This window comes from Molossus molossus, unplaced genomic scaffold, assembly GCF_014108415.1.
Source record: "Molossus molossus isolate mMolMol1 unplaced genomic scaffold, mMolMol1.p scaffold_m16_p_21, whole genome shotgun sequence".
In the NCBI taxonomy this organism is placed as follows: Eukaryota; Metazoa; Chordata; class Mammalia; order Chiroptera; family Molossidae; genus Molossus; species Molossus molossus.
In genome coordinates, this window is record NW_023425357.1 from 4,171,056 (window position 1) to 4,293,502 (window position 122,447).

At 45.8% G+C, this 122,447-nt stretch overlaps 7 protein-coding genes across 14 annotated transcripts; 2 read left to right on the plus strand and 5 right to left on the minus strand.

The window, feature by feature from the left end:
- The first annotated feature begins 16,154 nt into the window (after positions 1-16,154).
- LOC118638823 (cationic amino acid transporter 3-like) lies at positions 16,155-23,709 on the plus strand. The gene is made up of 11 exons (XM_036274951.1): positions 16,155-16,527; positions 17,552-17,707; positions 20,292-20,469; positions 20,656-20,768; positions 20,928-21,150; positions 21,751-21,890; positions 22,251-22,353; positions 22,530-22,732; positions 22,920-23,086; positions 23,348-23,456; positions 23,588-23,709. Exons 1-11 carry the CDS (start codon positions 16,155-16,157, stop codon positions 23,707-23,709), a joined length of 1,887 nt encoding a protein of 628 aa, XP_036130844.1.
- Positions 23,710-30,241: 6,532 nt separating this feature from the next.
- Positions 30,242-47,130, minus strand: ZNF331 (zinc finger protein 331). 8 transcript variants are annotated; one of them, XM_036274040.1, is made up of 6 exons: positions 46,708-47,130; positions 45,331-45,395; positions 41,867-41,983; positions 35,076-35,158; positions 33,345-33,471; positions 30,242-32,012 (listed from the first exon to the last, which is right to left on the minus strand). In XM_036274040.1, the coding sequence occupies exons 4-6, from the start codon at positions 35,082-35,084 to the stop codon at positions 30,691-30,693; spliced, it is 1,458 nt and encodes a 485-aa protein (XP_036129933.1). In that variant the 5' UTR covers positions 35,085-35,158; positions 41,867-41,983; positions 45,331-45,395; positions 46,708-47,130; the 3' UTR covers positions 30,242-30,690. The 8 variants fall into 8 exon arrangements, with proteins under 8 accessions (XP_036129933.1, XP_036129937.1, XP_036129936.1 ...); XM_036274044.1 differs by lacking the exon at positions 46,708-47,130 and adding an exon at positions 46,404-46,547; XM_036274043.1 differs by lacking the exon at positions 46,708-47,130 and adding an exon at positions 46,229-46,547.
- A 6,101-nt stretch (positions 47,131-53,231) lies between these two features.
- LOC118638824 (zinc finger protein 665-like) lies at positions 53,232-58,607 on the minus strand. The gene is made up of 4 exons (XM_036274952.1): positions 58,545-58,607; positions 57,959-58,085; positions 55,204-55,277; positions 53,232-54,584 (listed from the first exon to the last, which is right to left on the minus strand). The coding sequence occupies exons 1-4, from the start codon at positions 58,605-58,607 to the stop codon at positions 53,232-53,234; spliced, it is 1,617 nt and encodes a 538-aa protein (XP_036130845.1).
- A 7,716-nt stretch (positions 58,608-66,323) lies between these two features.
- Positions 66,324-67,967, minus strand: LOC118638333 (zinc finger protein 723-like). Its single transcript, XM_036274073.1, has one exon. The coding sequence runs from the start codon at positions 67,947-67,949 to the stop codon at positions 67,011-67,013; it is 939 nt and encodes a 312-aa protein (XP_036129966.1). The 5' UTR covers positions 67,950-67,967; the 3' UTR covers positions 66,324-67,010.
- Positions 67,949-111,597, minus strand: ZNF761 (zinc finger protein 761). The gene is made up of 5 exons (XM_036274953.1): positions 111,507-111,597; positions 79,552-79,678; positions 68,893-68,966; positions 68,081-68,273; positions 67,949-67,953 (listed from the first exon to the last, which is right to left on the minus strand). The coding sequence occupies exons 1-5, from the start codon at positions 111,519-111,521 to the stop codon at positions 67,949-67,951; spliced, it is 414 nt and encodes a 137-aa protein (XP_036130846.1). The 5' UTR covers positions 111,522-111,597.
- Positions 70,331-70,732, plus strand: LOC118638729 (40S ribosomal protein S15a-like). Its single transcript, XM_036274865.1, has one exon. The coding sequence runs from the start codon at positions 70,340-70,342 to the stop codon at positions 70,730-70,732; it is 393 nt and encodes a 130-aa protein (XP_036130758.1). The 5' UTR covers positions 70,331-70,339.
- Positions 96,867-100,276, minus strand: LOC118638730 (zinc finger protein 93-like). Its single transcript, XM_036274867.1, has 3 exons — positions 99,975-100,276; positions 99,073-99,890; positions 96,867-97,060 (listed from the first exon to the last, which is right to left on the minus strand). Exons 1-3 carry the CDS (start codon positions 100,274-100,276, stop codon positions 96,867-96,869), a joined length of 1,314 nt encoding a protein of 437 aa, XP_036130760.1.
- Positions 111,598-122,447: the final 10,850 nt, after the last annotated feature.

A 122,447-nucleotide genomic window follows, 5' to 3' on the forward strand; every position in this document is an offset into this window, starting at 1 on the left:
GCCACCCAGCCCGACAGCAGAGACTAGGGGATTGGCCCCTTCCCAGAGAGTGTATTGGACCTGGCTTCTCTGGGCAGAGGCAGGGACGTTGCTGAGGGAGGTGAGGTCTAGCAGAGAGGTCCAGAAAATTTGCTGCAGTGCCAAGGTCGATCCCTTCAAAAATTAGGTAGTGATGAATTTCATACCAAAAGATTTATTTTCTTTTTAGCAGACAGAACAGTGACAGGAAATTTCTCCTTATCAGACTGTGGAATCTGAAGGCGATCAGGGAGGGTGGGGGTAGGGTATAATCTCATTTCCCATATCTGTTGGGGGTTTTCGAGGCAGGGTTGACTGTTTCAACTTTAATTTTTATTTTATCGTTGCCCCCCTCCTCCTCACGTCTAACCGTCTTGTTTGTCTCTCTCTTTTTTTCTTTTTAGACAGGACTGTTTTTATTTATCTTTTCTTTTTTGTGGTATGTGCCCCTAGCGGGAACCGAACCTGGGACTCTCTGGTCCGCAGGCCGACTCTTAACCGCTGAGCCAAACTGGCCAGGGCCTGGACAGGACTGTTTTTAAATTTCCAGACTCCACTTATACTAGATCTTCCTAAAGAGTCTTGCAACGCATTTACTTGTTCAACAAGTATTACTTGAAATCAACCATTTTGCAGGTTCCGAATCAACAGGAAGCAATGGAGATATAATTCCTTAGTACTGGGGCCCATAGTGAGGATCTCAGAATTTGAAATGGCTGAAACCTGTGCCGTTGGGAGGAGGGGAGCCGGTCCAGGGGTAACTCCCCATGATTTGGCAACTTTGAAGAGAGGAATTCTAAAAAACGTTGGGACAAAAATCTTCTCTTCTTCCAACCTTGGTTTGCCAGTTGAGAGCTTCAACATTGACTGACAATACACAGATTAACAGGAGAAAAGACCGGGTTTACTTACAGTTGCCGGAGGGACCCCCCAGTAAATGGGAGCACGGACGCACAGCTAAAAGAAAAGTTTCTATGCATCAACCTAACAAAAGGCAGGGTGTTAGGGCTTCAGTGGGGGCGGATGGAAGGTTTTCTTGGGCTTTTTGATGCTAAAGGCAGCGGGCAGTTTGCATTGACAGCCGACCTTGCGGGAAATTCTGAGCGGGGTTGAGAGATGCTGTTTCTTAGGGGAGCAAATGAGGGAAGTTTGTCTAAGATCCTCCCTCCTCCCCCCCCCCCCCCAAAGTTATGAGAGAAAGTTTATTGGGAAAGTTACAGAGATAGTAAACATGAGCCATAGAAGAAATGAGCTAAGGAAACTAGTTACAGAAAAAAAGAAGGGCCCTTGGAGCTTAGGAGGTAAGGACAGGAAAAAGGTCTGAGCGGGCTTGCTGTGGGGAGACAGAAAGCTATGATTTCTTTCTGGCCCCACGGGTGTGGCTCAGTGGTTGAGCGTGGACCCATGCACCAAGTTCGCTGGTTGGATTCCCAGTCAGGACACAGGCCCAGGTTGTGGGCCAAATCCCCAGTGAGGGGCATGCAGGAGTTGGCCAATCCATGTTTCTATCTCTCTCTCCCTCTCCCTTCCTCTCTAAAATCAATAAAGAAACAACAACAAAAAAATTTCTTTTTTATTATCCTCACCCAAGGACATTTTTTCATATTTTGTTCAGATAGAGTGGGAGGGAGAGAGAGACAGAGAAGCATCGACGTGAAAGGGACACATCGAGTGGTTGCCACCCTCACGACCCAACCAGGCCTGGGGACAAATTGCAACCGAGGTACGCGCCCTTAGCGGGAACCGAACCCGGCTCTCTCTGGACCGCAGACCAACGCTCTAACCGCTGAGCGAAACTGGCCAGGGCAAAAATAGGTTGTTGTTGTTTTTTTAAGATTTCTTTCTGCATCTTCTGTAGTCCAAATATTTTTGGGATAAAGACAACAAAATAGCCCTGGCCAGTTTGGATCAGCGGTTGAGCGTCAACCTGTGGACCAGAGAGTCCCAGGTTTGGTTCCCGCTAGGGGGACATACCACCAAAAAAAAAAACAAAACAAAATAATCTCTTTTTTAAAAATTTATTAGAGAGGAAGTGGGGGGATATCAACTTGCTGTTCCACTTATTGATGTCTTCATTGATTGATTCTTGTATGTGCCCTGACTGGGGATCAAACCCACAACCTTGGTGTATCGGGTATGCTCTAACCCACTAAACTACTCAACCAGGGCAAAAGAATCTTTTTCACAACAGTTATCTCATACCCGTTCAATAATCATAAACAGTTGGACTATATAGGAAAAAACAAAGAACAAATAGAAGTCCTATTATGACTAATATCATTAGCAGACTTGACAAAATAATCTCAAGACACCTCTGAGGTCCTTGTGGATCCTCACGTTACAGAGGGGCAGACAGACAAGTCTGCTGGGCGTGGGGTGTGTAGGAAGGTGCATGGAGACTCTACCTGAAAAGCTCAGGAATGCTTTGCAAGAAGACCTTCCTGAGGCTGGAAGCTGGAATCCGAGGCCGTGAAGAGGGCTGAAACTTCCCGAGTCAGGAATCAGGTCTCTGAACCAGAAGTTCCTTGGGAGGACGGAACGGGTCCGAATTGATCAATGATGTCTTTCCAGGGGAGTTGTTTCTGTGCTCAATAGTTGAGGAGTCAGTTATCAATATTGTCCAGTGTGATTTTTTTTATCGTGAGCCATGGAGCGTCAATAAAATGGCGTTTTGCCCTGGCTGGTGTGGTTCAGTGGTTAGAGCATCATGGGTTTGCTTCCTGGTGAAGGGCACATAACCTGCTGAGTTGTAGGTTCATTTGATCCCGGTGTGAGAGGCAACCAATCAATGTGTTGCTCACATTGATATTTTCCTCTCTCTCTCCCTCCCTTCCACTCTCTCTAAAAATCAATAGAAAAAAAATTCCTCAAATGAGGAGTCATGAAAAAATAAAAAATATTGTTGTATTTAGACTGCCATATCGCAGATGGGCACCCTGAGCTTTTGGCAGAGTCTGAGGTCCCAGCTCTCACCCCCCTAAGTGGACAGGGGGGCACAGGAAGACAAATGTCTGCCATCACCCCGACGTGAATTATACGTTTAGACAGAGGACTTCTATTTAGCGGTGAGATCTGAGACTCAGCACGTACGTGCCGGTGCTGGGGCGACCCTGGGCACTGGCCACCTTCCCGTCATCCTGGGACCATCTCCGGGGCAAAGCATGAGTCAGACACATCTCTGGTATCTTTTAGATTAGGTGGTGGCCTTCAGCAGGCTGTCTGTCTCTCTGTCTGTCTCTCTGTCTAGATGCATGTCTGGATGGATGGACGGCTGTGTATCTGGATGAACGGCTGGCTGGCTGGATGAGTCAGTGAGCCGGTAGAACAGATCTGGGGGAGGAACCTTGAGCCCCAGGGAGAACACGACCAGGTGTCCCGGTGAATCCTGGTTCCATTTACTGCGCAGTGACTGCTAAGCAGCACCTTGTGCTTAACAGCAGTCTTCACGGATTCAATGCAACGGCTCTTTCTACGTGTGAGAACCCAGAGACCCCAGCCCTGTACTCAAGGTCACACAGTGGGCACAAACCAGGATACACCCTCAGGCAGTGTTATTTAGCCAAGGGCTGTGGAGCCTTTTTTTTTTTGGTACGTGCCCCTAGCAGGAACCGAACCCAGGACTCTCTGGTCCGCAGCCCGACGGTCCAACCGCTGAGCCAAACCGGCCAGGGCGAGGGTTGTGGAGCCTTTGCTGGGGAGTCATCTTCAGTGGGAGACGGCCTGCAGGGTAGAAAAGTGGTTAGAGCAGAGTCCTCAAAGGCCTGCAAGCCTGTTATTAAAAAATACTAGTAGAGCCCTGGCCGGTTTGGCTCAGCGGTTAGAGCATTGGCCTGTGGTCCAGAGAGACCCGGGTTCGATTCCCGCTAAGGGCACGTGCCTCGGTTGCAGCTTGTCCCCGGCCCTGGTTGGGCTGTGTGGGTGGCAGCCACTTGATGTGTCCCTTTCACATCGATGTTTCTCTCTCTCTCTCTGTCTCCCTCCCACTCTATCTGAACGAAATGTCGAAAATGTCCTCGGGTGAGGATAAAAAAAAAAAAAATACTAGTAAAGTCCGGCTGGTGTGGCTCAGTGGCTGAGCTTTGACCCATGCACTAAGAGGTCGTTGGTTTGATTCCTGGTCAGGACACATGCCCAGGTTGTGGGACCCGATCCCCAGTGGGGGGTATGTAGGTGGCAGCTAACCAATGTTCTCTCTCATGGATGTTTCTATCTCTCTCTCCCTCTCACTCTCTCTCTAAAATCAATAAAGGAAAAAAATATGTCTAAAAATAATAATAGCCCTGGCCAGTTTGGTTTTTTGGTTTTTTTTAGCCCTGGCCAGTTTGGCTCAGCGGTTGAGCGTCGGCCTGCGGACCAGAGAGTCCTGGGTTCGGTTCCCGCTAGGGGCACGTACCACATAAGTAATAAAAATAAAAATAATAGTAATAGTAGTCGCTCAGTGGAGTGAGCGTCGTACCATGGACTGAAAGGCTCTGGTTCGATTCTGGGTCAGGGCACATGCCCAGGTTTCAGGCTCAAGGCACAGTAGGGGGTGTGCAAGAGACAGCCAACCGATGTTTCTCTCTGACATTGATGTTTCTATCTCTCTCTCCCTTCCTCTATCTCAAAAAAATTTTTTTCAATTAAAATAATAATAATAGTAATAGCCCTGTCTGGGTAGCTCCGTTGATTAGAGCATTGTCCCAATATACCATGGTTGTGGGTTTGATCTCTGGTCAGGGCACATATGAGAAGTAACCAAATGAATGCATAACTAACTGAAACAATGAAATCAAAGTCTCTCTCTCTCTCTCTCTCTCTCCCCCTCTCTCTCTCGAACATCAATCAATCAATAAAATGTTTTGACAAAAATGCCAAACTCAAATAGAGTCATGGCCTACCATGGTCTAGGCCTGCAGCTTCCTTGACAAAGGTCAATCTTGACCTTAACTGGGCCTGACCATTGTCTTTGTGCCTCTCAGATAATACTCCCGTGAGACCCTTTTGTAGTTCTTAAGTTGATGATTGGGTGTTCCCGCTCTTGTAAATTGTTTTAAAATTTGGGGACCAGGTAAATTTATTTATTTTTAAACATTTTTTTGAAACTTTTATTTTTATATTCTCATCCGAGGGCATTTTTCCATTTTTTATTCAGATTGAGCGGGAGGGAGAGAGGAAGAGAGAGAGAAACATCGACGTGAAAGGGACACATTGAGTGGTTGCCACCCGCACAACCCAACCAGGGTCGGGGACAAACTGCAACCGAAGTACATGCCCTTAGCGGGAACCGAACCCAGGTCTCTCTGGACCGCAGGCCGACGCTCTCACCGCTGAGCCTAACCGGCCAGGGCAAGACCAGCTAAATGTACCCAAATCAGTTCTCTCTCTCTCTCTCACTTTTTAAAAAAATTAAAACAGAATAAAAGAAAAGAAATGGAGGAATTGCTGGAACCGACATTCTACCTCTGGCAGCATCTTAGTGCCCCGCAGGGTCTGAGGAGGAGAAAAAAAGCCAAACCTGTGTGACTTCATTTTCCACATTCTGTTTAGAAAGACTTTGGTTTTTATCTTCCTCTGGGCTGTTTCAGCTCTTTTGTATCTTACAGCCATCAGCCTTGGGGGGAGACGTTTCAAGGAAAGCATTTAGCAGGTTTGTCTCCTGGGGGCCAGGACAAGGGCGGTTTTAAGGTCATATGGTGTTTTAATAACAAAATGTTCCGTGTTGATCCCAAACTTCACCAGTGTTTCATTGGCTCGTTGTTTAGCGCCATGGAAGATGTGAAAGGAATCCTGTAACCAGCTAAGGGGTGGCGTTGGGGTTTGAACCGGGGATCCCTGCACTGGAAGTGTTCTCTGCCGCGAGGTACAGCCTTCGCTCTTCGGGTTGGGTTCATCTTTCCCCAGAAAAGGACATGTTGGGGACAGCTTTTCCCCTTGGCCTGAGATGGCCTCGCTCGGCGCGCCCCCTCGTGGCCGGCGTGGGAACGCGCATCTCTGCTTGATGCCATTTCTGTGGTTGTGAAGTCAATGTGGAGTTGGGTCATCTTTGCTTTACTGATCTGCATCGGTAAAATCCTTTGTATGCTATTCCACTGCGAGTAGGCCACTCCGTCTCCCTCACCATCCCAAGTCGGTTGGAAGTCACAGTTCTTGAGATCCTACTCCCCTAAATATTCACCCTGCAAACATTTCCTGACACCCCACTACCTCCCCTTTCCTGATTAGGATCTCTCACCTGATACCAATCAGTATCCTATGCGCTGCCCTACATCCACTTCGGCCTCCCTGGGATATTTTCTGGAGCTAGACCAGAGTGTTCTTTTCAAAACACGAGCAATTATCCTGACATAAACCCAGCTAAAAAGTACCTCAATGGTCCCCGGTGTCCTTGAAAAAACTAAATCTTACCAGCATTTGCAGGGACCTAAATAACCTTGTCCCTGTTTGTTTTTCTTGATGATTTCTCACTCGCTCGCTCCCTCAGTAGATTTCAGGCACGTGAGCTCTTTTATTTCTTTTCTGACTGGGGGACGTCAACCTATGATTTTCTCTGCCTGGAAGGCTTTATTATTATTATTATTATTATTAGTTAATCTTCACCTGAGGATACTTTTTCCATTGATTTTCAGGGAGAGTGGAAGGAAGAGGGTGGGGGGGACATCAATGCGAGAGACACATTGATTGGTTGTCTCCTACACGACCCCTACCATGGCCAGGGATCGAATTGCAACCCAGATACCTGCCCTTGATCAAAATCAAACCCACAATTCTTCATTCCATGGGCCAAGGCTGTAAGGCCTTTTCCCCCCCTTTTTAAATACGTTTATATTAATTTCAAAGAAAGGGAGAGAGAGAGACAGAAACATTGATGACAGAGAAACATCGATTGGCTGCCTCCTGCACAGCCCCTACTGGGCACACCCTTTACTGGGAATGAAACCTGCAACCCAGACATGTGCCCTGACCAGGAATTGAACTGGTGACCTCCTGGTGCATGGGACAACATCCAGCCAACTGAGCCATAACAGCCAGGACTAACCTCTTAACTTCAGATGAGGACACTTGATGATGATTTGCTTCACCAGGATAAACTCTTTTTTTTATTCAATTTTTTTTTTCCTTTATTGATTTTAGAGAGAGGAAGGAGAGGGAGAGGGAGATGGAAACATCGATGAGAGAGAACATTGATTGGCTACCTCCTGCATGCCCCACCCTGGGAATCAGGCCCACAACCTGGGCATGTGCCCTGACCAGGAATTGAACCGGTGACCTCTTGGTGCATGGGTTGACTCTCAGTCACTGAGCCACACAGGACGTGAAGCAATCACTGTTTTTTGTTTTGTTTTGTTTTGAGTACGTACTCTTAGCGGGAACCGAACCAGGGCCTCTCTGTTCCTAGCAGGCCAACACTCTAATCGCTGAGCCAAACCGGGGCTGCAATCACTGCTTTTCAGCTAAAATCTCATTACCTGTTCCTACTATGGTAGGCAGCTAAACAGACATGTGCAGAGCAAGAACAATGGGCCAGGTACAGAAGGTCGCTAGCCAGGGAAGCCCTGTAGGGTGAGACTTCATCCCCAGGGTGACCTTTCCTCCTCTAGCATATCACTGGTCATGTGGTTTGGACCCCCTGACCTTTCTTCCCTAGAAGCCTCAGTTGTATTTCAGCTCCAGGCCCAGAAAGGCAGCAAAACCAGACAAGCAACATGCCAGGCCTGGCCTCAGGACCAGCTGCGTTGGATAATGGCCCCCTGCCCGTTGCCCACCATTAATCAGTGGAGACCCAGGCCCTGAAAGGATACACCTGGAAAGCCGCTGATTATTCTGTTGAGGTCTACTCCTGGGACCTCCCTTAAAATCTGCACCCTTAGGAGGAGGACCCAGCCTGCTCCCTCTCCAGGAGCACATGGCCGGCACCTTTCTCCTCCCTCTCCTTCCCCATCCCCCTATGTGTTTACCATTTACCGTCGTCTCTCCCAAGCTCTAAGGGCCCTTCCTTTACCTCTATAACTTATTTCCTAAGCCCATTTCTTCTACAGATCACTTTTTCAAATAGACGTTCTCTTCTGGTTGGCGTCTTGGCTCTGAATTCTTTCCTGGCGAGAACTCAAGCGCCGAGGTTGCTGAACCCAGGTCCAGCGTGACCCCACCGCCCCCCACGCCACCACGTTCCACTGAGCAGCACTTGCCACGTGTATGCGCTGTTTAATTTCGTACCCGATAAGACAATGGAAAAACTTCATTAGTTCCCGGTTAGTTCTGAAACCGAGGGGACTTGATTTTGACTACATTTAGTTTCATTGTTTTTTGTTTTTTCGTTATTGATTTTTAGAGAGAGAGGGAGAGAGAAAGGGAGATAGAAACATCACATCGATGAGAAGGACTATCGACTGGCATGCCCCCCACTGGGATGGGGCCCACAACCTGGGCCTGTGCCCTGAACTGGAATTGAACCGGGGACCTCTTGGTGCATGGGTCCATGCTCAACCACTGAACCACACCGGCCGGGCAGTTCCCTTATTTTTTTAATGTATCTTTATTGTTGAAAGTATTACAGATGTTGCTCCTTTTCCCCCCCATTGACACTCTCCTCCCAGCTTGTTTCTACTCCCCCCTCACTCCCCTGCTTCCCCGGACTGTTGTCTGTTGTCCCTTGGTTTTGGATTAAACTTAGTTTTAAATCCCAGTTCCAGAAATTATCTCTCTCTCTGTCTATCTACCTATCTCCCTCTCGCTCTCTTCCTCACAGACCTGGGCTTTCTCTAGATAATCAGCAGCCCCGAGGCAGCAGAGGGCAGTAGCCCAGACCTGACTAATGGTCACATGTTCCTTTATGCTCAAGGTAATATTCCTGGAACGGGGACCTGGCCTGAACCGGTCTGCCCCAGGGCTGGCCAGCAATGGGTGGGCTCCTGACTTCCTGCAGGAAAGGTTTGACCTCAGTCCAGGTGAATTTTAGAGGACATTTATTCAACCTGGGGATAGTGACACAAGGAAAGGCTGGGAAAATGAGTTTAGGCTGGGCTGCTTTTGCTCACTGAGAAGTCAGAGTAAAGGGGGCCCCGGGGAGAGGTTCAGGGGTTTGCCTGGGATGAACTGCAGCTGCCCATTGCTGCCCTGGTTGCAAGTCTCCTGGGGTCCCTTAGAGTTTAGATGCTGCAGGCCTGTGGGGGGAGGGGGAGGTGGGGGAGGCTTGGACATGCTCCTGGGAGAGGGAGTGCAATGCTCTGGGAACTTCGTTCTGAGTGGTTTTATTTATTTATTTATTCATTTTTATTTATTTATTTATTTTTTTATTTTTTTATCCTCACCCGAGGATATTTTTCCATTTTTTGTACAGATAGAGTGGGAGGGAGAGAGAGGAAGGGAGAGAGAGAGAGAAACATCGACGTGAAGGGACACATCGAGTGGCTGCCACCCGCACGACCAACCAGGGTCGGGGACAAACTGCAACCGAAGCATGTGCCCTTAGCGGGAACCGAACCCGGGTCTCTCCGGACCGCAGGCCGACGCTTTAACCGCTGAGCCAAACTGGCCAGGGCTATTTATTCATTTTTAATTTTTTTTTTTCCTTTATGGATTTTAGAGAGAGAGGAGGAAGGGAGAGGGAAAGAGAGGTAGAAACATCGATGAGAGAGAACATGGATTGGCTGCCTCCTGCATGCCCCCCCACTGGGGATCAGGCCCACAATCTGGGCATGTGTCCTGGCCGGGAATCGAACCAGTGACCTCTTGATGTATGGGTCGATGCTCAACCACTGAGCCACACCGGCCGGACTTTTTTATTGATTTTTTAAAGAGAGATAGAAACATTGATGTGAGAGAGAAATACGGATCAGCTGCCTCCTGCGCGTCCCACAGTGGGGATGGAGCCCGCAACTTGGGCATGTAGCCTGACTAGGAATCAAACCAGGACCTCTCAGTCCATGGGCAATGCTTAATCCACTGAGCCATACTGACTGGGCTATTTTTTTTCTTCTTCTTCTTTATTAATTTGAGAGAGGAAAGGAGAGGGAGAGAGAGATGGAAACATTGATGAGAGAGAACGTTGGCCGCTTCCTGCACGTCCCCCACTGAGGATCAGGCCCACAACCTGGGCATGTGTCCTGGCCGGAATCGAACTGGCGACCTCCTGGTTGCATGGGTTGATGCTCAATCGCTGAGCCACAACGGCCAGACCTGATCGGGCTATTTTTTTGTTTTGTTTTGTTTTTTTGTTTTGTTTTTTATCCTCACCCGAGGACATTTTTCGATATTTTGTTCAGATAGAGTGAGAGGGAGAGAGAGAGAGAGAGAGAGAGAAACATTGACGTGAAAGTGACACATCGAGTGGTTGCCACCCACACAACCCAACCAGGGCTGGGGACAAACTGCAACCAAGGTACGTGCCCTTAGCGGGAACCGAACCCGGGTCTCTCCGGACCGCAGGCCGACACTCTAACCGCTGAGCCAAACCAGCCAGGACTGATCGGGCTATTTTTATTGGTTTTAGAGAGAGGAGGGGAGAGAGAAACATCAATGTTTCTCTTTCTCTACTGGTGTGCGGCATGAAGCTCAACCAGCTGAGCCACACCCGCCAGGCAAATCCAGCATTTTACAGTGAACAGTTCAGTGGCATTGGGAACATTCACCATGTCGTATAACCACCACCTGTACCTGGCTCTAAAATGTTTCCATCACCCCAAAGGAAACCTCATACCCATTAAGCTTTCAACCTAGGACTCACCTGAGAAAGACAAACGTGGATCCCCAATCAATTACATGGGAGACCCCACTTCCTGCTCAGCCCTCTCAGGCTTGTTTCCTGGTAGGAAGCTGCCCCATTCCTGTCTCTGCCCTGGAGAGAAGGGCAAGCGATGGTGGCGGGCACCCTCGTTACTGCCAACTGAACACACAACTGTTGTCTGCCCTCATTTGGGTGGGGTTTTTTTTGGTTTATTTATTCCCAAGGTTTAGGGAGTGAAGGTAATCTGCTCAAGTTCACACAGCTCTTTTTTGTTAAAAAAAAAAAGAGAGAGAGAGAGAGAAAGAAGGAAGTAGCCCGGCGGGTATGGCCCACTGGTTGAGCGTGGACCCATGCACCAAGAGGTCGCTGGTTCGATTCCTGGTCGGGGCACATGAACAGGTTGTGGGCCTGATCCCCAGTGGGGGGCATGCAGGAGGCGGCCAGTTGATGTTCTCTTCGATGTTTCTGTCTCCCTCCCTTTCATTTCCTCTCTCTCTAAAGTCTGCCAGGAACCAGCCTGGAGAGCCGAGTCCCTGAGTTCGAGCGGTGGGAATGAAGACGAAGACACAAATGTGGGATCAGGACTGTCCTCAGCGGGATCAGCCTCGATATGCTTTATTTTTATTATTATTATTTTTTTAATCCTCACCCGAGGACATTTTTTTTTCCATTTTTTGTTCAGATAGAGTGGAGGAGAGAGAGAAACATCGACGTGAAAGGGACACATCGAGTGGCTGCCACCCGCACGACCAACCAGGGCCAGGGACAAACTGCAACCGAGGTACATGCCCTTAGCGGGAACCGAACCCGGGTCTCTCTGGACCGCAGGCCGACGCTCTAACCGCTGAGCCAAACCAGCCAGGGCTCGATATGCTTTATTACGGGCCTTTTACACCTTACAGCAAAAGTTTAGTGATATAAGAAAATAGGATCTTCCGGCTGGTCGAATCGTTGAAATCGCACCAGGCAGATTAACAGGAGAAAATCCAATTTTAAGACGCTGTGCACGGGGAATCCACAAAAGCGTGAAACTTCCCCAAACAGGGAGGCCACGTGGGGTATGTCTGTCATTCTGGACCAAGGAGGGGGAAGCAGGGACCTAGGGCCTCAAAGGGAAGTAAGGCCATTTAGAGAAAAGGACGGGAGTTCCTGTTTGTAAAACATTTGCTGGGCCCCTTGGAAACCATGGGACACAGAGGACTTGAACCAAAGGTCCTTGGCTATGGGACACTCTAGTTTATAGTAAACTATACTTATCTATGGTGATCTCTCTCCCGCCGGAGCAGGAGCTGGTCCTCTGCCTCACATTCTTTTAGGCAGTAAGTGGGAAAGGTCAGAGGTTCCTCCTGAGCGCTCGTTCTGGGCCTTCGCTACTAGCAGGTCAAAGGAGTGTGCGTCCCACGGCGCATGCGCGGCGGGGGGTGCGTCGGTTTCAGTTCCCACAGTGAGCGCTGGGCCCTAGGCGCTCGGACCTGGAGGGCACCCCGGGCCCCACGAGGAAGAAGGAGAGGTTCCAGTCCGGGTGCTTGCTCCTTCACACAGCAACAGTGTGTAATAAGCCGTGTCCATGCTACCAGAGACCAAAGGCCATGTGCAGGGTTGGGTCTCAGCCTCCAGGAGCTGGGTTTGCCCGGAGCTGAGGGTGCAAGTGGAGAAAGGTAGGTCTATGTAAAGGTTAAGAAGCATCTTGAGCCCGGCAGGCATCAACCCATGCACCAAGAAGTTGCCGGTTTCATTCTGGGTTATACCACATGCCCAGGATGTGGGCCTGATCCCCAGTGGGGGGCATGCAGGAGGCAGCTAATCCATGTTCTTTCTCTCTCCTGGATGTTTCTATCTCTCTCCCTCTCCCTTCCTTTCTCTTTAAAATCAATGAAGAAAATGAAGCATCTTGGGTTCCTGAAAAGAGATCCCAGGAGCAGGAAGGGGAAGAATCGGAAGACCAAGTATGATGTGCTCAAATAACCCACGTGTGCCCTGGCCCCCGGGGGCTCGGTGGTTAGAGTGTTGGCCCTTTGCACTGAAGGGTGGAGGATTTGATTCCCAGTCAAGGGTACATACAGTCAACCAATGAATACACAAATAAGTGGAAACACAAATTGATGCCTCTCTCTCTCTCTTATCAATAAATAACAATTTAAAAACTAAAGAGAGCCCAAAGCTTTGAGAAAAAATTAAAATTGTAGAAAACTCTCAGGAAAGTGTAAACTGGATGCTGAGACAGCATTGTTGTAACCCTGGGCATTCTCTCTCCCTCTCCCTTCCTCTCTCTCTCAAATCATGTAAATAAATCAATAAATAATAGCCCAGTCAGTGTGGCTCAGTGGATTAAGCATTGCCCCAATGACTGAGAGGTCCTGGTTTGATTCCCAGTCAGGGCACAAGCCCAGGCACGTACAAGAGGAGGGGGATTCTGGAGCATGAGGGTACAGCAACGGGCATGCACTTAATAGAACGCTTCAAAAACGGTTTTGATGCCCTGGCCAGTTTGGCTCAGCAGTTAGAGCATCGGCCTGTGGTCCAGAGAGACCGGGTTTGGTTCCTGCTTAGGACACATACTTCGGTTGCAGTTAGTCCCCGGCCGGCCCTGGTTGGGTTGTGCATGTGGGAGGCAGCCACTCGATGTGTCCCTTTCATGTTGATGTTTCTCTTCCTCTCTCTCTCTCTTTCCCTCCTGCTCTATCTGAACAAAAAAGTTGAAAAATGTCCTCAGGTGAGACTAAAAAAAAAAAATGGTTCCGATGGAAAACTTGAGGTCACATGGATTCTACTACAATTTATTACGTGCCCCTAGTGGGAACCAAACCCGGGACTCTCTGGTCCACAGGCCAACACTCCAACCGCTGAGCTAAACCAGCCAGGGGGGGTCCTACTACAATTTAAAGGAACCTTAGAGTGGTGCCTCAAGGGTAAACAAGGATGCTTCCAGACTGATAGCATCACAGCGGAGGATCCCAGCCCCCACCTGTCTGGCCCCTGCCTACCCAGGGGGGAGGGTGGTCTTTTCTGTGGTCCCAGTTCTGCTGAGAGGCCTCAGCTCCAGCTCCTCCTGGTTGAACTCAGACTCACTGACTCCCAGCCAGAGACCCGGGGTCTGCTCCCACAGTCCGGTAAGTCTGGTAACCTCTCTTCTGTGGGAGACCTAAGTTCAGGTGCCCCCTGGAGACCTCAGCAGTCCGATCCCGCAGGTAGCTGCTCAGCTCGGCTCCATTTCCTGATGAAGGGAGCTGGGAGCTGTGTGTGTGTGTGTGTGTGTGAGAGAGAGAGAGAGAGAGAGAGAGAGAGAGAGACTGCATGAGTGTCCATAGACTCAGAATGGTTTAAAACATTTTTTTATTATTGATTGATTTTTAGAGGGGGGGGAAGCAGTTAGATATTTATATGACTTATAAAGAGATTCCCCCTGCCCCATGGCCCGGCCAGTGTGGCTTGGCAGTTGAGTGTTGACCCATGCACCAGGAGGTTGCTTGTTCGATTCTGGTCAGGGCACATGCCTGGGTTGTGGGCCAGATCCCCAGTGGGGGACATGCAGTAGGCAGCCAATCAATGTTCTCTCTCATCGATGTTTTAATATCTCTCTCCTTCTCCCTTCTTCTCTCTAAAAAAGAAGAAAAAAAAACATAAATAAAGTGATTCCCCCATGAGTCTAGCACCCACCTGACACCATCCATAGTTATTACAATAATTTATTTTAATTTTTTAAATAGAGTTTGTTTTTGTTTTAATCCTTACCCAAGGATATGCTTGTTTTAGAGAGAAAGGATAGGAGAGAAATAGAAACATTGCCTCTTGCCCCTCCCCCACCGAGAATGAACCCACAACCTAGGTATGTGAACCCACAACCTTCTGGTGCAGGGGATGACGCTCCAAGCAACTGAGTCACCCGGACCAGGGCTATGCTCCTATTGACTACATTCCCTGCGCTGTACTTTACGCCCAGTGACTCCTCTGTAACAACCACTTTGTACCTTTTAATCCCTTCACCTTTCTCACCCAGCCCCCCACCATTCTCCTTTGTTTCCGTGAATCTGACCACTAGCTCATGCAGGAAAGTGGAATCAGTCTTTCTGTGACGGGCTTATTTCACTTAGCATAATCTCCTCAAGGATCATTAATGTAGCCTGGGTCAGAGTTTTCTAGTAAAGGCTTTTTAGTCCTTGCAGAGAGGTGCAGTGAGGTCCTTTCTGATGTGGAATGAAGACTCTTCCTGCAGCCAGCTGGGAGCGTCCGGTGATGTTTTCCCTGAGCTGGGTTAGGATCTCTCCCGGCAAATTCCGTCTCGCCCCGCCCAGCTCCAAATTCCAAATCCATTTAAATTCGAAAAGGAGCAAACAAAACCCCAGGGAACTATCAGATTTCAGGGTCTGGAAGAGAAATATGTGACCTGCCAGCTCACTTATCGAAGTCACTTATCAAATAAAGGAGGGAATAATGAAAATATTTTCCTCTGGTCCGGACCCATGCACCAAGAGGTCGCTGGTTCGACTCCTGGTCAGGGCACATGCCCAGGTTGTGGGCCCAGTCCCCAGTGGGGGCATGCAGGACGCAGCCAATCGATGTTCTCTCTCAGCGATGATTCCATCTCTCCCTCTCCCTTTCTTTCTGAAATCAATAAAGAAAAATTATGTAAAGGAAGGGAGGACAGAGCGTGGTCTCCCGGTTGGGCAGACCTTTTTTTTTAATCCTCACCCAAGGACGTTTTTCCATTTTTATAATCAGAGCGGGAGAGAGGGGAGAGAGAGAGAAACATCGACATGAAAGGGACACATCGAGTGGCTGCCACCCGCACGACCGACCAAGGCCGGGGACAAACTGCAACCGAGGTACGTGCCCTTAGCGGGAACCGAACCTGGGTCTCTGGACCACAGGCTGATGCTCTAACCGCTGAGCCAAACCGGCCAGGGCAACATTTTTTCTTTTTTTAACCCTCACTCGAGGATATTTTTTCATTTATTTTCAGAGTGGGAGAGAGAGAGAGACACCGATGCGAGAGACAGGTAGGAAATAGATTGCCTCCTGCATGACTCCGACTGGGGCCAGGGACTGAACCACAACTGAGGTACATGCCCTTGATTAGAATTACCCCCGAAACTCATTGGTCCATGGGCTGATCCTCTAACCACTGAGCACACCGGCTGGGCATGATGGACATCCTTATTGTCCCCCTTTCTTGATTTTACAGAAAGGGAGAAAGGGAGAGGAATAGAGAGATAGAAATATTGATGAGAGAGAACATCAATTGGTTGCCTCCTGCATGCTCCCCACTGGGTATTGGGCCCACAACCTGGGCATGTGCCCTGACCGGGAATCAAACCAGCAAGCTCTTGGTGCATGGGTCGACACTCAACCACTGAGCCACACCAGCGGGGCAATGATGGCTTTCTGTCTCGTTTCCTCCGCAGACTAAGCCTCCTCCTCAACTCCATCTAGGATGCTGTGGCAGCATATTTGCCAGTTCAGTCAGAAGCTGGTTCGCAGGCGGCCCCTGGAGCTGAAGGCGGGGTCTGACACCCGCCTGGCCCGTTGTCTGAGCACCCTCGACCTGGTGGCCTTTGGTGTGGGCAGCACCCTCGGGGCAGGCGTGTACATTCTGGCTGGGGAAGTGGCCAAGGACAAGGCTGGGCCGGCGATTGTCCTCTGCTTCTTGGTGGCTGCCGTGACTTCAGTGTTGTCTGGGCTCTGCTACGCGGAGTTTGGGGCCCGGGTACCGTGCTCCGGTTCTGCCTATCTCTACAGCTACGTCACGGTGGGACAACTGTGTGCCTTCATCACTGGGTGGACCCTCATTCTCTCCTATGTCATTGGTGAGATGGCAGGACCGTGGTGGGGGAAACAAAGCTGAGATGATCAGGAGAACAGGAGGGGGGCTGGGGTCTTCACCCTCGTCCATGAACGCTTTGCTCTCCACCTTGTGAGGGGAGGTGGGGGATGGTGTGAGGACAGCCCCCACACTTGACTCTCCTCAACTGCTCTCCTGGAATGACTGAACCAGGAAGAAATGGGAACTGTAGGGATCGGGAAGAACTGTGGGAGAGAGACGTTCCCCGAGGCTCCTTCCCTCCCCGTGGGGCGGTCTTTGCTCAGCTGTTGGCTTCCTGAGATTTCCGCTGAGCGCCCCATTCACAGTTTCCGCCCGTGTGTCCCAGGCCTCTAGGTCCCACTTCCCTGGTTTCTTTCCTGGCCTGGCATTGACCCCTTTTGACGTACAAAACAGTTGACCTGTTTTGAGAGAAACATCTGTGTTTGCTGTCCCCACCCCATGAATAGAAGAAAAGAATGTCTTTGAAGCCCTGGCCCGGTAGCTCAGTTGGTTAGTGTTCTGATACTCCAAGGTGGCGGGTTCGATGTTTCTCTCTCTCCCCCTTCCTCTCTCTAAAATCAATAAATAAAAACAAATTTTTAAAAATCATTTAAGCCCTGGCCAGTTTGGCTCAGCGGTTAGAGCATCGGCCTGCGGTCCCGAGAGACCCGGGTTCGGTTCCCGCCAAGGGCACGTACCTCGGTTGCAGTTTGTCCCCGGCCCTGGTTGGTCGTGCGGGTGGCAGCCACTCGATGTGTCCCTTCACATCGATGTTTCTCTCTCTCTCTCTCTTCCTCTCTCTCCCTCCCGCTCTACCTGAACAAAAAAATGGAAAAAATGTCCTCGGGTGAGGATAAAAATAAATAAATAAATAAAAATCATTTAAGGAAAGGGAAAAAAAGAAAAGAAGAAATGAAACTCTTTGAGATTTGTATTTTGAATGTTTGTTTTTCCCGAAACTGTATCCCAGGGTGCCTAGCAGGGGCGCCGATTGTTCGCAAATGAAAGTGACCTCTTCTGCCCCTCAGGGAGCGCCAGTGTGGCCAGGGCATGGAGCTCCTCGGTGGACAGCCTGGCTGGGAACCGCATCTCGCAGGTGCTGCGGGAAAGTATGCCTCTGCGTGTCCCCCACCTGGCCAGCTACCTGGACTTCTTCTCGCTGGGCCTGGTGCTGCTGCTCACCGGTGAGGCGGGATCACAGACGGGGCGGGGGCGGGGGGGGGGCGGGGGGGCCATGGAGGGAAAGCTGGGAGGTGGTGAAGATGAGAGACCAGAAAGCAGGGTTGTGGGTGGGATAGACAGGAAGGCAAACTAGAGACCATTGTTTCTCACCCTTGGAACTCTTGATACTTTTTTTAAATCCTCACCTGAGGGTATTTTTTGTTGATTTCTTGAGAGTGGAAAGGAGGGAGGGAAGGGGAGACACACAGACACACACACATTGATGGGTTGCCTCCCACACACACCCTGACCAGGGCTGGGGATCGAATCTGCATCCCAGGTATGTGCCCTTGACCAAGAATCAAACCCGAGCCCTGGCCAGTTTGGCTCCGCGGTTGGAGCATTGGCCTGCGGACTGGAGAGTTCTGGGTTCGGGTCCCGCTAGGGGCACGTATCAAAAGGAAAAAGAAAAAAAAAAGACTCAAACCCGAGCTCTGGCTGATTTGGCTCAGGGGTTAGAGCGTCAGCCCTTGGACCAGAGAGTCCTGGGTTTGGTTCCCACTAAGCCCACATACCTCCATTGCAGTTTGTCCCTGCCCCAGTTGGGGTCCTGTGCGTGGCAGCCACTCGATGTGTCTCTCTCACATCAATGTTTCTCTCTTTCTCCCTTTCCCCCTCTCTCCCTCCCGCTCTTCCTCCCTCTCTCCCTACCACTGTATCTGAAGATAAATGCAAAAATGTCCTCGGGTGAGGATTTTAAAAAGAATCAAACCTGAGAGCCTTCAGTCCTCGGGCCAACGTTCTAACCACTGAGCAAAACTAGCCAAGGCAGAATTCAACCATTTTATTTTATTTTTTATTGATTTTAGAGAGAGGAAGGAGAGAGAGATGGAAACATCAGTGAGAGAGAACACTGACCAGCCGCCTCCTGCATGCCCCCACTGAGGATTTGACCAACAACCTGGCCATATCCCCGGACCAGGAATCGAACCTGTGACCTCCTGGTGCATGGGTCAATGCTCAACCACTGAGCCACACTGGCCAGGCAGAAATCAACCATTTTAAAGTGTACAATTCGGTCTTGGCTGGTGTGGCTCAGTTGGTTGAGACTTGTTCCAAGCAAGTTTGATTCCCAGTCAGGGCACATGCCTGGGTTTCTGCTCGATCCCCTGTAGGGGGCGTACAGGAGATTGCTGATCAATGTTTCTCTCTCACATCAGTATTTCTATCTCTCCCTCTCCCTTCCTCTCTAAAAATCAATAAAAAGCCCTGTCAGTTTGGCTCAACAGTTAGAGCATCCGCCTGCAGATCAAAGGGTCACAGGTTCGATTCCAGTCAAGGTCACGTACCTCAGTGGTGGGTTCGATCCCTGGCCCTGACTGGGGTCCTGCAGGAGGCAACCAATCAATGTGTCTCTCTCACATCAATGTTTCTCTCTCCCTCCCTCCCACTCTATCTGAAAATCAATGTAAAAGTGGGTGAGGATTTTAAAAAATAATTTTTTAAACAGGATAGTCCCAGAGACATGGAAGTAGGGTACAGACAGACAATCCCCAGATTGGGGGGGGGGGGGTAAACCACAGAACTTATATGCATGTGTACATGAACAATGGACATGGACAACAAAGCTGGAGACAGGGCGGGGAGGGAGGGGGAGGAGGGTGTCAATGGGGCGGAAAGGGAAAACATCTGTAACAAAAATTAATACATTGCCCTGGCCGGTTTGGCTCAGCGGTTAGAGCATCGGCCTGCGGTCCAGAGAGACCTGGGTTCGGTTCCCGCTAAGGGTGCGTGCCTCGGTTGCAGTTTGTCCCCGGCCCAGTTCGGTCGTGCGGGTGGCAGCCACACGATGTGTCCCTTTCACATCGATGTTTCTCTCTCTCTCTCTGTTCCTCTCCCTCCCTCCCACTCTACCTGAACAAAAAATGGAAAAATGTCCTTGGGTGAGGATTAAAATAAATAACTAAATAAATACATACATACATACATTAATTAATTTTAAAAAATAAATTTAAAAAATCAATAAAAACTTGGGGATAGGGAGGGAGAGGGAGGGTGTCAATGGAGGGAAAAGGAGAAACATCTGTAACAAAAATAAATAAATACATAGAAAATCAATAGCCCTGGCCAGTTTGGCTCAGCGGTTAGAGCGTCGGCCTGCGGTCCGGAGAGACCCGGGTTCGGTTCCCGCTAAGGGCACGTACTTCGGTTGCAGTTTGTCCCCGGCCCTGGTTGGTCGTGCGGGTGGCAGCCACTCGATGTGTCCCTTCACGTCGATGTTTCTCTCTCTCCCTCCCTCCCACTCTATCTGTACAAAAAATGGAAAAATATCCTCGGGTGAGGATAAAAAAAAAAAAGAAAATCAATAAAAACATAAAAAAGAAAACACTTAAAGTAAATACATAAACAAAGTGTACAATTCAGTGGCCCTTAGTACACTCACAATGTTGTGAGACCATCACTTTCGTCCAGTTCCAGAACATTGTCATCACCCCAAAAAGGAAACCCCGTACCCATGAGGCAGCCCCCGCCCATCCCGCCTGCCCCCCAGCCACTGGGGACCTCTAGTTGCTTTCCATCTAATGTTCTGTTCCATCGTCCCCACAGGTCTGCTGGTTCTGGGGGCTAGTGAGTCAGCCCTGGTTACCAAGATGTTCACGGGCATGAACCTTCTGGTTCTCAGCTTCATCATCCTCTCTGGCTTCATCAAGGGCGATCTGCATCACTGGCAGCTCACGGAACAGGACTACAACTTGGCCAAATTGGGATCCAACGACACCTCTAGGTCAGGAGGGCATTCGGCCATAGTCATGTGTGTGGAGCGCAGAGCTGGGGATGGGGGGGACAGATCGGGGCTGATGGGGCCAGGGGGTGGCGGGAATGGAGTCCAGGACTGGTTTTGACTGGGGTCCAGTAGCGATGGCCGAACACTGCCCACCCACGTTCTCCCTTGTACCTTCTCTCACCACAGCTTGGGCGCTTTGGGCGCTGGAGGGTTTGTGCCTTTCGGCTTTGACGGGATCCTCCGTGGAGCAGCTACGTGTTTCTATGCGTTTGTTGGCTTCGACTGCATTGCCACTGCGGGTAACACGGTCATTCTGCCCCATTCGGGGTTTGGGCACCGTTCAGGCTGCCGCTGGGCGCTGGGTTGGTGGAAGGTCAGCCCGCTCTTGGAGGCTTTGGAAGAGGGCTTTGTCCCCTCGTGTGGGTGTGTCTCCCTGACTGTGTCCACCGGTCCTGCAGGGGAAGAAGCCCGAAATCCTCAGCGTTCCATCCCCCTGGGCACCGTGATCTCGCTCTTCATCTGCTTCCTGGCCTACTTTGGTGTCTCGGCGGCGCTCACCCTCATGGTACCCTACTACCAGATCCATTCCGACAGCCCCCTGCCAGAGGCTTTTCTCTATGTTGGGTGGGCCCCTGCCAGATATGTCGTGGCTGCTGGGACCCTCTGTGCCCTTACATCCAGGTCAGTGTCAAAAGCTTTCTCCCTGGGGGGGTGGGGGGGGATCAATCAAAGAAAGTATATGCATAACCAATGGGCGGACACAGAAGGTGGAGGGGTGGGGGTCAATGGAAGGTGGGGAGGAGGAGGGACATCTGTAATACTTTCAAAACAAAGATACATTTAAAAAGCTTTCTCGCCCTGGCCGGTTTGGCTCAGCGGTTAGAGCGTCGGCCTGCGGTCCAGAGAGACCCGGGTTCGGTTCCCGCTGAGGGCATATACCTCGGTTGCAGTTTGTCCCCGGCTTGGGTTGGTCGTGCGGGTGGCAGCCACTCGATGTGTCCCTTTCACGTCGATGTTTCTCTCTCTCTCTTCCTCTCTCTCCCTCCCACTCTATCTGTACAAAAAATGGAAGAAAAAAAAAATGTCCTTAGGTGAGGATAAAATAAATAAATAAATAAATAAAAATAAAAAGCTTTCTCCTTGTTTATCCAGTTCTCAGGTCGCTCAGTCTTGGATGGAGAGATGAGAGGGAGAGACATCTTAAATCGTGTAGGTTAGGCAGCAGAAGCCCTGGTCCCTCCTGCTCCGTATCCTCACACACATTTCCGTTTTCTCCCCCAGCCTCCTGGGGTCCATGTTCCCCATGCCTCGGGTGATTTTCGCAATGGCTGAGGATGGGCTCCTTTTCCGGGGACTTTCCCGGATCCACGCCCGCACGCAAACCCCCGTCATAGCCACTGTCGTTTCTGGAAGTCTTGCAGGTGAATATGCAAAACCCACTCCTTTTGATTTTTTTTAAATGTTTTTATTTTTTTGTAGCAGGCAAGAAAATTTTATTGAAGCATTCCCAAGGGGCGGTTTACTGGTCCAGGTGGTGGGGGCCAGGGAAGTCGCTTTAAATGTTTTTATTGATTTTAGAGAGAGAGAGAAACATTGATCAGTTGCCTCCCACATGTCTGTTCCCTACTGGGGATCGAGCCCCCAACTCGGGCAGGTGCTCAACTAAGTGACCCACACCGGCGGGGGTGAAAACCTACTCCTTTTCGATTAATTTGCTCAGCTTTGATAGTTTCAGAGGGTTCTCCCCCCTCTCCCCCCACTCGTTTGCACCCTCATTGCAGCGATCATGGCGTTCCTCTTCGAGCTCAACGATCTCGTGGATCTCATGTCAATTGGGACCCTGCTTGCTTACTCCCTGGTGGCCTTTTCTGTGCTTGTCCTCAGGTGAGACCCCACTACGTCTTGAATGAGGGGTCTTAAACCGATGGGTATTGATGGGGGATTTATTCTTCTGTCTTCCTGCCGCCTCTGGGTGCTGTGACTTTCAGGGTGGGGAGAAACTGTCTGCTGTTGGGTGGGTGGAGGCTGGTGTGAATACTGCATCCGCAACTCTAATTCAGGTACCAGCCAGACCAGACTTTAAGCAAGAATGAGAAAACGGAGGTGGAAATTACGGAGACAAAGCCGAAGCTTGAAGCAAGTTCTTTGGAATCCATCCCTGAAGCAGGGATCTCGAAGACTCTAAAAAGTCTGTGTAACCCTGGGATCGCCGTCCCCACTCGGCAATCTGGCCAGATTGTCTACGGGTGTGCCTTACTGCTGGGTGAGCCGCGGGCTGTCCCTTCGGTGTCCTGACTGACAGGAGGAGGTGGGAGTGTGGAGGAGTCTGGGAGATATGCTGGTCCACCTTGACGTGGACAGTTTGGGGGTGGGACATGGCCGTGACCCAAGCTCTTGACACATTTGGCTTCTGAAGTTGGACCTGTTCTCCTCCAACTTGACCCCTGCAGCTCCCCTGCTGACCACCCTGAGCCTGATCCTGGCCCGGTGGTCTAACCTTCTGGTCTCTGGAGACCCAGTGTCCACCACGGTGACTGGGCTGCTGCTGCTGCTCATTGTGGGGGTCACTTTCATCATCTGGAGGCAGCCCCAGAACCCGACTCCTCTTCACTTCAAGGTAGGTGACTTGATGCCCCCACTGTCCACCTTGAGGGAATGAACTCTGCATACGTCCCTGGACCAGGGAAGGCAGGGGCTGTTGCTAAAACCAATGGACCAGTCCCTGACCCACACTCGGGAACACCCAGTGGGATGCCCCGAATGAGTAGGCATTGAATGCGTAGTCTGAATAGGACTGGAGCCTTTCCACCCAGTGGGCTAGGGAGCCCTCTTGTGAGAATCCGTGGTATGTTCAGGGACTCTCTGGCTTTGCTTGCAGGTTCCTGCTCTGCCTGTCCTCCCGCTGATCAGCATCTTTGTGAATGTCTACTTGATGATGCAGATGACCTCTATGACCTGGGTCCAATTTGGCATCTGGATGACGATTGGTAAATGGCTTTCTGGGCAAAGGAGGTCTCTTGGGTGACTGAACCTAACCTTCTTCCTCTACCTTTCCCCCCCAACCAGATGCCATAGCCTGTAGAGTACTTTCCCCTCTCATGTCTCATTTCTGCACTAGGCTTTGCCATATACTTTGGATATGGGATCCAGCACAGCTTGGAGAAGACCAGTGATCAACAGCCACCACCCTCAAGCTCTGAAACTCTTGACAAATCTACCTCTAAGTGCGAATCAGTGTAACCGCAGGAGACAGATGGCGTGTGGAACCTCCTGTGTGGAGGTGTCTTCTAGTTCAGTGGAGACTTTGAGCCTCTGTGGAGTGTGAAGGTGGGATGGCTTTAGAGCCCTGGCTTCACTGCCAGAGAATACCTTTAATAGGGTACGATTTGTAAACTTTTAAAAAGCAGGATATGCGTACAGAAAAATGCATGCGTTAAGTGTGCAGAAAGATGAATTTCCACAAAGGAAAGTACGACAGGTAACCAAACAGCAATCAGAAGAAGTAATCAAATATTACCTGCACGTAAGAAGGTATTATTTCCTTCTTATGCCTATTTCCAGGGGAAACAGATTGCCACATAAGAAAAGACACGTTTCAACTTTATATTGTGTCAAGTTGTGCTTTATTGTTTTCAATGTTTAATTTTTTAAGTTTTTCACAATTACGCCTGGCTGGTGTGACTCAGTGGTTGAGCATCGACCCATGCACCAGGTTCAGTTCCTGGTCAGGGCACATCCCCAGTGGGGAGCATGCAGAAACCAGCCAATAGATGTTCTCTCTCATCGATGTTCCTGTCTCTCCCCATCTCCCTTCCTCTCTCTCTCTAAAATCTATTTAAAAAATGTTTTTCACACTTACAGTAGACATTCACTATACTAGTTTCGGCCCTGGCTGGTTTTGGTCAGTGGCCCCACGGACCAATGAGTCGCAGGTTCGATTCATCAAGGGCACGTTGCTTGATTGTGGTTCCTTCAAGGCCCTGGTCAGGGTGATGTAGGAGGCAACCAGTCAGTGTGTCCCTCTCCCTTTCTCTCTCTCTCTCTCTCTCTCTCTCTCTCTCTCTCTCCCCCCTTCCTACTCTAACAGAAAAATATCCTCAGGTGAGGATATATATATATATATATTAGTTTCGGGTGCACAGCATAGTGGTTAGACATTTATATAACTTAAGAAGTGATCCCCGACACTGTACATAATTACTATGATATTATTGACTATTCCCTGTCTACCTTGTAACTACCATTTGTACTTGCTAATTCCTTCAACTTCATTCTGCCCCCAAACTCCCTCCCCTCTGGCAACCTCACTCTGCTCTCTGGACCTAGGAGTTTCTGTTTCGTACATTTGTTTAGTCTGTTTCAGATTTCACATCTAAGTGAGATCATATGGTGTTTGTCTTTTTCTGTCAGACTTACTTGACTCAGCATAACACCCTCTGGGTCCATCCATGTGGTTCCAACATTTTGTGTCAAGAGACACACTTGAAATATTAGGATACAAATAGGTTAGAAGTAAAAGAAAGAAAGAAAATGGGTCATGCAAATAGTAACATAATGCCCTTGCTGGTGTGGTGCAGTTGGTTGGAGCGTCGTCCTGTTGAACAAGAGTTGGCAGGTTCGATTCCTGGTCAGGGCACATGCTCAGGTTGTGAGTTTCGTCCTCGGTTACTGCATGTGTGGGAGGCAACTGACTGATGTTTCTCTCTCACACTGATGTCTCTCTCTGAAAACCAATGAAAAATAAACACAAGAAAACTGGCAGAGCTGTATTAATATCAGACAAAGTAGACTTTAAGAAAAAGAGTAACAGCCCGGCCAGTGTGGCTCAGTGGTTGAGCGTCGACCAGTGCATCCAGAGGTCACCAGTTCGATTCCTGGTCAGAGCATGTGCCTGGGTTGTGGGCCCAATCCCCAGTGGGGGTAAAATCCCTGGTAGGAGACATGCAAGAGGTGGCCAATCCATGTTCTCATTAATGTTTCTCTAAAATCAATAAAGAAAAAATAAAAAAGAAAAGCAATAGATGAAGTGGGTCATTTCATACTGGTAGAGAAATGATTTTTTTCCCCTCACCCGAGGACATTTTTCGATATTTTGTTCAGATAGAGGGGCAGGGGGAGAGAGAGAAAGAAACATCAACGTGAAAGGGACACATCGAGTGGTTGCCACCCACATGACCCAACCAGGGCCGGGGACAAACTGCAACTGAGGTACATGCACTTATTGGGGAACCAAACCCGGGTCTCTCAAGACCACAGGCCAATGCTCTAACCACTGAGCAACCAGCCAGGTCGATCTTTTTTTTTTCTTTAATCCTCACCTGAGGATAATTTTCTAATGATTTTTAGATAGAAAGGGAGGGAGAGCCCTGGCCAGTTTGGCTCAGCGGTTAGAGCGTCGGCCTGCGGTCCGGAGAGACCCGGGTTCGGTTCCCGCTAAGGGCACGTACTTCGGTTGGTTTGTCCCCGGCCCTGGTTGGTCGTGCGGGTGGCAGCCACTCGATGTGTCCCTTCACGTCGATGTTTCTCTCTCTCTCTCCCTTCCTCTCTCTCCCTCCCACTCTATCTGTACAAAAAATGGAAAAATATCCTCGGGTGAGGATTAAAAAAAAAAAAAAGGGAGGGAGAGAGAAACATTCATGTGAGACATATATCATATGGTGGCCTCCCACATGACCCCGACAGGGCTGGGGGTCAAACCTGCAACCCAGGTATGTGCCCTTGACTGGGAATCAAACCCACGACCCTTCCGTCAGCGGACTGAAGCTCTAACAACAGCCAGATCAGCTAGAGACATCATTCTTATTCTCCCCCAGCTTTATTGAGATAAAATTGACATAACATTGTCAATGACCATATTTCTTGTACTTTCCTGCCCCAGACTCGCGCTCCTCGAGCAGTTGAGGTCACTGTGAGGAGCAGCGCAGTGCCTGTCAACCCTGCCGGTGGGCAGAACAGGAAGGAGTGAAACTGGAAAGACAGGACAGGGTGATGTTACTACAGATCAGAACACTTGAGGTTGAGGTTTGCGGATGTTGGTGATAGTGATGAGACAGTACAGGGTTGTCTGGGAACCAGCCGCTGCGGTGGAGTAAAGACAAGAACCACTCGGGGGATGAAGGTCCAGAAAGTGAGCAGCAAAGTTCTAAGAGGAATAAAAAAAAAGGTTGACAGAGCCCTGGTGAAATTGCAGGGTTGGAAAATGTCAATTAATGGAGACTAAAACTAAGTGACAGTTTGATGGAGAAGAGTGACATCGCCTGATTTGTCATTCTTAGCACCCTGGCATGGGAACAGCCCCACTGTGCTACAGTAGGCAACTCAGAATGTCCATAACGTAGTCTTGAAAAGTTGAATCAATGTAATCAAGCCTCTGGGTCAACTGTCAGCTTATAGAAGACATAAGGGACAGTCACTTAATCAATGGAAAACAATCAGTCAAACCTAGAATGTGGGCAATTCTCCAGGAAAAAGAATGGTGTATTTTATGTAACATGTTACGGCCCAGAGGTGTGGGGTGGAGGTGGAAGAGGACATAGAGGGGATAAATGGTGATGGGGGGAAATGGTATGGCCCAAATCAGAGTTAATAGTTGCAGGCTAAATATTTACCCCCCCAACCAGAGCTGGGAATCAAACCTGCAACCCAGGTACATGACCGTGACCTGGAATTGAACCTACGACCTTCGTTTGAGGACCGGTGCTCTAACCATTGAGCAACACTCGCCAGAGCAAGCCGTTACTCTGCGACCTGTGTCTGCACCTTGACATGTTCATCAGCATGTGGAGACCAGGAGACTGTCCACCAGGGTTGTCTTGGGATCTGGTCAATACAGTCCATAGAAAACCCGTAGGCTGTGTTGTGCCCATATTGTGGTCACTCAGCATAGCAATTAAAGTCTTGATCTCAGTCCGGCTCTTGTGGCTCAGTGGATTCAGTGTTGTCCCATAAACAGAGAGGTCCCAGTTCGATTCCTGGTCAAAACACATGCCCAGGTTTTGGGCTCAATCCCCAGTAGGGGGAGTGCAGGAGGCGGCTGGTTGATGTTTTTCTCTCTCTCTATAAAAAATTAATTAGAAAACATTATTTTAAAAAGGACTTGGCCTGGATGGTGTGGCTCGGTCTTTGAGCATCAACCCATGCAACAAGAGATCACCTGTTCGATTCCTGGTCAGGGCACATGCCCAGGTTGTGGGCCCAATGCCCAGTGAGGGGCATGCAGGAGGCAGCCATCAGTGTCTCTCATTGATGTTTCTACCTCTCCATATCCCTACCTCTCTCTCTAAAATAAATTTTTAAAAAGTATATATAGAACCCTGGCCAGTTTGACTCAGCAGTTAGAGCATCGGCCTGCGGTCCGGAGAGACCCGGGTTCGGTTCCCGCTAAGGGTACGTACTTCGGTTGCAGTTTGTCCCCGGCCCTGGTTGGTCGTGCGGGTGGTCGTGTGGGTGGCAGCCACTCGATGTGTCCCTTCACATCGATGTTTCTCTCTCTCTCCCTTCCTCTCTCTCCCTCCCATTCTATCTGTACAAAAAATGGAAAAATATCCTCGGGTGAGGAAAAAAAAAAAGTATATATAGAGAAAGACAAGTACTATAAGATTTCACTCATGTGGAATTTAATAGACAAAATGAACTCACAAGCAAAATAGAAAGAGACTCATAGAGAGCAGGCTGACAGCTGTGGGGGTGGAGCTGGGGTGAAGGGATTGAGCAAAACAAAAAGATTTCATGGATGCACACAACAGTGTGGTGATTACCGGGGAAGGGGGGAGGAGGTGGGGGAGGGTGTGGGGGACAAATGGTGATGGAGGGAGACTTGACTTGGGGTGGTGAACACACAATGCAGTGCAGATAACATGTTGTACAACTGCACCTGAGACCAGTGTGATTTTGTTAACCAGTGTCACCCTAGTGAATTCAAATAAAAAATAAAAGAATAAATGAATTACCAGAAAAGTTTGAAAGAAAAAAAAAGAGTATGGTATTAACAGGAACTGTTTTGTAATTTTAAAACTGAAAAAAAGTCTGGCCGATGTGGCTCAGTGGCTGAGCATTGACCCATGCATCAAGAGGTCCCACTGGTTTGACTCTAGTCAGGGCACATGCCCAGGTTGTGGGCCTGATCCCCAGTCGGGGGCGTGCAGGAGGTGGCCAATAGATATTCTCTCTCATTGATGTTTTTGTCTCTCCCTCTCCTTTCCTCTCTCAGCTGATTCTGTCTAGGGTCTGGTCAATTTAGGAGAGAGTTCTGGATGTTCTGTGTTAAAAAACTCAACCTCGCCCTGGCCAGTTTGGCTCAGCGGTTAGAGTGTCCGCCTGCGGTTCAGAGAGATCCGGGTTCAGTTCCTGCTAAGGGCGCGTACCTCGGTTGCAGTTTGTCTCCAGCTCTGGTTGGGTCGTGCAGGTGGCAACCACTCGATGTGTCCCTTTCACGTTGATGTCTCTCTCTCTCTCTCTCCCTCCCACTCTATCTGAACAAAAAATTGAAAAATGTCCTCAGGTGAGGATTAAAAAAACAACTCAAACTCACCCTCTGTTGTGAGCTTTACATGAACTCCAGGGTGGTTATGAGGCTCAGCTGGAGAGATTTATAATCCACCTTGCCACGGGAGAGTTTCCAGATTAGATTCCGGAACCAGTTGGTCTGGGAGGCTCCACTCTGCAAAACCTGGGGAAGTGCTGGGAGCCTCCCTCTTCCTGATACTACATGACACATGATGGATGCCGGCGTGTTCAGGACCCTACGCTAAAAACTACCATTAAGAAAGCAGACCTGAGCCCTGGCCAGTTTGGCTCAGCGGTCAAGAGCGTTGGCCTGCAGTCTGGAGAGACCCGGGTTCGGTTCCCGCTAAGGGCACGTACTTCGGTTGCAGTTTGTCCCCGGCCCTGGTTGATCGTGCGGGTGGCAGCCACTCGATGTGTCCCTTCACATCGATGTTTCTCACTCTCTCTCCGTTCCTCTCTCTCCCTCCCATTCTATCTGTACAAAAAATGGAAATATATCCTCGGGTGAGGATTAAAAAAAAAAAAAAGAAAAAAAAAGAAAGCAGACCTGAGCCCTAAACAGTTTGGCTCAGCGGTTAGAGTGTCGGCCCGCAGTCCAGAGAGACCCGGGTTCGGTTCCCACTAAGGGCATGTACCTTGGTTGCAGTTTGTCCCCAGCTCGAGTCGGGATCTTGTGGGTGGCAGCCAGTCAATGTGTCTCTCTCACATTGATGTTTCTCTCTCTTCCTCCTGCTCTGAGGGAGGATAAAAGCAAAAAAGTCCTCGGGCTCGCGCTCAGATAAAAAATAAATAAAAAGATGTGGTATGCACATATATTTAAAAATAAAAAAAACAGAGCCGAGACTTTAGGTGGATGTCGCGGAAACCTGGGTCAACTGGAAGCTACAGCCAGTGGACCTCTGCAGGGGTCAATCACTTCTCATTCTCCCACCCTACCCTCTTAGGCTACTTTGAGCTGGGTTTTTGCTCCTTGAACCACGAGTCCTAATGTGTAATACTCTTCCCCTATTTCCTTCTGTCCACGACCCCTCACTCCAGGCCATGTCCCTGCTTCTTGCCTTTTCACTTCCTCATGGTGCCACTGGTGACCAGAACTTTGTACTTTTGATGAAGTTCAACTTATTAACCTTACTTAGGTTTAGTGTCTTTTACGAAAACTCGTTTCCTTGTAGAAGTCTGATAATCTTTTCTAAGATAATCTCATCACCCACAGGGGGTCTTCCTGTAAGAATTCACTAGCAGCCACACTGATGGTAATGATGACAGAAACAACAGACACTGTTTATTGAGCTTACACAATAGTCCAGGAGTCTACATGTACCAGACTCATTTAGTCACGACAGCAGTACTAGGTAGTGTGATTACCCCATTTCACAAATAATGCACAGAGGTAAAAGCTAACTTGCCCAGTGTTTCACAGGGAGTCAGAGGTGGGATGATGATGATGACCGGTAGGGTATGTACCATGATGAAAGGCTTCGCACTTAGGTTATACTAGCCACTATTCCCCAGGATGAATCTGAAGTGAGACCGAAAGGTACTGGAAACCTTTGATGCATCCATTAAACTAACCCATCCAGTGAAAAAACTGTCTATGCTGAGTATGTTGTAATCATAGAGGAAAATGATTTCTCCAGTCTCCACATTTGCTTCTAGCATGACTATCCTGATATTTTGTAAGAGTGACCAATGAAGACTTTCTTACGTTAAATCATCTCACAAATTTTCCTTATGCTGTAGAAGAAATGAATGCTGTTTGGAGGCCTCCGAATGTTCTTTGTATTGAAAAGGTGTGTCAGCACTGTGAATTCTCTGGTTTACATGGCTGCATGCGTTCCCACAGTCCTTACACTCCCGGGGTTTCTCACTGGCATGGATTTTCTGATGCTGTGTAAGCTGATGGCCGTGACTAAAGGCTTTACCACATTCTTTACACTCATAGGGTTTCTCCCCTGTATGAATTCTCTCGTGTTTCACAAGGCTTGACCCGTAAATAAAGGCCTTTCCACATTCCTTACATTTATAAGGTGTCTCACCAGTGTGAATTCTCTCATGCTGAGTAAGGTGATAGCCACAATTAAAGGCCTTCCCACATTCTGTGCATTTGTATGGCTTCTCACCAGTATGGATCCTTTCGTGTTTAACCAGGCTGGAACCCCAGCGAAAGGCCTTCCCACACTCCTTACATTCATGGGGCTTCTCACCAGTGTGAATTTTCTGATGCTGCGTGAGGTAATTGACGCGCGTAAAGGCCTTCCCACATTCTTGACATTCATAGGGCTTCTCCCCCGTGTGAATTCGTTTATGTTGAGCGAGGCTTGAGCCACAAATAAAGGCCTTCCCACAGTCTTTACATTCATAGGGCTTATCGCCACTGTGAATTCTCTTGTGCTGAATTAGTTTATACACACGGCTAAAGGTCTTCCCACAGTCTTTACATTCATAGTCTTTCTCGCCAGTGTGAAACCTCTGATGTTGAGTGAGCTCGTCACCACGGCGAAAGGCCTTCCCACAGTCTTTACACTCATAGGGCTTCTCACCCGTATGGATTCTCTTATGAATAACGAGGCTCGAACCCCACCGAAAGGCCTTCCCACAGTCCTTACACTCATAAGGTTTCTCACCAGTGTGAATTTTCTGATGCTGAGTAAGTTGATTGCCCCACCGAAAGGCCTTTTTACATTCTTTACACTCGTAGGGTTTCTCACCAGTGTGGATTTTCTGATGTTGAGTGAGCTGGTAGCCACGACTAAAGGCCTTCCCACATTCCTTACACTCATAGGAATTCTCCCTGTTATGAAGCTTCTGATGGGGTCTCGCAGGTGTATGTTCTCTGTCAGCGGGCATTTTCACATAGTTGATTTTCACTTGGTTGAAATATCCCTCTGGAGGGCCGTGCGTTCCTTCCAACTGACCTTCACACATCCAGTCAAGGCCAAGGGACTTACTTCTGCCATTGGAGCTCCATTTAGAAAAGCGTATGTCATAAAGACCCTTCTCTGTGGGCAAATTCTTGGTCTCATATGGCGACTCCAAGTCTACAAGAAAAAGAGAAAACAAATCAACTACACACCCAAACTTCCCTAGTAGAGTAAATATGAATCAACTAGAGCCTTGTTCGGACCACAGTGTTTCATGAGGAAACACTGGAGACTGGCTAGCAGCCCCACCACTTCCTGTCAGCTGACACAACTAAATCTCGAAAATGAAGACAAAAAAGCACTGTTTGTAGGTATTGTGATGACATACCTGGGAAACCCAGGAAAAGCAAATTTCTAACCACCTAAAAGTCAAAAGCATAAAGACTTCAAAAAAGAGAGGATGCCCAGCCAGTGTGGGGTGTGGCTCAGTGGTTGAGTGTCAACCCATGCACCAAGAGGTCACCAGTTCGATTCCTGGTCAGGGCACATGCCCAGGTTGTCGGCCCAATTCCCAGTGGGGGGCATGCAGGAGGGGGCCAATCGATGTTCTCTCTCATCAATGTTTCTCTTTCTCTAAAATCAATAAAGAAAAATAAAAAAGAGAGAGAGAGGAATAGAGAACAGACAGGCAAGAAACAGGTCTTATTTTAACTTCTGAAGGCCTTATCCCTGGAGGCAAGTAGACCGTGGTAGCTGACAGGATGGATTCTGGGCTGGAATTCTTACATTCAGTTCTTGCTTCTGCCCTCTGTCTGCCATGTCCTCTGTGCCCCAGCACACTCACCTACATGTCCGACTGAGTCATCGTTCCTCTCTCATAAAAGTGCAAGAATGACATGAAATGTATTTCTATACACACAGAGCCTAGAACAGTGCCTGGTATACAGTCAGCACAGTATTAGCTGTAAATATTATGGTTGTTATTTTACTAACAAAAAAATAAAAAAAGTTCCTAAGACAATTAACAAGATTGTATCACCTAATATTTAGTTCAAAGTTCATGGATTTATCACTTTCGACCTCACTTTGGGTATAATGTGCCAGAAATGGAATATGCTCAGTTTGGTTTTATGCAAATTCTGTTCATTCAATCCACTTCTACAGAGAAATCAAGTCACCCCAAAGAAACTCAGGCATTTTGGGTATAAACATACTATCAGATAAAGCTTGGTTTTCTTGAAGACGGTTGTGAAATGAATATTCCAGAATTCTAAGTCATCCTTTGCTCATGAAGAAAGTGGTAACTACAGGAAGGGCCAGACGAAGGTGGGAAGATCACTGATGGATGACAAGGGGAAAGTGCGTAACCCACTTCCAGCTCGACCAAGCTCAAAGCATTCCCTGGGAACAGGAAGATTCAACTTGTTTCTTGAAACACGGTCCTAAAATCCCCAGTGGACGGAGCTGACATTTGAGGGAGCACAAAGTTACATGACGCAGGGAACCCACCCAGTGAGACCAAGTTACTGTAGTTCTCCAGCATCACGTCCCAGTACAGGTCCCTCTGCGTCGAGTCCAGGCAGGCCCACTCCTCCTGAGAGAAGTCAATGGCCACATCTGAGAACGTCACCAGGCCCTGTGAACACAAACCCACATGTCTGATGAAACGGGAGGGCACAGTTTCAAGACGAAGGAGAGGAGAGGAGGGCATGGAGTGGGTGGAGTGAATACAGCGTGTTCACTGAAAGCCTGTGATAAGGCAGGGGACAGCAAGGACGTGGCTGGGACAAGCGGAATCCTCCATATTAATGCAGAGAAAGCCAGCTACACCTGTGGAATTCTTCCGCACGCCAACCTGCCGGAGCTTAAACACAATCTGTTCCGCTCACTCCCGTGCCCAGAGCTGGCCACGTGCCTGCCTCAATTCTCTCATTCTCAGCCGGTGTGGATTTCTAGGGCGTACTTTGCCCTTTGAAGGGAAAGAAAAGAATCCCTTTGGTTTTGTTTCGGAAACATAACAATCTCTTATCTTCAAAAATAGGGTTGGCATGTCTGAATGTTTTCAAGCGTCAAGTTCACAATTTTGCCAGGTATTTTAGAGAGGGAGGGAGAGAAAAACAATGATTTGTTGTTCCACGTATTTATGCATTCATTGGTTGTTTCTTGTATGTCCCCTGACTGGGGATCGAACCCACAACTTTGCCATATGGGAACCATGCTCTAACTGACTGAGCTACCCAGCCAGGACAACAAGTTACCTTTTAAGCAGTCTTCCTTTGTTTTCTTTTTATCTTCATGTAGAGAGAGAGGCAGAGAAAGAGAAGCATCTGCATGAGAGGGACACATCGACTTGGTTGCCTCCTGCACGACTCCGACCAGGGTCGGGGATAAACTGCAATCTAGGTACGTGCCCTTGGCTGGAATCGAACCTGGGACTCATTGGTCCACGGGCTGATGCTCTACTGCTGAGCCAAACCGGCCAGGGCTAAGCAGTCTTCCTTTGTAATGATGAAAACATTTTAAAAATTCCATCACATGGATGAATTAGACTTAATTATTATAACTACACACTTGGGTTGGACAAAAGGACTAAGGCTTTCCCCAGTTCCAGGAGCATGTGCTCATCTAGTCCTCTGTACTGGGCGCTCTCACCTGTGACCACCCCCTGCCCGTCTTTTGCTCCTGATTTAGCGGATGCAGGTATCAAATGGTGCAGAGGCAGAGGCTGGGCAGTTCTGTTCAACAACAAAGTGACCTCTTGGGTGCCCTGCCTAGGTGGCTCTGTTGGCTGCAGCGTCCTCCTGTACACCAATAGGTTGTGGGTTTGATTCCTTGTCAGAGCACATGCACAGGTTGTGGGCCCGATCCCCAGTGGGGGGCATGCAGGAGGTGGCCAACTGATGTTCTCTCTCATCAATGTTTCCACTTCTCTCTCTGAAATCAATAAAGAGCCTGGCCAGTGTGGCTCAGGGAACTGAGCGTAGTCCCAGAGACTGAGAGGTCCTGGTTCAATTTCCAGTCCGGGCACATGCCTGGGTTTCCGGCTCGATCCCCAGTAGGGGGCGTGCAGGAGGCAGCTGATGGATGTTTGTCTCACATCAATGTTTCTCTCTCTCTCTCTCTTCCACTCTATCTAAAAAAAATCAATAAAAACATATTGAAGTCAATAAAGAAAAAAAATTAAAAATAGCCACAGAACCTAAATATCACATTTCAAGAAGGAAAGAAATACACACTTACGTGGGCCATGTTTTAGAATAAAAAACTGATGAGTCGTCCGAGGCTTTCCTTTCCTGGAGACGCGGAGTCCAGAGCAGTCAGAGCTAGACGGGGAGAGACAGGCATTCAAGTCAGCGCACCTTGGTTCCCCAAATGACTCACGCATGCAACCTTCTTTTTTTTTGTTAATCTTTTTTTTCCTTTATTTTTTTATCCTCACCTGAGGACATTTTTGCATGTATCTTCAGATAGAGCGGGAGGGAGAGGGGGAGGAACAGAGACACAGAAACATCCGTGTCAGAGAGACACATTGAGTGGTTGCCACCCACACGACCCCAACCGGAGTCCGGGACAAATGCAACCAAGGTACGTGCCCTTAGCAGAAACCAAACCCAGGACTCTCTGGTCTGCGGGCCTACACTCTAATGGCTGAGCCAAACTGGCCAGGGCTAATCTTTTTTTTCTTTATTGATTTTTAGAGAGCAAGGGAGAGGGAGAGACAGAAACATCAATGAGAGAGAACATCGACTGGCCGCCTCCTGTATGCCCCTCACTGGGGACTTGGCCCACAACGTGAGCATGTGCCCTGACCGGGAATTGAACCGGTGACCTCCTGGTGCACAGTGGACGCTCCACCACTGAGCCACACCAGCCAGGCTCATACAACCTTTTGCTCCTCCATCTTTGCTTCCAAAGAACTGCCAGCTCCTTCCCGAACACCCACACAGACACTGACGCATCAGCAAAAATTAAAAGGGGAAAAAAACAAGCTCTCCTCCAAACTCCATGAAACCCAGTGGTACAGAACAGAACTGAGAAGTTTTTATTTATTTTTTGCCTTGGAGTCAGACCGACATTTTAGCAGGAAGACTTCTGGCCAGCTCCCTGTTAGGAAGTATTAAGAATTTGGCCTTGAGCCCTGGCCAGTTTGGCTCAGCAGTTAGAGCGTCGGCCTGCGGTCCGGAGAGACCCGGGTTCGGTTCCCGCTAAGGGCACGTACTTCGGTTGCAGTTTGTCCCCGGCCCTGGTTGGTCGTGCGGGTGGCAGCCACTCGATGTGTCCCTTCACGTCGATGTTTCTCTCTCTCTCTCCCTTCCTCTCTCTCCCTCCCACTCTATCTGTACAAAAAAAAAAAAAGGAAAAATATCCTCAGGTGAGGATAAAAAATAAAAAATAAAAAAAAGAAGAAGAATTTGGCCTTGAGCAAAGAGAGGTCTGGCCTTTGTCCTTAGCTTCTGAGAGGTAATCTGCATCATACTTGATAGGAAGGTCTTTGTTTTGGGTACCAGCTGGCCTACTGCATCTCAGGGTGGGGCTTGGATACCCAACAGTCTCAGGGCTGGCCATACCCAACAGTCCTAGGATGGAAAGTCATCATGTAAAGGACAAACACATGACCTTGCCCCCTGGATTTTTAAGGGAATGGCAAGAATAATATGCTAATAGATAACCACTGCATTGTATAGATAACCATTGCTTTGTGTACACAGAAACTAATTGTTCCCTCAAGCATAACAGCTAACTGCAAATATCTGCTTCAGTAGTGCTTGCTTGCTTGCATACCCTAATCCAAATTCCTTAACAGGGGCTAAGACAACTATATAAGCAACCCACCCCCTGAGCTCTGGGCTGCTCTCTCCTCTAAGTAGGATGGGGCAATCGCCGCGAGGCTAATAAAGCTCTCTTAATTTGAACCCAGTTTGGAGTCTGAGTCTGGTCTGTCTTGTTGGTCTACAACAATCACGCTAGAAGGACCAACCAGGTGATTTGAGATGGGGGTTTTGGGTCATGGGGCATCGGTTGACCTGGAGGCTGAGGTTAACATCTGAGCTAAGAATCAATCAATCATGTCTCTCTATATATTTTTTAAAAATGTTTTTATTCATTTTTTAGAGAGAGAGGAAGAGGTAGAGGGAGAGAAACATTGATGTAAGAGAGATACATCTATCGGCTACTTCCTGCACAACCCCTACTGGGGATCCAGCCCGCAACCTGGGCATGTGCCCTGACCAGGAATCTAACTGGGACCTCACAGTTCATGGGACGACGCTCAATCCACTGAGCCACACCAGCCAGGCCATCAATCATGTTTATATATCTTTAAAAAAATTTTTTTTTCTTTATTGATTTTACTGAGAGAGGAAAGGAAAGGGAGAGATAGAAACATCCATGAAAGAGAACATCGACTGGCCAACTCCTGCATGCCCCACCCCCCCGGGGATTTGGCCCACAACCTGGGCATGTCTATATATCTGTACCATCAGTCAGTCACATGCCTACATGATGAAGCCCCAGTAAACTCTGGACACTGGCGCCCGGGTGAGTGTCCCTGGTTGGCGATGCTCCAAGTGTAGTCACATGGTGATGTCAGCAGAATAAGGAATTTGACTCCCTGGGGAGACGGCCCTGGAGCTCATGGTGTGAACCCCCACACCCTGTTTCATGTACCTGTTTCCTTGGCTGATGCTAATCTGTCCCCTTTCCCTGTAAATGACACCCAAGTAGCACAGCTCCCAGTGATTTCTGGGAGTCCTTCTAGTCCTGAATCATTGAACCTGAAGCTGGTTTCAGAAAACTCCCAACCTGTAGTTGGTGTCAAAACTGAGGGTGGTCTTGGGTGGAGGCTGTGCCCTCAAACCTCCCAGGATGGCTAACTCTGTGCAGGGGGACTGTGGTCTGGACCTGAGTGGGTGTATTTAGGGTGCTTAGCCTCACTCTGAGTCCATCCTGCTCCCTCCAGCCACACCATCCCTCCAAAGTCTGGAGGGACTGCGTCATCCGAAACTGAATCTCTTGGGGCTTCTAAATAGGGTGGTGGGGTCAGGACATGGCAGGTGGACAGGAAGGAGGAGGAAATGCCCAGGAAGTGTCAGTACTCTGCGTCCAGCAAAGCTGACCACGTAAACACGCAGATTATCAATAGAGAACACTGATGTTAGTGGTTTCAGTGCAAAACCTGGAGGCATACTTAGACACGAAAAATATTTCAGATACATCGTCAGTAAGAAAATCAGGTCACAAAGCAAGATGATACATTTGTGAAATTCTATATACGAGTATATATACACTCATGGTGTGTGTAATATGTGTGTGTGTGTATATATATGTGATATATGTTTGTGTATATATACACACACACACAATATATGAATACACACACGGACAAACAAGTTGTAAGACACCAACAGAAAGATATTAAAGTAGAAACAGAGGAACAGAAGCAAACACCCTGGAAAGTTCTAGATCCCCTTGCACGGACATGTTAAGGGGTGTGAAGCTGCTACCCTTAAGCCTGCCTGCAAGTTCAGTCCTTGGCTGGATTTGCGGTGTCCCCACATCCCCTAACTGCTGACATGGCTCGGGTTTCTGGAATTTTGGCATGTGCCAGGCAGAGGGTGCCGAGGTGACGAGGGCCCGATAAAAACCGGGGCGCCCAGGCTGTGGGCTTCCCCGTAGACGACACCACATCTGTTGTGGGAACTGGATGGCGGAGGAGTAATGCACGTCCTGTGGGCTTGCGCCGCGATCCTCTGGGTGTTTCCTGGGCGCCTCTCCCTCCGCCGATCCTATGGGTACCCTCTCACTGTAATCAATCTTAGCCACGACTAGGGCGATGGGTGGAATCCCGAGGCCAGAGCATCAGCTGGTGGCCTTGGGGACCCCAACACACCCTTTGATCATGAGTTTCTTTTTTTTGTAAGTATATCTCACTGGGTATTGTAATTATAGCCACGCATTGGGTTGACATATAAATGTGTGTGCATTTCTTTCTTTTAAATTTCTTTTATTTTAAAATATGTTTTTATTAACTTTTTAGAGAGAAAGGGAGAGAGAGAGAAACATCGATGTGAGAGAGAAACATCCATCAGCCGCCTCCTGCCCGCCCCCCATCGGGGACCCAGTCCACAACCTGGGCAAGGGCCCTGACTGGGAATCAAACCAGGACCTCTCAGTACATGGGGCGATGCTCAATCCACCGAATCACACCGGCTGAGCTCTTTTAAATTTATTAAGAAGCAGTTAAGACTCTCAAAAGACAGAGAAACTTTCTTTAAAAAGAAAAGTTTCTTCTTGAACTTGTGGGAAAAGCTCAGGATATATTAATTTTGGATTATTTTGCTAAATAACTTTTCCTTGTTTACTTTCACTTCCTAATACCTAACCCAAGGCTTTGATGTCTATGCACGCCCACATACGCTGGCGTAGTGGATGGACACCGTGACCACAATTCTGAGTGATGCCCTGGCTACGGGCAGTTGTCCCGATGCTGCCCAGTTTTACGTCCTGATGGCAGTGGGCACTATACTTCTGAACTGGTCCCTTCAGCCATGGTGTCCTGCAGACAACTGCTAAACCAGCTGACCCTGTTAGGCTTCACTTTGCCCCAAACATTAGAAAACATATGTAAGGTACGAAACACAGAAAGGAAGTCCTGTTGCTCTGCACACAGAGCCCGTGCAGTCAGGTTGACTTGGTCATGACCCGACGTCAATGGCTCCAGTGAGAACGATGCCCGTTCCTAGCACCCGTGAGGGCGCATCACCTGCCATTCGCCACAGGCCGTGACCACAGGCTGCCGGGTGCTTCTTCTACTCCGAGGTACCCTTCCTTGCCGGATTACAAGCAATGGGCAGGTAACTGTCCTTCCAGTCGTCCCCAGCACTAATACCACAGGGTCAGGCACATCACAGGCACTTAACAGAAGTATGATTTCAACTCAAAACTTCCGTTTTTGGAAGGTATCCCAAGGAAGAAGCTATTATATATATGTATGCACAAGAATGTTGAGATTTTTTTAAAAAATGTTTTTATTGATTTTTTTTTTGAGAGAGAGGGGAAAAGAGAGAGAAACATCGATGAGAGAGAAACATTCATCGGGTGCCTTCTGCACACCCCCTATTGGGGATCGAGCCCACAACCTGATCTCGTGCCCTGACTGGGAATTGAACCCGGACCTCTCAGTCCATGGGACGACATTCAGTCCACTGAGCCACACTAGCTGGGTTGTTCAGACACTTTTTTTATGAGACAGATTTTTTTAAATTGAGGTAATTGTGATTCATGTGCAGTTATAAGTTATAGGAAATAATGCAAAGGGCCCTGGCCAGTTTGGCTCAGTTGGTTGGTCATCGTCCCACACACTGAAGGGTTTCAGGCTCAATCCCTGGTAGGGGGCACGCAGGAGGCGGCCGATCAATGTTTCTTTCTCACATGGGTATTTCTATCTCTCTCTCCCTTCCTCTCTAAAAAAAAAAATCAATAAAAACATATTTTAAAAAGTAAAAAATAAAATAAAAAGATATGTATAATGTGGAAGGAAAGGTCTTGCTGAAATTAAGAACACAGGTTCTGTGGTCTGACTTGCAGGATGTAAATCTGAGCTCTGACAGTTACTAACCTCAGTGTCTGTTCCCCAATAGGTAAGATTGGGGTAAAAACAGTACCTACCAGGTATGACTGTCACGACTATTAAGAGAATCTACATGAAACACAATAATATGTAACAATTATGTAATACAAGTTAGCTTTCATTATTGAAGATCAATAATGTCACACAGCCCTGGCCGGTCTGGCTCAATGGTTAGAGCATCAGCTCACAGACCAGAGAGTTCTGGGTCTGGTTCCCCCTAAGGGCATGTACCTCGGTTGCAGTTTGTCCTTGGCCCCCGTTGGAGTTGTGCGGATGGCAACCAGTCGATGTGTCTCTCTTACATCAATATTTCTCTCTCTCTCTTCCTCCCTCTCTGCCTCCCGCTCTATCTGAAGATAAATACAAAATATCCTCTGGCGAGGATAAATAAAAAAGAGTCACCGCTTATACATCAAGTTAGCAAAATCTCATTTGTGCTAATAAAAATAAAGGCAGAGCCCTGGTGGGTTTGGCTCAGCGGTTAGAGCATCGGCCTGCGGTCCGGGTTCGGTTCCCGCTAAGGGCATGTACCTCGGTTGCAGTTTGTCCCCAGTCCCTGTTGGGGTCGTGTGGGTGGCAGCCACTCGATGTGTCCATTTCACGTCGATGTTCTCCCTCTCTCTCTCTCCCTCCCGCTCCATCTGAACAAAAATGAAAAAATGTCCTCAGGTGAGGATTTAAAAAAGATAAAATAAAGGCAGAAAAAACAAACAAGGGAGAATATATATACACACATAATGTCTAAAGCAGGTTTTTCTCCACTTCTGCACTAGTCCTATCTTGGACCAGATCATTCTTTTATCTTTTATTCTTTTAAAGAAAGTCTGTCTTGCCCTGGCCGGTTTGGCTCAGCGGTTAGAGCATTGGCCTTCGGTCTGGAGAGACCCAGGTTCGGTTCCCGCTAAGGGCACGTACCTCAGTTGCAGTTTGTCCCTGGCCCTGGTTGGGTCGTGTGGGTGGCAACCACTCGATGTGTCCCTTTCATGTCAATGTTTCTCTCTCTCTCTCTCTCTCTCTCTCTCCCACTCTATCTGAATAAAATATCAAAAAATGTCCTCAGGTGAGGATAAAAAAAAAATTAAAAAAAAATAATAATAAAGAAAGTCTGTCTTTCTTGATGATTTGTTGCCATGGGATCCATTTCAAGTGACGTATCTCCAAACCTATAAGGGATAGGTATATGGGAGACTTTTTTTCAAAGCAAGAAGGGGACAGCTGGCCCACCTCTCTGCTCCCCACCCACACAGGTATAATGTGACCCTTGGCTAAGGTGGATTCCTTTTACAAACTACGATCTGCAAAGTCTGGCTCATTTACATGATCAGTTAGCAGAATTCAATGCTCTAGCAACAAAACCATACACATGCTTAGAGCAGGAGGGGAGGACTGGAAGCATACACACCGTAATATCAATAGTCATTCTCTGTGGACGGCACCGTCGTGGGTAAGTAATTTCAAGTTTCTTCTTTATGAGCTCCTTAGGAAATTGAGTTCTTTTGCAGCAGGCCTGTATAAATCCCTTTATAAGAAATACAACAGTCCCAAATTTTAAAAAATTTAATAAAGAAACAGAACAATTGTCTCCCAAGATGCCCACATCCTAATTCTGGAACTTGTGAATATGTTGCATTACATACCAAAGGGGAGTTAGGCTGCAGATGGACTTAAAGTCCCTAATCAGCTGACCTTAAAATGAGGAGGGTAATCAGCTGGGTCCAATGTAATCTCAAAAGTAAATGAGGGGTGTAAGAAGGAGAGAGAAAGATCTAATGACAGAAGCAGGGTCAGAGTACTGTGATGTGAGAAGACTTGTCTTTGCTGGCTTTGAAGATGGTGGAAGGCAAGCAGCCTTTGGAAGCTGGGAAATGCAGGAAAAGAAATACCCCCCAGAGCCTCTGAAAGAAAACGCAGCCTTGCCAACACCTTGGTTTCAGCCAGGTGAACCCCAATTTGGACTTCTGACCTCTAGGACTGTAAGATATCAAATCTGTGTGTTTTAAGCCACTAAATCTGTGGCAATATGTTACAACAGCAAAAGAAAGTGTAGCTCAGTGGGCTGAGCATTGCCCCAAGCACTGACAGGTCGCCGGTTTGATGTCAGGGCACTTGCCTAGGTTGTGGGATTGATCCCCAGTAGGGGGTGTGCAGGAAGCAGCAGATGGATGCTTCTCTCACCGATGTTTCGTTTTCCCTCTCAAAATATCAATAAAAACATATTAAAAAAAAAAAACGATACAAAGCCCAGTATTGAAAAAGCAGGTGATGCCCTGGCCAGTCTGGGTCAGCAGTTAGTGTCGGCCCACACACCAGAGAATCCTGGGTTCAGTTCCCACTAAGGGCATGTACCTAGGTTGCAGTTTGTCCCCGGCCCTGCTTAGGGTCGTGTGGGTGGCAACCAGTTGATGTGTCTTTCTCACATCGATGTTTCTCTCTCTCTTCCTCCCTCTTTCCTTCCTGCTCTATCTGAAGATTAATGAAAAAAAAAATGTCCTTGAGTGAGGATTAAAAAAAAAAAAAAAGCAGGTGACAAACCAATATTGCCTCCCTAATCTTTTTTTTTTATTGATTTTAGAGAGAGAGGAAGGGAAAGGGAGAGACAGAAACATTGATGAGAGAGAACAATGATTGGCCGCCTCCTGCATGCCGCTACTGGGGATCAGGCCCACAACCTGGGCATGTGCCCTGACCAGGAATCCAACCGGCGACCTCTCAGTCCATGGGTTGATGCTCAGCCACTGAGCCACACCGGCTGGGTGCCTCCCTGATCTGAATATCCTTTTGCTGTGTCTCAGTAACACCACTGGATCCTGAGTGTAACAATGCAGCTAAGCACTGGGCAGACTGATTAGGGAAAGTGTGCAAAGCAGATAAAAGAGTGTTTGGTACAGGGAAGGTACTCAGTAAATGCCCCACCCCCTTCCTCCTTTACTGAATAATCAACTAAAATGTCATATTGAAAATACTTAGAAAGTTCTATTAAATAAAATTTCAAGCTAATTTAAATTTTTAATGAATGATATTGTTTATAATTGTGAGTATTGCTTAATATTATAACGCATGCATTTTTTCCTTCTTATGACTATTTCTTAACATCACTCTTCATAGCTCCATAATGCTGCATAAATGTGAATTTGGTGTGATTTACTTTAACCATTTCCATCACTCTGAATACTGACTGTGGTCAGGGTAACACTAATTGTGGTTTGGTTAACACAGTCTTTGGTTCTAGACCAAGGGTCTAATTTTGGGGAGCATGTCCACACTTGTGAATGCTATGAAGTTATAGATCTTTTCCTAGAAAGAAAGCCTTGTTTATGAACATACGAAACAAGTCTGTATACAATTGTCCTTGGAAAATGGTAAATGGAATTAAAGGAAGGCTAAGGATTCCCGTTCTTTTTCTTATTTCTTTTTTCTTTATTGATTTTAGAGAGGAAGGAAGAGGGAGAGATCGATAGAAACATCGATGAGCCCTGGCCGGTTTGGCTCAGTGGTTGGAGCGTTGGCCTGCGGTACAGAGAGACCCGGGTTCGGTTCCCGCTAAGGGCACGTACCTCGGTTGCAGTTTGTCCCCGGCCCTGGTTGGTCATGTGGGTGGCAGCCACTCGATGTGTCCCTTCACATCGATGTTTCTCTCTCTCTCTCTCTTCCTCTCTCTCTCTCCTGCTCTATCTGAACAAAAAATGGAAAAAATGTCCTCAGGTGAGGATAAAAAAAAAAAAAAAACATCGATGAGAGAGAACATCGACTAGCCGCCTCTTGCATGCCCCCCACTTGGGATTTGGCCCACAAACTGGGTATGTGCCCTGACCTGGAATTGAACCAGCAACCTCTTGGTGCATAGGTCGATGCTCAACTACTGAGCCACACCGGCAAGGCAGGATTCCTGTTCTATGTTCTGGTTCACTTGGAGAACTCTCAAGTACCCATTACAATGACCTTCATATGTATGTTGCTCCTGACCTATAGAATATCCAGACTTACCATACAGCAAAAACAGGATTTACTCAACACTTATACTCTAGGGCCTGTTCGAAGAGGCTTTACCTGTATTATCTCATCCTCATCACAACCTTATCTTTATAAAGCCCATGGAAAAAAGTGACCGACCCAGGCTCTAGAGCCAGAACCCATACCTAATATCAATTTCTTCTCACAGTTCATACAAGATGCAACTAAATAAGCTGAGACTGTCAGACCTCAAACAAGACTTGGCTAATATAACACATTTCTATATACTGATTACTGACAAAAAAATCCCTGCCTTTATGACAAAGACCTTTGCTCAAACCCCTCTCTCCAAAGCCTCATGAGGTTGTTTACTTTGTCACTTACTAAAACAATCAGCCCTGGCCAGTTTGGCTCAGCGGTTGAGCGTCAGCCTGCGGACCAGAGAGTCCCGGATTTGGTTCCCGCTAGGAGCACGTACCACCAAGAAAAAATAAAATAAAACAATCAAACCTTCTCCTTTCTTACTGTGCTCCGAAAACCAGGCCTGTGAAAGACCAAAGATGTCTAGTGTTGATTCCACCTAAAAATGGATATCCCCCTTACCAAGTCACACTCTAAAATAAAGCGCAAACACTAATCTCCCAGTAGTCATCTTCTGTACCATCAGATTCTTAGAAAAGAAGAGCACACAGCAGGAGTGAACAACTGGCCAGATGAGTAGGCGGAAGCTCATGGGAGAGGGTGGGCCAGTGAGGAGTACACTGGGGACTACACCTGCAGGGCCCTTCACGCCTCTTGGGAAGGAATTACTGGGATAGGTCACTGTTAGGGCGGACATTTCAGGCCAAGGAAAGCAAACAGTCTTAAGTTTTATAGCCAAATCATTTACTGAACAACAAGAAAAATAATTTGAACCTTGATTTTAAGATGTGTAATGATTCTTCTCCTCCTGGGGATACCTTTTCTGGAGGATGGCCGGCCTGAGGGAAAAAAAGAAGGACAACATGAGACACTGTGTCCTTTCTGGAGCACAGACTACAGCACAGCACACCCTCCAAGGCCACACCTGTCCCATGTCATATCTAAAACCAACCAGAGATAAGAGGGCAGTGGGGGAGTTAAACCTAAGAACTTATATGTACATATGCATAACCAATGGACACTGACAATAGTTTGGGGAAGGGGGGGCAGTGAGGAGAAGGGAATCAAGGGGGTGGTGACAGCTCTAATATTTTCAACAATAAAGATAAATTTAAAAAAACAACAACATGCCCTGGCCAGTTTGGCTCAGCGGTTGAGCACTGGCCTGCGGACCAGAGAGTCTGGGTTCGGTTCCCGCTAGGGGCACGTACCACAAACAAACAAACAAACAAACAAACAAATAAATAAATAAAAACAACAACAACCAGAAACAAGGGGGAACTCGGATCTGAATATTTCAGCGATTCCTTGAGACTGGGCTCTTAGTGACCTGGGTTTTGTCACTATGTAGCCGTCTACTCCCCCCAGCCTGCCAAGTCAGGGACCTCTGCCCAGCGAAACAGAAATCTTATTCCCGAGGCCTTGCCATCCTGTCACTCAGGTGGCCTCTACGAAGTGCACTTTACGCTCTAAATTTGCCATCTCAGGACGATGGGCCCATCTTTCAGTTATTTCCATTCCAGGGTTCAGGCTCTGACCTCCCTTTGGGGCCCCTGCGTCCGGGCAGGTTCCACAAGGCTGGAAGGGGAAGGCAGAGGGGCAGCAGAGGCAGCACAGCGCCAGGTCACACCGTCACACACGCCCCAGTGCTCCCTCGATCGTGGCCACACACCGAACCATCCGAGCACAATCCACGGCAGTCACAGTCGAACAATCGCACGGCCCTGCCACACACCCCCACAGGCACGTCCGTCACCGGCCCGGCCCTGACCACCCGCCAGAGGAGCAAAGGCCCATGTCGCAGCCACCGAGACGCTTCAGGGCCTGGCCACCCCCGCGGAGCTCACACGCAGGTAAGTCACACGGGGCAGAGTCTCCGGGTCCCACAGCCCCGCCGCGTCACCGCCAACGGGGACAGAGCCTGTCACCCTCGCCGACGCGCGCACGCACACCAGTCCCGGGGACGTGGCCGGGTCCTGACACTGGCAAACACGGACAAACACGGACAAACACGCGCACGCGCGCGCGCACTTCTCTCCGCAGCCACAGGCCGAGCCTCCGCTTCAGGCCTCCTCGCCCGGGGCGTCTCGCTCCCCGCCGTGCCCCGCCCTCACCCCGCTCCGGTTTCCTTCTCGGACGCTAACAACTTACCACTTGGGGCCCAACGACCAACAGGGCGTCGGGAGGGGGCGCAAGGGTGGAAGTTAACTCTGGCTGGTGTCCTGGGAAGCCGAAGACCAAAAGTCCCAGTGCGCAGGAAGCGCGTCTCCCAGCATGCAACTCGGAGCGCTCCTGATGACCCTGCCTCAGAGGCCTCTGGGAAATGTAGTCCAGAATCCGGGAACCCGCGGAGATGGACGCGTCCCATTTCCCCAGCATGCAACTCTACAAAGGCCCTCAGGCGCTTTGCCGCAGAGACTTGTGGGAAATGCAGTTCTCATCGTGAGGAGCCCTCAGGGCTGGAAGCCTGGCTTTCAGAAGGCATTTTGCCCCTCCCCCTAAAGAACCTGTGCCACCAGAATCCCGGGGGTGGGAGTAGGGGATGTACAGGGGTGGGCAAAAGTTGCTTTACAGTTGTTTCTGTGGAAAAATTATACAATAATTGATAACAATACAAGAAATCACAATTGTAAGCCTACTTTTGCCCCCGTCTGTATCACTGAGTCGCAGGATGGACAAATGTTGGGAGCCCTGCCTACGGTTCAGATTTCTCCTAGCATGAATGTAGGCCCACTGCTAAGGGAAACGTGCCACAAATTCCCGGGATATGTAGTTGTGGCAAAGAAGGAACCAGCAAAAGAACAGAAGGGAGTCCTGCGGTGATGACTGCTCCCCTCGTGCATTTCCGATCATTTCATAGGGGTAGCTAGATAGCAATCTGTGGGATGTTATTTTGGAATTACTGTTTACTCTTGAACTACATGGGTTTGAACTGGTAGGGTCCAGTAATACTGGGATTTTTTTTTTTTTTTTTCAATAAATGCAGTCAGCCCTTTATATCCGTGGATTTTGTATCCAGAGATTCAACCAACCAATTAAGAACAGTATTTTGATCTGGTTGGGAATTTGAGATGCCGAGGTCTGACTGCATGCATTATCCTACCTCTTTCTATATAAGGGCCTTGAGGACTTGGGCGTCCATGTATTTTGGTATCCGAAGGAGTCCTGCAACCTATTCCCCACTGATATCAAGAGCTGGCTGTTTAGTTTTTTTTGTTTTTTTTTGGGGGGGGGGTGTCAAAAGTTAGATTTTCAATTGCACAGGGGTTTGCATCCCTAACTCACTTTTTTTAGGGTTAAATGTAAAAAAAATTCCTAGTCCCCATCTATTATTAGGTAGTTAATTTTTAAGAATAAATGAGAATTTTCCCTTAGATCATTATTTACTTATTAAAATCCTGGTTTTCTAACTGACATTTGTTCTACATCCATTAACTGGTATGTTTTTTATAAAATAAGGCTTCCCCCTATAAAGTGGGACTATGTGGTTACATCTCACACTGATCCCATTGTGAAGGCAGGATGTTTGCCTCTTTAAACCTAAAGTAATCAGTTGTTTTACTCATTTATTCATTGGCATTTTTGTAAAAATTAATTCGAACTAAACTGAAGACAATTGCTGGAGAGCAAGATCTCGAATGCTTCAGTAATCAGTTGTTTTAAAAAGCACCTTCAATGTTGATAAATGTTTTTTTGCTTTTTCTTTTTAGATTATTGTTATGGTGCCATTGATTTTAATTGAATCAATTTACAGAAATCAGTATTCCTTATATTGGCCCAAATGTTCACAATAATAGTAATGATAATAATCTTTACAGCACCTTCTGCTTTCTTTTAAAAATTTTATCCTGTTCCCTTTTGATTTGATTCTATTAGTTACTGAAAATTTCCTTGCTTTCTGACCCAGCCAGCTCTCCCAGGCTCACCATTCTTTCTCTATTCCAAACGCAGAGCAGAGTCAGCTACTTCTCCAAAAAGGCCTGTTCCTTTTATTTGGAGATGACATTAGTGAACACAATCTGGGAGCTGATGGGTTGATACTGCTCCCAGAGTGGACAGAAGTAGGAAAGGAATGCCTGTCTTCCTGTTCATATTTTCAAATCAATTATTAACCTTATAGCATTTTTCTCTCAACTTGATTAACATTATTCCCTGTTCCCAACAACAGAAAGGAAATATCTTCAAAATAACAATGGTGATAGTACTATGCTGGTATAATTGAGGGAAAGCTGAAATGTTCTTTGTAATTCCTTTTGTCCTCAGAATGGCTCCCATATTAAGTATGTAAAGTCGAGACACTATGTTTGTGAGAGATGAACTATTTAAAAATGGTGTTGGACTAACAGGGTAGTTATTTGGAAAATGATCGAATTCATTCAATACCTCAAACTATGTCAAAATAAGGTACAAATGGATCAGAAATGTAAAGGTAAAAATAAAAACTCAAAGATGATTGGAATGTATTCCTATAATATGGAAATATGGAGATCCTAACTTTAACTAAAAATCCAGAAGTAAGCTGCTGAGCGCTAGTAACAAAGAGAAAATCTTAAGAGTAATGAGAGATAAATGACTCTAATTGAGGGGAACAACAATTTGATTAATGTCTGGCACTTCATTAAAAACAGTAAAAAGCCCTGGCCGGTTTGGCTCAGCGGTTAGAGCATCGGCCTGCGGTCCTGAGAGACCCGGGTTTGGTTCCCGCTAAGGGCGCGTACCTCGGTTGCAGTTTGTCCCCGGCCCTGGTTGGGTCGTGTGGGTGGCAGCCACTCGATGTGTCCCTTTCACATCGATGTTTCTCTCTCTCTCTCTGTCTCTCTCTCTCTTTTTTAAATAAAAAAATAAATAAAAAATAAAAAAAAAATAAAATGTGTTATAAATTACATCATTAAAATGTTCTCTTGAACTAGCATATGAAATCGTTTTTAACTATTATATTCACAAGTTTGGGATAATTAGATATTATTTTGCATTTGTAACCATGATCATCATTTCTTGTCATTTCTTGTACATGTTTATTGTTCTTAATAGATTTTGCTTTTGGAAACATGACTTGGCTTTATTGGAATCCAAAAAAAAAAAATGTTCTCTACCACACTAGAAATACTTTGAAATGCCTGAAACTTCTTCACATCATAATACACTTAAATCAATCATATCCAATCATATAATATAATTTCCAATACATTGTATGTTCCTTTGAAGAATAATTACAAAGTTTACTTTTTACCTCATTTTTAATTTAAATATTTATTCTTCACCCGAGGACATTTTTCCATTTTTTGTTCACATAGAGTGGGAGGGAGAGAGCGGGAGAAAGAGAAACATCGACGTGAAGGGGACACATCGAGTGGCTGCCACCCGCATGACCCAACCAGGGCCAGGGACAAACTGCACCCGAGGTATACGCCCTTAGTGGGAACCAAACCCGGGTCTCTCTGGACCGCGGGCCAACGCTCTAACCACTGAACCAAACCGGCCAGGGTTTTGTTTTTTTTTACCTCTTTTTCACTTTCGTATTTCTGAATGTTCTGACAGGTTTGGGTACCTAAGCCTCTAATATATACTTCAAAGATACGATTGGATTTACTTTTGCCTCAACAATAATTTGCGACATTCTGTAGTGGGGTATATTCTATGTATAAGCCCAAAAGAGTATGAAGTAAATTAATCAAATATCCAAGAACTTTTACCTCCCTTAATAATTCTCATTGCAGGATCTACTAGTCAGCATCTATTATTGAGCACATTTTCCTGTGGAAGATTCCATCTATAGAGAAATACAAGACAATCTGTGTGTAGTGGGCATAACCTGGGGAGAGTGAGTTTAGGACTGGATGTCTGGAGACTCAGGAACAGGACAAGGGTTTTTCGCATGTTTAGGTCAAGACCAATTAATTTCCCTAACTTACAATCTATTTGAGTCTAACCATTTAACTACTTAAATAATAAAACCTCACTGAAGTATTAGGGTAAAAACAGTTTGCAATGTCAAAACTCAAATTACGTCTGAAAACAGGATGCCCCTTCTTGGAAAGATATGTATAGATATGCTATTGTTGATCCAACACTTTCCAGGGCCATCTTCAGATTCTACACAGCAAAGCAAGTAGTAGACATTAACTTGCACATTTTAAGTTAAAAATTAGTGCTATAAGTGATGCTACTGAAAATTCAGAAACCGGCACAGTTTCCTTTTATTTTTCATATAAGGCAATAAACATCCTCACCACATGTCTGCATGAGGCAGTGACAGAACACAAAAAAAGGTTCTTTTGAGGTGAACCTATTGGGAAAGGGTGGAACTTAGAGATGGGTACGAGGCTCTGCACCATCAGCAAAGTGGTCCATAAGACCTGTGTAGCGGCCCAATAGGGATGCCCCTGGACCACCATGTAACTCAGCTTCTACAGACAACACACAGTGATGTGTTCATGTTCACAAAGGCCCAAGAACCCATGGAAAAGACCGATGGAAGAAGCATTCTTTGCTTGATTTTATGAAAGCACTTACAGAAAAAGGTCAGGACTTTTCAACCTCATAAAATATTTATCATTTGTACCACAATGGAAAGTTCACAGTTAAAACTAAGTAATAGAAAAGTTTTTCTTTAATTATATAATTTGGCTTAAAATGTATACTGAAGCCCTGGCTGGTTTGGCTCAGCGGTTGGCCTGCGGTCCAGAGAGACCCAGGTTCAGTTCCCACTAAGGGCATGTACCTCAGTTGCAGTTTGTCCCCAGCCCTGGTTGGTCATGCGGGTGGCAGCCAGTCAATGTGTCCCTTTCACGTCGATGTTCCTCTCTCTCTCTCTCTCTGTTCCTCTCTCTCTACCTGAACAAAAAATGGAAAAATATCCTCGGGTGAGGATAAAAAAAAAAACATAAAATGTATACTGAAGGGTAAAGTAAAAACAACAACAAATCCCCTTATTGGCACAGACAGTATAAAGGAAATTAGCAGAGGTAACTCAGGGTGTGGGCAGGCAGAAAAGGGTAAAGGGAGGATAAATGTGAATGGAAAGACACTTCTCATGGTAAACACACAGTACAATATTGCGACAATGTCATATAGAATACTACATTAAACTCATAACTTTATTAACCAATGTCACTCCAAAGCATTCAACAAAAATTTAAAAAACTTTAAATGTATAATCCAATTTTTAAACTAACCATTTTTTTTCCAGTGTACATGTATTGCACAAAGGCTGTGGTGTTCAGTTAGGGACCCTTATTCAGAAGGTGTTTTAAATAAAAACAGTTAGAATTTAGCCAATGCATAGTAGCTACAGGGAAGCTAAATGTAAGAACTTGACATACAAATCTCTGAGATAAAAACATAGGGTTAAATCTTCATGACCTTGAATTTGCCAGTAGATTATTTTAGATATAACAACAATAAAAGTCAAAGATGAAATAAGATAAATTAAATCTTCATCAAAATTTATGCTTTTTGCTCAGGACACTATCACAAAGTAAAAATACAATCTATCAAACAGGAGAAAATAATAGCAAATCAAAGATTTTGTAAGGGTCTCGTATCCTTAATATTTGACAAATTCATACAACCCATTAACAAAAAACAAAGAATACAAATAACAAAGGGTCCATTCTCCCTTTATGTTCATTGATATTTACTTTCTGCGTTCAGATGTTTGCTACACAAATGTTTGCAAGAGAGAGACAGAAACATCGATGTGGTAGAGCATTTGTAAAGTTCCTCTCCAGTATATATTATTTTCTCACATACAATAAGGCATGAATGTCATTTAAAAGCTTTGACATATGGTTTACACATGAAAGTCTTCTGTCCACTATAATTTGTGTCATGCCACATAGGGTATGTTATAAAAGTTTGGCCACATTTTCCACATTTATAAGGCTCCTGTCGAGAATGAGCCTTTTTGATGATTTGATGATTACTAAGGTGTAAATGGAAAAACAAGGTTTTTCCAAATACAGTATTTCTCCACTAGGAATAATCTAATGATGATTAAATTGTGAAGAGTGATTAAATGTACATTATGTACATTTGTAACGTGCATTACAGTGAATTCTCTGGTATTTAGTAACTTCTGGGGACGACAGGCTAGAGGCTTTCCTACATTTTTGACACTTGTAACATTTCTCTAGAATGAAATATCTGGTGTCTAGTAAGATTCCACTGCCAGTGAGAGGCTTTAGCATATTCTGACATCTGTATCTCTCTCCAGTATGAACACACTCATATACAGTGAGACATGCATGGCATTCAATTTGTTCAATTGTACACATTCCTAATGCTTCTTTCCAGTATAAATTTTGTGTGCTGATAAAAGACTTTACCACACTCCTTGCATCTGTAAGATTTATCTCCAGTATGAACTTTTCTAACGTTGCATATGTTCTGAACACTCATTAAAGGCTCTGTCACAGTTTCTACATTCATAAGGCTTACCTCTGTGATGAATTCTCTGATGTTCAGTAAGGACTGAGGACTAGGTAAAGGCTTTGCCACATTCAACACGATAAGGTTTCTCTCCACTATGAATTCTACAATGTTGAGTAAGGGTTGAGGAATGCCTAAAGGCTTTGCCACATTCTTTACATTTGTAAGGTTTCTCCCCTGTGTGAATTATCTCATGACGATTAAGGTCTAAGCCAGCACCTAAAAGCTTTCCCACATTTACCACACTAGTAAGGATTCTCTCCAGTATGAATTCTCTGATGGCGATAAAGGTTTGAAGACCTCCCAAAGGCTTTGCCACATTCTTTGCATTTATGAGGTTTCTCTCCAGTATGAATTCTCTGATGGCAATTAAGGTGTGAAGACCTCACAAAGGCTTTGCCACATTCTTTGCATTTATGAGGCTTCTCTCCAGTATGAATTCTTCGATGTGCAGTAAGGCTTGAAGAGTGGGTAAAGGTTTTGCCACATTCAATACACCGATAAGGTTTCTCTCCAGTATGTATTCTCTGATGTACAATAAGGTTTGTGGACTGCTTAAAGGCTTTGCCACATTCAATACACCGATAAGGTTTCTCTCCAGTATGAATTCTCTGATGTACAATAAGGTTTGTGGAATGCCTAAAGTCTTTGCCACATTCAATGCAACGATAAGGTTTCTCTCCAGTATGAATTCTCTGATGTACAATAAGGTTTGTGGACTGCGTAAAGACTTTGCCACATTCTTTACATTTGTAAGGGTTCTCCCCCGTGTGAATTATCTGATGCCGATTAAGATCTGAGGAGCCCCTAAAACCTTTGCCACATTGACTACATTGGAAAGGCTTCTCTCCAGTATTAATTCTCCGATGTTTACTGAAGGCTGAGGGCTGGCTAAAGGCTTTGCCACATTCTTTACATTTGTACGTTTTCTCCCCTGTGTGAATTATCTCATGATGATTAAGTTCTGAGGAGAACCTAAAATATTTGCCACATTTAACACATTGGAATGGTTTCTCTCCAGTATGAATTCTATGATGCAGATTAAGGTGTGAAGAACTCCGAAAGGCTTTTCCACATTCTTTGCATTTATGAGGTTTCTCTCCAGTATGAATTTTATAATGGAGATTAAGGTGTGAGGGCCGACTAAAAGCTTTGCCACATTCTCTACATTTATAGGGTTTATCCCCCTTATGAGTTGTGCCATGTATACTAATATATCTAAGGGAATTAAATATTTTGCCACATTTATTACATTGATAAAGTTTTTGTTCTGTATGGCTTTCTGTAAGTCTATCTAGACTAAACATCGGACTCCCGCACGGATTACCTTTGAAAGCTCTCTCCCTGGTATGAATATTCTGTCGTTCAGTGTGACGTGAAGATTGCTGCAAAGATTTGTCACATTTACTTCGTTTGTTTCTCTTCTCCACAGTATGAATAACCTGATGTATATTTCGATTTGACATTTGGGCAAAGACTTTTCCACCTTCATAATAGTTCTCTGGAAGCTGAGTTTTCTGCTTATTGGGGTTTGACTCTTGGTAAAAATTTTTCCAATGTATGTTGCATTGATAACTTCTGTCTTCATTATATGCACTCTGGTAATAATTGAAGACAGAAAGAGCTTTAGTGACAGCTATAATTTCCTTCAAAATGTACACTTATTCTCAAATAACGATTCTGTAACACCTATTAAACCATGATGATGTATAAAAAACACTCCTAAAATTAAGAAAATTATATACATTGGTTCAAAAAAGTGCTATTTCCCAATAGTGATATAATGATTCCTTAATAAGGGAATTACTAAACTGATCACATTGTAATTTTATGTGTTCATGATAAATCACTAAATTTCAGAAATGACTAACTGAAAGTTTAATCCCACACAACATTGCAAACAATTCTTATTATTCTTTGCAACATCGCTGATGTGAGTACTCGATTTCCCTATTTCTGATCTAATATATACAGTAACACATTGTTTTTGGTCTTCACATTTAGAAACACACTGATCTGATGATGAAACTGACCTAAACCAGGAGCATCCCCAAATGTGTAGTATCTTTGACCTCTTTAGATAACAAGGATTTTATTATACAACAGTCCCAGGTTACTTCTGTCCATATTATCACACCTTCTCATCGTACACTTTTCCTCAAATCCCAAGGCTCTCACTAAGTGTACACTATAAAACCCATACCTTCCATATCTTACCAGTATTATTTCAGGGAATAAATCTTCCAGCTTTGCCTTTGGCACAAAGGCCTCATTGTCCTCAGATAAGACAGCTGAAAGATATGACATAAAGTTTCACATTCATAACACTTGGGTAGATGTAAACTGAACTTAACAGAAATTATTGAGCAAATTACATTCTGAGTACTCCTAAAGCAAGTTCAGTATTCAAAGCAACACCAATAAAGATACAATGAGGAAAAGTCACATTTAAGAGAGACAAAAAGTTCTACATTTGCCAATGATACCTGCTCAACCCCTAGCATACAATAACAATAGTATAAGACAACTCCCAATTCCCAGTTTCTTGTCTGCAGAGACAGAGAAGACAGTAATGCGTGTTCAGTGATCTTACTTTCTTCCAACATACTGAAGAATGTGTTTCTGTTTTGCATGGCAAAATTTTAAAACAATTTCAGTACATGGTGAATGCATTGCAATGGCTGCTAAAAAGAAGTCATTGTTCAAACACTTCAGAGACTGCAATAGTGAAGACAGATATCGAGGACATAAATATATCATGGGCTCTAAAGAACAGACAAAAAAAATTTTAAACTTGGAACTGACACACAAACTGCCCCAAAACAGTTTTGACAAAAATTAGAATTTCTACCACAGGTGATAGTTATTTGTTTTTGCTTACAAAAAACAAGTTTATAAAGCTGTGTTGTTTATATTCCTGAACCACACTTTGGCCGGCCTGGATCAGCGGTTACAGCGTTGGCCCATGGACCAAAGACTCCTGGGTTCTCTTCCTGCTAAGGGCATGTACCTCGGTTGCTGTTCGTCCCTGGCCCTGGTTGGGGTCCTATGGGAGGCAACGAGCTGATGTGTCTCCCTCGTTCCCTCTTTCCATTCTCTCTAATAATCAATGAAAAATTATTCTCGGGCAAAGATTAACTAAAACAAAAAGATGTGGCGCATACACACAATGGAATATTACCTACTGAGCCATAAGAAAATACTGACATTTGCAACAACATTATGGACCTTGGGAATATTGTGCTACGTGAAATTAGTCAAGCAGAAAAAACTAAGAACTACATACTTTCACTCATATGTGGGATATAAAACTGAAACTCATGGACACGAGATCATTGTGGTGGTTGCCACAGGACGATGAGGTTTGGGGGTGAAGCGGGCCTAATATATGGTGACAGAAGATGATCTGACTTTGGGTGGTGGACACAGTATAATATACACTAGAAATCCACACCTGAAACCCATAAACTCACTCCTATGAAAAAATGTCACTCAAATCGATTTGAGAGAAACATTTAAATTTTAAAAATAAGTTCAGGATTCCAACATTTAGAGAAAGAAAGAGACATACAAATTCAGGCAGATGACTGAATTCTAAGTAGAATAAACGTACAAATATCAACAGAAGGACATATTAGAATCAAAACATAATGAATCCCACACAACAAATACCCTAAAAGGGTAAAAAGAACAACAACAACAAAAAACTTGTCAAGAAAAAGACAGTTCCTCTTGGATGATCACTGGGCTTCTCAGCAGATAACTCATTTTAAAAAATGCATGAAATAAAATACTCAACTGATAAAACACCAAAATCTATCAAGAATACTTTCTCTGACAAAACACATCAACAAAAGAGAAAGATTCTTCTAACTCAAAAAACACGATATTCTCACCAGTAAACCTGCACAATGAAAAATGAGTAAGAAAATACTTCTAGATCAGCTTAAAAAATTCTAAACAACACTAAAGCATATGAAAATGTCAAGATTTCTTGTTGCCCTGGCCAGTCTGGCTCACCGGTTACAGCATCAGCCTGCAATCCGGAGAGACCCGGGTTCGGTTCCTGCTAAGGGCACATACCTCAGTTGCAGTGTGTCCCCAGCCCTGGTTGGGTTGTGCGGGTGGCAACCACTAGATGTTTCCCTTTCATGTCAATGTTTCTCTCTCGAGCTCTCCTTCCCACTCTATCTGAACAAAAAATGGAAAAATGTCCTCAGGGGCAGATAAAAAAAAAAGCTTTCTTGCACATATAAAATATACAGAAATATAAAAGTTCCCAATGGCCTAATAATGAAACAAAAATCACTTTGATTTCTCCTGTAGACCTTTAAAATAAAAAACAATAAAATCTTAAATCTATGTCATAAGATAAACAACAAAAAGGACATAAAGTGAGGCTCTGGCCAGTTTTGCTCAGCAGTTAGAGCGTCAGCATTGAAGACCTAAGTGTCCCGGGTTCCAGTCCAGAAAAAGGGGACATGCCCAGATTGTGGGCCCAATCCCCAGTGGGGGGAATGAAGGGGCAGCCAATCGATGTTCTCTCATAATGTCTGTGTGTCTCTCTCTCCCTCTCCCTTCATTTCTCTAAAATCAATAAAGAGAAAATAGTAAAACAAACAGAGAGAAAGAAAATGGAACATGAATACTGACAGACATGATCCCATATCTAATCCAGGTCATGTTCAGGTCAGAAGACATGGTTGAATAGTAGAATATTCCACAAAAAGATTTTCCAAAATACTGTTTTCTGAGAGCACTTCAATTATTCTAGACAACAGAAAACTTGAAACACCAAGTTTGTAATTCACATGCATCACAAAGCCTTTCTACACCATCAACCAGCAATGTGTTTTCTGAGAGCAAGACTCTGACAGTCCATCATACAAAGCAGAAGCCCCAAACAGATGTTAAAGAAATAAAGGAAACTACAGCAGATGAAGGGGGAACCCTGGAAGGAAGTCATGCTCACCCAGGGAGACCAGGTTCCTGTAGTTCTCCAACATCACATCCAGGTACAATGTCTGCTGAGCGGGGTCCAGGCATTCCCACTCCTCCTGAGAGAAGTCTACAGCCACATCCCTGAAGGTCAGCGGGCCCTGAAAGGAAAGACACATTTACCAAGGGGCGACCAGACGTTCCTAAGGTCACCCAACATGGAAACAGTGTTAGGAGAAGCGGTTTTTGCTAATGACACTAATGTTTCCATTCCATGTGCCATTCTTCTAAACAGTACATAAAAAAAACACAGGATAGCTCGGCCGGATTACAAAGCGGTTAGTGTCAATTCATGTACCAGAAGGTCTCCAGTTCGATTCCCAGCCACGACACATGCCAGGGTTGTGGACTTGATCCCCAGTAGGGGGCTTACTGAGGCGGCCAATGAATGTTTCTTTCCCAAATCCATGCTTCTACCTCTCTCTCCCTTCCTCTCTCTCTCAAACATCAATGAAAATATGTTTTGTAAATAATAAAAAAATTAAGTCAAGGAAAATAACCTCACTAGGAAGAACATCAGAAGTAGAGAAATAAAGGTTGCAGGTTCTAAATTCACCCACCTGAGAGGAAAAGCAGAGACAGCCTCTGACCCACGACATATCTTTTACGGGAGAAGCAGCCATTTTGTCCTCGTCCTGGTTCTGCTCAGGGTTGTTTCCTCATGTGACGTTATGTTGGAGTCACAGAATGTGTCTTCAAATGTGTCCACACAGCCCCTTAATCAGCTCCCAGCACATTCACAGGCAGAAGGACCTAGAACTGCTGAAAAGGCCACCCTCTGCTGTCCTTTGTCACAGCAAGTCAGGAACAATGAGCTCCTACAGGGAGACCACACTGTGAGGATTGTTTTATTTGTCTTCATGTGCACTCCCCTCCCACAGACCTGCACACGTCCCTACAGCCAGGGGAATGTGGGATGGCGTCTGGGATCTCTGAACCCAACAGACCACCCTGTCACATCCCTGACTAAAGCCTGCGCCCCACTCACAAATGTTCCCAGTGGGCCCTCCTGCCAAAAAAGATACATATTTAGCCCTGGCCGGTTTGGCTCAGTGTGGGAGCATCGTCTTATGGACCAGAGAGTCCTGGGTTCGGTACTCGCTAGGGGCACTTACAATAAAAATAAGATAGCTATTTTAACAAACTAATCAAATAACTTCACCATGAATAGATGAGCTCTATGTGAATGAAGTACCAGGTGAATCCACTCCATCCTTCAGTACTTTCACAAAATGGACAAGAAGGTGTTGAAGGGATCTGGTAGTGTGTGGCCCACAGTTACTATTTCAACAAATCATATAAATGAAAGGAAAATGCTGCTGAATACGAGACCAACTCACAGAAGTAGATTTTGTCTCTTAATATCATTTACATCCTTACCAAGTATACACGGAAATAGCCTAATGCTAGATATTTCAACATATATGGAAAGGACACAGGGCTCAGAATGTGAAATAGACACAATACATGTATAATTTTTATTCCTTTCTTCATTTTAGAGAGAGACAGAGGAAGTAAGAAAAACATTGATGAGGGAAAAAATCGACTGGCCACCTCCTACATGTCCCCAGCCGGGGATTGGTTCCACAACTGGGCATGTCTCCTGACCTGGAATTGAATCAGCAACCTCTCAGAGCATGGGGTGACACACAATCACTGAGCATTGTCCGATGGAGTTAGAGGTCCCATTTCAATTCTCGTTCTGGGCACATGCCTGAGTTGTGGGTTCATCTCGATGATTCTATCTCTCTCTCTCCTTCCTCTCTCTAAAACAATCAATAAAAACATATATTTTTTTAAATCATCATGGTCTGGACACTGGCTCAATGGTTGAGCATCAACCCCTGCACCAAGAGGTCACCTGTTCAATTCTCAGACAGATTATATGCCCAGGTGTGGGCCCGATCCCTACTGGGGATTTACAGGACGCAGCCAATTCATGTTTTCTCTGATCGATGTTTCTGGCTGTCTCTACTTCTACTTTGCTCTCTCTCTAAAATCAACAAAGAGCCCTGGCCGGTTTGGCTCAGCGGTTAGAGCGTTGGCCTGCGGTCCAGAGAGACCCGGGTTTGGTCCCCGCTAAGGGCATGTACCTCGGTTGCAGTTTGTCGCCGGCCCTGGTTGGGTTGTGTGGGTGGCAGCCACTCGATGTGTCCCTTTCATGTCGATGTTTCTTTCTCTCTCTTTCTCTCTCTCTCTCTCTCTCTCTCTCCCCCCTTCCCGCTCTATCTGAACAAAAAAATGGAAAAATATCCTCAGGTAAGGATTTAAAAAAAAAAAAATCAACAAAGAAAAAAAATATTTTGTCATGAATTAACTGTCCTAGCTAGAAAAAAAATAATAAATTCTTGGGAGATGGGGAAAAAATAAAATAAAAAAAGCCCCAACGTTTCTAGTATTCCTTGAACTAGCATCATGACAGACCCAGTCATTTCTTGTCCCTTACTTACTTTCGCGTCACTTACTTCTTGCGATCCCAGGAAATGGAAAGGGCCCCACGACCAACGGACAGCTCTCTCCGCTCTGGGCATCTGTTGGCAATGAAAGCCAATTAACTGTGAAATTCACAAGCCTTGGAAGCGGAGATCTGGAATTCCCATTCAAATCCCTTTACCTAAAACGACTCAGCTCATGTTAAATTAAATACATAAAGCCTCAAGCCGATATATCCCACCTCAGGCCCACACCCGATGAGCTCCGCAGGCACCCAGACCGGGTCCCCTCTTCCGCGCAGACGGCTGGACTGCCCTCGAGTCGTCTCCCGAGACGGGAACCGGCGCGGGCCGGGAGGGCGGCCGAGGGGCCGGTTTCCGGGACGACAGCCACGCGGCAGGCGGCGTCCGACCGCCTAGAGAGCGGCCAGGGCGCCGGCGACCTGTTCCCTCCAAGCGCGCGGGGTCCCTGCACCCGGCGGCACGGACACCAGGGCGCACTCACCTGCCGCACGCAGGGCTGTAGGCCGCGCAGCAGCGAGACCCTCGGAGCCCGCGGGGACCCCAAGGTTCCTCGTGCAGCCACCAGAGCTCCCGGGACGGGGTTGGAACCAGGATGGTCCAAACTACAAGACCCGTGAGACCTCCGCGCTCACTCCTGGCTTCCGGGAATGTAAGAAACCGCGCAAGCGCATTGCCTCCAATCTGTGAGCCCGGAAACGAGGCGGAGCGCACGCGGGCAGTGGGCGGAGCCTAGAGGCTGGTGTGGGAGGAGCCGGGGAGGGGGGAGGAGCGAACTGGAAGGCTGGTCCTAGACTCTCTTAAATACAACTGCATTGCTTTGGCCGGTAGGGCTCAGCGGTGAGAGCACTGGCCTGCGAGTCAGGGAGTCCCGCGTCCCCTTCCGGTCAGGGACACACAGCTTGTGGCCATTCCGGCCTGATGGGGGTCCTGTTGGGTCGTGCGGGAGGCAACCACTCGGTTGTGTCCCTCTCCCTCTCGTGTTGGTGTTTCTGTCTCTCTCCCTCCCATTCTCTCGGAAAAAACGTGGAGAAATATACTGGAGTGAGGATATAAATAAATAAATGTTTTTATTGATTTTTTTTTTTTAAAGGAAAACAGAGAGATAGAAACATCAATGTGAGAGAGAAACGGGGATGGGCCGACTCCTGCAAGCCCCCTACTAGGCATGGAGCCTGCAACCCTGGCGTGTGCCCTGACCAGCAATCCAACCAGGACCGCTCAGTCCATGGGACAATACTCAATCCACTGAGGCTTAGTACTTTCCAATAATAAATATTTCTACTTCCAATAATTTTTGTCAGTTCTACCCGGTCACAGTGATTTTTCAAGAACAAGTCCCTAGACCTCCAAACAGTACAACAGTATATATATATTTTTTTATCCTCATCCGAGGACATTTTTCCATTTTTTGTACAGATAGAGTGGGAGGGAGAGAGAGGAAGAGAGAGGGAAACATCGATGTGAAAGGGACACATCGAGTGGCTGACACCTGCACGACCAACCAGGGCCGGGGATAAACCGCAACCGAGGTATGTGCCCTTAGTGGGAACCGAACGGGGTCTCTCCGGACCGCAGGCAGACACTCTAACCGCTGAGCCAAACTGGCCAGGGCCAGTATATTTTTAATATAGCACTTTGTGTGGCACCAAAGATCTTCTCCATTAGCTACACCCACACTTTTTAATCAAGACATGTTTATCTCCAAATATATATTTAGGGTCCTTGTGCTTCTAAGGCCTTGTAAGAGGAGCAACAAATACGGTTTCTGGTCAAAAGTACATCTTTCTATAGGAGCAACTTCATGGGAGCCATTTAAATCAACTAAAAGGTTACTTCAAAGGACATTAGGGCCCTGCCCAGTGTGTCTTCTGGGCAGCATAAGGTTGCCAGTTTGATTCCTGTTCAGGGCACATGCCAGGATTGCAGGCTTGATCCCCAGTAGAGGGAGTGCACTAGGACATCGATCAATATTCCCTCTTTTCCTCTCTCCCTTCCTGCCTTTCTAAAAGTAAATTTATTAATTCTCAGTACTTTTTTTTTTTTTATCCTCACCCGAGGATATTTTTCCATTTTTTGTACAGATAGAGTGGGAGGGAGAGAGAGGAAGGGAGAGAGAGAAAGAAACATCGACGTGAAGGGACACATCGAGTGGCTGCCACCCGCACGACCAACCAGGGCCGGGGACAAACTGCAACCGAAGTACGTGCCCTTAGTGGGAACCGAACCCGGGTCTCTCTGGACCTCAGGCCGACGTCTAACCGCTGAGCCAAACTGGCCAGGGCTTAATTCTCAGTACTTTTAAAAAGAAATTGAAAAGGACATTAGGGCCATGTCCTCCATTTAGACTTTTCCAGGATTTTGCCAAAGTGACCCTCACATTATTTCCCAGTGGTAAGTTTTAGGAGTCGGGGATGAATCCCAGTCATTCTTTAAATGCCTACAAATCAGTTCTTTTAATTTGGAAGTCAGGCCCCTTCTCATAGGGTATCATATGCAGTTGAAAACTTATCATTGATGAACAAAACATGTACTTATTTGGGGATGGGAAAAATTTCGAGGTAGAGGACACTGGGTGTCAGTTTCGACATTAACAGTACCAAAACCTCTTTTCCTGCTCGATGTGTTGGCTCTGAATATGAATGCCAGTCAGGAAGAAATGGCAGAACCGCGCACTGGCACCTGGCAAAGGAGACTGTCTCCCCATTACAAACTACACCTGCAACCTTGGAGACCCTCTATTTTCTTCAACACTCGATTTCCATTTACTTCATTGTATGTTGGTTGACTTCCTCACAATTGACTTTCAAACACCAGACCATAGCAGGCTCACACATGGAAGGAATTCGGTTCCCAAGCTTGTGTCATTCTAGTTCCTTCATTGAACCGTACACATAAAGGAACTCTTTTCTTCGTGTTTGTGGTGCACTTATTACGTCCCTGAGGTCATCACCTTACGTACTTTAGTTTTTAATCCTCGTCAGAGGATATTTTTCTACATATCTTCAGATAGAGTGGAAGAGACGGAAAGAGGGAGACAGAGAAACATCGATGCGAGAGAGACCCATGGAGTGGCTGCCTCATGAACGACCCTGACCCGAGTTGGAGACAGACATCTGAGGTGCCTGCCCTTGATCAATATGCAACCTGTGAGTAATTGGTCCTCAGGCTGATTCTCTGACTGCTGAGTCAAACTGGCCAGGGGACCTGATGTACATTTTCACAACGCAAAAGTTACACCACCACGCAGCCAGTGTCTCACTGGTTGAGCGTTAGCTCGTGCACTAAGAGGTCACTATTTTTATTTCTGCTCAGGGCACATGCCCAGGTTGTGGGCCAGATCCCCAGTGAAAGGCACACAGGAGGCAGCCAGTCGATGTTCTCTCTCATCATTGCATCTCTCTCGTCCTCACCCTTTCCCTCTCTCTAAAAAAATCAATAGAGGCCCTGGCCGGTTTGGCTCAGCAGTTGGAGTGTCAGCCTGCGGTCCAGAGAGACCCGGGTTCGGTTCCCGCTAAGGGCATGTACCTCGGTCGCAGTTTGTCCTCAGCCCTGGTTGGGTCGTGTGGGTGGCAACCACTCAATGTGACCCTTTCACGTCGGTTTCTCTCTCTCCCTCCCACTCTGAACAAAAAATAGAAAAATGTCCTCGGGTGAGGGAAAAAAAAAAATCAATAGAGACTCATGGCCAGTTTGGCTTAGGGGTTAGACCATTGGGCCACGGACCAGACTGTCCCCAGGATTGGTTCCTGCTAAGGGCACGAACCTTGGTTGCGGTATTTCCTTGGGGTCAAGTGGGTGGTAACAAGTCGTTGTGTCTCTCAATTCATTGTTTCTCTCTCTCTTCCCCTACCTGCTGCTCTATCTGAAGATAAACACAAAAATATCTTTAGGTGAGGATAAGGAAAAAACATCAATAAAGGAAAAAACTAATAAAAATGAAACAAAAACTCATTAAAGTATTAGGGTAAAAGCAGTTTGAAATGTCAAAAGTTGAATTCAGTCTGAAGAGAGGGTGCCCCTTCTTGGAAAGAAAATTTCTGAGATTTTTGTGTGTGTACAGATATGCTCTGGATCATCCAACACCTTCCAGGGTCATCTTCAGATTCTACACCACAAACACAATAGTAGACATGAATTTCCCCTTTCCAGTTAAAAATTAATGGTATAAATGACGCTACTGAAAATTCAGAAAACATCGTTTTCTTTTATTTTTTACATAAGAAAAATAACATCCTCACCACATCTCTCTGCATGAGGCCGTGACAGAGAACTCAAAATGAGGCTCTTTTAGGTGATCATCCTGGGAAAGGGCGGGGCTTAGAGATGGGCCCTAGGCTCTGCACCATCTGTAAGGTGGTCCATAGGACCAGTGTAGGGGCCCCATCTGGATGCCCCTGCAGCACCATATAAACCAGTTCTAGAGACAGCATACACAGTGACGTGTTCATGTTCACAAAGGCCCAAGAACCCATAGAAAAGACCAATGGAGGAAGCACTCTTTGCCTGATTTTAGGAAAGCACTTAAAGAAAAAGGTCAGGACTTTTCAAACTCATAAAATATTTATCATTTGTAACACAATGGAAAGTTCACAGTTAAAACTAAGTAATAGAGAAGTTTTTCTTTATTCACATAATTTTGTTTAAAATGGATACTGAGGGGATAAAGGAAAACAACACTACAACAAATCCCGTTATAGGTATAGACAGTAGAAAGGTAATTAGCAGACGTAACTCGGGGTGTGGGCACGCAGAAAAGGGTAAGGGGAGGATAAATGTGAATGGAAAGACACTTGACTTCACATTGTAAACACACAGTACAATATTGCGACAATGTCATATACAACAGTACACTTGAAACTCATATAATTAACCAATGTCACTCAATAAAAATTTTAAAAACTATAAATATGTGATGAATCCCATTTTTTAAAAGTGAGCATTTTTATTTAGTGCACATCTGTCTCACAAAACCCGTGGTGTTCAGTTAGGGACCCTCATTCAGAAGGTGTTTGGAATTAAAATGGTTACACTTTAGCCAAGGGATGGTAGCTACTTGGGAGCTACAGGTAAGATCTTAACATACAAATCTCTGAGATAAAAACATAGGGTTAGCCCTGGCCAGTTTGGCTCAGCGGTTGGAGCGTTGGCCTGCGGTCCGGAGAGACCCGGGTTCGGTTCCCGCTAGGGGCGTGTACCTCGGTTGCAGTTTGTCCCCGGCCCTGGTTGGTCATGCGAGTGGCAGCCACTCGATGTGTCCCTTTCACATCGATGTTTCTCTCTCTCTCTCTCTCTCTCCCTCTCTCTCCCTCCCACTCTATCTGTACAAAAGATGGAAAAATGTCCTCGGGTGAGGAAAAAAAAAACAAAACAAAACATAGGGTTAAATCTTCATGACCTTAAGTTTCCCAGTAGATTTTTAGATATAACAACAATAGAAAAGTCAAACATGAAATAAGATAAATCAATCCTCATCAACATTTATGCTTTTTGCTCAGAATACTATCACAAAAGTAAAAATACAATCTATCAAATGGGACAAAATAACTGCAAATCACAGATCCTGTAAGGGTCTCATGTCCTTAATATTGGACAAATTCCTACAACTTAGTAACAATAAACAAAGAATACAAATAACAATAGGTCAATTCTCCCATTATGTCCATCGATATTTCCTTTCTATGAGAAGAAGTTTGCAACATACATGTTTGCAGGACAGAGACAGGAAGATCGATGTGATAGACTATTTCTAATGCTCCTATCCAGTATATATTACTTTCTCATATACAGTGAGGCATGAATGTCATTTAAAGGCTGTGACACATGGTTTACATATGAAAGTCTTCTCTCCACTATAATTCGTCTCATGTCATGTAGGATATCAATCACAAAAGTTTAGCCACATTGTCCACATTTCTAAGGCTTCTGTCCAGAATGAGATATTTGATGATTAGTAAGGTATGAATGCAAAAACAAGGTTTTTCCAAAATACTTAAGTTTGTACGGTATTTCTCCACTAGGAATGATGTAAAAATGAGTAAATTATGAAGAGTGATGAAAGGTTTTGCCACATTCTGTACATTTGTAATGTGTGCATCACAGTGAATTCTCTGATGTTCAGCAACTTCTCAGGGGCTGATAGGGCGTTGCTACATTTTCGCCACTTGTAAGATTTCTCTCTAGAATGAAGAATCTCATGTCTAGTAGGATTCCACTGCCAATGAGAGGCTTTAGCACATTCTGACATCTGTAAAGTTTCTCCCCACTATGAACTCTCTCATATACAGTGACACATGAATGGCGTATAAAGAATTTGCTAAATTTTACACATTCCTAAGGCTTCTCTCCAGTATAAATTTTGTGTGCTGGTAGAACACTTTACCACACTCTTTACATCTATAAGATTTATCTCCAGTATGAACTTTTCTAATGTCCCATACCTTTTGAACACTCGTTAAAGGCTCTAGCACATTATCTACATTCAGAAGGCTTCAGTCCATGATAAATTCTCTGATGTGCAGTAAGGACTGAGGACCGGGTAAAGGCTTTGCCACATTCAATACAACAATAAGGCTACTCTCCACGATGAATTCTCTGATGTGCAGTAAGGACTGAGGACTGGGTAAAGGCTTTGCCACATTCAATACAACGATAAGGCTTCTCTCCAGTATGAATTCTCTGATGTGTAGTAAGGATGGAAGACTGGGTAAAGGCTTTGCCACATTCAATACAACGATAAGGCTTCTCTCCACGATGAATTCTCTGATGTGCAGTAAGGACTGAGGACTGGGTAAAGGCTTTGCCACATTCAATACAACGATAAGGCTTTTCTCCACTATGAATTCTCTGATGTGTAATAAGGATGGAAGACCGGTTAAAGGCTTTGCCACATTCAATACAACGATAAGGCTTCTCTCCACTATGAATTCTCTGATGTACAATTACATTTGAGGACATTTTAAAGGTTTTGCCACATTCAGTACAACAATAAGGCTTCTCTCCACTATGAATTCTCTGATGTACAATTACATTTGAGGAGCTTCTAAAGGCTTTGCCACATTCATTACAACGATAAGGCTTCTCTCCAGTATGAATTCTCTGATGATTAGTAAGGCTTGAGGCATACCCAAAGGCTTTGCCACATTCTTTGCATTTATAAGGCTTCTCTCCAGTATGAATTTTCTGATGGCGATTAAGGTATGAAGAGCTCCCAAAGGTTTTGCCACATTCTTTGCATTTATGAAGCTTCTCTCCAGCATGAATTTTATGATGGCGATTAAGGTATGAAGAGCACCCAAAGGCTTTGCCACATTCTTTGCATTTATGAGGCTTCTCTCCAGTATGAATTTTATGATGGCGATAAAGAGATGAGGACACTCTAAAAGCTTTGCCACATTCTCTACATATATACGACCTCTCCCCCGAATGACTTCTGTCATGTATATGAATATAGCGAGGGGAATTAAACATTTTACCACATTTATAACGTTTTGGTTCTGTATGGCTTTCCATCAGTCTATTTAGATTGAACATTGGACTGAAGACTCTCCCACACGGATCACCTTTGTAAGCTCTCTCCCTGGTATGAATATTCTGTTGTTCAGTGTGACGTGAAGATTGCTGCAAAGATTTGTCACATTTACTTTGTTTGTTTGTCTTCTCCACTGAATAAATAACCTGATGCATATTCGGATTTGACATTTGGTCAAAGAGTTTTCCATCCTTATTATGGTTCTCTGGAAGCTGAGTTTTCTGATATTTATTAGGATTTGACTCTTGGTTAACATTTTTCCCATGTGCGTTGCATTGATAACTTCTGTCTTCATTATATACACTCTGGAAATCATTGAAGACAGAAAGGCCTTTAGTGACAGCTATAATTTCCTTAAACATATACACTTATTCTCAAATAACGATTCTGTAACACCTATTAAACCATGAAGGTGAATAAAAAATACTCCTACCTTTTAAAAAATTAGACATTTGTTTCAAAAAACATTATTCCTTGATGGTAGTATAATGATTCCTTAATAAAGAAGTTACAAAACTGATCACATTGAAATCTTATATGTGCATGATAAATCACTAAATTTCAGAAAGGACTGACTGAAAGTTTAATCCCATACAACTCTGCAAACTATTCTTATTATTCTTTGCAACATCACTGATGTGAGCTCTAGATTTTCCCTATTTCTGATATATTACATAACAGTAACACATTGTTTTTGGTCATCAAGTTTAGAAGAACACTGATCTGCAGATGTAACTGAGCTAAATTGGGGGCACTCCCAAATGTTTAATATCTTTGACCTCTTTAGGTAACAAGGATTTCATTATACAACAGTCCCAGGTTACTTCTGTCCATATTATCACACCTTCTCATCATACACTCTTCCTCAAATCCCAAGGCTCTCACTAAGTGTACACTATAAAACCCATACCTTCCATATCTTACCAGTATTATTTCAGGGAATAAATCTTCCAGCTTTGGCTTTGGCACAAAGGCCTCGTTGTCCTCAGATAAGACAGCTGAAAGATATGACATAAAGTTTCACATTCATGACACTCGGGTAGATGTACATTGAACTTACCAGCAATTATTGACCAAATTACATTCTGAGTACTCCCAAAGCAAGTTCAGTACTCAAAGCAAGACCAACAAAGACACAATGAGGAAAAGTGACATCTGAGAGAGACAAAAAGTTGCTTACATTTGCCAAAGATACCTGCTCAAAACCCCTGGCACACAGTAGCAATAGTATAAGACAGCTCCCAATTCCCAGTTTCTTGTGTGGAGAGACAGAGAAGAGAGTAATGCCTGTTCAAAGATCTTACTTTCTTCCAGCATAGTGAAGAATGTTTTTCTGTTTTGCGTGGCAGAATTCTAAAACAATTTCAGTACATGGCGAATGCTTTGCAATGGCTGCTAAAAAGACAGTCATTGTTCAAACACTTCAGAGACTGCAATAGCAAAGACCGATATCGAGGACAGAAATATATCATGGTTTAAATAACAGATACAAAAAAAAGTCAAACTTAAAACTTACACATATTCTGCCCCAAAACTGTTTTCATAAAAATTAGAATTTCTACAACAGATAACTGGGATTTGTTTTTGCTTATGAAAAACAAGTTTAGAAACCCCGGCTCTTTAAATTCCGGAACCACAAAAAAAGATATCAGGACAGAGAGAAACAGAAAAACAAAATCCAATGAAAAAAATCTACAGAAACTGGTACTGCATTAACAGAAATACATTAATTGCCTAAAATAGGACTAAAAATAACCATCTTAAATTGGAAAAGTGGACAAAACCAACAACTACATATCAAAAAAACTGTGCATGATCACAATGAAAATACAAAGAAAGGCAATATAAAAATGAACCAAATAAAAATAGGAAGCTAATAAAAAATAAAAAAACACTACCCGAAATCAAAAATACAGTACAATCAACAATGAAAGCTATGACCAAAAATGGAGAATCAATGAACTTGTACATAGAGCATTAGAAATTTCAATACAGGGAAGCCAACAAAAATGTTTGGCTCAGCAGTTAGAGCGTCGGCCTGCGATCCAGCGAGACCCAGGTTCTGTTCCTGGTAAGGGCACGAACCTCGGTTGCAGTTTGTCCCCGGCCCTGGTTGGGTTGTGTGGGTGGCAGCCACTTGATGTGTTCCTTTCACGTTGATGTTTCTCTCTCTCTCTCCCCCTCTCCCACTCTATCTGAACAAAAAATGGAAAAAAATGTCCTCGTGTGAGGATTCAAAAAAAAAAGAGAACGTAGCCTGGTCAGTGTGGCTCAATGGTTGACCATCTACACATGCACCAAAATGTGTCCAGATCAATTCCCTGTCGGAACACGTGCCGAGCTCTTTCTGCCATCTTTCCGTGCCGCCATAATGGTGCGCAGGAATGACCTGGCTGATGCTCTGAAGAGTATCAACAATGCTGAAAAGAGAAGCAAACGCCAGGTTCTTATTAGGCCGTGCTCCAAAGTCATCATCCAGTCTCTAACTGTGATGATGAAGCGTGGTTACATTGGCGAATCTGAAATTATTGATGACCACAGAGCTGGGAAAATTGTTATGAACCTTACGGGCCGATTGAACAAGGGTGGAGTAACAAGCCCCAGATTTGATGTGCAACTCAAAGATCTAGAAAAATGGGAGAACAACCTACTTGCATCCCGTCAGTTTAATTTCATTGTATTGACAACCTCAGCGGGCATCATGGACCATGAAGAAGCAAGACAAAAACATACAGGAGGGAAAATCCTGGGATTCTTTTCTTAGGGATGTAATACACATGTGGAAATATAATGCCTCAGTGAACAAAAAAAAAGAACACGTGGCGTTTGTGGGCCAGACCGTCAGTAAACGGTATTCAGTAGACGGCCAGTGGATGTTTTGTCGCATCAAAGTTTCTGTCTCTCTCCCTCTCCCTAAAATCAATAAAGAAAAAATTTTTTAGAAAAAGAAAGAGAACCTCAGAGTCTCAAGGGACACGAACAAACTGACCACTTTGTATATCAAGTGGCCTGACACAGAGAATAGTGACAAGGAGTAGATGACTTATGTAAAAAATGAATAGTTCAAGAGGTGGGGAGTCATGTCAGAGGAATGATAGTGAGAGAGATCACGTTGGCCTCTCCCCAATAAATTTCAACAACTTAATCAACTCTAACTCAAGAGAGAAGTCCCTGGTTAATGTAGAAGCATGAGAGACTAGCAGTTTGAAGGATCTGAAGGTGGGCAACGGATAAAAGGGGAGGCAAGAAGGGAGAAGAGCTCAGACGGCTACAGATGTCACTCAACCACTGATGCAGCCCTGTGGTCGGGAGCTGGCGAGCAGCTCGGATCAGAGACAGCAAGAAGCTGCTGGTAGCAGATGCCTTTGTGGCCGGAGGAATGAAGTCTCAGTGGGCTCTCCAGCAGGGTGAGCCCTGCAAATAGCAGCTGAGCCCGTTACAGACATCAGGGCAGAAACAGAACATAATGGCTCCGCCCTGGGAGTCGACGATCGGGGGGAGGTGTTTCAGACAAAGAAAGGAAGCCACAGAGCCCTGCCTCCTCTAGGACTCCCAAAACGCACTTCCAGATGCCTGTGGTGTCAGGTCCAGGAGCACAGTATCTGAGAAAACAAGAGCTACTGCAGAATCGATGTTTCCCTCTGTGATTGATGCCCAAGTGAGGTGTGTTGGGGGAACCCAAGAAGGTCCAGGGTCACCATTGCAGTGACAGCAAAACAAATCCCAATCCCAAGTACCATGGCGACAGTACCTGATGAAGCTGAGGTCAGCCCTGAAAAATCAGAGTTCAACATTTGGTGATTCAGCGCCTCCTACTAGAAAATGGTAGAAAGGCCCTGGCCGGTTTGGCTCAGCGGTTAGAGCGTCGACCTGCGGTCTGGAGAGACCCGGGTTCGGTTCCCGCTAAGGGCATGTGCCTCGGTTGCAGTTTGTCCCCGGCCCTGGTTGGTCGTGCGGCTGGCAGCCAATCGATGTGTCCCTTTCACATCGATGTTTCTCTCTCTCTCTCGTCCTCTCTCTCCCTCCCACTCTATCTGTGCAAAAAATGTCCTCGGGTGAGGATAAAAAAAAAAAAATGATAGAAAGTCCTCTTCAGAGAAAACTGATAGAGAAAAGTCAACCACAGACGCCTAGAAGGAAGAGACCAGCAGATACCATGAATAAACATGGTAATGAAGAAGCTCAGAAACTAAATGAAAAAATGTCCAGGAGGGAAGCCGCAGCACATGGAACCATGGCACATACATGACAGAGAAGCTACACTGAGTTCGGCAAACACTCAGTGAGATGCAAGAAGACACAGACAGGTGATTCCATTCACTCAGAAAACACATTAATGAACAAAACGCGTACTTTACAAAAAAACAACAGAACTTTAAAAAAGAACCAATCAGAAATCTTGGAAATGTAGCATGCAATTAAGGAGGTTAGGAGGGAACTACTGAGAACAGGAAACCCAGCCCACCAGATGGAGGAAAGGATTAGCTAAATCAAAGAGAGGAACCGAGAAATGATGGAGGGTGTTTAAAAAGATAAAGGCCAGGGGGACTTCCGGTCAAGATGGCGGGTAGGTAAACGCAGTATCGCGTCCTCCCACAACCACATCAAAGTTACAACTAAACTACAGAACAACCATCATTCAGAACCGCCTGAAATCAAGCTGAATGGAAGTCGTACAACTACGGAATTAAATCAGCAGCCACATCCAGACTGGTAGGAGGGGCGGCGGCAAGACAGGCCGCGTGTGGTGGATAAAAATCAGGAGGCTCCCGTGGCTGGGAAGGTCCTTCCTGAGGACTGAGGGGTCCCCGTCCCACACCAGGTGCCCCGTTCAGGGTTCCAGTGCCAGGAAGAGAAGTCCCCATAACTTCTGGCTGGAAAAACGAGCGGGAACTGAGGCTCAGGGAGGCTGAGGCGGCTGGAGCCCTAGGCAGCTTCTTAAAGGGCCCGCGCACGGACTTATCGGACTCTCTCCCTGTAAGCTTGGAGGGGAGGCAGCTCGAGGGGCGCCAGAGACACACAGGGAAGAACTGAGCTGTTTGGCACTGGAGCGAAAGCTGGAGAGGGGGCTTCCTCCAGGACAAACGTGCTGTAAGACGCCTTTGTTCCTTTGGGGAGCCCTTCCCGGGGGCGGCAGACAGAAGCCATATCTGGGACTCCAGCAACCTGGCTCACACTGGTAGCCCCGCCCTGCTGACTCCCTGAGGCCCCGCCCCACCCCACACAACATTCAAGCCCACGCAAGCTGTTGCCACTTGCTTAACCATAGGATTAGCCGGTCTTAGATCCTGCTTCAGGTTTTTCCTAAATTCTTTCAAATGAGCAGCATCTGGTCTCAGCGAGCCCCATACCTCTCGTTAAGTAATACACAGAAACAAACACAGGGAGGCAGCCAAAATGAGGAGACAAAGAAACAGGTCCCAAATGAAAGAGCAGAACAAAACCCCAATAAAAGAACTAAGCGAAAATGAGATAAGCAACCTAACAGATACTGAGTTCAAAATACTGCTTATAAGGATGCTCAATGAACTTAGTGAGAACCTCAGTGAACTTAGGGAGGGCCTCAAGAGCATAAAAAAGGACCAGTCAGAAATCATGGATACACAGTTAGAATTAAAGGAGGCATTAATTGAAATAAAGAATAATTTACACAGCTTCAGTAATAGAGTATGTAAATCCAAGGAGCAAACCATCAATTTGGAACATAAGGAAGCAAAAAATCCCCGATCAGAACAGCAAAAAGAAAAAAGAAACCAAAAAAATGAGGATAGTGTAAGGAGCCTCTGGGACAACTTCAAGCGTGCCCACATTCGCATCTTGGGGGTGCCCGAAGGAGAAGAGAGAGAACAAGAAATCGAAAACCTGTTTGAAACAATAATGGCAGAAAACTTCCCTAACTTGGTGAAGGAAACAGACATACAAGTCCAGGAAGCACTGAGAGTCCCCAACAAGATGAACCCCAAGAGGCCCACACCAAGACACATCATCATCAAAATGCAAAAGGTTCAAGACAAAGAGAATATTAAAAGCAGCAAGAGAAAGGCAGCTAGTTACCTACAAGGGAGTACCCATTAGGCTGTCAGCTGATTTCTCAAAAGAAACTTTGCAGGCCAGAAGGGAGTGGCAAGAAATATTCAGAGTGATGAAAACCAAGAACCTACAACCAAAATTACTCTATCTTGCAAAGCTGTCATTTAGAATTGATGGACATATAAAAACTTTCCCAGACAAGAAAAAGTTAAAGGAGTTCATCACTACCAAACCGTTATTATATGAAATGATGAGTCTTTTTGAAGAAAAAGATAAAATGTATGAACAAACAAAATGGCAATGAATACATATCTATCAACAATGGAATCTACAAACAAAATGAACAGGAAGAACAGAAACATTCTCATAGATACAGAGAACATTTTGTTGGTTGCCAGTTGGGAAGGGGGTTGGGAGAATGGGTGAAAAAGGTGAAGGGAGTAAGAAGCACAAATTCATTGCTAGACTGACAAACCTCAAGGGGAAAGGGGTTGGAGGGGTGGGAACAAATAAACCAAAGAACTTATATGCATAACCAATGGACACAGACAATAGTGTGGGAAAAGGTGGGAGGGGGCGGGAGTGGGGAGGAGAGGGTCAATGGGGGAAAAATGTGGAACATCTGTAATACATTTTACATCCAAAAATAAAGATTTGGAAAAAAAAAAAAAAAACGATAAAGGCCAGGCAGGTGTGGTTCAGTGGATTGAGCATCGTCCCATGGACTGACAGTTTCCAGTTCAATCCCCAGTCTAGGCACATGCCTGGGTTGTGGTTCATTTCCCAGTAGGAGCTGTGCAGAAGTCAGCTGATCGACGGTTCTCTCTTTCTCAAAAAATCAATGAAAACATTTTGACAAATGAACAAGCTTTACAGGAACGATCTGATTCCATCAGAAAAACCAACAAGAATTACAGGCATACTAAGAGGAAGAAGGGAGGTAGAAATGAATGGAGAGCGTATTCAAACAAGTAGTGGATGACAAATTCCCAAACCTGTGATCACAACTAGATGGTCAAAACCAAAAAAGCAAACATAAAACCTCGTTACCTCAATACACAGAGGCCCTCAGAAAGGCATATTGTATCAACACTGTCAAAAATTAATGACAAAGAATGAATACTCAAAGTGACAAGGGAAAAGGAAGTGACCTACAACAGAAAACCCATCAGAATATCATCTGACTTCTCAACAAAAACTCTACAAGCCAGAATATACCAGCACAAAATATTTAAGTGACTGAAAAAGTGATATTATCCGCCAAGAATAATGTACCCAGCCAAGTTATCTTTTAAATATGAAGGAGAAATACTTTCCTAGATATACAGAAGCTGAGGACATTTATCACCAGAAAACCTTCATTGCAGGAAATACTCAAGGGAGTTCTACTTAAAACAAAGAGCATAAGGTCCTAACTCTACTGGTAACAACCCAGAAATTTACAGCATAGACAGGGATAATTTGTGCCAGCAAAAACTTAAAAGTGGAGACACAAGGTCTGAACTGCCAAACAAAGATGGAGATCAGCTGCGCTCAAAAGAAATATCCCAGCCCTGGCCAGTTAGGCTCATAGAGTCTTGGGTTCGATTCCAGTCAAGGGCGTGTACCTTGGTTGTGATTCATTCCCGGCCCTGCTTGAGGTTGAGCGGGAGGCAACCAGTTGATATGTCTCTCTCACGACGATATTTCTTTTCACTCTCTCTCCCTCTCCCTCCCCCTACTCTATCTGAAGATAAATTAAAAAATTTCCTCAGGTGAGCATTAAAAAAAAGAAACAAAGAAATATCTCTGGACGCTTTGACTCCATGGTGAGATCATCATTCCACCATCAGAGGGTCACAGGTTGGATTCCAGTCAAGGGCACACACCTGGGTTGCAGGTCTGTTTCCCGGTTCAGGTCGCAGCTGTGCCAGAGGCAACCAATCCATGTGTCCTCTCACATCGAAGTTTTTCTGTCCCCTCCTTCACCGCTACCACTTTATGTAAAAAAAGAAAACAGAACGAGCCCTGGCCAGTTTGGCTCAGCGGTTACAGCGTTGGCCTGCGGTGCAGAGAGACCCAGGTTCAGTTCCCGCTAAGGGCACGTACTTCGGTTGCAGTGTGTCCCCGGCCCTGGTTGGTCGTGAGGGTGGCAGCCACTCGATGTGTCTCTTTCACGTTGATGTTTCTCTCTCTCTCTCTCTCTCTCTCTCTCTCTCTCCCTCCCTCCCTCCCTCCCACTGTATCTGAACAAAAAATGGAAAAAAATGTCCTCGGGTGAAAAAAAAAAAAAGAGAGAGAGAGAGAAAGAAAGAAATATACTCATATATCCAACTCACTATTGTCTTTCTTCTGCAGACTTTGGGCTGCTTTTGTGCTTCTTTTCCTAGTACTTTAAGATGTAATGTTAGGTTGTTTACTTACGACTTCCCTTATTTCTTGAGACGGGGCTGTCATGATATACGCTTCCCTCCCATTACCGCTTTCGTTGCAACGCCAAAGAATCTGACCACAAAGCAAAAAGGCACCTGACCAAATGGGAGATGATACTTGCAAACAGCTCCAACAAAGCTTAAAATCGAAAATATATCAAGAATTCATAAAACTCAGCTCTAAACAAGCCCACTAAAAAAATGGGCAGAGGATCAAACAGACAGATGCCTCTCCCAAGGAGACCAAAGATGTCCAGTCTGACAAGCAATTAGGGACATGCAAATAAAAACTGCATGAGATACCACCTCATCCCTGTCGGAATGGCTATAATCAACAACAGGTATTAACAGATCTTGGAGGTGTTGTGTAGAAAAGGGAACCCTCATACACTGCTGGTGGGCACGTAGATAGCAACAGCTACTCTCGAAAACAGCCCGGTGATTCCTCAAAAAATTAAGAATACAGCTATCATATGACCCAGTAATCCCACTCCTGGGAATATACCAGAAAAACTTGAAAACATATTTGTAGACATATAAGCACCCCTATGTTCATTGCAGCATTACACACAGTAACCAAGACATGGGGACAGCCAAGGTGTCCTTTGATGTAGGCCTGGATAAAGAGAAGGTGGCAGGTTGGCTCAGCCCTTGCAGTGTGGCCCAGAGGACTGAAGGGTCACCTGTTCAATTCTGACCAAGGGCACATACTTGGGTTGCAGGTTCAATCCCTGACCCTGGTTGGGGTCCTATGGGAGGCAACGAGTTGATGTGTCTCCCTCCCTCCCTCCCTCCCTCTTTCCATTCTCTCTAATAATCAATGAAAACATTTTCCTCAGGTGAAGATTAACAAAAACAAAAAGATGTGGCACATACACACAATGGAATATGACCTACTGAGCCATAAGAAAATACTGACATTTGCAACAACATGATGGACCTTGGGAATATTGTGCTATGTGAAATTAGTCAGGCAGAAAAAACTAAGAACTACATACTTTCACTCATATGTGGAATATAAAACTGAAACTCATGGACACAAGAGCTGTGTGGTGGTTGCCACAGGATGATGAGGTCGGGGGGTGAAGGGGCCTAATATGGTGACAGAAGATGATCTGACTTTGGGTGATGGGCAAACAGTACAATATATACTAGAAATCCACACCTGAAACTTACATACTCACCTCTATTAAATAATGTCACTCAGATTGATTTGATCAAAACATTAAAAGTTAAAAAACTTAGTTAAAATCCCAACATTTAGAGAAAGTGATATACAAATTCAAGCAGTTCACTGAATTCTAAGTAGAATGAATGTAAAAATATCAACAGAAGGACATATCAGAATCAAAACATAATGAATCCCCTTGTTCAAATACCTTAAAAAGGTAAAAAGGCCCTGGCTGGTTTGGCTCAGTGGATAGAGCATCGGCCTGCGGTCCCGATAGACCCGGGTTTGGTTTCCGCTAAGGGCACGTACCTCAGTTGCAGTTTGTCCCCGGCCCTGGTTGGGTTGTGCGGGTGGCAACCACTCCATGTGTCCCTTTCACGTCGATGTTTCTCTCTCTCTCCTTCCCACTCTATCTGAACAAAATATCAAAAAAAAAAATAAAAAAGGTAAAAAGAATAAGAACAAAAAAAATACTTAACAAGGAAAAGACAGCTCCTCTATGATGATCACTGGGCTTCTCAGCAGAAATCAAATTTTAAAAAAGCATAAAAGAAAACACTGAACTGATAAAAAACCAAAATCTATCAATCAAGAATACTTTCCGTTACAAAACATCAACAAAAGAGAAAGACTCTTCCAACTCAAAAACACTTAAGATATTCTCAGCATTAAACCTGCCCTATGAAAAATGAGTAAGAAAATACTTCTAGATGCACTTCAAAAATTCTAAACACTGAAGCATATGGAAATGTCAAGATTTCTTGCACGTGTAAATATATACACCAATAGAAAAATTCCCAAAAAGCTAATAATGAAACAAAAATCACTTTGATTTCTCCTGTAGATCTGTAAAATTGCAAGCAATAAAATCTTAAAGCTATGTCATAAAATACAAAACAAAGAAGATATAAAGTGAGGCTCTACCCAGTTTGGCTAAGCGGTTAGAGCACCAGCCCGGAAACCAAAGTGTCCCGGGTTCAATTCTGGTAGAGGACACAAACCCAGATTGTGGGCACGATCCCCAGTAGGGGGCATGCAGGGGCAGCCAATGGATGTTCGTTTTTCCTAATATTAAAAAAAAGTAGAAAATAGCCCAGGCCGGTTTGGCTCAGCGGTTAGAGCGTCAGCCTGCGGTCCGGAGAGACCCGGGTTCGGTTCCCGCTAAGGGCACGTACTTCGGTTGCAGTTTGTCCCCGGCCCTGGTTGGTCGTGCGCGTGGCAGCCACTCGATGTGTCCCTTCACGTCGATGTTTCTCACTCTCTCTCCCTTCCTCTCTCTCCCTCCCACTCTATCTGTACAAAAAATGGAAAAATATCCTCAGGTGAGGATAAAAAAAAAAGTAGAAAATAAATAAGTAAGAAACAGTGAGAAAGAAGATGGAACATAAGCCCTGGCCGGATTGGCTCTGCGGTTAGAGCGTCGGCCTGCGGTCCGGAGAGGCCCAGGTTCGGTTCCCGCTAAGGGCATGTACCACGGTTGCAGTTTGTCCCCGGCCCTGGATGGGTCGTGCGGGTGACAGCCACTTGATGTGTCCCTTTCACGTCGATTATACTCTCTTTCTCCCTCTCGCTCTATCTGAATAAAAAATGGAAAAATGTCCTCGAGGGAGGATAAAAAAAAAAAATAGGAAGAAAATGGAACATGAGTATTGATAGACATGCTCCCATATCCAATCCAGATCATGCTCAGGAAGAAAACTTGGTTGAACAGTAGAATACTCCCCAAAATGATTTCCTAAAATACTGTTTCCTGATAGGACCTCATTTATTCTAGACAACACAAAAACTTCAAACACTGAGTTTGTAATTCACATGTATCACATACTCTTTCTTAGTACAACAGCATCCCCATTTTTGTTCCCTGACAGCAAGACTCTGAAGTCTACTACACAAAGAAGAAGCCCCCAAAACATATTAAAGAAAGAAACTCTGGCGGCTGGAATGGGAATTCTAGAAGGAAGTCATCCTCACCCAGGGAGGCCAGGTTCCTGTAGTTCTCCAACATCACATCCTGGTACAATGTCCGCTGAGCGGGGTCCAGGCATTCCCACTCCTCCTGAGAGAAGTCTACGGCCACATCCCTGAAGGTCAGCGGGCCCTGAAAGGAAAGACACATTGACCAAGGGGCGACCAGACGTTCCTAAGGTCACCCAACATCGAAACTGTTAGGAGAAGTGGTTTTTACTAATGACGCCAATGTTTCCAGGCCACGTGCCATTCTTCTAAATAGTACATAAAAAAACACAGGGTAGCTTGGCCGGGGTGGCAGACTGGCTAGCATCAACTCATGTACCAAACGGTCACCAGTTCGATTCCTGGCCAGGGCACATGCCAGGGTTGTGGACTTGATCCCCAGTAGGGGGCTTACTCAGGGGGCCAATAATGTTCCTTTCCCACATCCAAGCTTCTATCTCTCTCTCCCTTGCTGTCTCTCTAAAACATCAATGAAAACATTTTTTTGTAAATAAGAAAATAAAAGTTAGTATAGGAAAACAACCTCACTAGGAAGAACATCAGAAGTAGAGAAATAAAGGTTGCAGCTTTGAATTCCACCCACGTGAAAGGAAAAGCAGACACAGCCTCTGACCCACGACACGTCTTTTACCGGAGAAGCAGCCATTTTGTCCTGGTCCTGGTCCTGCTCAGGGTTGTTTTCTCAGGTGACGTTATGTTGGAGTCACAGAATGTGCCTTCGAATGTGTCCGCACAGCCTCTTAATCAGCTCCCAGCACACTCACAGTCAGAAGGACCTGGAACTGTCCTTTATCACAGGAGAGTCAGGAACAATGAGCTCCTGCAGGGAGACCACACTGTGAGGATTGTTTTATTGTCTTCATGTGCACTCCCCTCCCACAGACCTGCACACGTCCCTACAGCCAGGGGAACGTCCCTACAGCCAGGGGAACGTGGGATGGCGTCTGGGATCTCTGACCCCAACAGACCACCCTGTCACATCCCTGACTAAAGCCTGCGCCCCACTCACAAATGCTCCCGGGGCCCCTCCTGCTGATCCCTGGGCTTCCTTAGACTCACTTGTGGCACCTCAGTAAACAAAGATGCCTGACCCAGAGCAGCCCTCCAACTCTAGGAGAGAGAGCACAGTGGAGGTCATTTCATAAAACTCCTCCAGGGATCTGACAGTAACCCGAACAAAAGCAGTTCAGCTTTAAAGGCCTGCGGATGCCTTGGCGATGCAGGGACCCGATACAGCATCTTTATCTAGTTCCCTCCTCACGCCTGTGCACCTGCCCCAGAGCTGTGTTCGGTAGCACTGGGCACAGACATCACACCCAGCAGACCCCAGACCTCTGGGTAGTGTGAGGGGCTGAAGCAGGAACTTCCAGAAATTACAAACAATATAGGTCTTCACAGTGAAACCTTTTTAGAATGTTAGCTATTTAAACATGCTGCTGAAATAACTTCACCATGAATAGATGGGCTCTATGGGAATGAAGTTTCAGGTGAATCCACTCCACCATCTAGAATTTTCAGAGAATGGACAAGAGGGACTTGAGAACAGCTCCTCTGTGGCTCAGCCACTACTTCAACAAATCACATGAAGGAAAGGAAAATGCTGCTGAGTATTAGACCGACTCACAGAACTAGATTCTGACTGTTAAGATCATTGACATCCTTACCAAGTGCACCAGAAATAGCCTAATGTTATTGACTAAGTACCAACAGATGTTTCAACATATATAGAAAGAACAAAGGGGTCAAAACCTGAAAGAGACACAATATATTTATAATTTTTTTCCCTTTATTGATTTTAGAGGAAGAGGATGAGAAAGGGAGAGAGAAAAACATTGATGAGCGAGAACATCGATTGGGGGCCTCCTGCATGCCCCCAATGGGGATTGGGCCTACAACCTGGGCATATGTCCTCACCTGGAATGGAACCCGCAACCTCTCGGTGCAGGGGGCGACGCTCGATCACTGATCCACACCAGCTGGACAGACACAATATATTTAAAACGAAGCCAGGCTGGTGTGTCCCTGTGTACTGAGCACTATTCCATGGCCTGAGAGGTCCATGTTCAATTCCTAGTCTGGGCACATGTGTGAGTAGTGGGTTCGTTGCCCAGCAGAGGATGTGCAGAAGGCAGCCATGTAATGTTTCTCATCGATGTTTCTCTCTCTCTCTTCTTCCTCTCTATAAAAATAAATAAATAAATTCAATGAAAAAAATTTTTTTCCAGATCTTCATGGACCGGCCAGTGTGGCTCAGTGTTTGACCATCAACCCATGCACCAGGAGGTCTCTGGATCGATTCTCGGTCGCCATACATGCCGGGGTTGTGGGCCCCATCCACGTTGAGGGGAATGCAGGAGTCAGCCCATCGAAGTTCGCAATCATCGAGGTTTCTGCCTCTGTCTCCATGTCCCTTTCACTCTCTAAAATCAACAAAGAAAAAAATATTTTGTCATGAATTACGTGTCCGAGCTAGAAAAAAAAAAAAGCAAACCCATGGGAGAGGGGAGAAAATAAAAAGAAGCCCCAACGTTTCTAGTATTCCTGGAAATAGCATCATGGGCTGACAGACCCAGTCATTTCTCTTCCCGAGTCACCTCCTTCTTGCCATCCCAGGAAATGAAAAGGGACCCACGACCAACAGCTCTCTCCGCTCTGAGTGTATGTTTGCAAGAAAAGCCAATTAATTGTGAAATTCACAAGCCTTGGAAGCGGAGATCTGGAATTCTCATTCAAATCCCTTGACCTAAAACGACTCAGCTCATGTCAAATTAAATACATAAAGCCTCAAGCCGATATATCCCACCTCAGGCCCACACCCCATGAGCTCCTCAGTCACCCAGACCGGGTCCCCTCTTCCGCGCAGGAGGCCGGACTGCCCTCGAGTCGTCTCCGGAGACGGGAAGCGGCGCGGACTGAGAGGGCGGCCGAGGGGCCGGTTTCCAGGACGACAGCCACGCGGCAGGCGGCGTCCCACCGCCTAGAGAGCGGCCCCAGCACCGGGGCCTGAGTTCCCACCAAGCGCACGCGGACCCTGCACCACGCGGCAGGGCCTCTGTTTCCCCCAAGCGCACGTGGACCCTGCACCCGGCGGCAGGGCCTCAGTTTCCCCCAAGCGCATGCGGATCCTGCACCCCGCGGAAGGGCCTCAGTTTCCCCCAAGCGCGTGGGGTCCCTGCACCCCGAAGCAGGGCCTCAGTTTCCTCCAAGCGCGCGGGGTCCCTGCACCTGGCGGTAGGGCCTCAGTTTCCCCCAAGCGCACGTGGACCCTGCACCCGGCGGCAGGACCTCAGTTTCCCCCAAGCGCACGTGGACCCTGCACCCGGCGGCAGGGCCTCAGTTTCCCCCAAGCGCACGCGGACCCTGCACCCCGCGGCAGGACTTCAGTTTCCTCCAAGCGCATGCGGACCCTGCACCCGGCGGCAGGGCCTCAGTTTCCCCCAAGCGCACGCGGACCCTGCACCCGGCGGCAGGGCCTCAGTTTCCCCCAAGCGCGCGGGGTCCCTGCACCCGGCGGCAGGGCCTCAGTTTCACCCAAGCGCGCGCGGGGTCCCTGCACCCGGCGCCCGGGCCTCAGTTTCCTCCAAGCGCACGGGGTCCCTGCACCTGACGGCAGGGCCTCAGTTTGCTCCAAGCGCGTGGGGTCCCTGCACCCCGAGGCAGGGCCTCAGTTTCCTCCAAGCGCGCGGGGTCCCTGCACCCAGCGGCCGGGCCTCAGTTCCCCCAAGCGCGCGGGGTTCCCTGCACCCGGGCCTCAGTTCCCCCAAGCGCGCGGGGTTCCCTGCACCCGGCGGCCGGGCCTCAGTTTCCCCCAAGCGCGCAGGGTTCCCTGCACCTGGCGGCAGGGCCTCAGTTTCCTCCAAGCGCGCAGGGTTCCCTGCACATGGCGGCAGGGCCTCAGTTTCCTCCAAGCGCGCGGGGTTCCCTGCACATGGCGGCAGGGCCTCAGTTTCCTCCAAGCGCGCGGCGTTCCCTGCACATGGCGGCAGGGCCTCAGTTTCCTCCAAGCGCGCGGGGTCCCTGCACCTGGCGGCAGGGCCTCAGTTTCCTCCAAGCGCGCGGGGTCCCTGCACCTGGCGGCAGGGCCTCAGTTTCCCCCAAGCGCGCAGGGTTCCCTGCACATGGCGGCAGGGCCTCAGTTTCCTCCAAGCGCGCGGGGTTCCCTGCACATGGCGGCAGGGCCTCAGTTTCCTCCAAGCGCGCGGGGTTCCCTGCACATGGCGGCAGGGCCTCAGTTTCCTCCAAGCGCGCGGGGTCCCTGCACCTGGCGGCAGGGCCTCAGTTTCCCCCAAGCGCGCGGGGTCCCTGCACCTGGCGGCAGGGCCTCAGTTTCCCCCAAGTGCACACGGACCCTGCAACACGCGGCAGGGCCTCAGTTTCCCCCAAGCCCGCGGGGTCCCTGCACCCGGCGGCAGGGCCTCAGTTTCCTCCAGACGCGCGGGGTCCCTGCACCCGGCGGCAGGGCCTCAGTTTCCTCCAGGCGTGCGGGGTCCCTGCACCTGACGGCAGGGCCTCAGTTTGCTCCAAGCGCGTGGGGTCCCTGCACCCCGAGGCAGTGCCTCAGTTTCCTCCAAGCGCGCGGGGTCCCTGCACCCGGCGGCCGGGCCTCAGTTCCCCCAAGCGCGCGGGGTTCCCTGCACCTGGCGGCCGGGCCTCAGTTTCCTCCAAGCGCACGGGGTTCCCTGCACATGGCGGCAGGGCCTCAGTTTCCTCCAAGCGCGCGGGGTTCCCTGCACCTGGCGGCAGGGCCTCAGTTTCCTCCAAGCGCGCGGGGTCGCTGCACCTGCCGGCCGGGCCTCAGTTTCCCCCAAGCGCACACGGACCCTGCACCACGCGGCAGGGCCTCAGTTTCCTCCAAGCGCGCGGGGTCCCTGCACCTGGCGGCAGGGCCTCAATTTCCTCTAAGCGCGCGGGGTCCCTGCACCCGGCGGCAGGGCCTCAGTTTACCCCAAGCGCACGCGGACCCTGCACCCCACGGCAGGGCCTCAGTTTCCTCCAAGCGCACGCGGACCCTGCACCACGCGGCAGGGCCTCAGTTTCCCCCAAGCCCGCGGGGTCCCTGCACCCGGCGGCAGGGCCTCAGTTTCCTCCAGACGCGCGGGGTCCCTGCACCCGGCGGCAGGACCTCAGTTTCCTCCAAGCGCACGCGGACCCTGCACCCGGCGGCAGGACCTCAGTTTCCTCCAAGCGCGCGGGGTCTCTGCACCCGGCGGCAGGGCCTCAGTTCCCTCCAAGCGCCCGGGGTCCCTGCATCTGGCGGCAGGGCCTCAGTTCCCTCCAAGCGCGCGGGGTCCCTGCACCCGGCGGCAGGGCCTCAGTTTCCTCCAAGCGCGCGGGGTCCCTGCACCCAGCGGCACCGACACCAGGGCGCACTCACCTGCCCCACGAAAGGCTGTTGGACACGCAGCACCGAGATCCTCAGAGCCCGCGGGGACCCCAAGCTTCCTGGTGCAGCCACCAGAACTACGGAGACCGGGTTGGAACCAAGATGACACAAACCACAAAGGTCCGGGAGACCTCGGCACTCGCTACTCCCTTCTGGGGGAAAAAAAAATAAATTGAAGATACCGCGCATGCCCAATTCCTCCCAGCGCTGAACCCGGAGAGAAGGCAGAGCGCATGCGGGCAGGGCCGCGGGAGGGGCTTGCAGGCTGGTGCAGGTGGAGCCCTGGGAGGGGGAGGAGCGAACTAGATGCCTCCACCGGGATTCAGCTTTCAAATTTTTTTTTTTTAAGCCTCACCCGAGGACATTTTTCCATTTTTTGTTTAGATAGAGTGGGAGGGAGAGTGAGGAATATATATAGAGAAAAACATTGATGTGAAAGGGACACATCGAGGGGCCATCACCTGCACGACCCAATAGGGCCGGGGACACACTGCCACAGGGGGGTGTGTCTTTAGCAAAGGAACCCGGATCTCTCTGGACCGCAGGCCGACGTTCTAACCATTCTAACCGCTGAGCCAAACCGGCCCAACCGGCCAGGGCTGCTTTTCAATGTTTTTATTGCCGTGGCCGGTTTTTCTCAGCGCTTAGAGCTTCTGGCCTGCGGACTATTGCGGGGTCCCCTGTCTGTAAGGGGCACACCCCCCCCACTGTGATCCTGGTCCTGATTGGGTCTGTGGGGTGGTGCCGGAGGCAACCACTGATGTATCCCTCTCCCTCCCATGTGGATGTTTCTCCCCCCTCCCTCCCCCATTCTTTCTGAACAAGCATGGAAAAATATCCTAGAGTGGGATATAAATTAAAAAATAAATGATTTTATTGATTTTTTTTTTTTTTTTTTTTTTTTTTAGAGAGAAAAAGGGACAGAGGAACACCCATGTGTAAGGTAGCCAGGCGCCGCCGGTGGGAGGTGGGAAGAAACCAAAGAGCCAAACAGCCGAATAAGCAGAAATCAGGCTTTATTGGGTACACTCCGGGCGGGTTCACAGACGCCGGGTCGAGTCGGAGAAGCCGCGACCGATGCTGGGGTTTGTGATTTTTATATCTGCGCCTGTGGCAGCGGGAATTTGTTGTCAGGGTTAGGTCCTGAGGGGCTGGAGCCCCTGGGATGTGAGTCTATTGTCCCGGAGCAAACAGTTCCTGGACTAGGACAGGAGAATGCGACAGGAGTTGATCTATGAGTTGGGGCAAACAGTTCCTGAAACAGGGTGGGAGTCTAGGTTGGGTAAGCGAGGTAACGGCTGAGCAGTTTGCCTGGCGCCAGTTCCCAGGCTATGGGACACCATGTGATAAGAGAAATATAGATGGGCTGCCTCCTGGACGCAACCCGGGCATGTGTCCTGACCAGGAATAAAACCAGGACCTCTCAGTCCATGTGAACATGTTCAATCCACTAAGCCACATACCACGGGCTTAGAACTTTCTATTAATAAATACTTGTACTTCCATAATTATTGTTGAGTCTCCCAGACCACAGTGATTTTTATGGGACAAGTCTGTAAAACTGCAAACAGTACAACAGTATATTTTAAAAACAGCACTTTAGCCCTGGCCGGTTTGGCTCAGCTGTTAGAGGCATCAGCCCAGGGACCAGAGACCTGGGTTCGGTTCCTGCTAAGGGCACATACCTTGGTTGCAGTTTGTCCCCGGCCCCATGGGGTCGTGTGGGTGGCAGCCACTTGATGTGTCTCTCTCACATTGATGTTTCTCTCTCTCTCTCTTCCACCCTCTTTCCCTCCCACTCTATATCTCAAGATAAAATGCAAAAATGTCCTCAGGACAGGATTAAAAAAAAAAGTAAAAACAGCACTTTGTGTGGCACCAAAAATCTTCTTTTCCACTAGCTACACCCACTCTTTTTAATCAAGACATGTTTATCTCTAAATATATTTTAGGGTCCTTATGCTTCTTGGGCCTTGTAAGAGGAGCAACAAAACAAATATGATTTTTTGGTTATTAAGACATCGTTTCTGTAAGATCACCTTCAGGGGAGCCATTTGAATAAACTGGAAGCTTACTTCAAAGGACATTAGGGCCATGGCCAGTGTGGCTCAGTTGGGTTGGTGTCCTCTGTGCCCTATAAGGTTGCATGGCTCGTGCTGAAATTGCAGGCTTGATGCCAAAATTGCAGAGGCCATCGATGAATATTTCCCTCTCTTTCTCTCTCCCTTCCTGTTTCTCTAAATTTATTAATTAACAGTACATTTAAAAAATTAAAAAGGCCCTGGCCGGTTTGGCTCAGCGGTTGGAGCGTCCGCCTGCGGTCTGGAGAGACCCGGGTTCGGTTCCCGCTAAGGGCATGTACCTCGGTTGCAGTTTGTCCCCGGCCCTGGTTGGTCGTGTGGGTGGCAGCCACTCGATGTGTCCCTTTCACATTGATGTTTCCCTCTCTCTCTCTCTTCCTCTCTCTCCCTCCCACTCTATCTGTACAAAAAAAAAATGGAAAAATGTCCTCGGGTGAGGATAAAAAAAAAAAAAAAAAAATTAAAAAGAACATTAGGGCCATGTACTTCATTTAGACTTTGCCAAGGCTTATTTTATTATTTTTAATCTTCATTGTTGAATGTATTACACATGTTCCTCATTTTTCCCCCATTGACCCCCTCCTCCCCACTCCCACCCCCCTCCCACCTTTTCCCACACTGTTGTCTGTGTCCATTGGTTACACATATAAGTTCTTTGGTTTATTTCTTCCCACCCCCCAACCCCCTTCCCTTTGAGGTTTGTCAGTCTAGCAACCAGTTTGTTCTTCTTAATCCCTTCACTTTTTTCACCCATTCCCCCAACCCCCCTCCCATATGGCAACCAATAAAATGTTCTCTGTATCTATGAGAATGTTTCTGTTCTTCCTGTTCATTTTGTTTGTAGATTTCTTTTTTTTGTTTTGTTTTTTTTTTTCAAATCTTTATTGTTGGATGTAAAATGTATTACAGATGTTCCACATTTTTCCCCCATTGACCCCCTCCTCCCCACTCCCGACCCCCTCCCACCTTTTCCCACACTATTGTCTGTGTCCATTGGTTATGCATATAAGTTCTTTGGTTTATTTTTTCCCACACCCCCCCCAAACCCTTTCCCTTTGAGGTTTGTCAGTCTAGCAATGAATTTGTGCTTCTTTTTTTTTTATTTTTTATCCTCACCCGAGGACATTTTTTGTTCAGGTAGAGTGGGAGGGAGAGAGAGGAAGAGAGAGAGAGAAACATCGATGTGAAAGGGACACATCGAGCGGCTGCCACCCACACGACTGACCAGGGCCGGGGACAAACTGCAACCAAGGTACATGCCCTTAGTGGGAACCGAACCCGGGTCTCTCGGGACCGCAGGCTGTCGCTCTAACCGCTGACCCAAACCGGCCAGGGCGAATTTGTGCTTCTTAATCCCTTCACTTTTTTCACCCATTCCCTCAACCCCCCTCCCAACTGGCAACCAACAAAATGTTCTCTGTATCTATGAGAATGTTTCTGTTCTACCTGTTCATTTTGTTTGTAGATTCCATTGTTGATAGATATGTATTCATTGCCATTTTGTTTGTTCATACATTTTATATTTTCTTCAAAAAGACCCTTCATCATTTCATATAATAACGGTTTGGTAGTGATGAACTCCTTTAACTTTTTCTTGTCTGGGAAAGTTTTTATATGTCCATCAATTCTAAATGACAGCTTTGCAGGATAGAGTAATATTGGTTGTAGGTTCCTGGTTTTCATCACTCTGAATATTTCTTGCCACTCCCTTCCGGCCTGCAAAGTTTCTTTTGAGAAATCAGCTGACAGCCTTATGGGAACTCCTTTGTAGGTAACTAGCTGCCTTTCTCTTGCTGCTTTTAAGATTCTCTCTTTGTCTTGAACGTTTTGCATTTTGATGATGACGTGTCTTGGTGTGGGCCTCCTGGGGTTCATCTTGTTTGGGACTCTCTGTGCTTCCTGGACTTGTATGTCTGTTTCCTTCACCAAGTTAGGAAAGTTTTCTGCCATTATTGTTTCAAACAGGTTTTCAATTTTTTGTTCTATCTTCTCCTTCGGGCACCCCCAAGATGCGAATGTTGGCACGCTTGAAGTTGTCCCAGAGACTCCTTACACTATCCTCATTTTTTTGGATTCTTTTTTCTTTTTGCTGTTCTGATTGGGCATTTTTTTGCTTCCTTATATTCCAAATCAATGGTTTGCTCTTTGGATTTAGATACTCTATTATTGAAGCTGAGTAACTTATTCTTTATTTTAGTTTATGCCTCCTTCAATTCTAACTGTGTATCCATGATTTCTAACTGGTCCTTTTTTAAGCTCTTGAGGCCCTCCCTAAGTTCACTGAGGTTCTCACTAAGTTCATCAAGCATCCTTATGAGCAGTATTTTGAACTCAGTATCTGTTAGGTTGCTTATCTCCATTTCCCTTAGTTCTTTTCTTGGGGTTTTGTTCTGTTCCTTCATTTGGGACCTGTTTCTTTTTCTCCTCATTTTGGCTGCCCCCTGTGTTTGTTTCAGTGTATTACTTAACGAGCGGTATGGGGCTCGCTGAGAACAGATGCTGCTCGTTTGAAAGAATTTAGGAAAAACCTGAAGCAGGATCCAAGACAGGCCAATCCTATGGTTAAGCAAGTGGCAACAGCTTGGGTGGGCCTGAAAGTTGGGTGGGGCGGGGCCTCAGGGAGTCAGCGGGGCGGGGCTTCCAGTGTGAGCCAGGTTGCTGGAGCCCCAGATATGGAGACTGTCTGCCGCCCCCAGGGAAGGGCTCACCAAAGGAACAAAGGCCTCTGACAGCACTTTTGTCCCCCTCTCCAGCCCTCGCTCCAGTGCCAAACAGCTCAGTTCTTCCCTGTATGTCTCTGGCGCCCTCGAGCTGCCTCCCCTCCAAGCTTAGAGGGAGAGAGTCCGATAAGTCCGTGCGCGGGCCCTTTAGGGAGCTGCCTGGGGCTCCAGCCGCTTCAGCCTCCCTGAGCCTCAGTTCCCGCTGGTTTTTCCAGCCAGAAGTGATGGGGATTCTCCTCCTGGCACTGGAACCCTGAGCAGGGCACCTGGTGTGGGACGGCGACCCCTCTGTCCTCAGGAAGGACCTTCCCAGCCACGGGAGCCTCCTGATTTTTATCCACCACATGTGGGTGTAGGACCAGCCCGTCGCGCCACCGCTGCTGCCCCTCGCACCGCCGCCCCTCCTACCAGTCTGGATGTGGCTGCTGCTTTAATTCCGTAGTTGTAGGACTTCCATTCAGCTTGATTTCATGTGGTTTTGAATGATGGTTGTTCTGTAGTTTAGTTGTAACTTCGATGTGGTTGTGGGAGGACACGATACCGCGTTTACCTACGCCGCCATCTTGACCGGAAGTCTCGTAGATTTCTTTGCCCTTTTGTTTGTTCATATATTTTATCTTTTTCTTCAAAAAGACCCTTCAACATTTCATATAATAACGGTTTGGTGGTGATGAACTCCTTTAACTTTTTCTTGTCTGGGAAAGTCTTTATATGTCCATCGATTCTAAATGACAGCTTTGCAGGATAGAGTAATCTTGGTTGTAGGTTCTTGCTTTTCATCACTCTGAATATTTCTTGCCACTCCCTTCTGGCCTGCAAAGTTTCTTTTGAGAAATCAGCTGACAGTCGTATGAGAACTCCCTAGTAGGTAACTGCTTTTCTCTTGCTGCTTTTAGGATTCTCTCTTTGTCTTGAACCTTTTCCATTTCGATGATGATGCGTCTTGGTGTGGGCCTCTTGGGGTTCATCTTGTTTGGGACTCTCTGTGCTTCCCGGACGTGAATGTCTGTTTCCTTCACCAAGTTAGGCAAGTTTTCTGCCATTATTGTTTCAAACAGGTTTTCGATTTCTTGTTCGCTCTCTTCTCCTTCTGGCACCGCCAAGATGCGAATGTTGGCACGCTTGAAGTTGTCCCAGAGGCTCCTTACACTATTCTCATTTTTTTGGATTCTATTTTCTTTAAATTATTCTTTATTTCAGTTAGTGCCTCCTTCATTTCTGACTATGAATCTTTCATTTCTGACTGGTCCTTTTTTATGCTCTTGAGGCCCTCCCTAAGTTCACTGAGGTTCTTACTAAGTTCATTGAGCATCCTTATAAGCAGTATTTTGAACTCAGCATCTGTTAGGTTGCTTATCTCCATTTCGCTTAGTTCTTTTCCTGGAGATTTTTTCTGTTCTTTCATTTAGGACCTGTTTCTTTGTCTCCTCATTTTGGCTGCCTCCCTGTGTTTGTTTCTATGTATTACTTAACGAGAGGTATGGGGCTCGCTGAGACCAGATGCTGCTTGTTTGAAAGAATTTAGGAAAACCTGCAGAAAGATCCAAGACAGGCCAATCCTGTGGTTAACCAACTGGCAACAACTTGGGTGGGCCTGAATGTTGGGTGGGGCGGGGCCTCAGGGAATCACCAGGGCAGGACTACCAGTGTGAGCCAGGTTGCTAGTGTCCCAGATATGGCGGCTGTATGCTGCCCCAGTGAAGGGCTCACCAAAGGAACAAAGCCCCCTCTCCAGCCTTCGCTCCAGTGCCAAACAGCTCAGTTCTTCCCTGTATGTCTCTGGTGCCCCTCAAGCTGCCTCTCCTCCAAGTTTAGAGGGAGAGAGTCTGAGTAAATCCATGCACAGGCCCTTTAAGAGGAGCTGCCTGGGGCTCCAGCCACCTCAGCCTCCCTGAGCCTCATTTCCTGCTGGTTTTTCCAGCCAGAAGTTATAGGGATTCTCTTCCTGGCACTGCATCTCTCAGTCCTCAGGGAGGACCTTCCCAGCCGAGGTGTCCTCCTGATTTTTATCCACCACATGTGAGTGTGGGACCAGCCCGTCCGCCTCCGCCCCTCCTACCAATCTCTATGTGGCTGCTGCTTTAATTCCGTAGTTGTAGGACTTCCATTCAGCTCAATTTCAGGCGGTTTTGAATGATTGTTGTGTAGTTTAGTTGGTACTTTGATGTGGTTTTGGGAGTACGCGATACCGCATTTACCTATGCCGCATCTTGACCGGAAGTCCCCCAGTTATTCTTTAAATGCCTTCAAATCAGTTCTTTCACTTTTAAAGTCAGGACCATTGTCATAGGGTATCATGTGCAGTGGAAAACAACATCACTGATTTAAAAAACATACATTTATTATTTGGGGATGGGAAAAATTTTTAGGTAGAGGACACTTTGTGTTAGTTCCCACGTTAACAGTACCAAAACCTCACTTCATCCCCTACATATATTAATTCTGAATGTCTATGTCCCTCACGAAGAAGTGGCAGAACAGCCCCCAGGCACTTGACAATGGAGATTGTCACCCTGTTATAAAATACACCCGCAATCCGTGGTCCCTCTATTCATTTTCATCACTCTATTTCCATTTACTTCATTGTGTGCTTGTTGACCTCCTCACACTTGACTTTCAAGCACCTGATAATAGCAGGTGCACACCTGGAAAGATATTGGTTCCCAAACTTGTGTCATAGTTCTTTCATGGAACCATAAACCTAAAGGAACTCTTTCTTCCTGTTTATGGAGCACGGACATTGTCCCAGTCATTACCTTATGTGCTTTTTATTTTTAATCCTCCAACGAGGGTATTTTTTTTTTTTTCACTTATGTTCAGATAGAATGGGCGGGAGGGTGAGAGAAAGAAAAACATCGATGTGAGAGAGACACATGGATTGGCTGCCTCAATGCTGGGGATGAACCACATGTGAGGTACTGCCCTTGATCAAAATGCAACCTGTGACTCATTGGTACTCAGGACAACTCTCTGACTGCTGAGCCAAGCAACCCAGGAAACTTTACATACATTTTCAAGACACAAAAGTATCAACAATGCCCACCCAGTGTGGCTCAGTCGCTGGTTCGATTTCCAGTCAGGGCACATGCCGCGTTTCTGGGCCCCATCCCCAGTGGAGGGTATGCAGGATCTGGCCAGTTGATGCTCTCTCATGGATGTTTCCATCTCTCTCCCCCTCAACCTTCCTCTCTCTCTAAACAAATACATAATAAAAAAAAGTAATAAAAATAATAGAAAGGTCAGTGAAGTATTAGGTAAAAGCACTTTGAAATGTCAAAACTTGCATTAGGTCTGAAAATAGGCTACCCCTTCTTGCAAAGAACAGTTTTCAAATTTTTGTGCATGTACAGATTTGCTCTGGTTAACCCAACACCTTCCAGGACCATCTTCAGAATCTATACCACAAAGACAATAGTAGACATTAACTTCCACATTTCAAGTTAAAAATTAATGCTATAAATGATGCTACTGAAAATTCGGAAACCAGCGCCATTTGCTTTTATTTTTCACACAGGAAAGTAAACATCCTCGCCACGTCTCTGCATGAGGCAGTGACATGGAACACAAAATGAGGTTCTTTTTAGGTGATCATCCTGGGAAAGGGCGGAGCTTAGAGATGGGCACGAAACTCTGCACCATCAGCAAGGTGGTCTATACTATACGGCCGGTGTAGGGGCCCCATCGGGATTCCCCTGCAGCACCATATAAACCAGCTTATAGAGACAGCACACAGTGATGCGTTCATGTTCACAAAGGCCCAAGAACCCATAGAAAAGACCGATGGAAGCAGCATTCTTTGCCTGATTTTAAGACAGCGTTTCAGCCCTGGCCAGTTTGGCTCAGCGGTTAGAGCGTCCACCTGCGGTCCAGAGAGACCCGGGTTCGGTTCCCGCTAAGGGCATGTACCTCGGTTGCAGTTTGTCCCCGGCCCTGGTTGGTCGTGCGGGTGGCAGCCACTCGATGTGTCCCTTTCACGTCGATGTTTCCCTCTCTCTCTCTCTCTTCCTCTCTCTCCCTCCCACTCTATCTGTGCAAAAAATGGAAAAATGTCCTCGGGTGAGGATAAAAAAAAAAAAAAAAAATACAAAAAAGACAGCGTTTCATGTTAAGTAAAAAGGTCAGGACTTTTCAAACTCATTAAATATTTACCATTTGTAATACAGTGGAAAGTTCAGAGTTAAAACTATGTGATAGAGAAGTTTTTCTTTATTCACATAATTTGGTTTAAAATGTATACAGAAGGGTAAAGTAAAAACAATAAATCCCCATATAGGCAAAGAAAGTATAAAGGTAATTAGCAGAGGTAACTCGGGGTGTGGACACGCAGAAAAGGGTAAGGGGAGGATAAATGTGAATGGAAAGACACTTGACTTCTCATGGTAAACACACCCTGGCCGGTTTGACTCTGCGATTAGAGCGTCAGCCTGTGACCCGGGAGACTTGGGTTTGGTTCCCATAAGGGCAAGTACCTTGGTTGCAGTTTGTCCCCAGCCCTGGTTGGGTCGTGTGGGTGGCAACAAGTCGATGTGTCCCTTTCAAGTTGATGTTTCTCTCTCTCCCTCCCACTGTATCTGAAGAAAATATCAAAAAATGTCCTCGGGCCCTGGCCAGTTTGGCTCAGCGGTTATAGCGTCGGCCTGCGGTCCAGAGAGACCGGGGTTCGGTTCCCGCTAAGGGCATGTACCTCAGTTGCAGTTTGTCCCCGGCCCTGGTTGGTCGTGCGGGTGGCAGCCACTCGATGTGTCCCTTCACGTCGATGTTTCTCACTCTCTCTCCCTTCCTCTCTCCCTCCCTCTCTATCTGTACAAAAAAATGGAAAAATATCCTCAGGTGAGGATAAAAAAAAAAAATGTCCTCGGGTGAGGGAAAACAAACACACACACACACACACAACACGCATATTGCATATGACAATATTGCGATAATGTCATATACAACAGTACACTTGAAACTCATACAATTTTATTAACCAATGTCACTCCAATGCATTCAATAAGAATTTTTAAAACTCTAAATGTGTGATGAATCTGACTTTTTAACAGTGAGTATTTTTATTTAGTGCACATCTATCTCAAAAAAACCCGTGGTGTTCAGTTAGGGACCCTCATTCAGCAGGTGTTTTAAATAAAAGTGGTTACAATTTAGCCAAATCAAAGTAGCTACATGGAAGCTAAGTGTAATAACTTAACATGCACATCTCTTAAATAAAAACATAGGGTTAAATCTTTATGACCTTGAATTTGCTGGTAGATTTTTAGATGTATACAGTTGTCCCTCTCCACTTCTCGATTAGACTTTCACGGCTTCACTCTATCGCAGTTTCTTCAAATATATTCATTAATAACTTGATCTAGACAGTGAAAATGATACAGCTTGTGCGCAGCTGTCTGAGTCAATTATACACCCCTGTACTACAATGAAAAATTACTGTACGTATGGATTGTAGACCTTTGTATTTGAGCACCACCAGAAATCCTTCAACGCCAGATGCAACCACTCGACCACTCCTGTGTGTGGGCAAGAACTTTTTTCCAAAAAATCGGGTATGGTGAAACCAAGCCAATCAGAGTGTGTTTTTCACTGATTCGCTATCCTACCCTCTTCCTAGTCTGGCCATTGATTGGCTCAGCCTCATGCAAGTCACTACACATCAGAAGCATCTTTGCTCTTGTAAGTGTTTGTGATTTCTGAGAAGTTTTATCTAAGCCCCACAAGGCTCCTAAACATGCTTCTTCTTCTAAACCTTCTGACGATGAAACTAAGCACCGAAGGAAGATGCTTACCATCTAGGAGAAGGTGAAACTCTTGGATATGATCAAGGATGGCAAGAAAACCATGGCGGTTGCCTGCTATTAAGACTTGAATGAGTCTACTGTTCCCTCCATCCGTATAGATGAAAAGAACATTCGTGCAACGGCTACTGTCTCAACAAGAAAACAAAGAACGTCGTGAGGAGTCATAATAAGTTCATAGTGAAAACGGAGTCTGTCCTAGCCGTTTGGATCAGCGACAGATGCAAGAAAAACATTCCGTTGGGTTCGCTGGTCACCCGGGAGAAGGCGAGGCAGCTCTATCAGCGCTTTACAGTGGATGAACCTCAACCAGGACCTTCTTCTGCAAGTTCATGGATTTCATGACAAGCAAGGATTGGTTTGAGAAGTTCCAGAAGAGGTATCATCTGAAGAGTGCTGTTCTCCACAGACAAGCTGCATCTGCTTACCAGCCTGCACCAGAGGACTGCATGAACATGTTCCAGAAGATTCTTGAGGGCGAGTATCACCCAGAACAGGTGTTCAATATGGACGAAACAGGACCGTTCTGAAGCAGAATGCCTTCCCGTACGTTCATTTTCAAGGATGAGACCAAAGTCCATGGTTTCAAGGCGTAGAAGAATCGTGTCATTATCATTATTGAAAGGGTTAATAAGGTTTTAACAAAATTAAACTCTATTCTGAACGGTTATATCTGTGTAACACCCAAGCCGTTTTCTAAAAAAAAACCCTGGGACTGAAACCCTGAGAGAACAGAAACATAAGGGTTTAATGGTGGCACTGGAAAACCTGGAGGGACCATAAAGAGAAAGAGATTAATGATGGCCCTGACCTCTGCTGAAGCAGATTCCTCCCTTACCTCTGAGACAGCTTGTTCTGGCACCAAAAAGCAGCGCCAAGAAAAAATTTTTTTTAAATGTAGTTTTTTTTTTGTAGTTTCTGTAGTTTGTACCTATATAAGGCAAAACACAAACAATGCTGATGCTCAGCTCTTTATGGCTTGGTCCGCCTGCACCCAGGTATATCCAATAAAGCTAGTTTGCGCTACACTGGCCTTGCATTGTGGATGTGATCTTCACCAGCTCAAACCTTTTAGATATGTGTGGAAATGCTGAGCGATTTTTGCTCAAGCCTGCCCTTATCTACAAGGCCAAGAACCCTAGGGCCCTGAGAATAAAAACAAGAACCTGCTGCAAGTGCACTGGATGCACAATGACAGGGCTGGATCACCAAGCAGCTGTCACTGTTCTGGTTCCACGAGTGCTTCATCCCCCAAGTCAAGCTGTATCTCGCGGAGAAGGGACCCGAGTTTAATGTCCTTCTCCTCATGGACAATGCTGGAGGTCACGCACAAGGCCTATCCTACAACGGTCTGCGGATCAAGTTCCTTCCTCCTAAAATCACTTTGCTGATCTAGCCCATGGATCAAGGTGTTATTCGTGCATCCAAGGCCCTGTATACGCGATACACCCTGCAGCACCTCGTCGAAGGCATGAACCTTGAGGAGCACTTCTTGCTGAAGGAGTACTGGCGGCAGTATACCATCGCGACCTGTCTGAAGAACATCCAGGTCGCGTTAAAGGATATAAAGGCGGAGTCCGTGAAGGGCAGCTGGAAGATGTTGTGGCCTGAAACTGTCCACGACTACAGAGGATTCACCCCAGAGGATATAAGCAATTCGGCAGTGGATAAGGCAGTTAGGCTAGTCCGGATGCTGAGAGAAGGTTTTGCGGATATGACCCGCGATGACGTGGATGAGCTGCTGGAGACGACTAAGTCTGTGAGTGAGGAGGAGGAGGAGCAGCCAGAGGATCCTGGGAGACAGGACAAGTTGGCCTTGCATTTGAGCTACTCTCGCAAGCCGTGAAAACTATTAAGGTGGTACAGGACATGACTGGGGAATAAAACCCACAAATGACACAAGCTTGAGGTTCTGGAATGCACTTGATGGACCAACAGAACCCCACAAAAGCCACCTCACACATATGAAAAGACAGTGCCAACAACTACCTATCACGCCCACTGCCAATTCCTAGTGCTCCTTCAGCGGAAAAAGACAACAATGCACCTGCTGAAGATACTGCACCACCTGAAGACTCTCCTACTGAGGTTGTCCCTTCAGGGCAGCAGTAACATTGCTCTTCTTTGCTATGCAGTACATCTCGTTTTGTTGATTCATCATCGAACAGGTTTCACTATTTTTATAGGTTAGTGGTTGTGGGTAATAACTGTGTGTGTGTATGTAATTAAATGTACAATCATAATTATGTGATATTTGTAATGTCTAATATGTTTTATTTTCTCTAATATATTGGGTGATATAAGTTTAATGGTGACTGATGTTATTTCATTTTCAGAGGGTTCAAATAATGTTTAAAAAGATATTTAGAAGATCGTAAACAGGTTTCTATGCTCTAACTGCAAAAATATTCAATTTATAAGTAAATAATCCTGCTTCGCAGAAATACATTTATTGCTGTAAAGTCGGGAACTGATTAACCAAGATAAAAGAGGGCCGACTACAACAACAATATAAAAGTCAATGATGAAATAAGAAATTAATCTTCATCAAAATTTATGCTTTTGCGCCCACGGACGTTATCACAAAAGTAAAAGTACAATCTCTCAAATGGGAGAAAATAATTGTAAATCACAGATCTTGTAAGGGTCTCATATCCTTAATATTTGACAAATTCCTACAACCCAATAAAAACAAAGAATACAAATAACACAGGGTCAATTGTCCCTTTATGTCCATTGATATTTGCTTTCTACATTCAGATGTTTCCTGCATAAATTTCTGCGAGAGAGAGACAGAGAGAAACATCGATGTGGTAGAGCATTTATTAAGTTCCTCCCCAGTATGTATTATGTTCTCATATACAGTAAGGCATGAATGTCATTTAAAAGTTTTGATACATGGTTTACATATGAAAGTCTTCTCTGCAATATAATTTCTCTCATGCCATGTAGGATATCAGTTATAAAAGTTTGGCCACATTTTCCACATGCATAAAGCTCCTGTCGAGAATGAGCTATTTTATGATTACTAAGGTATAAATGGGAAAACAAAGTTTTGCAAAATACTTAAATCTGTACAGTATTTCTCCACTGGGAATGATCTAATGAGTTAATCATAAAGTGATTAAAGGCTTTGCCACATTCGGTACATTTGAAACATGTGCATTACAGCGAATTCTCTGAAGTTTAGCAACTTCTGAGGGGCTGATAAAGGCTTTCCTACACTTTCGACACTTGTAAGACTTCTCTCTAGAATGAAGTGTCTGATGTGTGGTAAGATTCCACTGCCAATGAGAGGCTTTAGCACATTCTGACATCTATGTCTCTCTCCAGCATGAACTGTGTCATATAGAATGAGACATGAATGGTGTTTAAACGATTTGCTAAATTATACACATACCTAAAGCTTCTCTCCAGTATATATTTTGTGTGCCGGTAAAAGACTTTACCACACTCCTTAATCTGTAAAATATCTCCGGTATGAACTTTTCTAATGTCCCATACGTTTTGAACACTCGTTAAGGCTCTGTCACATTATGTACATTCAGAAGGACTATCTCCATGATGAATTCTCTGATGTGCAGAAAGGTGTGAGGATTGCCTAAAGGCTTTCCCACATTCAATACAATGATATGGCTTCTCTCTAGAATGAACACTACGATGTTCGCTAAGGTTTGAGGAATTAACATCTGAGCAGCACCTAAAAGCTTTGGCACATTTACCACATTGATAAAGTCTTTCTCCAGTATGAATTCTGTGATAGCGATAAAGGTGTGAGGAACTCCTAAAGGCTTTGCCACATTGTTTGCATTTATAAGGCTTTTCTCCAGTATGAATTCTCTGATGGCTTTTAAGGTTTGAAGAGCTCCCAAAGGCTTTGTCACATTCATTGCATTTATAAGGCTTCTCTCCGGTATGAATTCTCTGATGTGCAGTAAGGTTTGAGGACTGGCTGAAGGCTTTGCCACATTCTTTACATTTGTACGGTTTGTCCTCCGTGTGAATGATCTGATGCTGATTAATATCTGAGCAGCACCTAGCATCTTTGCCACATTGGTAAGGTTTCTCTCCAGTATGAATTCTCTGATGGCGTTTAAGGTGTGAGGAACTCCTAAAGGCTTTGCCACATACTTTGCATTTATGAGGCTTTTCTCCAGTATGAATTTTCTGATGGCTTTTAAGGACTGAAGACCTCACAAAGGCTTTGCCACATTCTTTGCATTTATAAGGCTTCTCTCCAGTATGAATTTTCTGATGGCTCTGAAGGTGTGAAGACCTCCCAAATGCTTTGCCACATTCTTTGCATTTATGAGGCTTCTCTCCAGTATGAATTTTCTGATGGATTTTAAGGTTAGAAGACCTCCCAAAAGCTTTGCCACATACATTGCATTTATGACGCTTCTCTACTGTATGAATTCTCTGATGTGCAATAAAGTTTGAGGACTGGCTAAACGCTTTGCGACATTCTTTACATTTGTACGGTTTCTCCTCGGTGTGAATGACCGGAAGCTGATTAATGAATGAGGAGCACTGAAAAGTTCTGCCACATTTACCACATTGGTAAGGTTTCTCTCCAGTATGAATTCTGTGATGGCGATTAAGGTGTGAAGAACTCCTAAAGGCTTTGTCACATTCTTTGCATTTATGAGGCTTCTCTTCAGTATGAATTTTATGATGGACAGTAAGGGATGAGGACTCTTTAAAAGCTTTGCCACATTCTCTACATTTATAAGGCTTCTCCCCCATATGAGTTCTGTCATGTACACGAATATATCTAGAGGACTTAAACATTTTACCACATTTATTACATTTATAACGTTTTTCCTCTGTATGGCTTTCTATAAGTCTATTTAGACTGAACATTGGACTGAAGACTCTTCTGCACGTATTACCTTTGTAAGCTCTCTCCCTGGTATGAATATTCTGTCGTTCATTGTGATGTGAAGATTGCTGCAAAGATTTGTCACATTTACTTCGTTTGCTTGTTTTCTCCACTGAATGAATAACCTGATGCATATTTGGATTTGACATTTGGTCAAAGAGTTTTCCATCCTTATAATGGTTCTCTGGAAGCTGAGTTTTCTGATGTTTATTAGGATTTGACTCTTGGTTAACATTTTTCCAATGTGCGTTGCATTGATAACTTCTGTCTTCATTATATACACTCTGGAAATCATTGAAGACAGAAAGGCCTTTAGTGACAGCTATAATTTCCTTAAACATATACACTTATTCTCAAATAATGATTCTGTAACACTATTAAACCATGATGGTGTATAAAAAACACTCCTACATTTTAAAAAATTAGACATTTGTTTCAAAAAAACATTATTCATGGTACTATAATGATTCCAAATAAAGGAGTTACTAAACTGATCATATTGAAATCTTATATATGCATGATAAATCACTAAATTTCAGAAATGACTGACTGAAAGTTTAATTCCACACAACACTGCAAACTAGTATTATTTGCAACATTGCTGATGTGAGTTCCAGATTTTCCCTATTTCTGATATATTATATGACAGTAACACATTGTTTTTGGTCTTCAAGTTTAGAAAGACACAGATCTGCAGATGTAACTGACGAAACTGGGGGCATTCCCAAATGTGTAATATCTTTGACAACATTCCCAGGTTACTTCTGTCCATATTATCACACCTTCTCATCATACATTCTTCCTCAAATCCCAAGGCTCTCACTAAGTGTACACTATAAAAAGCCATATCTCCCATATTTTACCAGTATTATTTCATATCTTACCAGTATTATGTCAGGGAATAAATCTTCCAGCTTTGGCTTTGGCACAAAGGCCTGGTTGTCCTCAGATAAGACAGCTGAAAGATATGACAAAGTTTCACATTCGTGACACTCAGGTAGATGTACATTGACCTTACCAGCAATTATTGACCAAATTACATTCTGAGTACTCCCAAAGCAAATATGTAGAAATAATAAACTTGTACACAGTTCATTAAATGTTTCAATATATGGAAGCCAACAATGATGTAGAATAAGAAACAGAACCTAGACTGGCCAGTGTGGCTCAGTGGTCGAGCGTCGACCCATGCACCAAGAGGTCACCACTTCAATTCCCTGTCAGGACATGTGCTCAGGTTATTGACCAGATTCCCAGTGAACTGTATGCCAGAGGTGGCCAATTTATGTTCTCTCTCATCGATGCTTCTCTCTCCATCTCCCTTTCTCTCTCCAAAATCAATAAAGAAAAAAATTGTTAAAAAAAGAAAGAACCCGAGGGTGTCATGGGACAGCTGCACACTGACTACTTTGCACGTCAAGTGGACTGACACACAACAGTGAAAAGAAGTAGATGGCTTATATAAAAAATGATTAGTTCAAGAGGCGGGGAGTCTCGTCAGAGGAATGACAATGAGAGAAATCATCTTGGCTTCTCCCCACGACTTCAACAATTAATCAACGATAACTCAACAGAGGAGTCCCTGCTCAGTGTAGAAGCCTGAGAGAACAGTGGTTCGGAGCATCTAAAGGTAGCCAAGTGGGATAAAAGGGGAGGCAAGAAGTGAGGAGAGCTCAATGGCCACATATGCGGCCACAGATGTCACTCAATCACAAATGCGGCCCTGTGGCCGGGAGCTGGCGAGCAGCTCGGATCAGAGACGGCAAGAAGCTGCTGGTAGCAGATGCCTCTGTGGCCGGAGGAAGGAAGTCTCAGTGGGCTCTCCAGCAGGGTGAGCCTGGCAAACAGCAGCTGAGCCCGTTACTGACGTCAGGGCAGAAACAGAACATAATGGCTGTGCCCTGGGAGTCAACTATCGGGGGGAGGTGTTTCAGACAAAGAAAGGAAGCCACAGAGCCCTACCTCCTCTAGGACTCCCAAAACGCACTTCCAGATGCCTGTGGTGTCAGGTCGAGGAGCACAGTAGCTGAGAAAATGAGAGCTACTGCATCTCAGAATCTATGTTTCCCTCCGTGATTGATGCCCAGGTAGGGTGTATGGGGGAACCTCAGGGAGGGTCAGGGTCACCATTACAGTGACAGCAAAACAACCCCAACACCAAGCACCATGGCAGTAGTACCTGATGAAAACAGGTCAACCCTGGGAAGCCAAAGAGTTCAAAATTTGGTGATTCAGCGCCCCCTACTATAAAATAGAAAGTCCTCTGCAGAGAAAGCTGCTAGAGAAATGTCAGTAACATATGTCTAGACAGTGGAGACCAGCAGATACCATGAATAAACACAGTAATGAGGAAGCTCAGAAACAAAATGAACAATGTCTAGGAGAGAAGCTGCAACACATGGAAACATGTCACATACATGACAGCGAATCTAGACTGAGTTCAGAAAACACTTAGTGAGATGCAAGAATACTCAGATGATTAAATTCACTCGGAAAACACGTTATGATCAAAATGAGTACTATACCAAAAAAATCAAAACTTGAAAACAAAACCAATCAGAAATTCTGAAACTGAAACACGTAATTAAGAAGATTAGGAGTGAACTACTGAGAATAGGAAAACAAGTCAACCAGTTGGAGGAAACAATTATCAACATCAAAGACAAGAATCTAGAAATGATGGCGGGCATTAAAAAAAAAAGGCCCTGCCCTGGCTGGTTTGGATCAGTGGTTAGAGCATCGGCCTGCAGACCAGAGAGTCCCAGGTTTGGGTCCCGCCAAGAGCATGTACCTTGGTAGCAGTTTGTCCCCAGCCCCTGTTGGAGTCATGTAGTTGGCGAGCACTCGCTGTGTCTCTCTCAAATCGATGTTTCTCTCTCTCTCTCTCTCCCTCCTCCTCTATCTGAAGATAATTGTAAAAATGTTCTCAGGTGAGGATAAAGATGTAAAAAAAAAAAAGTCCCTTCCAATGTGGCTTAGTGGATTGACCACTGTCCCATAAATTGAGAGTTCCCAGTTTCATTTCTGATCAAGACATATGCCGGGTTGTGGGCTCGATCCCCAGTAGGGGTGTGCAAGAGGCAGCTGATCGAAATTTCTCTCTCTCTCTCTCTAAATAAATCAATAAAAAAAATTTTTAAAAATAAACAAGCTCTACAGAAACTATCAGATTCCATCAGAAAAACCAACATGAGAATTATAGGCATACCAAGAGGAAGAAGAGAGGGGCAAAGGAATGGAGAGCCTATTAAAACAAGCAGTGGATGAGAACTTCCCAAACCTGTGGATAGAACTAATTGTCAAATACAAAAAGGACACATAACACCTCGTTACCTAAATACAAGGAGGCCCTCAGAAAGGCACATTGTATTAACACTGTCAAAAGTTAATGAGGAAGAAAATATTATCAAAGAAGTCAGGGAAAAGTGACCCACAAAAAAACAAAACAAAACATCAGAATATCATCTGACTTCTCAACAAAAACTCTACAAGCTAGAAAATAGTGGAACCAAATATTCAAATGACAGAAAAAGTGATATGGTCAGCCAAGAATAATATACCCAGCAAAGTTATCCTTTAAATACGAGGGGAAACACTTTTCTAGATATACAGAAGCTGAGGAATTTTATCACCAGAAAACCTTCATTGCAGGAAATACTCAAGGGAGTTCTACTTAAAACAAAGAGCATAAGGTCCTAACACTAATCGTAACATTCCCAAAAGCTTACAGCACAGACAGGGATAATTTGCGACAACGAAAACGTCAAAGTGGAGGAGGAAGGCCTGAAGTGCCAAAAAAGGATGGAGATCAGCTGCACTCAAGAAAAATATCCCTGCCCTGGCCAGTTAGGCTCAAAGAGTCTCTTTCGATTCGGGTCGAATGCACGTACTTAGGTTGTGATTCATTCCCGGCCCTGGTTGGGGTCCTGCGAGAGGCAACCAGTCGATGTGTGGCTCTCTCATCGATATTTCTCTTTCACTGTCTCTCTCTCACTCTCCCCCTCCCTCCCACCCTTCCACTCTATCTGAAGATAAATTTAAAAATGTACTCGTGTGAGGATTTAAAAAAAAGGAAGAAATATATCTGGCAGGTTTGACTCTGTGGTTAGAGCATCGTTCCACCGATCAGAGGGTCACAGGTTCGATTCCAGTCAAGGACACACACTAGGGTTGCAGGTTTGATCCCCAGCTCAGTTCAGTGCTGTGTGGGAGGCAATTAATCAATGTGTCCTTTCACATGGACGTTTCTATCTCTCCTCCCTCCTTCCCCCCTTCCACTCTATGTAAAATAAAAGGAATGGAAAAATACACGTGGGTGAGGAGTAACAACAAAAAAAAAGTGAAAGAAATATACTCATATATTCAATATTATTTTTAATAAACCAAATGGTAAACACACAAAAAAATTTCCAAAATTAACACACATAGCTTAAAAAAGGAAGAAACAGAGGAAAGAATTTGGAACCCCCCCAAACACATTAACAAAGAGAAAGAACCTGTGTGGAGGCAGAGAGCTACCAGAAAAGAACAGATAAAATGGCTCTAGGAGATCTTCATACATCAATAATAACCCTAAATGTACTTCACCAGTAGAGTCAGAGAGTAGCAGCCTGGATCAAAAAAAAAAAAAAAAATCTAAGCATGTGCTGCCTTTACGACACACATCTAAGATGCAGAGACAAAGGCAGAACCAAAGTGAAAGGGTAGAATATTATTTTCCAAGCAAATAAAATCCACAGAACAGCAGATGTAGTCATACTTATATCTGACAAAATATATTTCAAGGCAACAAAAGACAAAAATGGGCACTTGATAATGAAAAAGGGGTCACCACGTCATAAAAACATAACACTTCTTAATACATATGCACTGACTCAGGTAGAATCAAGATACATCAAAGGACTCAAGAAACCAAATGAAGAAACAGATCAAAACACAGTCATATCTCGTTATCACATCATCTCACTATTGTCTTTCTTCTGCAGACTTTGGGCTGCTTTTGTTCTTCTTTTCCTAGTACTTTAAGATGTAATGTTAGGTTGTTTACTTGCGACTTCCCTTATTTCTTGAGACGGGCTGTCATGATATACACTTCCCTCCCATTACCGCTTTCGCTGCAACGCCAAAGAATCGGACCACAAAGCAAAAAGGCACCTGACCAAATAAGAGAGGATACTCGCAAACAGCCCCAACAAAGGCTTAAAATCCAAAATATCAAGAATTCATAAAACTAGCTCTAAACAAGCCCACTAAAAAAATGGATAGAGGACCTAACAGACAGATGCCTCTCCCAAGGAGACCAAAGATGTCCAGTCTGACAAGCAATTAGGGACATGCAAATAAAAACTGCATGAGATATCACCTCAGCCCTGTCAGAATGGCTATAATCAACAACAGGTAATAACAGGTCTTGGAGGTGTTATGGAGAAAAGGGAACCCTCACACACTGCTGGTGGGCACGTAGATAGCAACAGCTACTCTCGAAAACAGCCCGGTGATTCTTCAAAAAATTAAGAATACAGCTATCATATGACCCAGTAATCCCACTCCTGGGAATATACCAGAAAAACTTGAAAACATATTTGTAGAGATACAAACACCCCAATGTTCATTTCAGCATTACACACAGTAACCAAGACATGGGGACAGCCAAGTGTCCTTCGATATAAGCCCGGATAAAGAGAAGGTGGCAGGTTGGCTCAGCGCTCACAGTGTGGCCCTGAGGATTGAAGGGTCACCTGTTCAAATCTGATCAAAGGCAAATACTTGGGTCGCAGGTTCAATCCTTGGCCCTGGTCAGGAATGTATGGGAGGCAACGGGTTGATGTGTCTCCCTCCGTCTCTCTTTCCATTCTCTCTAATAATCAATGAAAAATTATCCTCGGGTGAAGATTAACAAAAACAAAAAGATGCGCCCTGGCCGGTTTGGCTCAGCGGTTAGAGCGTTGGCCTGTGGTCCACAGAGACCCGGGTTCGGTTCCCGCTAAGGGCACGTACCTTGGCTGCAGTTTGTCCCCGGCCCTGGTTGGGTCGTGTGGGTGGCGGCCACTCGATGTGTCCCTTTCACATCGATGTTTCTCTCTCTTCCTCTCTCTCCTTCCCACTCTACCTGAGTAAAAAATGGAAAAATGTCCTCGGATGAGGATTAAAAAAAAAAAAAACAAAAAAAAAAAACAAAAAGATGTGGTGCATACACACAATGGAATATTACCTACTGAGCCATAAGAAAAGACAAAATACTGACATTTGCAACACCATGATGGACCTTGAGAATATTGTGCTACGTGGAATTAGTCAGGCAGAAAAAGCTTGAAACTACATACTTTCACTCATATGTGGGGTATAAAACTGAAACTCATGGACACAAGAGCGGTGTGGTGGTTGCCACAGGACGATGAGGTCAGGGGGTGAAGGGGCCTAATATGGTGACAGAAAATGATCTAATTTGGGTGGTGGGCACACACTATAATATACACATAGAAATCCACACCTGAAACCCATATACTCACTCCTAGAAAACAATGTCACTCAAATTGATTTGATAGAAACATTTCAATTTTAAAAAATAAGCTCAGGATTCCAACATTTAGAGAAAGAAAGACACATAAATATTCAAGCAGATGACTGAATTCTAAGTAGAAGGAACGTAAAAATACCAACAGAAGGACATATTAGAATCAAAACATAATGAATCCCACATAATAAATACCCTAAAAGAGTAAAAAGAACAAGAACAACAAAAAAAACTCGTCAAGGAAAAGACAGCTCCTCTAGGATGATCACTGGGCTTCTCGGCAGAAAACAAATTTTTAAAAATGCATGAAATAAAATACTGAACTGATAAAACACCAAAATCTATCAATCAAGAATACTTTCTCTGACAAATCATCAACAAAAGAGAAAGATTCTTCCAAGTCAAAAACACAATGTTCTCACCAGTAAACTCGCACAATGAAAAACGAGTAAGAAAATACTTCTAGATGAGCTTTAAAAATTCTAAACAGAATGACTGTCAAGATGACGGTGTAGGTAAACGCGGTATCCCGTCCTCCCACAACCACATCAAAGTTACAACTAAACTACAGAACAACCATCATTCAGAACCGCCTGAAATCAAGCTGAATGGAAGTCCTACAACTATGGAGTTAAAGAAGCAGCCACACCGAGACGGGCTGGTCCCACACCCACGTGTGGCGGATAAAAATCAGGAGGACACCTCGGCTGGGAAGGTCCTTCCTGAGGACTGAGGGGTCCCCGTCCCACACCAGGCACCCCACTCAGGGTTCCAGTGCCAGGAAGAGAATCCCCATAAGTTCTGGCTGGAAAAACCAGCAGGAACTGAGGCTCAGGGAGGCTGAAGCGGCTGGAGCCCCAGGCAGCTCCTTAAAGGGCCCGCGCACGGACTATCGGACTCTCTCCCTCTAAGCTTGGAGGGGAGGCAGCTCGAGGGGCACCAGAGACATACAGGGAAGAACTGAGCTGTGCGGCACTGGAGTGAGGGCTGGAGAGGGGGCTTTCTCGGGGACAAACGTGCTGTCAGAGGCCTTTGTTCCTTTGGTGAGCCCTTCCCGGGGGCAGCAGACAGTCTCCATATCTGGGACTCTAGCAACCTGGCTCACACTGGTAGCCCCGCCCTGCTGACTCCCTGAGGCTCCGCCCGCCCCACCCAACTGTCAAGCCCACCCAAGCTGTTGCCACTTGCTTAACCATAGGATTGGCCTGTCTTGGATCCTGCTTCAGGTTTTTCCTAAATTCTTTCAAACGAGCAGCATCTGGTCTCAGCCAGCCCCATACCTCTCGTTAAGTAATACACTGAAACAAACACAGGGAGGCAGCCAAAATGAGGAGACAAAGAAACAGGTCCCAAATGAAAGAACAGAGCAAAACCCCAAGAAAAGAACTAAGCGAAATGGAGATAAGCAACCTAACAGATACTGAGTTCAAAATACTGCTTATAAGGATGCTCAATGAACTTAGTGAGAACCTCAGTGAACGTAGGGAGGGCCTCAAGAGCATAAAAAAGGACCAGTTAGAAATCATGGATACACAGTTAGAATTGAAGGAGGCATTAACTGAAATAAAGAATAATTTACAGCCCTGGCCGGTTTGGCTCAGCGGTTAGAGTGTCCGCCTGCGGTCCGGAGAGACCCGGGTTCGGTTCCCGCTAAGGGCATGTACCTCGGTTGTAGTTTGTCCCCGGCCCTGGTTGGTCGTGCGGGTGGCAGCCACTCGATGTGTCCCTTTCACATCGATGTTTCCCTCTCTCTCTCCCTCCCACTCTGTCTGTACCAAAAATGGCAAAATGTCCTCGGATGAGGATAAAAAATAAATAAATAAATAAATAAAAATTAAAAAAAAAAAAAAAGAATAATTTACACAGCTTCAATAATAGAGTACGTAAATCCAAGGAGCAAACCATCGATTTGGAATATAAGGAAGCAAAAAATGCCCAATCAGAACAGCAAAAAGAAAAAAGAATCCAAAAAAATGAGGATAGTGTAAGGAGCCTCTGGGACAACTTCAAGCGTGCCAACATTCGCATCTTGGGGGTGCCCGAAGGAGAAGAGAGAGAACAAGAAATCGAAAACCTGTTTGAAACAATAATGGCAGAAAACTTTCCTAACTTGGTGAAGGAAACAGACATACAAGTCCAGGAAGCACAGAGTCCCCAACAAGATGAACCCCAAGAGGCCCACACCAAGACACGTCATCATCAAAATGCAAAACGTTCAAGACAAAGAGAGAATCTTAAAAGCAGCAAAAGAAAGGCAGCTAGTTACCTACAAGGGAGTTCCCATAAGGCTGTCAGCTGATTTCTCAAAAGAAATTTGCAGGCCAGAAGGGAGTGGCAAGAAATATTCAGAGTGATGAAAACCAAGAACCTACAACCAAGATTACTCTATCCTGCAAAGCTGTCATTTAGAATTGATGGACATATAAAAACTTTCCCAGACAAGAAAAAGTTAAAGGAGTTCATCACTACCAAACCGTTATTATATGAAATGATGAAGGGTCTTTTTGAAGAAAAAGATAAAATGTATGAACAAACAAAATGTCAATGAATACGTATCTGTCAACAATGGAATCTACAAACAAAATGAACAGGTAGATCAGAAACATTCTCACAGATACAGAGAACCTTTTGTTCGTTGCCAGTTGGGAGGGGGATTGGGGGAATGGGTGAAAAAGGTGAAGGGATTAAGAAGCACAAATTCATTGCTAGACTGACAAACCTCAAAGGGAAAGGGGTTGGGGGGGGGTGGGAAGAAATAAACCAAAGAACTTACATGCATAACCAAATGGACACAGACAATACTGTGGGAAAAGGTGGGAGGGGGGCGGGAGTGGGGAGGAGGGGGTCAATGGGGGAAAAATGTGGAACATCTGTAATACATTTTACATCCAACAATAAAGATTTGGAAAAAAAAACCAAAAAAATCTAAACAACACCAAAGGATATGAAAATGTCAAGATTTCTTGTTGCCCTGGCCAGTTTGGTTCAGCGGTTACAGCATCGACCTTCAGTCCAGAGAGACCAGGGTTCGGTTCCCGCTAAGGGCATGTACCTCGGTTACAGTTTGTTCCCAGCCTCGGTTGGGTGGTGTGGGTGACAGCCACTCGATGTTTCCCTTTCACATCAATGTTTCTCTCTCTCTCTCTCCCCCCCTCCCACTGTATCTGAACGAAAAATGGAAAAATGTCCTCGGGTGAAGATAAAAGATAAAAAAAAGCTTTCTTGCACATATAAATATATACACAAATATAAAAATTCCCAATGGCCTAATAATGAAACAAAAATCACTTTGATTTCTCCTGTAGACCTTTAAAATAAAAAACAATAAAATCTTAAATCTATGTCATAAGATAAACAACAGAAAGGACCTAAAGTGAGGCTCTGGCCAGATTGGCTCAGTGGTTAGAGCGCCAACCCATAGACCAAAGTGTCCCGGGTTCGATTTCGGAAAAGGGGACATGTCCAGATTGTGGGCCAAATCCCCAGTTGGGGGAATGAAGGGGAAGCCAATTCGATGTTCTCTCTCATGATGTTTGTGTCTCTCTCTCCCTCTCCCTTCCTCTCTCTAAAATCAATAAAGAAAAAACAGTAAAACAAAGAGAAAGAAAATGGAACATTGAACATTGACAGACATGATCCCATATCTAATCCAGGTCATGCTCAGGTCAGAAGACATGGCTGAATAGTAGAATATTCCACAAAAAGATTTTCCAAAATACTGTTTTCGGATAGCATTTCAATTATTCTAGACAACGTGGAAACATCAAACACCAAGTTTGTAATTCACATGCATCACAAAGCCTTTCTACACCAGCAAACCAGCAATGTGTTTTCTGAGAGCAAGACTCTGACAGCCCATCATACAAAGCAGAAGCCCCAAAAGATGTTAAAAAAATAAAGGAAACTCCAGCGGCTGGAGTAGGAGCTCTGGAAGGAAGTCATCCTCACCCAGGGAGACCAGGTTCCTGTAGTTCTCCAACATCACATCCAGGTACAATGTCCGCTGAGCGGGGTCCAGGCATTCCCACTCCTCCTGAGAGAAGTCTACAGCCACATCCCTGAAGGACAACGGTCCCTGAAAGGAAAGACACATTGACCAAGGGGCGACCAGAGAGTTCCTAAGGTCACCCAACATGGAAACAGTGTTAGAAGCGGTTTTTACTAATGATGCCTATGTTTCCAGGCCACGTGCCATTCTTCTAAACAGTACATAAAAAAACACAGGGTAGCTTGGCCGGGGTGGGAGACTGGCTAGCGTCAACTCATGTACCAAACGGTCACCAGTTCAATTCCTGGCCAGGGCACATGCCAAGGTTGTGGACTTGATCCCCAGTAGGGGGCTTACTCAGGGGGCCAATAATGTTCCTTTCCCACACCATGCTTCTATCTCTCTCTCCCTTGCTGTCTCTCTAAAACATCAATGAAAACATTTTTTGTAAATAAGAAAATAAAAGTTAGTATAGGAAAACAACCTCACTAGGAAGAACATCAGAAGTAGAGAAATAAAGGTTGCAGCTTCGAAATCCACCCACGTGAGAGGAACAGCAGACACAGCCTCTGACCCACGACACGTGTTTTACCTGAGAAGCAGCCATTTTGTCCTGGTCCTGGTCCTGCTCAGGGTTGTTTTCTCAGGTGACGTTATGTTGGAGTCACAGAATGTGCCTTCACATGTGTGCGCACAGCCCCTTAATCAGCTCCCCGCACACTCACAGTCAGAAGGACCTGGAACTGTCCTTTATCACAGGAGAGTCAGGAACAATGAGCTCCTGCAGGGAGACCACACTGTGAGGATCGTTTTATTGTCTTCATGTGCACTCCCCTCCCACAGACCTGCACACGTCCCTACAGCCAGGGGAACGTGGGATGGTGTCTGGGATCTCTGACCCCAACAGACCACCCTGTCACATCCCTGACTAAAGCCTGCGCCCCACTCACAAATGCTCCTGGGGCCCTCCTGCCAATTCCTGGGTTTCCTTAGACTCACTTGTAGCACCTCAGTAAACAAAGATGCCTGACCCAGAGCAGTCCTCCAACTCTAGGAGAGAGCACAGTGGAGGTCATTTCATAAAACTCCTTCAGGGCCATGGCCGTTGGCTCAGCAGTTGGATCATCAGCCTGCGGACCAGAGAGTCCCGGGTTCGGTTCCTGCTGGGGGCACGTGCCAAAAAAAGGAAGAAAAAAAAACCCTCCAGGGATCTGAGAGGAACCCAAATAAGAACAGTTCTGCTTTAAAAGCCTGCAGATCCCTTAGGGATGTGGGTGCCAATCTTGGTTATGGATCTGCAGGTGTGCAGTGGGACCCATGCTATAGCATCGATATCTAGTTCTCTCTTGGTGCCTGTGCACCTCCCCCAGAGCTGTGATCAGTAGCACTGGGCACAGTCATCAGACCCAGCAGACCTCAGACCTCTGGGTAGAATGAGGGGTAAAAGCAGGAACTTCCAGCAATTACAAATAATACAGATCTTCACACTGAAACCTTTTTAAAAAGATAGGTATTTAGCCCTGGATGGTTTGGCTCAGTGTGGGAGCATCGTCCTGAGGACCAGAGAGTCCTGGGTTCGGTTTCTGCTAGGGGCACTTACAACAACAAAAAGATAGCTATTTTAACATGGTTTTCAAATAACTTCACCATGAATAGATGGGTTCTATGGGAATGAAGTGCCAGGTGAATCCACTCCATCCTTCGGTATTTTCACAGAATGGCAAGAAGGAGTTGAGGGGAACAGGTCGTCTGTGGCCAACAGTTACTAATTCAACAAATCACATAAATGAAAGGAAAATGCTGCTGAATATTAGACCAACTCATGGAACTAGATTCTGACTCTTAACATCATTTACATCCTTACCACATGGACACGGAAATAGCCTAATGTTATTCACTAAGTACCAACAGATATTTCAACATATGTGGAAAGGACACAGGGCTGAGAATGTAAAATAGACACAATACATGTATAATTTTTTTGCCCTTTGTTCATTTTAGAGAGAGAGAGGAAGTAAGAGGGAGTGAGAAAAACATTGATGAGAGAGAAATTCGATTAGCCGCCTCCTGCATGTCCCCGATTGGGGATTGGGCCCAAAGCTGGGCCTGTCTCCTGACCTGGAATCCAGCAGCAACCTCTCGGTGCATGGGGCGACACACAAGCACTGAGCCACACTGGCCTGACAGACACAACCTACTTAAAACGAAGCTAGGCTGGTGTGTCTCTGTGGACGGAGCATTGTCCCATGGAATGAGAGGTCCCATTTCAATTCTTGTTTTGGACACATGCCTGAGTTGTGGGCTCGATGCCCAGTGGCGAGTGTGCAGAAGGCAGCCATGTAATGTTTGTCATCGAGGTTTCTCTTTCTCTTCCTTCCTCTCTCTAAAACAATCAATAAAAACACACATATTTTAAAAAAATCATCATGGTCTGGACACCGTAGCTCAATGGTTGAGCATCAACCCAGGCACCAATGAGGTCGCAAGTTCGATTCTCAGTCAGGATATATGCCCAGGTGTGGGACCGATCCCCACTGGAGACGTAGAGGACGCGACCAATCCATGTTCTCTCTCATCGATGTTTCTGGCTGTCTCTCCTTCTACTTTGCTCTCTAAAATCAACAAAGAAAAAAAATATTTTGTCATGAATTAACTGTCCCAGCGGGAAAACAACACAACAACTTCTTGGGAGATGGAAAAACAAAAAACAAAAGAAGCCCCAACGCTCCTAGTATTCCTTGAAATAGCATCATGTGCTGACAGACCTAGTCATTTCTTGTCCCTTACTTTCGATTCACTTACTTCTTTTTTTTTTTTTTAATCCTTACCCGAGGATATTTTTCCATTTTTTGTACAGACAGAGTGGGAGGGAGAGAGAGAAAGGGAGAGAGAGAGAAACATCGACGTGAAGAGACACATCGAGTGGCTGCCACTGCAACCGAAGTACGTGCCCTTAGCGGGAACCGAACCCGGGTCTCTCCGGACCGCAGGCCAACGCTCTAACCGCTGAGGCAAACTGGCCAGGGCTCAATTCACTTACTTCTTGCGATCCCAGGAAATAAATGAAAAGGGTCCCACGACCAACGGACAGCTCTCTCCGCTCTGGGCATCTGTTTGCAATAAAAGCCAATTAACTGTGAAATTCACAAGCCTTGGAAGCAGAGATCTGTAATTCTCATTCAAATCCCTTTACCTAAAACGACTCAGCTCATGTTAAATTAAATACATAAAGCCTCAAGCCGATATATCCCACCTCAGGCCCACACCCGATGAGCTCCGCAGTCACCCAGACCGGGTCCCCTCTTCCGCGCAGACGGCTGGACTGCCCTCGAGTCGTCTCCCGAGGCGGGAATCGCCGCGGGCTGGGAGGGCGGCCGAGGGGCCGGTTTCCAGGACGACAGCCACGCGGCAGGCGGCGTCCCACAGCCTAGAGAGCGGCCACGGCTCCGGCGGCAGGGCCTCAGTTTCCTCCAAGCGCGCGGGGTCCCTGCACCCGGCGGCAGGGCCTCAGTTTCCTCCAAACGCGCGGGGTCCCTGCACCCGGCGGCCGGACCTCAGTTTCCCCGAAGCGCGCGGGGTCCCTGCACCCGGCGGCCGGGCCTCAGTTTCCCCGAAGCGCGCGGGGTCCCTGCACCCGGCGGCAGGGCCTCAGTTTCCCCCAAGCGCGCGGGGTCCCTGCACCCGGCGGCACGGACACCAGGGCGCACTCACCTGCCGCACCAAAGGCTGTTGGACACGCAGCACCGAGATCCTCAGAGCCCGCGGGGACCCCAAACTTCTTGGTGCAGCCACCAGAACTACGGGGACCGGGTTGGAACCAGAACGACACAAACTACAAGACCCGTGAGACCTCAGGGCTCGCTACTCGCTTCCGGGAATGTAAGAAACCGCGCAAGCGCATTGCCTCCAATCTGTGAGCCCGGAAACAAGGCGGAGCGCACGCGGGCAGTGGGAGGAGCCTAGAGGCTGGTGTGGGAGGAGCCCGGGGAGGGGGGAGGAGCGAACTGGAAGGCTGGTCCTAGGCTCTCTCTTAAATACATCTTCCTTGCTTTGGCCGGTAGGGCTCAGCGGTGAGAGCACTGGCCTGCGAATCAGGGAGTCCCGCGTCCCCTTCCGGTCAGGGACACACAGCTTGTGGCCATTCCGGCCTGATGGGGTCCTGTTGGGTCGTGCGGGAGGCAACCACTCGGTTGTGTCCCTCTCCCTCTCGTGTCGGTGTTTCTGTCTCTCTCCCTCCCATTCTCTCGGAAAAAACGTGGAAAAATATACTGGAGTGAGGATATAAATAAATAAATGTTTTTATTGATTGATTTATTTTTTTAAAAGGAAAACAGAGAGAGATAGAAACATCAATGTGAGAGAGAAACGGGGATGGGCCGCCTCCTGCAAGCCCCCTACTAGGCATGGAGCCTGCAACCCTGGCCTGTGCCCTGACCAGCAATCCAACCAGGACCAATCAGTCCATGGGACAATACTCAATCCACTGAGGCTTAGTACTTTCCAATAATAAATATTTCTACTTCCAATAATTTTTGTCAGTTCTACCCGGTCACAGTGATTTTTCAAAAACAAGTTCCTAGACCTCCAAACAGTACAACAGTATATTTTAAAAATAGCACTTTGTGTGGCACCAAAGATCTTCTCCATTAGCTACACCCACACTTTTTAATCAAGACATGTTTATCTCCAAATATATTTTAGGGTCCTTGTGCTTCTAAGGCCTTGTAAGAGGAGCAACAAATACGGTTTCTGGTCAAAAATACATCCTTTCCATAGGAGCAACTTCATGGGAGCCATTTAAATCAACTAAAATGTTGCCCTGGCCGGTTTGGCTCAGCGGTTAGAGCGTCGGCTTTCGGTCCAGAGAGACCCGGGTTCGGTTCCCGCTAAGGGCACGTACTTCGGTTGCAGTTTGTCCCCGGCCCTGGTTGGTCGTGCGGGTGGCAGCCACTCGATGTGTCCCTTTCACGTCGATGTTTCTCTCTCTCTCTCCCTCCCACTCTATCTGTACAGAAAATGGAAAAATGTCCTCAGGTGAGGATAAAAAAAAAAAAATAATCAACTAAAATGTTACTTCAAAGGACATTAGGGCCCTGCCCAGTGTGGCTCAGTTTATTTGGTGTCTTCTGGGCAGCATAAGGTTGCCAGTTTGATTCCTGTTCAGGGCACATGCCAGGATTGCAGGCTTGATCCCCAGTAGAGGGAGTGCACTAGGACATCGATCAATATTCCCGCTTTTCCTCTCTCCCTTCCTGCCTTTCTAAAAGTAAATGTATTAATTCTCAGTACTTTTAAAAAGAAATTGAAAAGGACATTAGGGCCATGTCCTCCATTTAGACTTTTCCAGGATTTTGCCAAAGTGACCCTCACATTATTTCCCAGTGGTAAGTTTTAGGAGTCGGGGATGAATCCCAGTTATTCTTTAAATGCCTACAAATCAGTTCTTTTATTTTGGAAGTCAGACCCCTTCTCATAGGGTATCATATGCAGTTGAAAACTTATCACTGATGAACAAAACATGTACTTATTTGGGGAATGGGAAAAAATTTGAGGTAGAGGACACTGGGTGTCAGTTTCGACATTAACAGTACCAAAACCTCACTTTTCCTGCTCGATGTGTTGGCTCTGAATATGAATGCCAGTCAGGAAGAAATGGCAGAACCGCGCACTGGCACCTGGCAAAGGAGACTGTCTCCCCATTACAAACTACACCTGCAATCTTGGAGACCCTCTATTTTCTTCAACACTCGATTTCCATTTACTTCATTGTATGTTGGTTGACTTCCTCACAATTGACTTTCAAACACCAGACCATAGCAGGCTCACACATGGAAGGAATTCGGTTCCCAAGCTTGTGTCATTCTAGTTCTTTCATTGAACTATACGCATAAACTTTTGTGGGTTTTTTTTGTGTGTTTATGGAGCACTTACTACGTCCCTGTCATTACCTTACGTACATTTGTTGTTAATCCTCATCAGAGGATATTTCCCCACATATCTTCAGATATAGTGGAATAGACAGAAAGAGGGAGAGCAACATTGATGTGAGAGAGACACATGGAGTGGCTGCCTCATGAACAATCCTGAGTTGGGGGCAGACATCTGAGGTACCTGCCCTTGATCAAACTGCAACCTGCGACTCATTGGTCCTCAGACCTATTCTCTGACTGCTGAGTCAAACCGGCCGAGGGACCTTATGTACATTTTCACAGCACAAAAGTTTCAACACCACGCAGCCAGTATGTCTCACTGGTTGAGAGTCAAGTCGTGTAATAAGAGGTCACCAGTTTGATTCCCGCTCAGGGCATATTCCCAGGTTGTAGGCCCAATGCCCAGTATGGGGCATACAGGAGGCAGCCAGTTGATGTTCTCTCTCATCAATGTTTGCATCTATCACTCCCTCATCCTTTCCCTCTCTCTAAAAAAATCAAGAGCCCTGGCCTGTTTAGCTCAGTGGTTGGAGCATTGGCCTGTGGTCTGCAGAGACCTGGTTTCGCTTACCGCTAAGGGCATGTACCTTGGTTGCAGTTCATCCCTGGCCCTGGTTGGTCATGTGGGTGGCAGCGACTCGATATGTCCCTTTCACGTTGATGTTTCTCTCTCTCTCTTCCTCTCTCTCCTTCCTACTCTATCTGAACAAAAAATGGAAAAATGTCTTTGGGTGAGGATAAAAAAAAAAACAAAAACAAAAATAAAAATCAATAGAGACTCATGGCCAGTTTGGCTCAGCGGTTAGACCATCGGACCATGGACAAGACATTCCCCAGGATTGGTCCCTGCTAAGGGCACGAACCTTGGGTGCAGTATCTCCTCGGGGTCAAATGGGTGGTAACAAGTTGTTGTGCCTCTCAATTAAATTTTTTTTTTTTGCCCTGGCAGGTTTGGCTCAGCGGTTAGAGCATCGGCCTGCGGTCCGGAGAGGCCCGGGTTCGGTTCCCGCTAAGGGCACGTACTTCGGTTGCAGTTTGTCCCCGGCCCTGGTTGGTTGTGTGGTGGCAGCCACTCGATGTGTCCCTTCACATCGATGTTTCTCTCTCTCTGTCTCTTCCTCTCTCTCCCTCCCACTCTACCTGTACAAAAAATGGAAAAATGTCCTCAGGTGAGGATAAAAAAAACAAAAACAAAAAAAAAAAATTTTTTTTTTTTTGTGGTACGTGCCTGTAGTGGGCACTGAATCCAGAACTCTCTGGTCCGCAGGCCGATGCTCAACCACTTCGCCAAACTGGCTAGGGCTCAATTCATTGTTTTTCTTTCTCTCTTCCCGCATCTCTACCTGCTGCTCTATCTGAAGATAAATGCAAAAATATCTTCAGGTGAGGATAAGGAAAAAACATCAATAAAGAAAAAAAACTAATAAAAATGAAACAGAAACTCACTAAAGTATTAGGTTAAAAGCAGTTTGGAATGTCAAAAGTTGAATTCAGTCTGAAGAGAGGGTGCCCCTTCTTAGAAAGTACATTTTGGAGATTTTTGTGTGTGTACAGATATGCTCTGGTTGATCTAACACCTTCCAGGGCCATCTTCAGATTCTACATCACAAACACAATAGAGACATGAACTCAACCATTTCAAGTTAAAAATTAATGCTATAAATGATGCTACTGAAAATTCAGAAACCGCCGTCTTTTTTTTTACATAAGAAAAATAGCCCTGGCCGGTTTGGCTCAGCGGTTGGAGCGTCGGCCTGCAGTACAGCGAGACCTGGGTTCAGTTCCCGCTAAGGGCACGTACCTCGGTTGCAGTTTGCCCCCCACCCTGGTTGGTCGTGAGGGTGGCGGCCACTCGATGTGTCCCTTCACATCGATGTTTTTTCTCTCTCTCTCCCTCTCTCTCCCTCCCGCTCTATCTGAACAAAAAATGCAAAAGTGTCCTCGGGTGAGGATAAAAAAAAAAAAAAAAGAAAAAAAAAGAAAAATAACATCCTCACCACATGTCTCTGCATGAGGCAGTGACAGAGAACTCAAAATGAGGCTCTTTTAGGTGATCATCCTGGGAAAGTGTGGGGCTTAGAGATGGGCCCTAGGCTCTGCACCATCTGTAAGGTGGTCCGTAGGACCAGTGTAGGGGCCCCATCTGGATGCCCCTGCAGCACCATATAAACCAGTTCTAGAGACAGCATACACAGTGACGTGTTCATGTTCACAAAGGCCCAAGAACCCATAGAAAAGACCAATGGAGGAAGCATTCTTTGCCTGATTTTAGGAAAGCACTTCAAGAAAAAGGTCAGGCCCTGGCCGGTTTGGCTCAGCGGTTGGAGTGTCGGCCTGCGGTCCGGAGAGACCCGGGTTCGGTTCCCGCTAAGGGCACGTACCTCGGTTGCAGTTTGTCCCCGGCCCTGGTTGGTCGTGCGGGTGGCAGCCACTCGATGTGTCCCTTCACGTCGATGTTTCTCACTCTCTCTCCCTTCCTCTCTCTCCCTCCCACTCTATCTGTACAAAAAATGGAAAAATATCCTCGGGTGAGGATAAAAAAAAAAAAAAGAAAAAGGTCAGGACTTTTCAAACTCATAAAATATTTATCATTTGTAACACAATGGAAAGTTCACAGTTAAAACTAAGTAATAGAGAAGTTATTCTTTATTCCCATAATTTGGTTTAAAATGGATACTGAAGGGATAAAGGAAAACAACAACTACAACAAATCCCCTTATAGGTACAGACAGTAGAAAGGTAATTAGCAGAGGTAACTCGGGGTGTGGGCACGCAGAAAAGGGTAAGGGGAGGATAAATGTGAATGGAAAGACACTTGACTTCACAATGTAAACCAGTACTATATTGCAACAATGTCATATACAATAGTACACTTGAAAATCATAGAATTTTATTAACCAATGTCACTCTAATGTATTCAATGAAAACTTTTGAAACTATAAATGTGTGATGAATCCCATTTTTTAACAGTGAGCATTTTTATTTAGTGCACATCTGTCTCACAAAACCCGTGGTGTTCACTTAGGGACCCTCATTCAGAAGGTGTTTGGAATTAAAATGGTTACAATTTAGCCAAGGGATGGTAGCTACTTGGGAGCTACAGGTAAGAACTTAACATACAAATAAATCTCTGAGATAAAAACATGGGGTTAAATCTTATGACCTTGAATTTGCCAGATTTTTAGATATAACAACAATAGAAAAGTCAAACATGAAATAAGATAAATTAATCCTCATCAAAATTTATGGTTTTTTCTCAGAACACTACACAAAAGTAAAAGTACAATCTATCAAATGGGACAAAATAAGTGCAAATTACAGATCTTGTAAGGGCCTCATGTCCTTAATATTGGACGAATTCCTACAACCTAGTAACAATAAACAAAGAATACAAATAACAAAAGGTCAGTTCTCCCATTATGTCCATCGATATTTGCTTTCTATGAGAAGTTTGCAACATAAATGTTTGCAGGACAGAGACAGGAAGCTCGATGTGATAGACTATTTCTAATGCTCCTCTCCAGTATATATTACTTTCTCATATACAGTGAGGCATGAATGTCATTTAAAGGCTGTGACACATGGTTTACATATGAAAGTCTTCTCTCCAGTATAATTTGTCTCATGTCACGTAGGATATCAATCACAAAAGTTTAGCCACATTGTCCACATTTCTAAGGCTTCGGTCCAGAATGAGCTATTTGATGATTAGTAAGGTATGAATGCAAAAACAAGGTTTTTCCAAAATACTTAAGTTTGTACGGTATTTCTCCACTAGGAATGATGTAAAAATGAGTAAATTATGAAGAGTGATGAAAGGTTTTGCCACATTCTGTACATTTGTAATGTGTGCATCACAGTGAATTCTCTGATGTTCAGCAACTTCTCAGGGGCTGATAGGGCTTTGCTACATTTTCGCCACTTGTAAGGTTTCTCTCTAGAATGAAGAATCTCATGTCTAGTAGGATTCCACTGCCAATGAGAGGCTTTAGCACATTCTGACATCTGTAAAGTTTCTCCCCACTATGAACTCTCTCATATACAGTGAGACATGAATGGCATATAAAGAATTTGCTAAATTTTACATATTCCTAAGGCTTCTCTCCAGTATAAATTTTGTGTGCTGGTAGAACACTTTACCACACTCCTTACATCTATAAGATTTATCTGCAGTATGAACTTTTCTAATGTCTCATACCTTTTGAACACTTGTGAAAGGCTCTGGCACATTATGTACATTCATAAGGATTATCTCCACGATGAATTCTCTGATGTGTAGTAAGGACTGAGGACCGGGGAAAGGCTTTGCCACATTTAATACAACGATAACGCTTCTCTCCATGATGAATTCTCTGATGTGCAGTAAGGACTGAGGACCGGGTAAAGGCTTTGCCACATTCAATACAACAATAAGGCTTCTCTCCACGATGAATTCTCTGATGTGCAGTAAGGACTGAGGACCGCGTAAAGGCTTTGCCACATTCAATACAACGATAAGGTTTCTCTCCAGTATGAACTCTAAGATGATGTGTAAGGGTAGAGGCATCCCCAAAGGCTTTGCCACAATATTTGCATTTATGAGGCTTCTCTCCAGTATGAATTGTCTTATGGCGATTAAGGTATGAAGACCTCCCAAAGTTTTTGCCACATAGTGTACATTTGTATGGTTTCTCCCCTGTGTGAATTCTCTGATGCTGATTAAGGTCTGAGGAGCGCCTAAAAGATTTTCCACATTTAACACATTGGAAAGGCTTCTCTCCAGTATGAATTTTATGGTGGCGATTAAGGTGTGAAGAGCACCCGAAGGCTCTGCCACATTCTTTGCATTTATGAGGCTTCTCTCCCGTATGAATTTTATGATGTGCTTTAAGAGTTGAGGACCCTCTAAAAGCTTTGCCACATTCTTTACATTTATACGGCCTCTCCCCCGTATGAGTTCTGTCATGTATACGAATATAGCTAAGGGAATTAAACATTTTACCACATTTATTACATTTATAACGTTTTGGTTCTGTATGGCTTTCCGTAAGTCTATTTAGACTGAACATTGGACTGAAGACTCTCCCGCATGGATCACCTTTGTAAGCTCTCTCCCTGGTATGAATATTCTGTCGTTCAGTGTGACGTGAAGATTGCTGCAAAGATTTGTCACATTTACTTCGTTTGTTTCTCTTCTTCGCTGAATGAATAACCTGATGTATATTTCGTTTTGATACGTGGTCAAAGAGTTTTCCATCCTTATAATAGTTCTCTGGAAGCTGAGTTTTCTGATGTTTATTAGGATCTGACTCTTGGTTAACATTTTTCCCATGTGCGTTGCATTGATAACTTCTGTCCTCATTACATACACTCTGGAAATCATTGAAGACAGAAAGGCCTTTAGTGACAGATATAATTTCCTTAAACATGTACACTTATTCTCAAATAACGATTCTGTAACGTCTATTAAACCATGATGGTGTATTAAAAAAACTCCTAAGTTTAAAAATTTAGACATTTCTTTCAAAAAAACATTATTCCTTTATGGTAGTATAATGATTCCAAACAAAGGAGTTACTAAACTCATCACATTGAACTCTTATATATGCATAAATCACTGAATT

Bases quoted from the DNA above. Each gene is read 5' to 3' on its own strand.
- ZNF761 (XM_036274953.1), bottom strand. The intron at 68,967-79,551 runs GTGAGGATGACT...CATATCTTTCAG, and splicing joins CAGGAACCTGGCCTCCCTGG to CTGTCTTATCTGAGGACAAC. The intron at 68,274-68,892 runs GTAAGATATGGA...AATGATTTCCAG, and splicing joins TATTCCCTGAAATAATACTG to AGTGTATATAATGAAGACAG.
- LOC118638823 (XM_036274951.1), top strand. From the start codon at position 16,155: ATGCTGTGGCAGCATATTTGCCAGTTCAGTCAGAAGCTGGTTCGCAGG. The intron at 16,528-17,551 runs GTGAGATGGCAG...TCTGCCCCTCAG, and splicing joins CATTCTCTCCTATGTCATTG to GGAGCGCCAGTGTGGCCAGG. The intron at 21,891-22,250 runs GTGAATATGCAA...CCCTCATTGCAG, and splicing joins CGTTTCTGGAAGTCTTGCAG to CGATCATGGCGTTCCTCTTC.
- LOC118638729 (XM_036274865.1), top strand. From the start codon at position 70,340: ATGGTGCGCAGGAATGACCTGGCTGATGCTCTGAAGAGTATCAACAAT.
- LOC118638824 (XM_036274952.1), bottom strand. From the start codon at position 58,607: ATGGCTGCTTCTCCCGTAAAAGATATGTCGTGGGTCAGAGGCTGTCTC. The intron at 55,278-57,958 runs GTGAGCATGACT...CATATCTTTCAG, and splicing joins CAGGAACCTGGTCTCCCTGG to CTGTCTTATCTGAGGACAAT. The intron at 54,585-55,203 runs GTAAGATATGGA...AATTATTACCAG, and splicing joins TATTCCCTGAAATAATACTG to AGTGCATATAATGAAGACAG.
- LOC118638730 (XM_036274867.1), bottom strand. From the start codon at position 100,276: ATGGGGGAGAAGCCTTATAAATGTAGAGAATGTGGCAAAGCTTTTAAA. The intron at 99,891-99,974 runs GTCCTCAAACTT...AGCTTTTGGGAG, and splicing joins TGTCGCAAAGCGTTTAGCCA to GTCTTCTAACCTTAAAATCC. The intron at 97,061-99,072 runs GTACATAATGTG...TTCTTCAGACAG, and splicing joins TGGAGATAGTCCTTCTGAAT to GTCGCGATGGTATACTGCCG.
- ZNF331 (XM_036274045.1), bottom strand. The intron at 32,013-33,344 runs GTGGGTTCCCTG...TTTTTCTTGTAG, and splicing joins CAGTAACTTGGTCTCACTGG to ACTTGGAGTCGCCATATGAG.
- LOC118638333 (XM_036274073.1), bottom strand. From the start codon at position 67,949: ATGGAAAGCCATACAGAACCAAAACGTTATAAATGTGGTAAAATGTTT.